This window comes from Dermacentor silvarum, chromosome 5 (genome assembly GCF_013339745.2).
Source record: "Dermacentor silvarum isolate Dsil-2018 chromosome 5, BIME_Dsil_1.4, whole genome shotgun sequence".
In the NCBI taxonomy this organism is placed as follows: Eukaryota; Metazoa; Arthropoda; class Arachnida; order Ixodida; family Ixodidae; genus Dermacentor; species Dermacentor silvarum.
Window position 1 is genome coordinate 166826887 of NC_051158.1, and position 144179 is coordinate 166971065.

A 144179-nucleotide genomic window follows, 5' to 3' on the forward strand; every position below is an offset into this window, starting at 1 on the left:
TGTGCATCTGGGCTTAAATACGAGGCATTATTGGGGCAACTTTCCAAATGGTTCTTCAGATATGTATCTCCACAATCAGCTCGCATGCGAAGAAGCGCTCTGAAAATACCTGTATTTTCAGGGGGGCTATGCTTAAATCCATAGGGCCACTGTCCCTGTGGCCACGGAGTGCCAGACCTTGTAGCCTGCAAAAAGAATTTCCTCAGTAATAGGCCATTTCCTTTCTCCTATTTTCTCATATTTTACTTTGCCTGTTCTAGTCCAGCTGATCGATCACATTGGGCACGCTTCCTGAAAATATCTGGAGAAAGTTATCAGATGCTAGCTCACAGTCACGGTGATATTTAGTATTTTCGTGTGTGTGGAAGATTGCGAGCGCGTGCTTTCATTTCTGGAACTGCTTGGACACGAAGGCTCCAGTGCACGCATGTTGGTCGTAGTTTATAACAGCATTAACCCCATAAAGTTCCAGAATTGAAAATCTTTTAAAGCACGCCTTTGGAAATGTCAATGCACCTTTCGCGTCAAAATTTTACGAGAACTTTATACCTATACAGTTTCGGAATTGAAATCCATGCGCTCCGTAGATTCCGCGGCCGCTGCGAGATGCCGCAACGCGGCCGCTCGCTATCCAAAAGCCCTTGAAAGTTTGTGCTCGGATGGGGCTCCTTGCGTTACGTGACCCCAGGTGCCACGAAATCCACCCCAGGTGCCAAAAAATCCAGCCCGAGTTCGCAATGTTCGTGCCGAGATGTCATTCGAGCGTGAAACAGACATTTTAGACAGAATGCAGAATGATTCCCGGCGTCGGTGGTAGTTTTGGTCGGCGGTGCATGCCCGCACTAAAGAATTTCGGGGGGGGGGGGGGGGGGGGCGGCTGAAGCCCCATCAGCCCCCCCCCCCCCCCCCCCCTGGCTACGCGCCTGGCGCGCTCTTTGTACGCGCAAGCTCTCACCTGCGTTCTATCTGCACCTCGGTAAGGCCAAATCAAAACGCCCCAATCGTCTCAACGCACTCGCTTTGCCGCGAGGAGTTTATAAATTAAAAGACTGAATTAATATGGTTCATTTTATACACTCATTTTAAACAGCCGTGACGTGGAGTCACCTCTTCCCAAATGGCTGTGCGGTCACGTGTGCAACGACGCAATTCTAGAGGCACTAGGCACACGTTTAGTCAACGAGAACCATGGAGCCGCCATGGCGTTAGGGAAGCGTGCTTGTTTCGTTCCCCGGAGGCCCGCTGTCGATTCCCACCCAGATCCAAGTGTACCAAATTGTCTTTTCAAAGCCATTAATTACTTTGTTTACAGGAACGTCCCTCAGAAATTCGACGTCAATCCGATAATCTTTTACGTGTTCTTACGTACCTTTTGCGCCATCGGTCATTTGTTGTACAATTGTGTGATCACGCCGGATTTTCTGCCTCATGGAACAAATATTGCTTTCGCATTAGAAGTACGCAAAGTTTCAGCTTCAAAAAGCGTTTAGTATTGGAAGTCTTTGCAGCGCGTACTTAAAGGGCCCCTAAACCACCTCAGATATTATTTTAACATTTTAAGTAAACACGCGCATCGAGTTCAGAATGCCGTCACGATCAACGATGCCAAACGCTGCAGCGGTACGCGGCCGTGGGCGCGCCACAAAATGAAAAAAAAAAAAAAAAAAAACGATGCTGTCCTCCTCTCCTGGCCTTTCCGGTATCCCCAGCGGTCGTCACGATGTCACCAGGCTGCATCTGGTGATGTCAACCGGGTCGACGATGCCGATTGGTGGAACAAGAACCTACGACTTCCGGTTAGTCTGCTAGCAGATACGCGTGCTCCCTGGTCTTCCTCGCCGTAGTGCTTGCTTGTGCGCGCTTGCGAATTGGTAATTACAGCCCGCAACAAAAGTGCCAAATCGCTCGCGTTGCAACACAGTCGTGTTTAGCGGTCTGATTGGCTGCGCAAGCAGAGTGCGACGGTGTTGGCCTTTCTAGACCTGCGCGCAACACAAGGTCCATAGCGGCACGCTTCGCATGAGCACGGGCCGGCACGGAAGCAGCAGCGGGTAGCCGAGAATCGCTGAGTCGCGGCTGAGGCCCGTCCACGTTGTAGGCCCGGTAATTCGCCGCACGCCGTTTGGCATTCGCGGACGGCCGTTCGACAGCGGTTTTGCTCCCGAACGGCGAGATTTCTTTGCCGTTCGTAGAGAGGATGACACCGGGACTCATTTGGTTCCCTTCAAAGCTAAAGCAGACGGCGCTTCGAAATGAATTACCGATGCTCTCGAGCAGCAATATTTTCTTATCGTTGTTGTCGCTCGTCGCAATAATTTTACACAAAGAAGAAAAATACGCTGATATTAGGAGCGCCGTCCACTGCGATTCGAGCACAGCCTATAACCGGTCGTCTCCCATCGGTAGCCGTGCACTGTAGCTGAGCTCGACTAGTGTCGGAGCTCTCGTTCATGTTAAACGTTTGACAGCGGATATTGTTTTCCATAAAATGTACAATTTATGCATCGCTTTATCTAACCGAAAAAATTTTGCTTGGAACAGAAGCTGCAGCCGATGTTTTCGTCGCCGGCGGCGGAGGCGCGCAGCTTCGCGCGTCGTCGATTGACCCGTCGATCGTGGAGTAGGCGGTGAGCCGGCCGAACTGCCGCACACTTTGGACATCTCTCGCGCGGCAGACGTTCTACGGCACTGGAGGTCGGGTCGCCGTCGGTATATTTGCCCCTAGCGCGGACATGCCTTAACCGGAAGTGGACAGTGTTTTAAGAAGCGCGTTGGCGATGAGGAATGTCACGTGACATTTGAAGGAGCGAGGAGGAGAGACCAGCCGACGAGGAGAGTAGCGAAGGAAAGAGCGAAACGAGCAAGGGCCGTGTTTTGATCATCATGCAAACGCGTGTAACTCCGCTATTTCTTCAACCGTGTGTAATCATCAACCGCGTGTAACTCAGAAAAATTCTTACGGCTACCTGTTCGTTGTAGATTCGGGCACAACTGCAACACCACAACTAAATTTCGACCTCTGGTGGTTTAGGGCCCTTTAACATATTTTTGGCCGCCTTGTAAAACAGGTTGGGGGTAAACGATGGTGCGATCTTTTTTTCTTTCTTTTTTTTTTCTTTAGGTTTGAGAGCTGCACTTCGCACCCAAAAAGGAATACATAATTCAAGAGGCTTCGTACGTTGGAAAAAAAACAGGACGCACGGTGACCTCACCACTGCCCAGTCCGCGCATTCGTCCCGGTGTTGTTACGTCGAAATTTCTGGACTTGTCAGCTTGTTATTCAAAAGAGCGCACGGCGATAGAAAGCCCCGTGTCCAAAAGAAAACAGCTGCAGGCGGCACCGATCCTGGCAGCTCTTGCAGAATCTGCTGAGCCATCTCGCCGTGAACAAGATGCAGACACATTATATACATTGGAGGCTTAGCTTTCCACTTACGACATAGAAAGTCAAGTTTTTGGCAGTGTATTGAGGGAGATGAGCGTCTTCCCTTTTTCTACCATGTAGAAGACAAAGCGCGTTCAATAAAATTCTCACTTGTAAAAGCTGACTTGAAGACAACGTTCCATTTCATGAAGACGCCGGCAACTAAGTAGGTGCGTGATTCGTGCGTGCCACTTGCTGCAAACAACAAGAGAGCTGTAATGGAATTCCTTGATAGTGCCGAAAAAAAAATTAAATTATAGGGTTTTACGTGCCAAAACCACGATCTGTTATGAGGCACGCCGTAGTGGAGGACTCCGGAAATTTGGACCACCTGGGGTTCTTTAACGTGCACCTAAATCTAAGTACACGGGTGCCGAGGCGTAGGAAACCAACGCGTATTTGCCGTCGAACGGATACACCGGGGATATTGTAGAAGCCATTTTCTTTTTGCTCAGTAAGCTGTCAACAACACCGACGGAAGATGACAATTAACGGCCATGTAACACAATTCCCGCTGAAAAGTTGGAGCTGCTTTCTAAGAATAAGACGCGGAGGCGCGTGTGTTGTAATGCGGTTTATTGATAAATCAGAAACGCGACCGTCTCAGTCGAGCGTCGGACACCGAGAGTGCGAGCGCCTCTTCGTCGGTGGGCCGATGATGGTAGCGCGTCCATAGGGTGCGCCAGTCTTCTTCGCCACAACTGCCCCCTGGAGAAGGAGGATCCATCCTGGCGACTCAAGGAGAGGAGAGGGCAAGGGGGTTGTAATAGGGTTTAAGCCTCTGGGCGTGCTCTGTCTCGCATCCGCGACGCCTCAAGTCAGTAGATGGCGTAAGCGGCTCAACGACAACTAGAATATCGGTTATCCCCGTGTGCTCCCTGATCCACACCGCTCTCTCGCTGTCTCTTAACGTTTGGCCTAACATTTTTCGTTCCATCGCTCTTTGTGCGGTCCTTAACTTCTTCTCGAGCTTATTTGTTAACCTCCAAATTTCTGCCCCATATGGTAGCACCGGTAGAATGCAATGATTGCACAGTTTTCTTTTCAACGACATTAGTAAGCTCCTAGTCAGGATTTGGCAATGCCTGCCGCATGCACTTCAACCCAATTTTATTCTTCTGTAAATTTCTTTCTCATGATCAGGGTCGCCTGTGAGTAATTGACCTAGATAAACTTACTCCTTTACAGACTATAGAGGCTGACTAGCAATCCTGAATGCTTGTTACTTTGCCAGGATATTGAACATTATGTTTGTCTTCTGCATATTAATCTTGAACCCCACTCTTACACTTTCTCGGTTAAGGTCCACAATCATTTGCTGTAATTCGTCCCCGTTAATGCTGAATAGGACAATGTAATCTGCAAGCCGAAGGTTGCTGAGGTATTCACTACTGATCCTTACTCCTAAGCCTTCCCAGTCTCGTAAGAGCTTGAATACTTCTACTAAGCATGCAGTGGATAGCATTGGAGAGATTGTGTCTCCTTGCCTGACCCCTTTCTTGATAGGTAACTTTCTAGTTTTCTTGTGGAGAACCAACTCCACTAGCCTTATAATAGTGTACAATTTATCTGAACCCAAGATGGAGGCTTCCGTCTTCCTGGTCGGGAGAGTTGTCGTGAGGTACCCGGGAAATGATTGCGCGGACAGCCGCATTGGCGGCCTCATTCTCCCTTAAGCCCTGATGACCTGGAGTCCAGATTATGTGTTTGGGGGAGGGATCAGTCTCCCTCATACAATCCCGTCGTATTCTTTTGGCGAGTGGAGTGATTCGCCCTGCTTCACAGTTGCGGCACGCGTTGCGTGAGTCCGCCATAGTCTGTTTTGAGCGAGTATTCGAGGCAGCGAGCGCAATAGCTACCTCTTCCGCCTGTGTTCGTCCTGGTGCTCTAAAAGAGAGTCCGTCCACCTGTCTTCGGTTATGGATAAGCGCTGCCGTGTACCACCCCCGCGGGCTTGGGTCAGCGATGCCCACATACTACACTCCGTCTTTCTGCCCATAGTGTCTTTACAGCGCCAGTGCACGTGCTTCGCGGCGGCCGCTATGATCATCGCGATACATCTTTGTGGGAAATGGGTGAACTATTGTGGCGCGGCGCCATACTTCTGTTACCCATACCCTCTCTTGTAAGTTAATATCATGTTGGATGTGTAACTAGGCCAGTAGATGACGACCATATGATGGTTGTGCCAGTCGAGTGCACTGGTTGGTGAGGGGAGCATGTTTGAGTTCCCGGAAAGTGTTCACCCCTCCAATGGCGAGGAGTCATCCGTTGGAAGCGAAGATGGGAAGGTCAAGGGCTCTTTTTATCGTTTTGCGTAGGATGACTTCGACTTTGTCTTCATGTTTTCTGAGGTGGAGGTAGGGCACCGAGTAAAATATTCGGCTGGTGACAACACCATGTGGTAGCCGTAAAGCGTTCCTGCTTCTGAGACCCCTCGGTGGTTGGAGACCCGGTGGATCATACGACCCATCTGTTGCCCAATCTTCCGTAGTTCGGCTATAGTGTTGTGTCCACGCGTATATAGTAGATCCAGTATTCCAATTTTCCCGGCCTCGTGTATGGCACTGCTTGTTAGAGAAATTTCGATACTTGTATTGTCTCTAGGAGAAGCCCGGATGTGGAGGAATTCCGAGTTGTTTGGGATTGCGTAGCTGACTACCACGCAAGTCGCTGCATGCAGGCTTTGCTCCATGCGGCCTCAATTGCGTTGTGTCAGCCAGAGAGTGATATCGTCTGCGTGCAGTGCGCACCGTACTCCGTCGATACCCTGCAGTTGGGCCGGGAGGTGCATCATTGGAGTGTTAAAGAGTAGGGGTGACAGCACTGTACCCTGTGGTGTCCCCCTAGTTCCGAATTGATGGGGCCCATATTCGTCGTTCTCAAGTCTTATCAGTGCGGCTCTGTCCGACAGGAAATCTCCGTTGGTGTTATCCAACGTTGGACTTTATACGGAACATCACGGCGACGGCGATTGTAATAATGCGTCTGGAGTGTCCAATGGAATGCTATCGCAATAAAAAAGTGATATTTATTTATTTATTTATTTATTTATTTATTTATTTATTTTTACCCTCAGGGCCGAAGCATTACAGAGGGGAGTGGTGAAAAAAAATTTTCTGTGAGAAGATACACGTATACATTGAGTACCAATACAATACTCTAACAAATCAAATCAGTACAAATGAACACGAATCATCGAACTATAAAACAATGTAAACTACCAAGATGATACAGCCCCACACAAGCAAACAAGGAGAAACAACAAAAAATAAAATGAGGTAAAGAATTACTTAGTTACTGTTAGTTAAAACATTCTTAAAACGTTGATGGTCTGTAATTTCTGCAGTAGTGGTAGGAAGATGGTTCCACTCCTCACAAGTCCTGGGAAAAAATGAATACTGAAAAGTAGAAGTCTTACAGAAAGGAACGGCTACTTTATGTCGGTGGTCAATGCGGGATGATACATACTGGGGAGGAAAGATGAAATCATCGTGTAGTGAACGATGGTGAAATATGCGGTGAAAAAGACACAAGCGATGAATCTTACGGCAAGATGCTAGTGGTGGTAGTTCAAGGCTCGATTTCATATTAGTCACACTTGCAGTTCGAGCATAATTAGACATAATAAAGCGTGCAGAGTTATTTTGAACCATTTCAAGTGAGTAGATTAGATTGTCATGGAAAGGGTTCCAAACAGAGGCGGCGTATTCCACCTTCGAACGAATTAGTGTTTTATAAAGTAAAAGTTTAAGGGCCTGAGGAGCGCGTGAGAAATTCCGGCGAAGATATGCAAGTGTTTTGTTGGCGCTGGCGATTATGGATTCAATGTGATCATTCCAGGTTAGTTTTGAGGATATAATGACGCCAAGATATCTATATGTCGATACTACTTCCAAAGGAAAGTTATCAAGATGATATGAAACATTTACATTAGTTGATCTAGTCACATGCATAACTTTGCATTTTTTAGTGTTTAATTCCATGCACCAAGTCTTACACCAAGCGGACACAGCATCAAGATCAGACTGTAGAATAGTAGTATCATTTGGGCTAGTTATTTCTCGAAATATTACACAGTCATCTGCAAACAAATTGATATGAGAAGAGACGCAGGAAGGTAAGTCGTTAATGTAGATTAGAAAGAGGAGAGGGCCGAGCACCGATCCTTGTGGTACCCCTGAGGAAACAGGACTCGGAGGAGAGTCAGTGTTATTAATAGAGACAAACTGGGAACGATTTAGTAAAAAACATTCAAGCCATGCAAGCAGTTTGGAATCCAAATTTAGTAACTGCAACTTATATAAAAGAAGATTATGGCATACTTTATCAAAGGCTTTTGAAAAATCCAAAAATATACAGTCAGCTAAAGAAGAACGATCGAGGATAGCATGAAGACGGTGAGTGAAACATACGAGTTGAGTATCGCACGAGAATGTCTTGCGGAAACCATGCTGTGAAGGCGAAAAAAATGAATTCGATTCAAGAAAAGAAACAAGATTTGAAAATAGAATGTGCTCGAAAATTTTACATGGAATGCTAGTTAGAGAAATGGGGCGGTAATTTAGAGGCGAGTGTTTATTACCAGACTTGTGAAGCGGAACCACCCTCCCGATCTTCCAGTCAGTGGGGAGGGAACTGTTCTCGAGGGACTGTTGAAAAATTTTTGTTAATGTAATTGATGAGTAACAGACTGTATTTATAAGAAACATAGGATTAATGGCATCGTACCCAGGTGAGGAGGATGCTCTTAAATTTTTTATAGCTTTGACCACGCCATTGTAGTCAATTATAATGGGAGACATTACTATAAATCCTAAAGGTTTAACATGAGGAAGCATTATTTGAGTTGTTGTAGAAAAGTGACGGACAAAGACATCATTTAACACACGGGCACACTGCGCATCAAGTATAGTATTCCCTGCAGAATCAACAAGGCTGATTGCGCTATCACTTTTAGGATGAAACACGCGCCAGAACTTTTTGGGATCGGATGTGAGCATCGAAGGTAACGTGTTGTTTAGAAAATTATCTTTAGCATTCTTTATGGCCGCTATGTACACCGCGGAAGTTTGTTCGTAGGCTGCCCAGCGGCCGTCATCAGTGGACTGTATTGCCGAGCGGTATGTGCGTTTTTTCTTATTCGACAAGCGTTTTATGTAGCGGTTGTACCATGGTGCATCAGCATTTGCAATTATCGTACGAGTAGGTATGTATTTATTTGTTAATTCTTTGACCTTAAATAAAAATAAATCCCAATTTGATTGTACCGTTCGCTCTTCAAAACCAACGAGAAAAACGTCAAGAAAAGTGGAAAGTTCCTGGTTGATTAGTTCGAAATTCGTATTTTTATAACCTTTGATAACTTTCTTTCTGTTTTTGCATTTTGGACGTGAAATGTTAATGCGAAATGATAGAATGGAGTGGTCACTTATACCGGGCAGGTGAGAGACGTTAGAAACGTATTCAGGGTGTGTTGCTAATACGAGATCAAGAATGTTAGCTGTTGATTCTGCAATTCTAGTTGGTTTCGTTATCAATTGTGTTAAAGAAAATACAGTGCACATATCCAAAAAATCTCTTGCGAGTGAAGAAGGAGGATTCAACACAGGTGGCTCACAATCCCACAAAACATTAGGGATGTTAAAATCACCCATTAAGAAAAGCGGTAACCTCGGGAATTGACACACCACAGAATTGATAACGTCATGTTATGAATTTATTGTGACCTTCCTGGTGATCTGCGGGTAGTTTCAAGAGTATCGGCCAATTACGGATTTCTCAATAAGTTACTTATACGAGCTTTACAAAACGTTATATAGCCCTATACTCAATTTTCCCAAGTAATCTGGGAGAAGCGAGTGCGTGAATAATTTCACATTTGCTACAAGTGAAAGGGTGGGGAGGTGTCACTTTCTGCGTATTTTCATGGATGATAGGAAGCGATGGATAGATAACCGCGTAGGATGGATACCCGTGGACCATTAGAATTACAGAATGGATACCAAGAGAAGGGAAGCGCAGTTGATGACGGCAGAAATCCAGGTGAGGTTATGAAGTTAGGAAATTTGCAGGAGCAAGTTGGAACCAGCTAGCGCAAAACAGGGGTAATTGGAGATCGCAGAGAGAGGCCTTCGTTCTGCAGTGTACATAAATATACGCTGATGATGATGATGATGATGATGATGATGATGATGATGATGATGATGATGATGATGATGATGATGATGAAGCTAGAAGATGGTTCTCGTGTGTTTCCAGAGAAAAAAATGAGGTAACTAGCTTAAATTAAGATAAAATAGCGGCCATATTTGGGTGATGCGCAAGCAAAATATTAAATGTGTATGTTAATTAGGGATGTTGCAGTATAATAGGTATGCAAGTCTTGTACAACATTAAACATTTATTGATGAGTGTTGCCTACAGGCAACATACCAGAATTTGTTTTAATGCGTAGGCATTCTTCGGCGAGTACCCAGCAAAACTTGTCCATAACGCGAAAAGTCTCACATCATTTTTCTGCAATATAAGTGCATACAGGCGAAGTTAAGCCAATTACTCTTTATAATATAGTGTAAGTGTAGATGATCGGTAGCTTTAAAATCGATAAGGAAGGAAAAGAAAACAAATAAAAACAGAAGTAAGACAGCTGCTGTGGTCATGCCCCTTTGAAAGCAAACGTTCCCGCATTACTGGTGTGCATAAACAAAGTCTTATTTGGAATGGCGGAGTATAAAAAAATGATCGAATAGCTCAATGGTGGATGTGATAATAGCGTAATAGTGGATGATTTGTAGCGTGAAAAATTAGTAATGGCACCGCACTTATGTTGTAACATAAGAGGGAAATAAAATAGAAAAAATAAAAAAGTTGCAGTTTTGCCCGAAAGGCGAAGCATAGATTGCTTAGTGGACAGCTATACGAAGTAAGGATACTAGTTTGATCAGCCGCAAAAACTTGTAAACACAGGCATATTAACTAAATTAGCAAGCATGGTACGCATTACGCGCGCACAAGGAACATGAAAGCATCTCAGTCGATGACCGCGGAAACTCGCTGTCAAAACGCTGGGGTGAGTAAGCACGGCAGTAGGAGCGAACGAATTGACCTTCGTCCCTCCGCTCGCACCGACGCGAATGTGGAGCAGCAGTCTGCCATCGCCGCAGAAGGCTTTAAAGATACAGCCGCGCAGGAAGGAGCGCGCGGCGTAGTACGTGGCCTCCCCCCTCCCTACCCTCCTCCCGGAATCTTGCGTAGCCTTGCGGCCTAGCGGGAGAGCGCGGGCGCTCGCGCAGCGCGCAGTAAACGCGCCGCCCCTCCGTAACCTGCCTTCAGACCGTTGCGCGCGATTGGAAAACGGCGCGCTCCCTACCCGCTTCCGGCCCCTGCGTGCGCGAGATTGAGCCGCGATCGCCGGCTCACCCTCGCACGCTTTCACTCACACACAACGCATACAGCGCAAGGCGAGGACTTTATACGCTACCTCGCGGCGACGACGACAGCGGCGGCAGGTATGTTCCTGGAGTTTCCATATAATTGCTACGGCAATAAAAGGTAATACTCGAACGGGCACAGTGCAGAAAGAAAGATGACAGAGATATAGAACACAACAAGCAGTGAGCATCTAAGGTCACGGATCCCAACGACGTGGAACGAGCGCAGGCGCCGACGCGTTTCTTCTAGAAACTTGCAGCCGGAGCAACCCTATCCTCATCGGAACCGCACCCAGGGAAGCAACGCGCGGAGCCGGCTATCTTACGAGCAAGTAAGCCGCGATACTAACGAAACATGGACCGCCTGAAAGTGAACCGCTCTGCTAGAGGAGCCCAATCAACGAAAATCACGAATGAGGCGCCGACGCTGTTGGAGAGCAGCTGCAACGACCGCACGGCATTCAGCAAGGTTCTAGACAAGCTCGTAGCCAGCCGTGACGAGCTGCGGAAGATCAATGCCGAGCTTAAGGACGTGATTCCCGTCGAGGATCTTGAAAGGGAGTACGCGTCTGCAGCGCATTATGACGACCAGAAGCTTGAGACCAAGACACGCCACCCGGGCCGGCTTGAAGATCTCAGCGTCGGCAGAACGGTGCAGACTCCTCCCTCGACGACGCTCAATACGCCACCTGCCCCAACAACAGTTGCGTCACAGAGCTTCGGACCTCGTCTCCCAATGCTGACCACCAAGCCTTTCCATGGGGACGTGTGTAAATGGACGTCATTTTGGGAGCAATTCAACACCGCTGTGCACGCGAATACAACTCTGAGCACGACTGATATATTTCATTACCTCCGCAACTACCTCGTAGGGGAAGCACCAGCTGCCATTGCCGGACTACCAACGACTGAAGCCTGTTATGAGAGTGCCATCCATCTGCTAAAGCAGAGGTTCGGGGACAGGAGCCGGATTGTACAGCATCACTTCATAGCGCTCCGCGAACTGCAGCCCGTGACGTCTTCATCGGATACGAGGAAGTTGCGTAGGCTGTAGGCGGAGTCCAGCTGAATGTCCGCTGCCTCAGCATCCTAGAATTTCCAACTAGCAGTTTTGCGGCGATGCTCTACGACGTTCGGCTTCAATCTCTGCCACAAGAAATCGTCGTGGCGTTCTATCGCCATATCCGTCTCCAGGATGACGCACAAGGCACGGCACCCTCTGCTTCAGGGGAGGCAATCACAACATCTTGCATAAAAACTCGAGCAGCTCTTGCGATATACACAAATAGAGCTCGAAACAAGAGAGCAGTGTGCTCCATCCGTATCCTCCTTCAAAGGCGGCGGGTCCCACAGAAAGCAAGTGCCATCGTCATCAGTCCTGTGTGCATCCGAAACATTGAAACAAATGCGCAACGAACGATTCTTTTGCAAATCTACAAGACATGCAACCGAGGCTTCCACCGCTACCTTGACCATATCAAAGAAAAAGAACCGGCTGGCTCAAGCTATGTGGTGCTACCGATGTACTATAAAGGGCCAACGCGCAAACGAGTGCCGACGGAAGTTGGTGCATGCGGCATGCAAAGGCAGGCATGCTTCAACGATGTGCGACCCAGTTTTTCGAGCGACAAGGGGCGAGAAGTCAATAACCTCGTATCTGATGCTACCAAGCCAATGAAGGCACAGAGTCCGCGGTCGACTGCCGTTACAAGCTGTCAACTTGACGAGGCCATTAATTTACAGACTTTTCGTTCTTGGATCGTCGGTTCCAACGAGACGTTTTATATCAGAGGCATCTTCGACGGAGGCAGTAAACGCACATTCATAAAGGAAGACCTGGTGGCGTGGTTGGGAGAAAAATCATTAGAGAGACATGCCTAGCGGTGAACTGGTTTGCGTCAGACGCCCCTTCTCGTGTGAGAAAATGCAATGTCGTCAAAGTTCGTCTACGTAGTCAATTTGATGACAGCGAGCACATAATTGAAGCGATAGCCATGCCAGTAATTTGCCACGACATCCCTGCCACGGCTATGGAATGTTCCTTCGCAGCCAAATTACGCGAGCAATGTTACCGCCTGGCGGACGATCAAACTGTGCCTCGAGGATGTGGCGAGAAAGGCATTAGCCTGCTAATCGGATCTGATCAACTGTGGAACATCTTGAGGGGCGACATCATACGCAGCACGAAAGAGCAAGGATTGGTCGCGGTCAAGGCCACTCTCGGCTGGACGCTACAAGGTCCTGTCATGAAAACGAGCTTCATAAACGGAACATCCGAAGTGATGATCTGCGTCCTCCGAGTGCAAGCTGGAGAAGCTAAAGGATCAGGCCAAAGCACACTGGAGTCCTTTTGGACGTTGGATGCTATGGGAATTGCACCAAAGGGAGGAACTCATGGGCACGCAGACATGTTGTCTATTTTCCAACGTAAACTTGTAAAGATTGGAAAGCGGTACCAAGTAGCCGTGCCGTGTAAAGAACCAGATATTGAGCTGCTACAAGACAATAACAGCGTCGCACTCAGTCGTTTACGAAATCTGGTTAAGCGCATCTCGAAGCCCGAAGGATTGCTTGAGAGATACGATACGGCGATTCGTCAGTACATTCTTTCCGGCCATGCTGAAGTTGTACTCGACAAGGAATCGATAGATGGTCCTGAGAGAGAGAGAGAGAGAGAGAGAGAGAAAACATTTATTTAGACCATTCAGATCGTTGATCTTGAGGACGAGTGGGTGGTGTCCTCATTCCAGGACTCCACTGGCCATGGCTGCTCGACGTACTTGCTGGACGAGAGCTTGTTGTCCAGCCAGGGTATCGCCGGTCAGCTGTACCTCCCACCGCTCAAATGACGTGTTAGGCGTCTTTAAATGTTGAGGTTTGCCCCCGCACCCCCACGAGATGTGAAAGAGTGTAGGGTGTGTGTCGCCGCACCAGGGGCAGATGCCGCGATATGTTTGTGGGTATATTTTGCTGTATCTGTGTAGGTTTGGGAATGTGTTTGTTTGGATAAGTCTGAGGGCTATTGCCTCTTCAGTGCTGAGATTTTTGTGAGCGGGAGGATAAATCCTGCGGTTGAGTCGCTGGATTTCGAGTCGGTCGCAGTAATTTGATGGCAGGGGCACAAAGGTAAAGGGAGGGGATTGATATGACGATTGGTTTTGCCCCGCTCGGTTAATTAGCGCTCGAGCTAAGGCGTTCGCCCTTTCGTTCCCCTCCAGTCCCGCGTGACCCGGCGTCCAAGTGATTTGATGGGTTTCTTGTAGCCTCGGGCCTAGAATTTGAGCCGCCAGCACCGGTGTTCGTCCGTTGGTAAAGTTTCGGCAGGCCTGTTGCGAGTCGGTAACGACATGAACTTCCCTGCCCACCCTGTCATGTTGTTTTATTACTAGCGCTGCGGCTATGGTCTCAGCCGCAGCTGGGGTCTCTGCCCTGACGGAGGCCGCGAGGGTTAAGGAGTTGTCTCTCCCGTTCACGGCGGCTACCGCGAAGAGGCCCCCTGCGGGGTACGCCGCCACGTCCACGTACTGTACGTACGGGTCACTCTTGAATTGTCGGGGCTGTCTGTTGACCCGCGCTTTGCGTCGTCCTTCGTGGAGTTCATGACTCATGTGCTTTGGTATGGGGTTCGCCGTGATCTTGCTTCTGACCTCGGGCGGGAGTGATCGTTGCCCATCGAGGGCACGAAGCTCCGTGGCCGTGCCGGTCCGGTGGAGGATGGCTCTGCCCGCCGCCGTGTTCTGTAGTCTGGCTTTTTGCGAAGCCATAACCGCGTCCGACAGCTCAGCGAAGGTGTTGTGGATGCCGAGAGCCACTAACCTCTCGTTTGAGGTGGTAACAGGGAGACCCAGGGCCGTTTTGTACGCGCCTCTCATGATGGCATCGACTTGTTCTTGGTCGCGTTTGTTTAGCGAGTCGTAGTGATACGGCATGCTAAACGTTACTCTGCTGATCACCAGAGCCTGGACGAGGCGGAGCGTGTCCTCTTCTCCCATGCCCTTGCGGCTTCTTGTTATTCGTTTGATAATCCGCGAGATCTGGTTGGTGGTGGACCTTAGGGTTTGGATGGTGTGGGATGCTTTCAAGTTGCTCTGGATCCAAAAACCCAGAATCCTAGTCTTTTTGCTTTCCGTGATCTTGTGGTCCTCTAGATAGAGTTCGATAGGGCCGGGTGACTTATAGATTCCTCCTCCGTGCACCCGTATCACCTCGGACTTCTCGGGCGCGCAACGCATCCCGCTCGCTGCCGCAAATCTCTCCACGGCCGTCGCGGCCTCCTGAAGGGTCGCCTCCTTTTGCGCGAGGGAGCCCTTGGTGGCCCAGAGCGTGATGTCGTCCGCGTATAGGGCGTAACCGAGGTCCGGGCTCTTCCGCAGCTCTTTGGTCAGCGCTAGCATCGCGATGTTGAAGAGAATCGGGGAGACTATCGCCCCTTGCGGCGTTCCTTTGTTCGGCACGTCGATCGTATCCGATCGAGTCTGGCCTATTCCGATGGTTGCCGTCCGGCCCGTCAGGAACGATTTGACGTAATTAAAGATGCGCTCTCCGCAGCTGATGTCGTTCAGTCCCTTGAGAATGGCCTCGTGAGAGATGTTATCGAAGGCCCCTTTCAGGTCGAGTGCGAGCAGGAGGTGTTCTCCTCCCTTCGGGATGCCCTTGAGAACTTCTTCCTTCAGGATTAGGAAAGCATCTTGCGCAGAAAGTCCCGGCCTGAAGCCAAGCATGGTGTGCGGGAAGAGGTCACCGTCCTCTATGTAGTGTTGGAGGCGGGCTCCGATGACCCTCTCGTACAGCTTGCCGAGGCACGAAGTCAGCGAGATGGGACGTAGGGCGTCGATCGCGGGCTTCTTGCCTGGCTTGGGAATGGTCACGACTTCCGCGTGTTTCCACTCGTTCGGTACGTGGCCCTTGCTCCAGAGTTCCTCGTTTAGGTATTCGGTCAAGTCCAGGATGTGCTTCGGGCTCAGGTTTCTAATCATGGCATTGGTGATTTTGTCAGCCCCGGGAACAGTGTTGCGCTGTGAGGCTCGTGCCGCGGCATACACCTCTTCCTCCGTGATCGGAGCGTCCAGTTCTGGTCTTGGTTCCCCTTCGTATTTTAGGAGGCAGGGTCGTATGGGGTCGCTACCCAGGTATCTGGTTTTTAGGGTGTCAATCAGATCCTGGTCATTCCCGGGGAATTTGTGGGCGATTTCTTGAAGTGTCCGACTGGTTGTCGATTTGGCCTTGTCGGGCTCGATCAGGCAACGCGGGATGGCCCACGTCTTCGCCGTACTCAGGGTACCTTTGAGCGAGGTGCAAAACTGGACCCAATTTTGCTGCGTCAGCTCGGTCGCGTAATCTCTGGCTTCTTCTGTTATTTGCGCGATTCGTAGACGGAGTTTCCGGTTTAACCGCTGTCGCTTCCACCGTTTGAGGAGGCCCTCACGGGCTTCCCACAGGTGTAAAAGCCGGCGGTCGACTTCGGGTGTCTCGACCGTGCGCTGGATGGTTTTGGTGGTTTGGATGTGGGCGTCTCGGAGGTGCTTCATCCATTCCGCTATGTCCGTTATACCGCTTTCGGGTGGGGGGTACTGCCTGTACGCCTCCCAGTCCGTGAGCCTAATTTCTCCAATTGTTCTCTTGAGTTTCGGGGTGGACACCGAGATGCTGAGGATGTAGTGATCGCTGCCCAGTGTTTCGCCCAGGTGCGTCCATGAGTATTCTCTTACGTTTTTGATAAATGACAGGTCCGGAAACGTGTCCCGACTAACACTGTTGCCTACACGGGTTGGTTGGAGGAGGTTGGTTATCAATTCGAGGCCCGTCTGGTCAACCGCATCGATGAGCGACCTCCCCTTCTGCGTGTCTTGTTGGTAGCCCCAAGCCGTGTGTCTAGCGTTCATATCGCCCACCACTACCAGCTGGTTGCAGCCAGCGGCTCTCGTGCTGTCGTAAATGATGTTGCGGAAGTCGTCCTTTTGAGCCCTCGGCGGACTGTACAAATTCAAGATGAAAGTGCTACGTCTACCCCTCTTTTGCGGGAGGACTTCCACTAGCACGTGGTTAATGTCATGATGTTGATAATGTTGTCCCACGGCCGTCACCGTTTTGTGAACTAAAACCGCAACCTTTGGTGATCCCACGTGTCTAATTACGTAGTAACCCCGTAGCTTGATGGGCTGGTACGCAGATGGTCCTGCGTACTACATGCCACACAGGGAGGTTATTCGTGAGGACTCATTCACAACCAAGCTTCGCTTGGTTTTTGATGCGTCCTCTCACGCCAAAGGAGAGAGATCTCTGAACAGTTGCCTCGAAACTGACCCGAACCTAAACCCGGACTTACTGAAGGTTTTCCTTCGCTTCAGATGGTACCTAGTACCCATGACAGCAGACATAGAGAAGGCGTTCCTGCAAGTGGAGATATGAAAATAGGACCATGACCTGTTCAGATTTCTGTGGTTTGACAAAAGTCCTGCTGTTCCTTTCAAGGAAGAAGCGGTAGAGGTTTGGCTTATGACCAGAGTACCCTTTGGATCTACAGCAAGTTCATTCATGCTTACGGCTACGAATCAGCATCACTTGAACACACAAGTTCATCCCAAGAAAAGGGCCGTAGCACAGCCAGGCGCGGATCCAGGGGGGATGTCCGGATGTCCTGACCCCCCCTCAGATTTCTGCATTGCCCCCTCGCTGACAGGGGGACGGCCCTGTCGCAAAAAACAAAAAATATGGCCACCAGCATTCTTCAAAAGTATTTTTGGCGGGTACCAGTGGTATCAGCCATGTAGAAGTAAAGCTAGCTCGCTCACAAGCTTAGTTGTATTCGGTAGGAGTGTGCATGGTGTCGCGAAGTTGCCGTAGTTATTTTTTCTCATGAACACCTTGGACTTCCTGGCGCCTGCCGTGCCTTACTCGTCCCGTCGGTGGCGTCGAATGAACGAGGGGACGTCCCTTTTGCCAAGCACGCCGATGTCCGCTCGAGCGCCTTCGCGCCTGATTAACTTAGTTTCCCCCTGGGGTGTCAACGGTTGCCTCATTGACTGTCATCGGTTCCGCGACCAACCTGCTTAATGAAAGAGATCTCTCGCTGAAGTGTTCATATATAAATAATAACAACTAACAGCTAAACTATAAGAGCTATGCATAGGCAACGTTGTTTAACTGTAGCACTCATTGTGATCACAGTTACACGTTGACAATATCCAGTACGAGCACAGTACCGTTCGTACGCTACAAGTTTTTCATTGTAACTTCGTAGTTTTATTGTCGTACATTAAGCATAGGAGGCTCAAAACCACCGGATCCATTTATCTGAGTGGGCGTTCTCGCGGAGCGGGGCGAAGCCTCGAGCAGCAGCTGCGAAGTGGGGGAGCGTGACGTCAGCGGCCAATGCCAGCGCGCGGGCCTAGGATGGCGTCGCGCGGATAAAGAAACGGGATCCGATGCGCGCCTTGTGTAAAAGGATGACGTCGTGTGATAAACAAAACATGAAGACGCTGGTACAATGAAAACAAATCGGACGGTTGTCATCCGTGCGCCAATGGTCTTGAGGTCGTGTACGCCGTACCACTGGTCGAGCGGGAGGGGATACAGGCGGGCGCAAAGGGGGCGAAGTAGACGGTAGGTCTGCAGTGCAGGTCTTGCAGTGACTTCGGCGTACGTCAGGGGAGCGGCAGTCGGAGCCTGATGGAACGAAGGCGGGGCGTGGTCGGCTACCTGCTCCTTGATGACATAATGCAGAGCGGGCGCCAATGGAGAACTCGATGGGCCGTGTGTAAGCGGCATCAGCGAAAGCTGACGGGCAACTTCTTCACGGACGAAGTCCTTGAACTGTGCAAACAGCGAAGTGTTATCCGGGGCAACAGCCAAGCTCGACATTGAAGTGGCCTGTGGAAGAGTTTGGCGGGTGGCTACGCGTTTTTTGCGTAGTTCATCGAAGCTTTGGCAGAGACTGACGAGTTCTGACACTGTTTCCGGGTTTTTCTCCAGCAGCATCTAGAAGACGTCGTCTTCAATGCCCTTTAAGATGTGCCTGATCTTCTCGGCATCAGCCATTGCGGCGTCAACGCGGTTACAGAGGTCGACAACACCTTCTATGTAACTGGTAAATGTCTCCCCGCTCTGTTGTGCACGACCACGCAAACGTTGCTCGGCGCGAAGCTTGTGAACGGCGGGGCGCCCGAATCCCTCCGTTACGCTAGCTTTGAAGGCCGCCCACGTCGTGAGATAACGTTCGTGGTTTCGGTGCCACACGCTGGCGACACCGCTCAAGTAAAACGATACGTAATACCGCTTTTGTGTGTCGTTCCAATGGTTGTGGGTGCTCACCCGGTCGTATTCAGCGAGCCAGTCTTCTAGGTTATGATCTTCTGTACCACTGAAGATGGGTGGGTCGCGTTGACGTAACGGGCCAGGGCAGACCAAGGTAGGCACCAAAGCAGCGGGTTGTGTTTGTGGTGGTCCTTCTTCCGGCATAATGAAGACAGGCTGTAGTGTCCGGTTGCGAAGTTCCAGATTTCCGGTCGTACCCAGCACGTCCACCAATTGTAAAGGGGGTTTATTTGGATCGTAGAGCGGCAGCGAGAAACGCAGCACAAGCAGGTAGGGCGTAGCCAGAGAGCGAACTGGGCACGAGCCACACGATGGCAACGGGGCTGTTGAGCGTGCCGATCTTCTTCCTCACATATGCACTTCTATATACTTGAGTATCAGCAGCCCTTTCTGCATGGTAGCCACAAACAGCAAAATAGTTTTTGATTGTGAGGGTGTAAGCATGCACAATCAAAGAGTGTGTGCTGACTATGTAGTGATATGAGTTAACGAATATTGCAAATGCCTCTCAAATTTTGAAAGCAAATGATGTTGAGATCACCCTCATGAGATCTTGTCCATATAAGGGCAACGTCTGTGTTACAGCTCAGTGTAACCATTATCTGGTTGACAATCTTTTGTACTGTGACACCTGTTTACCTATTACTGCACTATATTCGACAAAATTTCGCCCGACTCCAATGTACTACATTTATACTATTCTGCAGATATCCCCAAGACTGGCTGTGTTATAAATGTGAGTCATCTCAAGACATGCTAACATTTGGATTAACAAAAACATGGTTGCACTGCTGCACTGGGAACTTCTGGTGCACAAACTTAGGCATGCCGTGTTCGGATTCTATCAGCGGGAAATATTAAGCACTCAACATTTTTGTCATTCAATGCAACAACATTCGATTTAACCAAACACGAGTACTAGTTTATTTCGGTTTGCTACAGAATCTGCAACACCGCAGCGGTAATTCACTAAAGAGAAGCTGCAAACGTTTAACAGCGCCCACCACACATTTATTCACTTTACAGACGATTTTAAACACCTCGTATACAGTCATCGGCCGAAACCCTCGGCTCACGGTTTTGTGCATTCTCGTAAGATATCTGAAAAAACAAGAAAGACAACTAACGAACCCCATTATACAACGTACTTTTTACCTTTCGCGTTTTCTAACGACAAATCCACGTACTCGGGAACTTGTACGTCGTCACGCTGCGATTCTTTTGGTCTCAAAACACTTTCCAACGAAGGGATGTCACCGCATGCCGCATTTGTCACCCCTCCACATGTTTCTTTCAGTGATCTCAGATGTTCTTGCGTTGAGTGAAGTTTTTACTCTAAAACACGCGGCGATGGCTGACGCACTTAGCCGTTGACCCAGTTAACAGGTGATCTCAACTACAGTATACCTCAACTCTCGTGTGATCTTTCCGATCTCCCTCCAAGCACGCCGGCCATGTTCTCGTGTGCACGTGACGCGCCAGGTACTTCACAGCGTCATAAGGAACGCACAGAGGGGAAAAAAAATTCTGGGGACAACCTAGGGAGGAAATATCTGGTGTGACGTCAGAGCATCTATTGTTCACCGGGTCCAGCCGAGCTGCGGCGAAACGCATGTGTCTATACTCTCAACCTCCCCGTAACAATATTCGGGGATGTCTTCCAGCATCGTCGCGTGTTTGGTCCCCTCTGGCAGAAAAGCCTGACTTGTAGCCGCTTCGTTGCCGGCCAGGGACTTGTGTCTCGGGGTCCATACTACGTAGGTCTCTGGAAAATATCCTCTTTGGTTAGAGGTTTCAGTACGAACACGCAGCTGAGTTTCATTCTCTTTTTCTTTAATTATTTTTACTGCGCTATCTCTAGCGCACTCTTTGCCATCTCCTCTGTTTGAGACTGATTTATGTACTGTGCGCAAAAATTCGAATGGGAACAAATCGAATATTACTTGAATATGTTGTTTCGTTTTCACGTTTGCTTGCATTTGAAATATTGGCTAAATTTAGTCCACAAGACGTGTATGCTTGAAACTACTCTACGCGTCGAAATCAGCTGTAGAGCAAATAAAAGTCGCACTTATTCCAGGTAATTACAGGTAACATGCGGTATTAAAGGTTATTTCGGGTCAACGTTTCAATTGAGGCTGATGTTACGCGGTGAATAAAAGGTAGCTCATGTTTAGAGACTGGGAAAGGTTAATAACCTGACATTATTGATGCTACTTTAGTTTAACTTCAGCTGCAAATTAATGATGAAAACTGAACTGAATGATGGAAACTGAATTATGGAAACAAAAAGCTAGATTAGCTTTTTACCTTAACTAGAAAAGATAGATGTAGCTACATGCTAGATGCAGGTATATTTGAATTTTATTTTAAATATTTCATTTTTCTAATTGCGATTTTAAAGCAATTAATGCATTAAACTTCTACCGCGGCCTCCCCAAGGAAGAACATTATAACCTCTGGCTTCCTGTCCATTCGATCCCGCATAGCAGGGATGAAAAGATAACATGGTGGCAACAAGAACTATTAAATTAAATTATGGGGTTTTACGTGCCAAAACCAGTTCTGATTATGAGGCACGCCGTAGTGGGGGACTCCGGAAATTTGGACCACCTGGGGTTCTTTAACAAGAACTATGACAGCAACAACAAAAATGGTGGTGTTCTGTGCGGAAGAAGCTGCTGTCGCAGTAAATCGATTCAGAGCCGAAGTAATCGCTGGATTCTGCAATCGTTTTTACAGCGAAGGTGTTAGCCTCTAGTTAGTCGGGATTTTTCTTGATCTGCTCATCAAAAAAAAAAAAAAAAAACAATGGCAGCTGGAAGAGAGGCTTGCATTTCAGTTTCGGCGTAACAGAATTATATTTTCGTGTATATTTGAAGTACTATCCGATGGTCTTATGTCGCTAGGTTGGCTTAAGCCGTAATTTACGAATTTTCTGACACATCTTAATTTGAAAAATTCAATTCGTTCAATAATGCACTTGCGCTAGGCTGAGAGTGTCCAAGAATGAGCATGTTCATGATGATGATGATGATTTATTGGCATCCCCTTTGAAACGGGGCGGCGACAAATAGTCACCCAGCCTGCTTGATTTAATGAGGTATACTATACATGTTCTTTATCTAGCATTTTGTATACCTCTCATTATTATATTTCTTTTTCAAAAATTTACCTTGTACCGCTGCCTATGATTTTAAGAGATCAGGTCGTATCCATCTTTTCCCTGCTTTTTTTCCACCAGTACTCTAATCGTCTCTTGCTTATCTCTACTGCTGATCTGTTGATCTTTCCCTCCACTTTAAACCCAAGCGCTTCAGGGAGTTGCACGTTACCTACGGTTCTCGCTGGGTGGATCCCGTCGCATTCCATCAGGATGTGCTGAGTGGTCTCTGGATCTTTACTGCAGCATACACATGTCTCATCTAGTTCCGAATATTTGTTCCGATATGTTTTCGTCCTTACGCAACCGGCTCGATCCTCAAATAGCAAGGCACTGCCCTTTGTGTTATCGTACAGATTTTCCCTTCTAATTTCTTTCTTCTCATTCTTGTAAATCTCCATTGTCATTTTTGTTTCCATTCTTTGCATGCAATTCACGGTGTCTATTTCTCTCACTTTCTTTCTGATGACCCCTGATTGTCGATTTACAGTTTCGATTATCCTGTACTTGGTTTCCAACTTCCTTGGCCTCTTCCTCCATTCTGTGTCCACGCTTTTCATGTAGAGATACTTGTGCACTTTAGCCGCCCATTTATTTTCATCCATGTTTCTGAGCCTTTCTTCAAAACTAATTTTTCTCTATGCTTCTCTGACTTCAAAAGAGGCCCAACCCATGTCACACTGCACTGTCTCATTTGTGGTATTACCGTGCGCTCCCAATGCCAACCGGCCTACTGATCTTTGGTTAACTTCCAAACCCGCCAATATATCCGATTTTAAGCATATACTGGCATTTGCGAATGTTAGCGCTGGCACCATTACTCCTTTCCAGATACCACGCACCACCTCATTGTGGCCCCACAGTGCTCTGCGTATGTGGTAATGGTACTGCCACCTAGCGGCCGTGGCCACTCGGAGAGGCCTCAAACGGCAGCTTGAAAAGGGCTTTTTCGTTGAGTTTCCGCGTAACAGATGTTTTCTCGAATATTCGAATAACAACCCGAAGCTATCGTGTCTTCAGCTTGTTTGTAAGTCGTACTTTACGTACTTACTTTTAAAGATGATTTATTTCAAAAAGGCACTCACTGTTGGCGGACGGCCTAGAAGAATGAGAATGTACGCTGTACTTACGCACACGTACGTTACGTGCGTCCCTTGTGCTGCTTGTTTAACGTCGTCTAACGTTAGTTGGGCGGTGGCACTTGGCTAACGTCCGCACCAGCTTTGCTGCACATCCCCTCTCACAGGCTGGAATAGACGCGGATTTTTTCTGTCTCCTTGCTCAGTTGCTGAGTCACGACATGAGGGGCAAGTTTCTTCCGCAGAATTTTATGTCTCCATGACACTCATGTCTTACGTCATTTATTACCCGACAGAGAAGGCCGAGGAAACGTTGCGCTGTCATAGTAGGAAAGAAAGCTCGCTCTGAAAAATAAAAGTAATTTTCCGGACAGTTGTGGGATCAGGAAGGGCGTCAGATATCGCACCTTCCCGCTCTTTGCAGTCGGACTTTTAGGGGTGAAGCACCTTAGGGCCGAGCCTTGTCCCTCCCTCGTCATCCGTTGTCCGTAGCTCTCGTTTGCTTGGAGACCGCTAGGGGCGCTGCGGTGCACAAAGGCATATGGACCATGATAAGCGCTATATATACTGTACACATGTACAATATATATGAATATATATATATATATATATATATATATATATATATATATATATATATATATATATATATATATATATATATATACGCGAAGCTCTGGCTTCCGGATGCCTGCTTCCGGAGAACGCTTCCGGCGTCGCCGTGCTGCTGCACCGACCACAAGGCAGTCTTAATGAAGGGAAAACGAAGTCCGCACCTCAATACCATATACGACCAATAAAACATTCTATATATACTGTACACATGTGTTGTCACTCTTTTGCATGTTAGAGTAGGCAATGTACGGGGGGTTAACGGTTACCCGAATGATCTCCCGGTGCTTCGCCCACTCATCATCATTCACTTCGTGGATATGCGGTGATTTTTTTTATAACGCGGGCTTTTGTAAACTGTTGCGAACAGGAGCGCAAAGGCAGGTACTCTTTCGCACGGCCTTAAGCAGGTGCTCGCGCTCGCTCGCAACAGCCTAGGTGCAATACGGCAGCGAGCAAGCAGCCAGTGCCCAACTTTTGACATTTAATCGATCGTTTTACGCAGTACCCCGTCTTGTATTGCTGTAATTACATATACCCGCACCAAGCTGCCGTAATCAACCAGTGAGCTGCAGGCGGACGCGTGCCGCTCACTTTTATCCCAACTTTTGAGCTTGACCACGTTTTCTATTTGCGTCCATCAATTTTTTTTTGCGCCAACCAGTTTGCGCACCGCCGCGTTCAGCGGTTTTCCATGCCGGGTGACTTTCATTTATTTGTGAGTTGCTCATGTTTATTATTGTCATCGCAATTCCTCTTGTTCAAAACCATGATAGAGGCATTTGTTCAGTAAGCAGCGCAGTAATTTGTGGGTATGTTCTGCAACGTAAGCTATACAATGAGCTGTTTATGGCGTGTCCCACGGACATAAGCTTCGGAGCGTTTCATTATACTCTATATGCCCCTATACACCAGCTGTCTTACATTTGTGGGTGTCTCTTGTCTCTTTTCACAAGTAATGTTCAGGCAACCTGGTTTCTTTTGACATTTCTTTTCGATTCCTTTCTCGCGAGGCCCGCACATTCTCGGACATATGTGCCCGTCAAAGCTGTTGCACGTAAGATATTACGTAACTTCGGAAGCCATAACGGCAGCACACGTGTTAGCCCAAGTACGCAGACATGCCGGCTCTACGTCAGCATTTTGGTGCAGACAGACATAGAAAAGACGAGAGTTCACCCTGCTTGCTCTCTTTTTCTTAGATTTTATTTCAAAGAGGCGATGCCTGTAAATATAACCTAGGAGTTTTTTTTAACGTGATTCGGTTAGGAAATGCGCGATAGATAATATCACTTGCAAGAGCGCTGCAGTTGCGTCAGTCGACGTTAAGAAATGAACTGCCCTCGCTTGTGATTTCCAAACCAGCAAGTAAATCACTGGAATGGAAAAATACTTGTAATGGTGGCTATAATAATTGCATGGCAAGCTGCTTTCATGTCCCCACGAAATGCCCCCCGCAGAAAATTTCAGAGGAATGCGAACGATGAAACTGTGCTATATTGAAATTTTATGTGGGGACATATTTGTTTTGCGCTCTGCTCGGCTTCTTTCTTGATGCACGCAAACATTGCTGATGCTCAAAAAAGAAATGCTTGTGATCACCTTGTGCGGAAATGTCAACCATGTTCGAGGGTCGACCTGATTGCGCTTACGTATCATCATCTTTATCATCAGCCTATATTTATGTCCACTGCAGGACGAAGGCCTCTCTCTGCGATCTCCCGTTACCCCTGTCTTGCGCTAGCTGATTCCAACTTGCACCTGCGAATTTCCTAACTTCATCGCTCCACCTAGTTTTCTGCCGTCCTCGACTGCGCTTCCCTTCTCTTGGTATTTCCATTCTGTAACCCTAATGGTACACCGGTTATCCATCCTACGCATTACATGGCCTGCCCAGCTCCATTTCTTCCGCTTAATGTCAACTAGAATATCGGCTATTCCCGTTTGTTCTCTGATCCACACCGCTCTCTTCCTGTCTCTTAATGTTACGCCTAACATTTCTCGTTCCATCGCTCTTCGTGCGGTCCTTAACTTGTTCTCGAGCTTCTTTGTTCACCTCCAACTTTCTGCCCCATATGTTAGCACCGTTAGAATTTCAATGATTGTACATTTTTCTTTTCAAAGACAGTGGTAATCTCCCGGTCAGCATTTGGTAAAGCCAGCCGTATGCACTCCAGCCCAATTTTATTATTCTATAAATTTCTTTCTCGTGATCAGGGTTCCCTGTAAGTAATTGACCTAGATAAATGTACTCCTTTACAGACTCCGGAGGCTGACTAGCGATCCTGAATTCTTGTTCCCTTGTCAGGCTATTGAACATTATATTTGTCTTCCACATATTAATCTTCAACCCCACTCTTACACTTTCTCCGTTAAGGTCCTCATTCATTTGTTGTAATTCCACCCCATTATTGCTGAATAGGACAATGTGAGCTGCAAACCGAAGGTTGCCGAGATATTCGCCGTTGATTCTCACTCCTAAGCCTTCCCGGTCTAAGAGCTTGAATGCTTCTTTTAAGCATGCAGTGAATAACATCGGAGAGATTGTGTCCCCTTGCCTGACCCCTTTCTTGGTAGGTGACTTCCTACTTTACTTGTGGAGAACCAAGGTTGCTGTGGAATCCTTGTAGATATTTGCCAATATATTCACGTATGCATCCTGTACTGCTTGGTTACGTAATGCCTCTATGACTGCTGGTATCTCTACAGAATCAAATGCTTTTTCATAATGTATGAAAGCCATATAAAGAGGTTGATTGTACTCCGCAGCCTGTTCTCTTGGTTGGCTGAAGTCAAGTGTTGCCCTGATTCTATTTGAAACTACCTTGGTGAATATTTTATACAATGCAATATTTTATACAATACTGCATTTTATACAATACTTCAATTCTTTAACGTCTCCCTTCTAATGGATGAGTATAATGTTGGCGTTCTTCTGGTACACTTGAAGTCTTTCTGGTACACTTGAAGTCGTGAGACTTGAAGTCGTGAGGCAAAGGGCCGCAAGCTGTTCAAATATATCTCCTCCATCCTTGAGTAAATGGACTGTTATTCCATCTTCTAGCTCCAGCAGCTTTTCCCCTAGTCATGTCTTCCAAGGTCCTTCTAACTTCTATAGAAGGGGCCTCTGTATCCTGTTCATTAGTACTTCGAATGAAAGTAGCTTGGCTGCTCTGGGAACTGTACAGGTCAATATAGAATTCTTCCGCTGCTTTTACTATGTCATCGAAATTGCTGATGATGTTACCCTGCTTGTCTTTCAGTGCATACATTTTGCCTTGTCCTATGCCTAGTTTTCTTCTCACTGACTTCATGCTGTGTCCATGTTTTACTCATTCCTCAATCTTTCCCACGTTATAATTTCGGATATACCTTACTTTCTTCTTGTTGATCAGTTTCGACAGTTCAGCGAATTCTAACTGACCTCTCGAGTTTGGCACTTTCATGTTATGCCGTTTCTTTATTAGGTCCTTTGTTACTTGGGAGAGCTTACCTACCCGTTGCCTTGGTGCCTTACCTCCCACTTTTATTGCTGCTTCTGAGATCAAGCTAGTCACGGTTTCATTCATTACCTCTATGTTGTCTTGATCTTCCTGTTCTGAAGCTACATATGTGTTTGCGAGCACCAGCCTAACTTGGTCTGCTTTTACCCTTACTGCGTCTAGGTTGGCTTGTTTCTTCATGACTAACTTTATTCTTTCTCTCTTCAAATTAAGCGAAATCCTAAAACTGACTAGCCTATGGTCCCTGCACTTTACCCTACCTAACACTTCTTCATCTTGCACTATGCCGGTATCAGCAGAGAGTATGAAATCTATTTCGTTCCTTGTTTCTCCATTAGGGCTTTTCCGGGTCCACTTCCTGTTGCTGCGCTTCCTGAAGAAGGTATTCATTATTTGGAGCCTATTCTTTTCTGCGAATTCTACCAACATCTCTCTTCTAGTGTTGCTAGAATCGATGCCGTAGTTGCCAATTGCTTGCTCGCCAGCTTGCTTTTTCCCCACTTTTGCATTGAAGTCGCCCATGACTACAGTATACTGAGTTTGCACTTTTCTCATTGTTAATTCAACAACTTCATAAAACTCTTTTATTTCTTCATCATTGTGACTGGAGGTTGGGACGTAGGCTTGTAAAACCCTCATTCTATACCTCATATTCAGCGTTATTACGACTGCTATCTCTCAATAATACTGTAGAATTCATCAATGTTGCCCACTATGTCCTTATGTACTAGAAATCCTACTCCGAATTCTCTCCTATCTGGAAGACCCCTGTAGCAGAGGACGTGGCCGTTAGTCAGGACTGTATAAGCTTCACCAGTTCTTCTCACCTCACTAAGGCCAATATTATCCCAGGCAATACCTGATAATTCTTCAAATAGTCCTGCTAAGCTAGCCTCACTCGATAGGGTGCGCGTGTTGAGCGTTGCCAGGTACAGTTTCCACTGGAGGTCTGTCCGAACCCAGAGATTCTTAGCGCCCTCTGCCGCGTGGCAGGTCTGACCGCTGCCTTGGTCAGGAGCTCCACTGCCGCTGGGCAATGAGGGCCATGTGTAAATTGTAGGAGTCGTCAGGGACGTAGCGTCCGAATACAGCACAAGGGAGGCCAATTCCTGTCCTGGTGAGGGAGTGATTTTGTTGAAGCTTAGTGGGCCTTCATAATTTGGTTGCACCTTAACTACTATAGCCCCACTAGGTCTCGGTGATATTTTTTTGCCGGTGTCAGGCGCCACTCCATGACTGAAACTTCGCCTTATTTAACACCAAAGGTCGTGAGTTCGACTCCGACCACTGGTCGTAGTTCGAGTGCCGTAATGAACTCTATCCTAAGTAAACCTGCCTTAGTTAACTTCGCCCTAATTAACTCTACCTTAATCTACTCTGGCTTAATGAACTTTGCCTTAACTGACATCCCGAACTGCCTTGATTACCTCACTTTAGGAACATCGAGGTCACGCCAACGCCGACTACGCCGGCCTTTACACCTTATGAGCCTTATAATCATTACCATCATCACCATCATTAGCCTATTTTTATGTCCAGTGCAGGACGAAGGCCTCTACCTGTGATCTCCAATTACCCCATGATCTCCATAGTCATGTTCATGACTATGACTCCTACCAACATCCTTTAGTGTTTCCTTCACTTACTAAACACGTCAGAACTCATTTCAGTGGTTTTTGAGTGTTAATCTTTTCTCGCTGAGTCATTGTCATTTTTGCTGAGTCATGCTCATGACTATGACTTCTACCATCATCATTTAGTGTTTCTTCCCTTCGTACACACGTCCGAACCCGTTTCGGTGGTTTTTGAGTGTTAATCTTTTTTTCGCTGAGTCATTGTCATTAGAGGCGGCTGTTTCATGACCTACATAACACGCATGTCATTAAATTCATGTCATGACCTTTCATTTATGTTCATCATACACTGTTCTCATACTACGCCAATTTTCGTACCTATCAAGTTAACAACACGACCATGAGAGCACCAAGACGTAGGCAGCTATTTCATGACCTACATGACACACGTCATGATATTGATATCATAACCTCTTATTTGTGTTCGCCATACACTCTTGTCATACTACGCCAATTTTGGTAAATACCAAGTCAACGATATGACCATGAGAGCAACAAGACGTAGGCGCCTAGATAGATAGATAGATAGATAGATAGATAGATAGATAGATAGATAGATAGATAGATAGATAGATAGATAGATAGATAGATAGATAGATAGATAGATAGATAGATAGATAGATACTCTCAAAGTGGCAAACGTTCGCGAAGAAATGCTTCGCATTTGAAAGAAATCTTGGCGATGATTAAGCTAGCGGAAGTGAATGCGGGTTTCCGAGAAGCAACTATCACATCAAGGTCGGCGTCATCCGACTCACCTTCTCCCAGGCCGAGACAAATTTGCCCCAGGAAACTAATGGCTCATTTCGATGAGCGAAGGGATGACCTAGATGCGTATTTGTATCGGTTTGAGAGGATGGCAGTCCGGCAAGGCTGGGAGAAGAGCAAGTGGGCCAGCGCCCTGAGCCTGTGTTTAGTAGGAGAAGCTCTGAATGTGTTTCGCCGGATGCCAGCAGAAGAATCGTTAGACTATGAGAAAGTAAAAAATAAAAATTTTTATTGCAAAGGTTCAGGTTGACCGCTGAAGGTTTTCGGAAAAGTTCACACTGTGCAAGCCAGAAGATTCAGAAATGGGAACGCAGTTCGCATGCCGTCTGACAAACTATTTTGAGAGGTGGATAGTGCTGTCCGAAACAAAAAAAAAATATATGAAGGAGTTCACGACCAAGTTGTGGGTGAGCAATTCCTGGCCAGATGTAGCAATGGTTTGACCATATTTCTGAAAGAGAGAACTACAGACTGCGGAGGAGACGGCAGAACAAACAGACCTGTTTGTAGAGGCGCAGGTATTGAGAAATTTAGGAAAGGGTGTTAGAGGTGCGCCCACTTCAGAGGAAGTTAAGCTGACAGAGAAACTCCAAATGGATGGCCGCAGGGGACAGCAGAGATGTTTGCTCTGTGACCGTCGCGGTCATAAATCAATTCAATGTCGTGCGGGACGTGATGACCAATGTGAACGGATATATGTGAATGGTGTAACAAGAGCGGACACAAAACTGAGGAATGCAAACGCAGACCACGAGAAGTGTCAATGATTATAGCCCCTAGTGAAAATCGCGAAGCTCGCAGGTCTGAAGAAACGGAAAGATTAGAGGTCGTAAGTGCAGCCATTGTCGAGAGTAAAGAGCGAGATATGCCAGTGGTGGAAGGTAAAGAAGGAGGAAAGAAGGCTACTGTATTAAGAGACACGGGTGCGGACACTCTACTAGTAAGAATAAGTTTGGTATCTCCAAAAAGCATGGCGGGGCAGGTAAAACCAGTTATGTTCATGGACAGCTCGGTGAGATACCTCCCGGAGGCTAAGATCTATATATTCACACCGAAGTATACAGGAATGGTGACAGCCAGGTGCGTAGAAGACCCGCTGTGTTACCTGATCTTCGGAAATATACCAAGACCGAGTGGACTCGAGGACTCATAGTCGCTCAGTAAACCTATCTGGTCAAACAGATCTAGGAACTGTGACAACAGTAAGAGGGATACAGAACAAGAGGGTGAACGCGCATATGGTAGTAAGGCAACTTGATGTATCCGTGGAAGAGCCGGGAAGGCAGCAGAGAGAGAATAGAACACTCAGGTACGTGATGCAGAGGATGTGTGGTCGACCTACGCGAGAAGGGGTCAGAGAAGGTGCTACATATGAGCTGAGAAAGGACCTGGTATATAGAAAATTTTGGAGTGAGAGTAAACACATGAAGCAATTGATGCTGCTGATACAACATAGAAGAGTCATAATGGAAAGGGCCATGTTACCGGGCACAGAAATAGAAGGCAGATCATAGCGGCACTAACCAAAACAATGTTTTGTCCGGGAGTACACAGGGAGGTACATACCGTATTTATTCGATTGCAATGCGACCGCGATTGTAACGCGAGGGATGACTTTTCATTGCGTTCATCACGAAAAGAATAAAACAGCGAAAGTTACGCGAAGGGTGACTTTTTATTGCGTCCTGCAAAAAAAAAAAAGAAAACCGCTAAAGTAACGCAAGACTACCGGATACATGAAAAAGCTGCAGTTTCGACAGAAAGACGAAGCAGCAATTGCGGTAGCAAATTAGTAGAGAGCTACACGGAGTAAGGATAGTAGTTTTATCGGCTGCATAAACTTGGACATATTCGCTTACTAACTGAATGAACAAGCATGGTGTCAGCGCGCACAAGTGAACATGAATAGATTACACTCGATAACCGCAGACCAGTCAGAATGCTGGCGTGAGCAAGCGTTAATGCCGTCTATCGCTTGAACGGAAACTTAGTGACGAAAGCACAGAGCATACATAGTTAAGAGCCGTGTGGAGATCCCTTTCAAAATACTGTGCGCGCGACTGCACGCAGCCGAGCAAAGTACAAGTAGGCTGTTGCGGCAGCGTAGAATCCGCACCCCTCCCTCCAGAACTGCCTTCTTGCTTTCCTCCTTTCGCGTAGGAGATTCAGTCGCCAGTTCCCCTTGCACCCGGTCGCAAGGTACGCATTTAGTGTCACAGCTAAACAGTTTTCTCCGCTCCCGGGGCCTCCTGGGCCGCCTGGGTGCCCTGGGCATCCGGGGGGAGGGGGGGGGGGGGGGCGTCCGGGGCCTCCTGGGTCTCAAGCGCCTCCGTCGCCTCCGTCGCCTCCTGAACCACCGGCGCCTCCTGGGCCTCCGGACCTTCCTGGGCTTCCGGCGCCTCCTGGGCCTCCTGGGCCCCCGGTGCCTCCACCGCCTCCTGAGCCCCCGGCGCCTCCTGAGCCCCCGGCGACTCCTGGGCCCCCGGGGCCTCCTGGGCCCCCGGCAGCTTCGCCGCCTCCATGGCCTCCATGGCCTCCTGGACCTCCTGGGTTTCCTGGGCTTCCTGGGCTTCCTGGGCCTCCTGCGCCTCCGGGGCTTCCTGGGCGTCCTCGGCCTCCTGCGCCTTTCGCACGACGGAGTTATCGCATTTGCTCTCTGCCGTGCGGTCGCTCCCCGTGAAAGCGCGCGTCCCTCGCGCGCTTTCACTCGCACATTTCACTCGATTAAAATTGGGTGCATCATTTCACTTTTTAGACAACTTCAATTTCGGTATTCGATTGTGACGCGAGGATTGACTTCAGGTAGCAAAAATGTGGAAAAAACCTCTTGTTACAATCGAGTAAAAATCGTAGTTTTGTGAGCAGAAGTTGTAAGCCCCATGAAAGAGCCGGTATTGATTTAGTTCTTCGAACAGTGCGTAGTCCTTTTGTGAGCACTCATATAGTGCTCTCGAGGATGAACTCCACTCATTGCGAACAGTTGAGTGCAGTGTTTTAGCGCCCATGAGCAATAACAAAAGAAATTATTATGGCAGACACTACGAATGGTAATGATGAACTGTGCGTGTGTGTGCCTGTTTGTGTGATTTCCTCTAATCATTTGATGTAGTTCTTTCATCCATGCGTGTACAAAGAGACATACAGGCAGAAACATGTATACACTTACAAACAAGCCCACACGTGCATAGAAAAGCAGACGCATACACACACCCACACGTACCATGCGCATTCACACACCGAAATACTCAGAGACACGCAAGCACGCCTAAGCGGAAGTGCCCCAAAGCCCAGGCGGAGAATACTCTGGCACTATATTACGAGAAAATAATTAGCCCCACTCTCACCGTTGGTCGTGAATACTCACATGTGCTTATTCATTGATACTTGTCTGTTTCGGTGGCTTTTTTTTAGAATTCGCTTTCAGCGCCTGGAACTCGTTGCATGTAGCCAGAGCCGGCAGTAGCAGCAGAGTGTTCCGGAAGTAGGCGGCTTCACTCTCGCGTATGATGTATTCTACTCGCCTTTGTTTCCCACCGCGGATCAATCTTCCATTAGCGTCAGCGTAGAAAGTGTGGACACTCGGACGCAAAAGTTGGAGTTAAAGTCCGCGGTGAAGCACCAGCGTAGGTGCATTGCCTAATTGAGAACCATAAGAGAATGAAATGAAAGTTCGTTTCGTTGTACAAAAAGAAAAAGCCCTTTAGCAAGGGATGTTTCCAACATAGTATGTAATTCTTGCAAGATATATTACACACGCCTTCTTAATCAGGAAAGCTGCGAGGGCGGTGTTCCGAAATTGTATTCTGGAACTTGAAAGACATAGAATCGTAATATCCATCGATCACGTGCGTGATACGTTCACTTTTGTTAAATATGGCAGTGGTCATATTCAACATTTTTGCGCGGAATCAAAAAAGATGTAATTTAAATTGTGAATAATTTAAAGAAGCTCTTTATTAAAAACCGGAGAAGTTCGCCTAGAATGCTATACTCTGGGTGAAAACGATCACAAATGAAACTATAAGTGCCGATCACACCTATAGGGTTGCAAACCGGCCCGAATTTATTGGGCAAGTCCCGACTTTTTAGTAGATGTCCCGAGTTCCGACTTTACACATTCGGGACGGCCAAATGTCCCGACCTTTTCTTTTGCTGCTGAAAACAATCTAAAAAGCAAGTTCACTTTCAGATGCGAGAGCATCTTATGCTTGGGGCAGTGTCTGTTCTGCGGCGTCCACTCCCATACTGCGCATGAGCAACTCTCCCTCATTCTCCTTTCCTACGCAGGTTTGCGCTCTCCCCCTCCCCTCTCCCCCTCTCCGCCACAGGTGCGACGCAGCAAATCATTGCATATAACTCTCTCTCTCACTCTCTTCCTCTCTCTCTAAGGGTACGCCTGTAGGCGGCGCAAGTGTCGCGGCGCAGTATAAAGCGCGCGTTCGCTGTGCTTCCGTCATTCTCTATCTGTGCAACGATGTGCGAAACGCCATGAACAACGTCAACGTCGGCGCTAGTTGCAGCGGCAGCGCCACCGCCGCAGAGCAGAGGAAGGCTCGGGAAGCCGAACGTAAACTTCAGAGTCGGCAAGCGGGCCCCGAACTTCGGGCCAGGGAAGCCGAACGTAAACACAACCATCACCATCAGGGGAACGTGCGTCTTCGAAAATTTCAAACTCGACCCTCTGCAGCAAGACCCATTGACGCTACACTTCACCGACCACAAAGCCATCGTCTTCAAAATACCGCGCGCACCGACGCTAGGAATCACGTACGATCTCTAAATGAAGACGCAACAACCCCGTACAAACGTCTCCTCTCTTCTCAATACATTCTCTCACCCTAAGTTTCATTGGGTTGTGTTTCCAAGTGAAACGAAACGAAAATCGATGCTCACCCCCCGCGATGCTTTCGCATCCCACTATGGTTGCCCGTAGGGTGAGATGATGTGATTTTTTTTTTTTTGTACATCCTGACAGGTTAGCTGCGCCTTCTCTTTTGTCTTTTGTATTATCCCAGCATGCAGGTGGTTTCTTTTTTAATGGGATCAGCATTCTTTACCCACTTCGTGGTATGTCTGTTTGTATCTACGCTTTTACACCCAGTGACCAAGTTGTCAGCTGGCTTGTGTCACTAAGTATGTGCTGGCGGCTGTCTTGCGAAGCGGACAAAATGGGCCTAATAGCTTGCGGCTGGCTACTGCCTGGCCTAGTAAACAACTTTTCTCACTGGGTATCCGGAACTGGTTCCCCAAGAGATAACTACGGGACTACGTATGTGATATTTGTGCGTGCACATTCGTGGTCAAACCCGTAGAATAAATGGGCGAAGGTGACACAAGGGGTACGTAGCTTTAAATACAGTCGGACCCGGATATATTGAATCTGAAGGGGATCACAAAAAAAGTTCGATATATAGTAATTCGATATATAGAATAAAAATTTCATACAGAGCATTTCAATGGGATTTTAGAGCTGTTCAATATACTCGTTCGACTGTATAATCTCGTTCGACTGCATTTCAATGGGATTTTAGAGCTGTTCAATATACTCGTTCGACAATAATCTCGTTCGACTGTATAAAAAAGCGATAACGCCTCATCCACAAATGACACTTCCGCGTCGAGGGCGGCCGCTTGATGCAGAACCATTGAAACGAAGTTGCAGTCAGGACACTAGAGATACTACAGAGTTTCAGCTGGGGTGCAGATATTACAACTAGATATCCTGTGTTGTTGTTTCATTTTGCATTATGTTTGGCAGCCAAATTGCTACTTGCGTGTCTGCAGTGGCAACACGTCTGTTGCTACATTGCTTTAATGCTAATCGCATTAACACCGACATTCATTATCGTGAGATTGGTTCTGCCGGAATTTTTTCGTCGTGGTGCTTTCTTCTTCTTTTGGGAGTTTTACGTGCTTTACTTCTGTTGTATGCTCTAATCCCTGAGAGTACCTCAACCTGTACTACAGTAGCGGTGGTAGACAGGCACTACGGCACCTTTAGTCTTAGCAATTGCAACTATCCAGGACTAAAGAATTTGAGCAGCTTTATTGCACCTACAGACTGGTGGCTCCAGGCACTAACAGGGTCGATCATCGCCATCTATGCTTTGTAACGACTGATTTCACTTTCATTCTTCTACTCATGTCATCCGGCATCGAGTGGCCACTGGTCGTGATAACGGCGTCCCGGCGACGTCCGAGTCAATGACGCAGGGCGAAAAAAAAAGAAAGAAAATCGGACTGATGTCGCAGAATATGTCCGGGACTTCGGCATACTACACCGAAAAACACTTTGGCGAGACGAGGCACTGCACTGACGCAGGGTGAAACGCTTTGAGTGTCGAGTACCTTGTTTTGCAGCTACTCGATGCTCATTTTTGCCTGCTATATGCAATTTCAGCGTCGAGAAGCTTCAACAAAACCCCATGCGCCTCTTGTTATGGGTATTTGTGAGCATTGCACTCGTTCTTCTTCTTTTGCAGGTTTTCAGTGGGGATTCTTCACCCTCTTATACAGTAGAACGACGGAGTCAACATAATGAGGTCGGAGCTGTTAACAATGTGTGCTGGCACTGTTGTTTACTTTTATGCGAGGCAATGTGCAATGCTCACTACCTGAAAGCGACGTTCAAAAGCATATCGCCTTTATTATGTCGCGATGCCTGCCTGCGAGATCTTAAAATTACTCGAACACTAGGCCAGAATCACCTCCGGGTGATCGTCGACGCATGATTTCGGTTAAGTGATTTACAATTACAAGTGATTACTCCACTTCCACGCGAAGTTACTTAGCGACGTGCAAAGGCCAGCGTAGTGCACGCGATGTGTGCTATAGAAGCACCATTTCTACGTATATGCATATCCATAATGTATCGCATAATCATATCGGTCGCAATAGATCACATAGATATTAAGCGATCTCTTTTGGGCTTCATCGTGCCAATGGCTAGGGCGTGGTGGTATTTTCTCATTCCGGCTGGCTGTTCATAACTATAAGCGGTTTGTCATGTACAATTCAAGTTCTGACGCCCGTACGGAGCATGACGTTCACCTACTGTATTGAAATGACACAACGACTGGCCTAAGTATTGCCCAACGTACAGTGATGTGGAAATTCAGCATGCTAGTTGCAAGGTAATTTCTTCCTTCCCCCCTTTTTTCTGGTCTATTTAAGCTATATTTGGTACGACGTTGCCATAAGAGATACGGTTAAAGCATGAGGAAATGCCTGACCTGGCCGTCCTACAGTTGCAGCAAAGCAACTGAACGATGCAGTATACAGACAATCTGTTTGGGCCGCAGAACCAACGAATCCTGTATTAGCAAGGCTTGCTTCAGTTGCCATGAGCTTTACTTCAGTGCACTGTTCATTCGCCGCCAATTCTGTAACGTTAAGAGCGGCCACTGTAACCATGGTGAAAGGGGTGTTTTTCAGGCAGCGCATTTATGGCTGCAGAATCTACTGCTGGTCATCCTTATCAGTAATGTGCAGTGGCATGTCCTATAGACATTAGAAGTTTCTAGAATTAAATGGTGCAAAACAAGCAATACAAATGCTATCAGTTTCAAAATTTTTGCACAATCAAAGAACAGGTGCGACACACTGGACCAGCATACCTCTGGTTAGGGCCATTTTCTTTGGGACGACATTCACAAGCCCTTCGTTAGCAAACCGCCTTAGAAGGAGACCTTCGTTGAAAGAAACGTTTCATGATGTATCCTGCTCTTTGCTGTTTACCAAATGTGCCAGAGAACGTCGCAAAGGTTATCACCCTAATAAAAACAGAATGGCTGGCTATTGAAAAAATGTGAACGAGAATGTACGAGAAATAGTTGTAGCGATTATTGCTCCGTATACTGTGTGAGAATTCGTTCAGTCTACGAGAACTCGTGCAGTCTCCGCAGCAGTAATCGCGTACATTTCTCGTACACATGTGTACGAGATCGCGTTCTTGTCATTCAACGAGATTCTCGTACATTATGAACAAGTTTGTTTCTGCGAGCTGAGTGCGTACAAGATGACGAGCTTGTACTACCTGCGAGAGTATGCACTAGAGCACTGCACGGGCTCGGGCTTACCCGAAAGCCCGGGCCCGGGTCGGGTCGGGTAGAGCAGTTTTTTCACGGGCTTGGGCCGGGCTCGGGCAAGGCGTGGGCCCAGGCCCACGCCGTGCCCGAGCCCGGCCCAAGCCCGTGTTTCTGCGAGCTGAGTGCGTACAAGATGACGAGCTTGTACTACCTGCGAGAGTATGCACTAGAGCACTGCACGGGCTCGGGCTTACCCGAGCCCGTGCAACTGCTCTACCCGGCTTTGCGGGCCCAGGCCGGGCTCGGGCTTTCTGCGAGTTATTCTTGGGCTTCTCAACTCTGAAAAACATGTATTTTTCGGTCTCGGGCCGGGTTCGGGCCGGTTTCGAGCCGGGCTCGGGCCGGGCTCGGGCTTAAGGTAAAGGGGTGGCGGGCCGGGCCGGGCGGGTAACGTAGATTATTTCCGGGCCCGGGCCGGGCCCGCCTCTCGCCATAAAAGTTTTGATCGGGCTCGGGCGGGCCGCCCAATGTAAAAACGGGCCCGGGCCGGGCCCGGGCCGCAAAAATAGGCCCGTGCAGTGCTCTAGTATGCACCCTGAAAAAGATAGGCCCCTCATATTCATATCTAATATAATAATGCAAATACAATTCTTGTAAATGTACTACATGCACGAACCTTTGTGCTGACTTTACTGCAGTGTTGTGTTGTTGTAATGGTTTGTTCAGAAATCTACAGTATAGAGTTACGTTGAGGTGAAAAAAAATGTCACGTGAGGTAATGGTTTGTACTTGTTAATAAACAAGTACACTTTAAACAGGTTCTTCAGCACACCTATTCAAGCTTACATTAATAATGAGGTCATCCGATTTTAAGCAAGAGCACGTCATACATCTCACAAACGTTGTTTATTGGACCTTGTAATGGTACTTCGATACACCTGTCTGTTGACAGAAGACCACTGAAATGTGTTGCTTGACTGACAGCTTGCAGCGCACCTGAAAAAGTAAAGAAAAGCCAACAATGTTTTTCCACAGATACAATAATGTAACACATAGGCAAAAGCAGTTTGGCTAACAATCACACAGGTGAGAAGGCTTCAGCATTCAGAACATGAGATACTCAACAACATTTATTAAAAATAAGTAGTTTCCTGCAATGCTTATGACTCCTAATGAAACATGCATTATTGTGGTAGAATAACCTGTCACATTAGCAGATCACTGAAACAAGTGTTATCAAAGTAAAAAAAGACATTATTCGAGTAACAATAATTACTAGTATTGAATCAACATAAGTAACATGCATAAAATCTACTTTTAGACAGCAGCATCAACAGGTCGAGCTAACTAAATTACTTGGAAACTTCCATTCTGCCAGCAAAGTAAAAATCGCGGTGGCGCGCAGTGGCTTTGGCATTGCACTGCTAAGCCGAATTGCGCAGGATAAAATCCCAGGCACAACGGCCACATTTCAATGGCAGCAAAGTGCAAAAACATCCCCGTAAGGTGCATTGGGCACATGTTCAAGAACCCCGTGTGTTCAAAGTTAATCCAGAGTTCTCCACCTGCCGTGGTTGCTCAGTGGCTATAGTGTTGGGCTGCTGAGCACGAGGTCGCGGGATCAAATCCCAGCCGCGGCAGCCGCCTTTCGATGGGGACGAAATGCGAAAACACCCGTGTACATAGATTTAGGTGCACGTTAAAAACCCCAGGTGGTCCAAATTTCCGGAGGCACTACAGCGTGCCTCATAGTCAGAACATGGTTTTGGCACGTAAAGCCCTATAGTTAAATTTTTTAATTCCAGAGTTCCCCACTACAGTGTCCCTCATAATCATATTGCGCAGAAGGACTTTGTTGCGCAGAAGGATCATTGCGAAGAAGGATCATTGATGCAGAGGCCAGTTTCTTCTGCATAAGACTTTCCACAAGTCAGTGGGATTTCATAAACCACTCTGGTGGCACATCGCCAGTAAGGTGTGACGTGTTGTACTTGGCAGCCTACCTTAGATCTGCCCCTTATGCGAGGACACAGTTGGGCCAACCTATTGGGAACCTATTATTTCGTTCTCAGTTCGGCAGCAGTGCACTACGGAGCCACATCTAAATATTGCCTCTGCTTTTGCAGGTGAGCGGAATATCCTTATTTAGCCAATAAGTCATACACTCTGTGCACTGCAGCCGAACCTATCAGCTGTCTTACTTGTTTGATTCTTGTTGCTGGTGTTTGTTAGTGCATTGACGTACACTTTTGTTGTGAAATGTCGAAAGAGGCTAAGGCCATTGAAGATTTGATGCGGGAGCTCTGAGCAGACTTGAGGAGCATAAAAGATAAGTTTCAAAAGGTCACTGAGCTGAAAGCAGAAATACAGAAGGTTCTAAAACAAAACCAGGATCTTCGCGCTGAGAATGCCAAGCTATCATGCAGAATTGAAGAACTGGAACAATATCAACCTTCAAATGACATTGAGATAAAGGGCCTTCCACTTGAAGGCGAACCACTAGTCGTTGTGAGGCAAATTGGCGAGCTGATCAAAGAAGAGGTCTCAAATGCTGAAATCGACATCTTCCACCGAGTGCCTACTGCTCGACATGATGAAGCAAATATCATTCTTCGGTTTGTTCGCAGAACCAAGAGGAACGTCCTCATAGAATCGTCCTCAAAGGTTTTCGTAAAGTAACACCTCACACCGTATGGCAAACGACTTGTTGGTGCCGCAGTAGAAAGGTAGAATGAATTGAGATCGCGGTTCGTATGGACAGCTGTCGGCAAGGTGCTCGTACGCAAGGACGAAAACTCGTCAGCTGTTCGATTTGCCAGTATGCAAGTCGTTGATAAGATGACAACGTGAGCGCCATGGCTTACTTTTCTTACGGTTAGTTTCACCGTATGAACTGCACATATTATGATATCCAGTCGTTCAATAAATTAGTGCCTCATACCGGTAAATTGCTAAAAATGTTTCACCTAAACGTACGGAGCATATAAAACAAAGAGGATAAACTGAATTGCTTATTCGGGTCAATCGCTCACAAGTTTGATGTCCTACTGTATTGTGAAACATGGCTAACTGTGAATGATAACCCCCCGTACTGTGAAAATTACACATACCATGGGTTAGTAAGAACAAAGTGCAGAGGAGGTGGCGTGGCTGTCTAAGTTAAACAGTGCCTTGTACATGAGATAATTCCATAATTTTCACTTGTAATGAATAATGTAGAAAGTGTAATGGTACGCTTAGAATATGTCGCAGTTGTGGTTATGTATCGCCCACCGTTGGGAAACAAACTGACGTTCTTTGATTTCCTAGAACAGGTACTACATTTCCTGAGCCATTCGTCCTCCTCCTTTATCATAATGGGTGACGTAAATATAAATATGTTGTCGGACGACATATCATTCAGACAGTTTGCTGGTCTAATGAATTCGTTCATGTGCACAAACGTAATCTCGGAACCCACGAGGCTAACGGCGCAAACGGATACCTTGCTCAAGCATATGCATAACCAATGTACACCCAACTGACTGCCTTGCGAGACTGTTATCCGCTGAGATAAGTGATCATCTGCCTGTATTTTGTTTCATTCCTTACGCGAACAAACGAGGGGAAGGAGGAAAAAAAAAGCTCACATACGTAGTTTCCACGCAAGCGCATTAGAAAATTTCCGTGCTCTGATCATATCAACAGACTGGTCATGCGTATTTGAAAAACAAGATCCAAATGCCGCATACGAGTTGTTCTTTCACAAAATGATTACGTGCTACAACCAAGTGTTTCCGTTGAAATTGTGCAATCAGAGGAGCAAGAAAATACGAAAACCCTGGATAAATGCTGCTTTGTTAAAAATGATAACAAGAAAAAACAAAATTTATCACTTGTTTGTAAAATGCAGAAGTGCGCAATTGTTCACCGATTTTTAAAAATAGACAAATAAGGTCAGCGGTGAGTTAATGCAAGCAAAAATTAAGTACTATGAATGGTTATTTGCTAGGAAAGTCTGGAATGAAGTTAGGGACTTAACATCTACGAAAAGACAGAACACGGAGATAAACATAAAGACGGCCACTGGCGTGTTGACAGGCAGAGAAGCAGCAGCTGCTCTGAATGAATATTTCGTCTCCAGTACCCAGCTTCCCGACAGGGGGGAACCCATGGCCACATCTATAGTGCACAAATTCACTCTTACTAACTTAGTGATACTCACACCTGCTGAAGTTGTGCAACTACTGCTTAAAGTAAAAAAAACAACGTCTCTGCTGGGTATGATAATGTTAAACCAGTACCAATGAAACATATTGCGGACATAATTGCACCTGTCATTGTTCACATAATAAACAGAATATTTGAAAGCGGCATATTTCTTGATTGTCTAAAAATAGCACGTGTATGTCCTATTTACAAAGGAGGTGATAAACATTTATAGACAAATTTCCGACCGGTATCTGTCTTACCTGTTCTATCAAAGGTGTTGGAGAGTGCCCTGAATGTTAGACTACAAACATTTTTCAGTAAATATAATGTAATCAGTGACATGCAGTATGGATTCCAAAAAAATAAATCTTGCGAAGCAGCTCTTCTTAATATCAAACATAAAAAAATAACAAATATTGAAAATAGAATGTATACCTCAGGTTTATTTGTAGACCTTAGGAAAGCCTTTGATTCAGTATGCCACAGTTTATTAATTAGCAAATTGGAACAGTACGGTGTACGAGGTATCGTATTGGAACTTTTACGACATTACTTAACCAATCGCTATCAATATGTCAGTATAAATAATGATGGTTCATCTTACGCTGAAATCATAAAGGGTGCTCCACAAGGATCAATATTTGGACCTCTTTTGTTTATAATATATTTTAATGATCTGTGTGACATCCCCGCGTCTCCTGAATTAGTTATGTATGGAGATGATACTAACGTATTCTTTAAAGCTGTTACTATAACAGAGCTCGAATTGAAAGTTAACAATTATCTGAAGCAACTTTCTTACTGGTTACAACATAATAAGCTGCAAATGAATTCTTCGAAAACAAAATATATGATATTTGCTCCTACTAATAAACCACGTAACCGCAATGCGGCTATTCTTTTTGAAGATAGGCTGATAGAGCAGGTAAAATGTCAAAAATTTCTCGGAGTGTGGTTCCAAGAGGATTTGGCCTGGAACACGCACATCGACAAACTTGCTATGAAACTAAGCAGGACTGTTGGTTGCTTATACAGACTTAGTACTCTGGTTCCTCCATGGTTGAAAATTTCATTGTACTAAGCATTCTTTTATTCTAGATTAACCTACTGCATATAAATTTGGGGCAATACTTCACAAAAAATTATAATAAATTGATAGTACTGCAAAAAAGAGTCTTACGTGCATTCGAGGGATACTATGGCCTTGTACAAAACTTTAGAACCACACCATTTCTTATAAATTATTCTATGTTAAAGGCAAACCTGGGGTATTATTACAAGTTGCTGCAATACATTAAACAAAACAAATCACAGTACATCCAGAATGTACCCACCAATCCGCACTACAGCCTTCGACAACATAACATGAGAACACCAAAAATAAGAACTAATTGCGGAAAACAACTAGTCAGTTACCAGCCAGCTTCACTACTAAATCGCCTACGTGATTTCCAAGATAAAATTATGGAATGTTCGAATAAATCATACAAAACTTTTCTCATTCTGAACAATATTGAGTTTGTCTGATTACAACCGCAGTATAAATTGTCAGTGTTTTGTTTCTTTTGTTTTCAGGTTGTAGTTCGTCTGAAACAAAATGTATCGTACTTTGAGTATTTTATCAGTTTTTCATATTTCTTGTAGACATGTTGCTTCACGAAAATAATATTGTCTCGCGATACTCCAGTTGATTTCGGTATGTTTGTATGATACATGTTGCTGCGTGTGGCCTGCGTGCCGAATTGTTGTGGGAGCAGCAGCCTTTGTCAGGCCACATGGCCTTTAGCTTCTGCTTCCTTTCTGTTGTAAACAGGAGAAATAAGCTCATTCATTCATTTTACATAAAAGAGTAGTGCTTGTGTAAGTGAGACCTCTGTTCTTTTGTATGACGTGAAACTTGCTTTCTTTATATCTTCAAAATGATTGTGTTAGCCCTAATAATCGCCTTCTGTAGCCTGCCCGAAATGGCTGGTGCGCCTGCGCGTTGGGAAGAGTGTATATATATATATATATATATATATATATATATATATATATATATATTATCTCACTGTGTTTCGAATAAAGTTGTTAGCAGCCACTGTGACGTGTTTCTGTGTATTTGTGCCTTTGCGTTACAATGTGTCATTCAGCAATCATCTATCTATCTATCTTCTATCTTCTCTTTGGACGCCATCCCTTACTACCCTTTGACACCTGGCTCCCTTCTGATCCAGCCTCCACTTCCACGACTTCCTATGCGCAAGCTGCCATCACGCGGGCGCTCATCGCGCGCAATGTAGCCCGCGCTCGGCTCTCGTCATCGCAGACCGCACAAAAGGCCATCTACGATCGTCGACACAGGGATACTGATTTTCCACCGGGCTCTCTCGTCCTTCTCTGGCTCCCATCTCGTCGTGTCGGCCTCTGTGAAAAGTTAATGTCGCGGTACGTCGGACCCTACCGCGTGCTGCGCCAGATTACTAATGTCACCTATGAGACATCTCCCATGGCATCCACCTCGTCGACTGCCGCACCACGAAGTGACATCGTACATGTATCCCGCCTCAAACTTTACAACTGTGATAATCCATTTTGACCACAATAAACACCGGGAAGGTGCTTCATCGGCCAGGGATAACGTCACGAGCAATGGGAAAGACAAAGACGTTGTAGTGGGGCTGGGTCAGAGGCTCTCTTGTCGGACTGAAACCTGCTAGAACCTGTGCGCTCTGTGCAGTCTTGACTAGACGAGGGCTAGCCGTTTACTGTTAGTCAAATACTCCCCGTAACAATATTGTGGTTTTGACAGATAAAACCCCAGAATTTTATTTAAAACAAATAGTGTTCCATAAGGCTAAATGCTTATATACAATCACCTGACAGCAGCTACATTTAACAAAACCTCATACTTTCTAAAACAAGAAACTTTCAGACGGTTTGAGAAAATCTGCTTGTGCCAAAATTATTGCAATTAATTTTATAAGACCCATTCTGCCTTACTTTCTCATTAACCGAAATTATATATGCAGTGCAGGCGCTCATTACAAGACCTATAAAAAATTGGCGCCACTCCTTAAAGTGCATGGTATTGTTTCGAATGACAGCACAAGTTTGCTTTGCGATTGTGGGCCAAATAAATGATTGTCAAACTTCTTGAAATCACGGACTCCTCAGCAGGATAACTAGTCACATTGGGCGCACTTTCATCAGTTTTTGTCCACAAAATTAAGCAGATAAAGACATGAACCTGAGTCTGCAACTGTTAATGCATTCTGTTTGATAATGATAATTTTATGGTCATTGACCCAAGCCAAGAAAGTTCCTGTTCTGGAGCCAAGACAGGTTCCTGGATTACTCCATGCAAGGTAAGCTCCGTGGGCCTTTTTCCGACTTCAGAAAGAGCTTACTGCTGGCACGTTCCACGGTGTAAGTTACTGTCGTAGGTCACCGCCATGTATGGCAGTGACCATTTTGTACACACCTTGTAAAAGCAAGCAGATTGGAATCCTTGTCGGGCGGCTCAGGGTGCATTTTGCCACAGGCTCCCATGTGGTGTAGAGATGCCTCCGTCTCACGAAATCATGACATCACTAAACAATAATAAATGTTCCGTTTATTGTAATCACTGCTGAAACTGTGAACTTGTAATTTAACAACACCGCGTTAAATTGTGAAAAAGCTTCATGCAGCCAGCTACACGGTTGTGTAAATATCTCATTCTGACATCACGGGCAGTTATTTAAGCTGTCAAATGCACAAAAACATACAGAACACTCAACACAATAAACACAGGCTGTCTTGATGATCTGTAAGCAAAAAATTCTGCATACAAGCTAAAATGTGTTCATGAGTCCGACGGCAATCCGGCGCCGTCTCGCGCACACGTTAGCTGTGAAGACAGCACATTCTATTCCTTGCTGAGAAATTATGTACTGAAGCAGTGACATTCGCAGCTTATCTTTTGTGTCCGTACCGACTATACGATACTGGGCGCTAGTATACTTCATAACAGAAAGCAAAGAAACAATAGATGAAGCTCTTAGCAACACCAATACGCTTCAGGGTAATTTTCGCTAAATGTGTACTACAGCATGAACAACGAACATTAGGAAAGCACTTTCATAAATTTTGTCGCTGTACTAATCATCTTGTGCTACGCATAACAAGGCACACTACACGAACCATAAAAATGCGCCAAGCATCGTACTTACCTTTGAGGCATACTCAGCAAACGCTCCTTCGTGTCAGGTCCGGCGGCATCGACTGCACGAACGGTCGTTCCGGCATAAACACTGTTAAATTGCGGAGGAACTACACAACGTGATAGCACAACTTCCAACACATTCTTCCGTGCACTGTGACCCGCTGCAAGGTCGGCGAGAGTACCAGAGGCTGCTGATGAGTCGGGAACGAAGAAAGCGCGAATGGACAGAACAACGATGACCAACAACGCCGCACTGCACGAAAGATGTAGCTAGCTAACAGCATTGCACACGCCCAGAGGCTTAGCGATCGCTGATGCACGCAAGAAAAGAGCACATTTTCTCTCGGCAAAGCGTAAATATAATTAAACTACCACATCGGCCGTCCGCAATACAGCGTAAGAGCGCTCACATACTGACAGCCCAACATTTCTAGACTGGTAACATTTTGACTGCCGAACAAGAGAGAATGACGTCATTTTGTCATAATAGAAGCACCGGAAGCGGCTGCAGCTTGCAATAGCCGGATAAACTTCATGGCGGCCATGTTCTTAACTCGCACCCGCTTGTCCTCGCGCCTGCGAGAGAGAGAGAGAGGGTCGCTTCTAAATAAGCTTCTTTGTCATCGCGTCACTGCCGGTGTCAGGCCGCGTCGCCAGGTAGGCGGCCGCTGATGAAGGAAGTGGCATCGGGGGAAGCACCCAAAGGAAAGCGCACTGCCGAGTTGGGGCGCTTGTTTGCCCGGCTCGTTCGGTGTCGGGCACTGTCGCCGTCTGGGCGGCGTTTATGAAAGCGGCTGCTTCGATGGAAACAACGAAAGAAGGTGCCCTGCCGATTTGGGACGCAACAGACTCCTCCGCCGCCGGAAGATCCGCCCTGAGGGTGACCAGATGTCAAGTTGCCCGAAGCGTCGACGTTCAGATGCGATCTCAGGGAACATCCAGATGTAAATGTTGACGCCACACTGCAGCTTGGAATCCCAGCATTCGCTTCATTGTGGCATTCTTCCTGCGAACACCCAAGCACACGCAAAACCACAGGGCACAGGAAAGCGCCATGCTCGCACTGAGAGCCATCGGGTCTAGCGAATCAATTTACGCGCCTGCCCTATACAATCAATTAAAGCACCAAAGTAGCCATCCGAACACTTTTCCAAACATTTTCAGAAGCCCCAAAAATATTAGATAATAATAAAGCCTTTCATCCTTCACGGCTTCTAGATACCATCACTGCGATGGTACCATCACTGCGATGGCCTGCTCAAGCCATCCGCGTCGCTGTTATGTTTGCCCTATTGATATACTACATCAAATGTGTATTGATGAAGCGCGAGACTCCACCTGAGTAATCGGCCGTTTTTGGGCGACATGTTGTGCAGCCATTTGAGTGGACAGGGGTCCGTCTGAAAGGTGAACTTGGAGCCAGCGAGGTAGCATGCCAGTTTTTGTGCTGCCCAAACTAGGCACGCACACTCCTTCTCGGAGGCACTATACGCCTCTTCTCGAACACTTAGTTTGCGGGTAATGTACACGATGGGGTGTTCCGGCCCGGCCTCGTCATGTTGACAGAGTACTGCTCCCCTGCCGCGATCGCTTGCATCGCATTGCACAATGAATGGCCTATTATAATCGGGAGCCTGTAAAATGGGACGGCTGACGAGCGGCGACTTCAATTTTTGGAACGATTCCTGCTTCTTCTCGTCCCACACCAGCGTGGTGGGCTCGTTTTTTCGGAGTGCATCGGTGAGCGGGCTAGCTAACTCGGAATAGTGTTTATGTAGCGATGGTTGTGGCCCGTGAGCCCCAAGAATGCCCGTACGTCGGTTTTCGTCTTTGGTCGCGGGTATGATGCAACGGCCTCTACCTTGACTTCGGACGGCATGCGGCGTCCTTGCCCTACCACGTGTCTCAAGTAGCTCACTTGAGCTCCTCCCAGTTCACACTTCTCGGCTTTCACCGTCAACACCGCGCTCCTTAGACACTCAAACACTTTCCTTAGATGCTCCAGATGCGTTTCCCAGGAGTCTGAAAAAGCAGCAACGTCGTCGAGGTACGGCAGCGCGAAGTCGTTTAGGCCATGCAGCACCCTGTCTGTAAGCTTAGAAAAACAAAACGGGGCATTTTTCAGTCCGAAGCTGAGCATTAGCGGACGGAACGAACCAAAACGACTTACGAAGGCGGCATAGCGGCTTGCGCACGTCGTCAACGGTACTTGCCAGTACCCGCGAATGAGATCAAGAGTAGAAATGTATCGCGCTCTGCTGACGGTTTCTATCCTTTCTTCAATGTTGTGGATTGGGTGGAGCTGATCTCTCGTCACTGAGTTCAGCCGCCGATAGTCTATGCACGGTCGCGGCTCCTTTCCGGGAACTTGCACCATTATCAAGGGAGACGCGTAATCACTGTCGCCTGCCTCAATTACTCCGAGGTCCAACGTCTTTTGAAGCTCCTTTCGCATCAATTCTTTATGTTTTGGAGATACTCGATACGGTTTCGCTTTAACTGGCTCTTCGGAGGTCAGCGCAACATCATGGACTATCTCATCTGTTCGTTCAGGTTTATCGTAAAACAGATCTCTGAACACTTGGATCAGGTTCCTCGTCTCGAACTTGGTCACCAGTCAGGTTCACGTCCTTTATCATTTTTCGCATCTCTGCACTGGTGGCTTCTGATCTATCATGTTCTCTAAAAACGGGGAACTCAATCGGCATTTCCTCGTAACTGTTAAGTGAGATGCATACAACTGCTTGACTCTCCAGGTAAGGCTTCATCAAGTTTACGTGATATACTTTCACTTCCTCTCTGCGCCCTACTATCTTGACTGCATAGTTAGTGTCCGAGAGCTTTCGGACAACCTCGGCCGGGCCCTCCCACTGCACATCAAGCTTGTTCACTTTTGAAGGCCGCAGCAGCATCACACGATCGTTCACTTAAAAAAACGCCTTTTGGCTGTTCGATCATAGTATGCTTTTGCTTTCAGCTGTGCGGCGCTCATGCAGGCATCCGCCATTTCGCGTGCTACGCTCATTCTTTTGAGCAGTCGGAGAACGTATTCAACGACGGTCGTCTCCTCCTCGCCCCCTGTCCACGTCTCCTTGGGCATCCGGAGGGGGGATCGCAGTTCGCGGTCATAAACCAGTTCAGCCGCGCTAAATCCGGTCTACTCGTGCGACACCGTGCGTAAAGCAAACATTGCAGCGGGGAGAGAGCGTTCCAAGTCGCGAGAGTATTCCTGACACAGAGTTCTTAGCGCTCGTTTTAGCGCTGAGTGCCAATGTTCTACACTGTTGGTCTGGGGATGGTGGATGGAACCATGAATTATCTTTTTTCCACATCGCTCCAGAATAGTTGAAGTCAAAGCGCTTGTAAAGACACTACGCTGGACGCTTTGGAGTTCCGCCGGAAAAACCACGAGAGAAAAAACGCTCAGAAGTCCATCAACTATTTCCGATGATCTGAGTTCTCTCAGAGGAATGGCCTCGGGGAATTTATTGACGGGACAAATCATTGTGAGCACGTACCTGTGCCCCGAGGAAGTTGTAGGCAGCGGTCCCACTGTATCAATGACAACACGCCGAAATGGCTCGGATGTTCTAGGAAGCAGCTTCAGCGGTGCCTTCCACTTGTCATTTGGTTTCCCCAGGCGCTGGCATATGTCGCATGACTTAGCAAAGTTTTCTGCGTCGCGGAAACATCCTGGCCAGTAAAATTCCTGACCATCTGGACCATCTGGACCATCTAAATGACCATCTGGACGCGCCCATACATTCAGCAGAAGTACGTGCAGCCATCCTCGCACTCCGCCCTAACTCGGCCCCGGGACCTGATGGCATTACTAATAAAATGCTTCGCAACCTAGATGAGGATTCTCTAACAGCCCTCACGGCTTATTTTAACGAGTACTGGCAAACTGGACAACTCCCTCCACAATGGAAAGAAGCCAAAATCATTATGATTCCCAAACCCGGGAAGCGCCTCCTACTCGAAAACCTCCGCCCCATCTCACTTACTTCATGCGTCGGAAAGGTCCTGGAACACGTCATTCTCACACGCTTACACAAACATATGGACGACAACGATCTCTTCCCCAATACTATGGTTGGCTTCCGCGCTAAACTTTCTACTCAGGACATCATGATTCAGCTCAAACACCAAATTATCGATGGCGATAAAAGCTCGAGGCTGGACACCAGAGCCATCTTGGGGCTAGACCTAACTAAGGCTTTCGATAACGTCACGCATGAGGCCATACTGACCCAACTGGCACAACTCCAGGTTGGACACCGAACATATAATTACGTCAAGGATTTCCTGACAGGTCGCACTGCCACCATCACCATCGGAGGGCTGCAGTCGCCAATTATTCACCTTGGCAGCAAAGGTACGCCGCAAGGATCGGTTCTGTCCCCGTTTCTGTTTAACGTGGCCTTGCTCGGATTACCGCCTGCATTAGCTAGCATCCCCAACCTCAAGCATAGCCTCTATCACCCTGTGGGTCACCGGGGGCAGCGACGGGGACATCCAAGACACGCTGCAGCAAGCCATCAACGAGGTTGTTGCATACGTAGAACCACGCGGCCTTGGTTGCTCCCCACAGAAATCGGAGCTCCTTCTATACAGGCCTACGTGGGGAGGTCGACGCCCAGACCCTCATCCCCCCGAGATACAACTCCACGTGCATCAGCAACTCATACCTACAGTGCCTAGCATCCGTATCCTTGGCTTACGCATCCAACAAAACGGCAGAAACACGGAGATGCTCAAGCAATTAGATAGTCATGTACACCAAACAACTCGCCTCATAGCACGCATCGCAAATCGACATCACGGCATGAAAGAAAACAACCTCATTCGTCTGGTAACCACCTACGCCCTTAGCAGGATCACCTACGTCGCCCCGTACCTTCACCTCAATGCGACTGACAAGCTCAAACTCAACACCATGATTAAGAGGGCCTATAAGCAAGCCCTACAGCTTCCAATTTCCACATCTAACGAGAAACTGGATGCCCTCGGTCTTCACAATACCATAGACGAGCTTATTGAAGCTCAGCGTATAAGCCAATATGAACGACTCGCCAACTCCACCACGGGCAGACACATTCTGCGCACCCTAGGCATAACCTACACCACCCAATTCGGACCAAAAGTACCCGTCCCTCCAAACATTCGCGCTCAGTTAGTTATATCGCCCATACCTCGTAATATGCACCCAGAACACAATCAGGAGCGACGTGCAGACAGAGCTAAACATCTACAAAAGCGCTACGACCACGCCGCAGATGTAGCCTACGTGGACACCGCGGAATACCCCCACCAGAACGCCATGGCGGTCGCCGTAGTCGCGGGCTCGCAGTACCGCCTCGCCGCGGCCGTATCAATACTCGCCACTCAACCCGAAGAAGGAGAGGAAACGGCCATCGCCTTGGCTTATGCCTCTACCAATGCACACTACATCATCAGCGATTCAAAAACGGCCATTCGCAACTACACAAGAGGACTCATAGCACCCCAAGCACAGAAAATACTCTCCGACACTCCCGCCTCAAGGCAACGCCGCGTACAGATCATCTGGGCCCCTGGTCATTCGGGTCTGGCTGGAAACGAAGCCGCCCACGATGCCGCCCGAGCTCTCGCACACCAGGCGCATCATCCGTCTCCTGCATCTTCCAGTCCTGATGAGCCCTTAGTTCTGCACCGCGGACACGCGCGCGACCGCATGGTAACATTCAGAGAAATCCTCCTCCACTACTGCAGAGAGCGATTACGCTACCCACCAGCACACAAAACACTGAATAAATCACAATCCACCACTTGGCGACTACTTCAGACGCGAACTTTCCCACACCCCGTGCTATACCACCGAATTTACCCCGATGCATACTCCCCACTCTGCAAAGCCTGCGAGGCCCGCGCTGACCTCGATCACATCATCTGGGCATGCCCGAAAGCTATATACCCACCAACACTCACCGCACTAACACTACACACATCATAACTACGGCCGAGCAGTGGGAGACTTTGCTGCTCAGCATGGACCCAGAAGAGCAGCTCTGGGCCGTCCGGATGGCCGAAGACGCCGCCAGAAAACAAGGGCTGGCCGCCGTCTGAGGAAGGGGAGGCCTGGGGGTTAGTCTCCCAACCCCCGCCGCCCCCAGACCCCATCATGGACAAAATAAAGTTTTATCTCTCTCTCTCCTGCAGCAGCCTGGCTTTACTTTTCTTTATGCCCAAGTGCCCCGACAAATGAATTATCATGGGCCATATGGAGGATGTCTGCCCTGTATTTAGTTGGCACCACTAGCTGTTCGAAATATCCCTGGCGCTTGTCCTGATAGGTGCAAAACAAAATTCCCTGCTTTTTAAAAAAATTTCGTTCTTTCGCGCCACACTCTCCTGCTGACACGCGTCCAACCGCCTGATACTTTGTTCTGCCATGTGTTCTTCGAGCATGGTGTTAGCGCAGACGCTTCGTAGTTTCTGAAACGTCAGCGAGCTTGGTGGCAATACTCCCTCATCTATCGTTTCTTTGATCGCGCTAAGACTAGGTGCTTCTCCGTCTTTATCGTCTGAACCGCCTTCTCCTGAACAACCGTCTTCACCATCAGCTAATACATTTGTTTCCTTATCTTCCCTGTGCACCAACTTAGCTGCCATTTCGTGCGCCTGTGATCGCGTGAGAGCCAAGACTATCCCTTCGCAAAAGCTCAAGCCCCTGTCTTTTAGGAGTTGGTCTGATTTGTTCGAAAAAAAAAAATACGGGTAATGAACGGGAAGGTTCTTTGACACCGCTGCTTCGGTCTCTATCCTACTCAAGGGACCTTCGATGATTACCTTGACCACTGGCAAGCAGACACTCTGAGACTCAACCACCTGCCTAATCCACGCGCACTCTCCAGTGTAATCATATGCGCTTACCAGGGACGGATGAATTACGTCAAGGGTTGCTGCGAAATCTCGCAGTACTTTGCACTGCTTACCATTTATTGCCAAGTCGTGCATGTACGGTGCCAGAACTTCATCGTTTTCCTCAGTGTCGCTCAGGTACGAGAATACATTCCTGCGAAGTTCACAAAAAGCTGCTATGTGTCCCGGCCGCTGGCAGTAGTCGCATATCACAGGTCGCCTCACCTCGAAGTCCCTTTTCTCCTCACTGTTGTGCGCGCCTGCCTTTGACTCATCATCCTGTTCTAGTCCACTGACGGGGGTCCCCTACTCCTCGGTTCTCGCGCATCCTCTCCGGCGGTGCCAGTTTTGTTTGCACCCCACGAGCCTTTCGCAAGAGAAGGGGCTGCGGCTGGCCCTTTCACCTTTGCCCGTTCGCGCTCGTTAAGCCTGCGCGAGGCATATTCCTCTGCCAACTTGGCAGCTGCTTGAATGGTCGCTGGTGTTCTATCCTTGATCCAAAATTTCATGGGATCAGACAAACCTTTATAGAACTGTTCTAGCCCTATTAACCCTTTATTAACCAGTGTTGCCTACAGGCAACATACCAGAAAAAAAAACTCACTCAGTTTCAGCATTAAGTATGAAGTTCCTGGCTAAATATCTTCGGCCAACACCGAATGACAGACAGCAAGCATCATATATTGGCTTAGAGCAGGAACACTGGATGAGGAAGAAGTTTGGCACGTGACTCACTGCCTTTTGAAAACGAGGTCAGAGGAGCAAAGCCAATGCAAGGTACCTAGCTGCAGTGGTGTCACACATGTGATGTAAAGCAAATGAAATGTACACCCATGGTTCACATATGATCAGAGCTGTCTGTACAAATTGAAAACGAAGCCTTAGGGGCCTTGGGGTGAAGCCCACTTCCAATTTCCTGCCTGGGGTTTTCCCCCTATTGCTGAAAAAAAATTGTACAAAATATTTTTTTCTTTTTGTTAATTATGCCTATTCTTGACGTGTTTTGCACATTTAGATAGAAAATAATTATTTTTTCTGGCTATTTATATGTCTCGTCCTTAATGGGTTAACTCCACAACAGCATGGTGGTTACCGAACGCTTCGGCACTCTTCAGCCATTCAACTAAATTAGCTTTTAGCTTATAGGCATACTCCATGTAGGACAAACCTGCCCCTACCGATGCACCCCGAAATAGCTGCTGAAAGGCTTCATTGGACAAGCGGAATCTCTCTAACAGCGCCTTCTTGACTTTTTTGTAGTCATTACCATCCTCTGCATTCAATTGTGCAACAATGTCGGCCGCGTCGCATGGCAGCAGAGTCAACAAAAGCTGAGGCCGGGAAGCACCAGAATAGCCCATTTTCCCGTACGTCCTCTCAAAGTTGACAAGAAAAAATCCAATGTCTTCGCCAACCTTGTAGCATTGCATTAAATCCTTTATCTTAAAAGAGAAGGAATTGACCGCGCTGTGTGGCATTTGCTGGCTTTCAGAGTTACTGCCGACCAATTTGCGGATCTCAAGATCAACAATGCGCTTCATTTCCGGCTGTCGTTCTTCCTCTGCTTTTCTTTGCGCTTTCTCTTCATTTTCTTCACGCTTCCTACTCTCAATGAGTTCCCAACACCCTTGTAGCTCATCCTCATTTGCGCCGATGGCCTGAATGTCCTAAATAATGTGAGGTTTCCTGCTTACTTGGCTAATGGCCAACCCCAATTCTTTGCACATGCGTACGAGGTCTGGCTTATTTAGCTTGTTCAGATCCATGCTGACGGCACCTTTATGCTTAGACACGCAACGCGACCACCACAATTTATCTGGGCAGGTGTAAGCGCTCTATCGGAATTTAGCAATTTCTGCGCTAAAAGGCCCGATGTATCTCAAGCACAAAGCCAGACACTTACCCCATACCATGTGGTCATGATGCGCTGTGTTTATCCCACCACTCGACATCCAGTTGTTGCTCCTCGGGGTTGAGTTAAAGTCAGGAATCCGCCAGGCATGGGGCGGAGTACGTCCGAGAGTAGGAGCGAAAGACAAACGTTTATTCACATATTGAAACAAGTAGTCAGATTCTAGTCAGAGCTCTCTCATTCACACTGGAGAGGCCTCTTTTAAGCAGTTCATCTTCCCAGTTCCCTACCACCAGGGAATTCCCTATACCAGGTGCGGCCAAACAGAGGAGTCGTATTGTTTACCGAACTCCGCCTTTATGTCAACCTTCGAAGCAAGGACGAGGCAATCCGGAAACAGGGGGTTCACACTTCTTCCACGAAAGTCGGTGACTTTCTTGCCCTCCGACGGTCATCTTGCCAGAGTCAGGAGAGTGGCCTTCGCGCTAATCCCCGCTTCTAACGAAGGGTGGCGGTTGTGGTCGGTCGCTTCTAAGTGAACTTTGTCATCGCGTCACTGCCGGTGTCGGGCCGAGTCGCCAGGTAGGCGGCCGCTGATGGAGTTGCATCGCGGGAAGCACCCAAAAGAATGCGCACGGCCGAGTTGTGGCACTTGTTTGTCCGTCTCGTTCGGTGTCGGGCACTGTCGCCGTCTGGGCGGCTCTGATGAAAGCGGCTGCCTCGATGGAAACAACGAAAGAAGGCACTCTGCCGATTTGGGACGCAACAGTGTGTGCGTGTGTGCATGCGTGCGTGTGTGTGTGTGTGTGTGTGTGTGTGTGTGTGTGTGTGTGTGTGTGTGTGTGTGTGTGCGTGCGTGCGTGCGTGCGTGCGTGCGTGCGTGCGTGCGTGCGTGCGTGCGTGCGTGCGTGCGTGCGTGCGTGCGTGCGTGCGTGCGTGAGCGATAACAAGGACGCTAGGACGAATTTTGTGACAACGTACTTTAACATCATGGAGGAAAGAAAAAAAGCTAAGAGGGAGCGTCACGTGACAATCTTGAAGCCTAATCATAAAACATTTAGAGGACTGGGATGATGAAAAATAGGCCTCACGTGATAGGAAAGCGGTAGATTTTACTCGACTCGCTTCGTTGGCTTCGGTTTCGTCTGCTGCGGGGGTTTCGAAATATGCGCACATACTCGGCGTGGCAAACGCGCGCCAAGGTTAGTGAAGGAATTCGAGTGCGTGAAGCAGTTGAGTCTCGCCGCTTAATTAGCAGACAGGCGCCAAGGCTGTTCCGAAGGAAGGCGTCGGTTAAGCCCAACAACACGGGAGAACCACCTCAAGGACGACTGGTTGCGTTTCGGTGTGGTTTCAGAGAAACGAGGGAACCTTTCGCCCTCCAAACCTGTGAAGGCAACCAAGCCGCCCTTCCGAAGACGATTCGTTGCGTTTGACAACGTCTTCTGGGAAACAATGATGCCTTTCGCCCCCGCAAAATGTGCACGCGATTAAGCGAGCGTACAGGGTACGAAGCGACTGTCCCTACGGGAAAAGAAGTCCATCCTTGTGCCCAAGGATGGACTGGCGAGCCGGAGACTTCGAACATGTTTAGGGCCGTATCGGCCCGTAGTTAAGGTAGCGCAGTCGACAGTGTTGCTCTGCTCAAAGTCTTCGACCTCTTAGCAGACCGGCGAGAACTCCCGTCAGCAGTAGGCGCACCTGCGTGATGAAGTTTTGTGTGCCAGGATGCCCTAATCTTACAGAAAATTGGCGCGATGGTCTGTCCTTCCATAGGTAAGCACAATGAACGTTTCCTTTATTTATGAAAATGGAACTGCAATATTCGCTAGTGACTACGTGCTCGTGTGAATTTTATCTGACGAAATAGTGGTGCAATACTATCCAAGCCATTTTTTCCAACTTTGTCATCATTCCCGCAAAGTTTTTAACATTTATTTCTTTTTAAAGTACTTTTATCAGCTAGCGTACACTCCTAAAAAGTCCACGATGTGAAACCATGTATTGTCGAACAATTACATTTCCTGCTATAACAATTATTGACTGAATTTTGTATGTATTTCTTCTGGCTGAAAACAATAAAAATTGCAATAAAACTAATTAATTGAAGATGCCATGAAAGATTAGTTATAACGTAACATATTAAGTCTTGCAATAGTCGCCAAGAAAAATAATTTTGTAGAGAATATTCTGTTCGTAGTAACTCGGCTTGTGAGTGCAAAGTTCAATCATCACGTTTCAAAGTTCGATCACTCCCCATGTTGAGGCTAAATATCATTTTCTTTTTTTCGGAAGATATGATGTTGTTGACATATTTTAAACAACAGATAAAAGACAGTTGAGATGCAATAACGCAGTTGCACTTTAAATTACAGGGGTGAAGATCATTTTCATTCATTTATTAGTAGTAATCTGAAGGCCTGGAAACATTACTGAGTGGGCATTGCAACCTTAAAGTGAAGCAGCTACATCCACGGGAACATACCAGCATCCAGATGAGCCAGTAAGTTGATGCACAGCTGTATGCAGCCATAATGCATGTTTCCAGTTCGATCATATCTTTTTCATGACTGTGGTAGATGATACCTGAAGTGAAGTATGCTTTTCTTATATTTAGGCAGGTCTCTCTCAAGCCACAATGGATATGGACATCCACGAGGGCTTGTCTGATGTGCTAGCAGAGCGTACTGCTACATCTGCTAGTGCGTCCTTGACTGATCCGGGCATCGCTTATGACCCTTCCGAAATCCAACATGTCCTGGCATGTTTGATTGTCGTAATGATCACAGAGCTTGCTTAAGACATTGTCTCATATGTGTGCCTTGGTTGATTCATGTTCAGATCTGCTTTGCAAAAATCTGGTGTTTCCCTGTAATATATATTTTGGATTTCACCTTTAATTATTCCAGTTTCAAAAATGCATATGAGACTGTCATACAGCTTTTTGTAAGATGTTTTCGACAGATTTAAAAGATCTATTAGTAATGCTCAGAATGAAGAGAAAGATAGACCTGTTCAACCTATCATCGGCTACATTACAGTCCTTTTTTGACACAGGTGACAAGCATACTGCATTCAAATTTCATTGTTAACACTGGCAAAAGCAAGTGCTAATGAATGAAAGCCATATATGCTACATCATCACCTCATTTTAGTCAATCTAGGATAAGTACAAGATAAGGAAAATAAAGCAAAGTGCAGCAAAACAGTGTTATGTAAGATGAAAAACTACTTTTTTTCAGTAAAGTTGGAATAAGGAAAACACGCTCCTTCTCTGAATATACTTCAGCCATGTCCTCTCATTACACGCATAATTAACAACCTTGCTAGGCTCCAACATTTACTACAGTAATAAAATTTATAACATGCCAACTGTGCTGGTAACCTTTATCAACATCATTTTTGGGACAGTAGATAAAAAATACATTATATAGCCACAGCCACTGATCTCCCTAACAATGTCCTGCTTGCTCGTCATTATTGTGCTTAAACTTTAACTGAAGCCAATGATGTCGCTATTAGTCCTGGGTTTTAGCTTCAACTGTGCATCTGGTATTTCGTTCGCACGGTCAGCAATTTCAAGTTATGTTGCAGTAAGCAGTCCCTCCTCATTGCACTTGGTGTATTTTGTCCAGTATCCCAGTCCAAGGCCCTCCTTGACGCTCAAGGGTGAAGCTTCTGCAGCACAGCCTACACACAACCCAGCGACGCCTCGAACAGCAAGGCATACTATGGTGAGGATAATACTCGACCAGTTCAATTTTTACATACATGTTTCCTTAGGTAACTGCAGGTGAAGTAGCATATATTTTCATGGCAACTGTTTAATAGCTGAAGCATAATACATGTCACTCAGTGAACTGCACGTGGCCACTAACATTTATGATCATGGCAACCACCTAATTAAAAGCTGAAAAATTCATGTTCTTTCGCAGCGGTATGAGTTTCCTCGGGGTTTGCATTAAACACCAATTAGCGGCCAATAATCCTTTTTCAATTTCTCTTTTCCATTAAAATGACACAATAACTAGAAGACCAACAGGTTTTTCACAATTTTCTATGCTCGTTATTTGTTCGATGGGGCACAATGAGCCGTGATATATGAGCTCAGTATATTTTGCTCACTCAAACTAAAACGCTTCTGTGAAACATCTCTCATTGAACTATGCTACATTGGCCTCTTCTCTGTTAGTTGTTTTGTACTTTTACCTTTCCTGCCTGGGACCAGATGGGCCTGCAGTATTTAGCAAATAAGTAAACAAACAAAATTAAGTGGCACTAGCAAGCTCGTGTGGATGGCTGTTTTATGCCCTCACTGTTTTTAAGTTCACAAAAGTGTAAATGGAAACCCTCGTGAGCAAGGTAATGACCTAAAATTAAGCATAATAGTCTTCATAGCTTGCACAAGAGTGTATGCCACAACAATTAGGTACTTTGTTCCGCGTAAGTGATTTGTGTCATGTTGGTTGCTCATGCTCCTGTTACAGCGTGCGATTTTTGCAGCCACAGCCAGCGGAAGACACGCCTGAAAAAGCCTTTCTAAAGCATGAAGTATGGCGTTACACAATTACAAACTGCAACCAAGAAGAAGGTGAAGTCTCTACGGCAATCCCATCACCGGCTTTTTCAAATAGTTGCTCATCTCGAAAATGTCATAGAAGATTTATCTGAGAATCGCATTCTAGGAAATGAGGATATCGCCATATTGCAGAGTCTTGGTGGGGCAAAAAAAGACTTGCTCATGCGTCAACTGCCACATAAGTCTGGTGCAGCAATGTCACCCGCTTACTCGCCAGAGCTCGGGCCATTTGCACTGACTTTGCATGTTTATTCCCCTAGAGCCTACAGATATGTACGAGCTGTTTTCAACACATGCCTCCCGCATTCAAATACACGGTGTAAATGATATCTATCCGTTGACAGGGCTGCTGGCTTTTCAAAAGAGGCAATGACTGCATTGGCTATGAAGATAAAGCATGGCTGTCCAAATGAAATCTGGTTGTGGATGAGATGACCATTCAGTGAAGTGGTGTGGAGTGGAAAAAGGTTCCATGGATATGTTGACATTGGCATTGATGTCAATGATGACAGCTTTCTAGTTGCCAAAGATGCATTTGTTTTAATGCTTGTTGCAATCAATGGCAGATTGAAGCTGCCGATTGGCTACTTTCTAGTGCATGGCCTTGGTGGTGAGCAGAGGCGCAATTTGATGCTGTATGCAATGTGTGCACCATTTTCGTGAGCTACGAAAATGGTCAAACTCGCAATGTGTGCACCTTTCTCGTGAGCTTCGCTCACGAAAACGGTGCACACATTGCCAGTTTGACCTGCGATGGCGCTGCAGCGAATTTGGCATTTCTGCGCAGCCTTGGCTACAAGAGGGACCTGACTGAGCTGGATGCCTCTTTTCCGCATCCAGTGACAAAAAAGGCTTCTCTTTGCCATGTTAGATCCCTGTCACATGTTGAAGCTACTGAGGCACACCCTCTTTGATAAAAAGGCTATTGTGATACGAACAAACAGTTCATATTGTTGAAACACATTGATGAGCTGCAAGAAATCCATTACACAGAGGGCCTACATTTGGCAAACAAACTTAGACAGGCACATATTAACTGGAAAAACCAGCTCATGAAAGTCTCATTGTTGGCTCAAACGTTTAGTCAATCGGTACGAGAAACTCTTAGTGACTGCAGAGCTCGAAAAATTCCAAAATTTTGAACTTCCTTGCCAACAGAAGAGCTTATCAGACATGTCAACAATGCATTTGACATTTTAAATTCAAGACATCCAAGGCAAAAAGAATAGAAAAGGCCTTTGTGTCCTGAAAATGTGCCTCCGGTCACTGCGTATGTCAAAGAACTGAAGGCCTACCTTTGCTTACTTAGGCAGTCTGCAGCTGGTAAACTAATGACAAGGACCAACGAAAATACAGGCTTCATTCGCTTTGTTGTATGCCTAGACAACCGTCTGTACAACCACTTGGTCACAGAAAATGGCCCATTGGAATATCTTCTGACTTCCAAGCTCAGTCAGGACCACCTTAAGTTACTTTTTGCTGCAATAAAATCATTTGGGGGCTGCAATGACAACGCAATAGCAAAGCAGTTTGCAGCAGCATTGAAGCGTCTGATAGTTCGCAATGAGGTCAAGGACATTGATGGTGGAAATTGCTTTCTATTGGAATACATCGTAATTCTCTTGGTACGCTCCTCTGAAAAACCATCCTCCATCGATGTAATTACCTTCACTGCCCCTCAGAGAAGCCCGGCAGCCAGTGAACCACTCACGGACGCAATTTTACAGGATCAAGGTTACTCTGCTGACCCAGGCATGGTGTCTGAGCTTGGGTGCCTGCGGCTCGCAGTACAGGAAGAATTGCTACACAAGTTTCCTCGCGGGGGAATTATGTTCATGATGGCCCACACAATTAATTCCTTTATCCATCAACTTCGGCTGTCCCACCAGGTTTTATGTTAAGGCATTTGTTTTTTGAGTGACATTGTAAAGGGCATATATTGTTCAAGAACATTGTTTGCAGATGTCAAACTTTTATAGAGGGAAAATGTGATACCTTATTGTAAATTGTGCAAGTACATGTTTGTTGTCTTGCTGAATGCTGTAGCTTGAATCACCTGCATGCAAATTATGCTTGAACAATTGTTCTGTTCAGCACCAAGCTAAACAATTTGGACAATGACGGTAGTTTAGCTGACCTACCTTTCACTAGAACAAACTGTGTGACGACATGGACATGCTGTGAATGCTCTCAATGCATTATGTGTGAGCGAAGTATACTCTTGAGGATGACAATGTTTTTTTAAGTTTGATCCTGTATGTCTTCCCTGACCTTTGTGGAAATTTGCCACTGTCACCTGGAATACCGTTGGTTTTAGTATTTCCAAAATAATTTAATGTGCTCACTCTGTTCACTTACTTTGCAATAGCCTTTTATGATGCCATATTCACTGTAACCACAATCATTTGGTGTATACCACTCGAAGAATGTTTTAAATACCATGAAATATGCATTTATTTCAGGTTCACAGTGTAGTAGAGCCGGCCCCTCTTAATTTTGCTGTGTGTTGGCTCAGCTGGGACAGTGCTAATATTTTTCTAGGTATGTGATACAAGATAAGTTTTTTGTACATTTTGCTTGCAGCACAATGCATTGTATTTTAAAGTTGAAATAATTAGTTTGTGGGTCTGGCCTCACATCAATTCTTTCAATTTTGACTTTGTGAACTACCACTTTTTTCGATTTTCTGCATATGTATTGCTTATTTTTCTGACAAGTACAATCCCCAAAGCCTCTGGCTATTGGTGAGGACAGCGCAGATATAAATATTATACAATTATAGCCCTGTATTGAAGGCGTTGCATACAAGGCATTGTAAGCAAAATTGTAGCTACATTCAAGGACAGCTGATCCCATTGACCAGTTTTCTTAAAAGTATCAATACTACGTATGATATAGTTTACTTTATTATAAAAATTATTACATTATTATAAAAATGTCCTGTGGCATACAATTAAGTATGCTAATACTGATACCGAAGAGCAGTGGCACAGTAAGTTTTCCTACTTGCTGTTTATAATTTTCTTTTGTGTGTTATCTTTGCAATGTTCTTCATTTATTTTATAAATGTGGCTTTCTTCTGTACTTGTGTGAAATCTTCTGGCTTCTATAGGTGCACTAAACACTGAATAAAGAATGAAACAATTACTGTTGTCATAAAAATGTGCTTTCCATAGTACAAGTACACCAGCAACACAATGAATCCACAAGTGCAAATCAATGCTGACATTTTTCCCTTGCCGCTATGTATTCAGTTTTCACCCGTTTCACACTAGCAGAGGAAGAAGGGTCCCCTGGCAGTTTTTGACTCTAGGACATAATTCTGCTGTGGAGCTATACTTGCATTCGAAAACAGCTGAATAAACTCTAGATAATGCACAAATCCTGTCCATTTGCTTTATTATATAACGAAAATGTATCCCCGAGGCGCGTCTCAACAGCGTCGTCGCACCACACAATCTTGCAAAATAGGGCACGTAAATCTGAATAAACGGCGACGACTTCGGCGTTTAGAATGCAGGCTAATGCTATTTATTTCTCTCAAAATAAAACACGCACACCAGAGCCTTTTATTAAGCGAAAATACGACAAAAAAAAGTGTCCCTCAAAACATCTAGTTTCTTGCTAGGTGCAAGACAGCGGGACAAAAATTAGCAAGATAATACGCACCACAGCTTAAGGTGCACAACGGTGGAAAAATACACCACACTCGGGCGTCTGGACGGGTTTCCAGCCGCGAACGCTGGCAACTCCACTAACCGCGGTGGTAAGCGCAAGTGACACCTTGAAACTTTTTTGTCTTCATGAGTCAGGCGCCCCAGTCATGCTCCACGTTTCAAGGCATCGCATTTGAAGCAACGAACGACGCACGCAGTAGCAGAAAACCACCACCCGCATACGGGCCTCCAAGCCTGTGACGGCAGGCGCCACTAAATGTTACCACGTACCAAACAATCACGAATGCTCCGGCAACCTTGTAGGCCTATTCCTACCTAAAAGGCACCGCGCACTGAGCCCCTGAAAGAGGGAGGGGCGGCTTCAGAGGAGGTTGACTTGCCGAGGCTAGCGGAATCACGTGACGCTCCCTCCTAGTATTTTTCTCCCTCCATGTTAAACATGAAGGAATAACATTGAACCAGTAATAAAATTCTTCGAAACCTAACAAGGTAGAACGTTTTCTGTCCCTAATCCTAATAAGCGTGTAGTATGTACACTGTAGATGGGTGCCTGTGGCTGAATCCCCCGCAAGGGAGACAATGGCTGTCGGAATTTAGAGAGAGCCGAAAGCTGGCGGCACAGAATTATTTTCTTTCCCTTGACAATAGAAGAGAAAAACAATGCTCAGTGGATTTAGGTACCTGGCAATTAAGTTGCAGAGGGAACGTTGCCAGGACAAACCTGTATAGATGCCGAATTCTGTTTCTGGTATTGTGGCCTCAAGTAGATGTAGATGTAAAGTCTCGACGTTAGTGGGATAATGGCCAAGAACCGGATAGTTCAACTAAAATAAGAAACTACTCTGTACGTGCCATCCTTCTCTTCTTCTCAATTCGCCCTCCCCTCTCTCTTCATGCGAATTCGTTGCTTTCACTTCTTCTTCGGCTGCCTGAGCATGCTTCAAGTATTGTCTGTTGTGGCCTCCGAAATACATGCACACACCCGGAGTCTGTGGGTGGCGAAAACTTAGGCTGTATAAAGTAAAAATATCCCATCGTGATTTTATTTCAAACTCCTGGTGTCAAACTTACATAACCACTGACGAAAGCACCGGGTGGTGGCCTGCAGTATTGTTTAAACAAAAATGACAATAACTCAGCAAATGACCTTACAAAAGCAAAAAAATGACAATGACTCAGCAAAAAAGCATTACCAAACAAAAACGACTGAAATAGGTTCGGACGTGGGCACTAAGTTAAAAAAAACACTAAAGAATGGTGGTAGAAGTCATAGTCATGACCATGACACAGCGAAAAAAGATTAACACTCAAAAACCAATGGAATCGGTTCAGATGTGTGTACTAAGTCAGCGCATCCTCTATCTTTCTGTGCAGTATTGTTTAAACAAAAATGACAATGACTCAGCAAAAAAGCATTACCGAACAAAAACGACTGAAATGGGTTCGGACGTGGGGATTAAGTTAAATAACACTCAAGGATGGTGGTAGAAGTCATAGTCATGACTAGAGGCCGGATATTTAGGCATTAAAAAAGCGCGTTTTAGACGCCAAAAATATGCAGCAAAACAACGTTTCAGGCCTCCAACGTCGTAAATATAGGCACAATAAATCTGTACATAAATGCAAATTATTTCAAACGCAGACGTGCGCGAGCTGTATCTAAGGCAAAAAAAAAAACAAGAAATGATATTGTGTATGATGGCACAAAGGCGCCAACAGTTGAACATAGCCGTGCAATTGCCCCATAAAACTGGTGGACTAATGATGATACATTGGCTTAATGTATCGAATATGAACATGAATATGAGCACTGTACAAGCACAGTGCTCATATTCATGTTCAACGGCAGTGGCGTAGCCAAGGGGTTGGGGGGGTTCAAACCCCCCCCCCCCGAAATTTTTTGCACCCCCCCCCCCACTAACCCACCCTTTTCTCTCGTCGCTTCGCGCTGACATATTTCAAGAAACCGGTGCTACTTTCACACTTTCATTCCTGGGCGCTTCCGTTTGGATTGGTAATTTACAGCGAATCATGTCTGCATATGGACAAAAGCTGTCACGGTGTTTGTCAAGGCCTTGACACTCTGTGAGGTTTTAGGCGCGAATGTGGCGGCCGCATTCTGAAACAACAAATGCGCAACAAATGCGCAACAAATGAAGCAACAAATGCGGTAGCCGCATTTTAGATGAAGGCGAAAATGCTCGAGGCCCGTTTACTTAGATTTAGGTGCACGTTAAAGTCCCCAGGTGGTCGAAATCTCCGGTATACATTTTCGCCGCTTCCCTTCAGGTACCGGTTAGGCCGCGCTCGTGCAGGATCTTAGGCTACGTTCACACTTGGTCTCGAAGCTGTAGGAAGCGGCAAAATCTTGCAAAAATCCGCCCGCCTAGGCGGCAAAACAGGCAGAAAAACAGGCTGCGAGCCAAACCAATCTCGGGCCGATTTTTTCGCCATGGCGAAGCGGAAACGCGGCGGAAAGTCGTTCTGCTTCACTGGAAACTACACTAGCATGTAAACAACCGGTCGTAAAATTGAACATGGCACCAGAAGTGTAGGCTGTAATGCTGATCGACGCGATCAAGAACCAGCCCTTGCTCTACGACAAGAGTGGCACTAAAACGTACTGTCAGCAATACTCGCGATAGTGTATTCAACGTCACGCGACCGGAGGTGCCGCAACGAAGCCTTGGCATGACCCAACTTCTCGCGCTTTTGCAAAGCCAGGCGAACCCACCACCGCCGTTTCCGAGGTGTCCGCGTCTTCCGTTTATTCATTGTCCATTTCTAGAAAACAAGTAGGTAGAAGTATAAAAGCCATTTCTTCTTCCACTTCCACGGCAGACAATAGTTAGGCAGATTCCTCGTTGGCGCTCCATAATTCTCCTCGCACGTGTACGATATGTTGCAGAAGTCGCGGGGTGCTTTTCTAGTCGCGACGATAGACTGGGAGCGTAGGTCTCACGTAGGACGCGCAGGCTCTGGCGAGCCCCATACAAGGGTCAGCCCGGGTTTTAGCTGTGGTGTTCCCGTTGGCCCTTTGGTGTCCTGGAGGCGCCGACAATACGAAATGATGAAATGTTATTACAACTTGTTAATAAAAGCTATTAAAGAAATATTCTCACGCCTAGGCACCAACCTGTGACTCAGCGCTACCGCGCCCGTGTGCGGAGAATTACGGAACGCCAACGAGGAATTTACCGAAGGTCGCAGATGAAACGCGAAGTTGCGTAAAATGATCACTTTTGATGACGGTACGTGGTTCAAAGAATGAACATACCGCTCGAAATAATGCGATAATGAGCGCCACCACGCCGACAAACGTACGCAGACGAGATGGATCTGGACGAAAACGGCAGCGGCGGCCGCGGCGGTAGCAAAACAAATGTGAACTTGGACAGGCACGGAAAAAATTTTGAGGCCGCTTTGTCCTTTCCGCCCGCTTGCCGCTTCCCAAGTGTGAACGTAGGCTTAAGGCCCATTCACACTTGCGACTAGGGAGGTCGCGCGACCAATTGCGACTGGCGAACAGAAAACTACTCAAGACGAACGATGTTCACACTTACAAATGCGACCGACGAGTCGCTAAACCGAAATGTATCACGATATGCCGTTCACGTCTGCTTGAAATGTCATCGCCGCGTAAAATAAGCGTCAGCGTATACGAACGTCCTGTTCCTTCGCATCTGATTGGTTCAGCTGTTCTTCGACTGCGGTCGCGCGACTGAAAAATCGAGCAGTGAGCGACTGGCCCGAAACGGTCGCATTTCGAGAAAAGCGACCATCTGTGACTATACTTGCGACTGGTTGCTTTGCGACCAACTTGGTCACGCGACCTCGCCTAGTCGCAAGTGAGAATGGGCCCTTAGTCTGCGCGAGAAACGTCTCTTGTTTGCGATTGCGCCCCTACGGAAGGATGGTAATTACTGTTGTGTTGTTGAATCCCAAACCAGCAATTACGGAAGGCTTGTAGTTGCTGTTTTGTTGTGGAATCCCAAACCAGCAATGTACACACGTAGGGGTTGATGACAGTAGTGAAATTCCACCGACTCGCAATAGAATGCACGAAACAGACAGCCGACAAGCATGAATTACTGCTGTGCGCAGTATAGCGTAAGTAAACTCTTGTTGCAGGCGCTGACAGTTCTCGTCGGAGTTCACGCGTCCTGAGAAATTGATTATGTGCACTATGTACTGAACAATACCGGAGTTCATTCCTGCATCACTAGTACACCAATCAGTCGAGATTCGATCTGTGAGGTACAAAGCCGCTTCCTGTTTGCACCGGCGTAAGTGAAGCAGAAGAGAGTTGCACGCACTACTTAAAATGCGTACACATGCCATATCTATGCTGTGCGGTGAAATATTCTGTACAATTTTGAATCTGTTGACGTAAAGGCAAATGACGGCTGCACGCTCGCACACAGCGGAAGACACAGCGGCCCATGCACTTGCCGCAGGAAATGCAACCCTCTCGTATGAGGGAGCAGGGCGACGCAAGCTTCGGAAAAAAAAAAGCCTTACGCGTTTTTGCACGTATTTAAGTTTTCTAGCGCAAAGACGCAGCGAACAAGCTATTGCTATGGGAGTAGGTATAGCCTGGTCACATGTGCATTTTCACGCGTATAGCCGTCCTTGACTTGTGAAACGCACTTCGCCCCGACGAGGACGACGCCATCTACGCTTAACGGAAATGAACAATTAATGATGTCTTCTCCGATCGCACGGGTAGTCTCAATGATGCGTTTTCGAAGACTGGTCCATTCAGTGGCGCGATGAGAGGCCGTTGCTCCAAACGCCCACTGTACCTGTCGTACTTACTGTATTTACTGAGCTTACTTTACTTTTTACTTAATTTCTTCACAAGCACACGCACACGCGAGGGGGGAGGGGAGGGGGGGGGGGAGGTCCCATGTCTTTGATATACATGTATAGAGTCTGCTTAAACTACCGACATTTATTATCGATCACGTGACCTAGAGGAAAGCAGAAGCTTGCCCCCCCCCCCCCCCCCCCCGGTCGGGCCGGTGAACCCCCCCCCCCCCCCCGAAAAAAATCTCTGGCTACGCCCCTGTTCAACGGCCACTTTACTCAAGCGTAGCATATAAGGAAACAGGCATGAAAAAGAATACTTGAAAGTTGGGAATACTGGTTAAAAAACGATACTTTATGTCTGCCTGACGCAATTTAATTAAGACATAACAAAAAAAGATAAATAATAAGTGCAAGAGAGACTGCGATTTATTAAGAAATTAACATGTTCTTACTTGAAGACTCTTAGGTACAACTCTGGCAATTTCCTCATATACAATGACATTATCCGAATTGTACAGGCAAAACGTCCCAACACTGCCAAATCCACTTCTGCCCATTTGAAGTGCATATGTTTGAAGAAATCTGTTTAGAGGGCACGCGGAACGTAGTCTAAGAATCATTGTGAAGATTGCGGAAACAATATTTTCAAACTACCACCATCTCCAGATTTTTGGATTCAAGATTGTTCCTCTTGTCACTGAGAATGATCTTGTACGCTGAGAAGGAATGCTTGACGGCGCTGAACACCTTAAAAAGTAAATTACAAACAAAACAAAAGCCGCATGCGCATCCCGGTTTTCTTCCTTCTTTTGCTCTTCACTCTCCTTTCCCCTGACGGCTCTGCGCGGTTTCGCATTCGCCAACCGTTCGCGCCATGTCAGCGCGGTGGCGTATGCTGGCCGGCGCCTCCCATTTCACAGCTGCTAGCGGTCGTTTTCCAGAAGTTGGTTCAACCAGAGGACTAGGTTAAACCCCATAGAGTTCCGAACAGTCAATGTTGCCCGGTAACATGAATAACGATCTCTAACTGCACTCGAAAGCGAAACTTGAGGGTAAATAGTGTTCATATAGGCGCCGATATTGAAAATAGGCATTTATAGGCATTTATAGGCATTTATAAGCACTATAAAAACACTATAAAAGCCCTTCTTAACTTCTAATTCATGCTCATATATCAGAGTGGGGGCGATAGGAGCACAAGGAACAAAAAAGGCATTTGCATAAAATCCGGTCTCTAGTCATTACCATGACACAGCGAAAAAAATTAACACTCAAAAACCAATGCAATCGGTTCGGATGCGTGTACTAAGTCAGCGCCTCCTCTATCTTTCTGTGCCTGGGGAAAGGAGCGGAGAACAAAGGGAACAGGCCGTCGGCCCTAGATCGGCTTTTCGCCGCCACGCGCCGCTGCCGGAGGAGGATCACTAAAACCCCTCAATAAAAAAAAAAGTAGCGATGATAAGTGGTTCTTGAAGGAAAGGGAAAGGTTGGCGCTATCTTCTGCAGCCCTTGAGGGAGCACGGCTCAGCGCTAAAAGTAGCGACATGTTTTGAAGATTGCCGCTTTCCTCCTCTCCCGCCCGTTCTCTCGGCGCTCGGCCCTCCGATTGGCCGAATTCTGTCACGTGCTCTCGCGCGCTTTTTTTTCTTGCTTGTTTTTTGCTCCCGCCGCCATCGCGGTGCCAGACCATTGCGAGCCGTGTATGGAGGCACCACGCATCGCGTCTCCTTTGCGCTTTTAAGGCGTAGTGTTCGCGATGCCGTCTTGCTCGGCATTCGGGTGCAGAACACGCGAAACAGACGGCAAGCGACTCTTCCGGATTCCATCAGCGAAGCGAGACGCGGCGCAGAGGAAGGTCTGGCTTCAAAGAATCAGCCGCGCTGATTTCAACCCAACACAATGGTCCCGGCTGTGTGAGGTAAGCGAGCTATTCTTCAATGATCCCTAATATCACATGCTGCCACTTGCTGTGTGAGGCTTCGTTAGTTTTTCTCCCTCCTAAGTGCCGCACTGTTCGCGCTGCATGTTCGCGCTGCATTTGCAACTTTCGTGGCCGGATTCCATCTTGTCCTCAAACGCACGTGGTTTTTGTTGACTCGGTTATACAATCCATGGCGTTGTGTTTGTGTGGCCTGAATGTATGCGAACGGCACGTTTTGAGTGTATCGCAGTATGTTACGAAGCGGTGACGGTACGTAGGGAAAAAATGTCACAGTTTCGCCCTAAGGGCGAAGCAATGAATGCGATAGCAACACAGCAATGTCATACGAAGTAAGGTGAGCGGCCTTGGTAGCAATATGAATTGTAGTAAACATGAGCTGATTAAGTAAGCTGGTGTGCTGCGGCGTAAGTAGACCGACATGAAGAGAGACTCGATGACCACGAGAAGGCGCGTGTGAAACGGTGGTGTTGATGAGAAGCGCTTACCGTGGGCAGCGCGTGCGAAGGGACACACCTGTAGTGCTGCACTGCCGATCTGGGCAGCATTGCATGTGTAGCGTGCGTTGGAAAATGTGGCCCCACTATTACTAACTGAATGAACAAGCGTGGTGTGAGCGCGCACAAACAAACATGAATAGATCACACTGAATGACTGCAGCCAACGACTGTCAAAACGCTGGCAGCGCAACGTACCTTCGCTGCGCGGGCGAAGGTACGTGCGGTCTATCAACGGAAACTGAGCGGCATAAAGGTCAGAGCCGTGTGGAGATAAGAGACGGTGCGGTCGAACGAACGACGAGCGCGGTTGTTGAAAGCGTAGAAGTGCGCCCCCCCCCCCCTTCCCATGCTCCCTCCGGCGCTGGCTTCCCGCTGCCTGGCTTGCGCGTGGGAGAGATAAGAGACTGTGCGGACGAGCGACGAGCGCGGTTGTTGGCAGAGAAGTGCCCCCCCCCCCCCCCCCCCGCTCCCTCCGGCGCTGGCTTTCCGCTTCCTTGCTTGCGCGTGGGAGATTGAGTGCGTTCGCTCTCCGTGACAGCGCGCGTCCCCCCACGCTTCCGCTGGGGCATACGGCGCGCGGCGAAGATTTTATCTATACGGAACCCCACGGCGACGGCGACGGCGACGGCGACGCCGACGGCAGAAATCCGGTTGAAGTGTCCATATAATTGCTATCGCAATAAAATTGGCGCTTACCTGCGGAGAGACGATTAGGGCTATTTAGTTAGGGCGACTTTGCGCCTTCAGCAAAAACTCAACTCGGTGGTCGGCGAAGATCAATGTTCTTGTCGCTAAAACTTGTCGCTATCGTCCTAGATCCTCGAGGACCGATAACTATCTCGAAAATGGTAGAAAGTGCTGCGCGTGAAAACTGTGCTCAGTATTCTAGTCATATATCGCGTAGCAGAACAAGAGATAAGGACCTGTGCTGGCGGCGAGCTGAAAAAGGAAAACGGTATGCAAGACTTCCCGGCGATATGTAGCAGAACAAGAGATAAGTACCTGTGCTGGCGGCGAGCTAAAAAAGGAACACCGTATACAAGACTTCCCGGCGATAATAACTTGTGCCGGGAATGTTGTGTTACGCCTTATACTTGAAGGAGCGAGGTTTTACGGTGACCTTGTTTTCTGATTTCACGTCTGCGCAGGCTCACTTCACGGATGATCAATTTGAGCCGGTGATTCTGCAGAGCTGTGGCACAAAAAAATTGAAGCGTCAAGCCATTCCATCGCTCTTCGTTCATCGGAAGCAGCTGAAGCCGAGGAAGCCGCCTGCCAAACGGAAGAATACACCGTGCACTTCAAAGACACTACCGTCTGCTCGCATCAATGCTATCCACATTGCAACGCCCTTGATTATAGAGTTAACTCATTCCTGCGTGGCTTTGTCAGTGGCCAGGACAAACCTGGATGTTAACTCATCGTTTCTGCTCTGCATTTGATAAGATAGTAGATACAATACGCAGAGTAGAATTTCTCGGACCCGCGCGCAGCACATGCAAGCGGCAATATGATCCGCAAAAGCAGCCTCGCATACACCTGTAAGATGACCGCTGCCGCGCTACTCAAGTCCGCAAAAAAAAAAAAAGAAGAAAAAATGTGTGGAGTAGTGTAAGGCTTCCTGCATGCGAGCGAAGCCACTAGCCTCATTATCGACGGACCGCTTCCGCCGAATGATCGGTAGCTCACTAGTCAGTGAAACCTGTAAGACAACTGCGTATATGCAGCTGGTGGATCATTCACTCCCGAAGCGTAGTCATTGTTAGAGGCCGGCTGTGCACGTTAGCCGCTGGCCAACGAGAGACTGGAGCTACTGAAACGCGGAGATGAACCAACGCCGAGGTCGCGCGAGGCATGGCTCAGTTAAAGCCCGACTTAGAGGCTTTAAGCTCACTGTATCGCGGCTAATAGTACAGCCATATAAGCGCAACGGCATTTACGCGTCCTCTCGTTGTTTCGGCAGCCATTCATAACATAACGCGAAAAATTCCGATCAAAATACGAGTTCAAGAGCGCTAGCGACACGTAGCCACAACGTTTCATTCGGAGAGCGTCTGCTAGTTCGGCACCGGGTAGGGGAAGCCACGGTCGACAGAAGAGAGAGTGAACGCCGGCGCAGGAGGAGGAGAGAGGAGATGGCGCTACTTTTCTTCATTGAGGGTTTTTAAGGATCACTAGGGTTCCTCGATGCCCAGCGCCGCCGTTCAAGGTGGAGACAACCCCGCTGGCGCCGCCATATTGAATCACACGAGCTCAGACTCAGCTACGCTTGCGTTCATAAATAGTGTTACTCGCGGCGCACTTCCAAGTGCTTTGCCTTGATGAGGATTTTTTTTATCGGTATCGCATCTGCACATCTTTATAACCAATAGCCGTTAACTCGTCGAAGGTCCAAGACGTAAATGTACGACGCCGGGAACATGCCCCAAGTTGCCTAATTCAATCACATTTAATATGCCGTGTGTATGTTTGAAATACGCACTATTTTTTTGCGCTTCGATGATTGGTATATAAGGTTTGCGACCCCCTGTGTGTGGAAGTTTTTTCTTTTTCGCTGTTGTATTTTGGTTTACACGTCACGCCTCCTTTATCGTAGCCAGCCACTCGCGCACGGCGGTTAGTTTCCCTTGCGTTGGGCGTGCTCTTCGCGTTCGTTGCAATTATTTGACGATATCTACGCGCAATTTAGTTTTTTTTTTGCCCGCAAAACTATGTGCTGACAGGATTAAGCTGGTGTAAAAATAACTACGATGTGAAAATAAGGTTTAGTTAGTGCTGTAGAGAAAACTCTAACGTAACTTGTCTGTGTCAATATTGCGTAGTACACACAAGAAACCAAACGATGCACAAAATACAATTACTTTTAATGTCTAGTACAGTCAAGCATGAAAGAGATATGTACATGAAAAATTATATGTACTGTGTGGCGCCTGAAGGTTATGTTGAAAGACGAGATAAAAAAAGAAAACACCGCATATCCACGGGGTCAATGATGATGACTGGGCGAAGCTCCGGAGGGAATCATCGGTAAACCGTGAATCTTCCGTGTAATTCGCCCAGTCTCGCCGCACTAAATCGAACGATTGACTTCCACCAATGACACGCGCCATATGTGACGTCATTCCTATTTTATAACAGCGCCCTTCATTATAATTGCACTATCTCCCGCTTAAGGGGACCCTAGCACAAACGCGTTAGAAACGTGCAGTACTCTCTAGTAAGAGGGAGAGGCCACATCGTCTTACGCAGCCGTTTACACATGCCGGAACGTGCAACGCGTTTGCCGACGCCATCACATGACTGCTGAGAGAGTATAACCCCCGTATTCATAAACGCTCCTCGACTTGAACTTGACTTGCCACCGCCTTGGGCAGCGCGTTCGATTCATAAACGCTCCTCGACTTGAACTTGACTTGCCACCGCCTTCAACGCGTTTCGAACGCGCTGCCCAAGGCGGTGGCAAGTCAAGTTCAGGTCGAGGAGCGTTTATGAATACGGGGGTAAGGCGGAGAGGCCACAGCGTCTTACACCTGCTTCCTACACGGGCCGTAACGCGCTAGCACAAACGCGTTAGAAACGCGCTAGAAGCGCGGCCTTTCGTTAATGTTGGGTATTTATTGCCATCGTGGTACGTGTGTCTATGTGCGCTTCGTGGCGTAGTGGTTAGCGCCGCGCGTTCGGAAGCGAGGGGTCCCTGGTTCGATTCCGCGCTACGGACACAGCTTTCGGAATTTTTTTTTTTTTCATAAAACGCCGGAAGCGTTCTCCGGAAGCCGGAGGCTGGCTTCCGGAAGCGGAACCGGAAGCGGAAGTCGGCTTCCGGTTATACTATACCTATACATATATATGTATATATGGGTATACATACATATACGGACACACCACGCCATCTATTGAGCAATTCATAAAACTAGACGTGGCTACCTACTACGACGGGGACGAACGGGTGCCGCTATAAGGAGCTTCGACCCTAAAAGTAGACGTGGCTACCTACTACTACGACGACTACTACTACTACTACTACATACTACAGAGGAGGGACAGACCCACACCCTAAGGAGCTTCGCCCCTAAAATTCGCAAAGTAGGCTTGACACACACAATTCGGGATAGGGAGTTTTTTTTTAATTTATTCATTATATGGGGGGCTTCAAGTGAGTACATCAACCTTATTACACACAATATAAATCGAACACAAGAATACAAACAAGAAAACGCAACCGCGGGTAATATTAATCTAGATATCCAGCCAGAATACATAAGCTACCATCGAATACGTCGCATCAGCCAAACACATCGATTGCGAGTATACAACATTTTATAAATAACCATTAGAACACTGATAACTACATTAAAAAATAAACAACACTGCATACATATCGCGTACAAAAACCGTAAATGAAACTAAGACAGTCAAATACAGATTACAAATGTTTTTCACTTCGAAAATATAGTCCATGATGATGTAGGGCTGCTGACTTTAACAGACGGCGCCCTTCCTGTCGATTTCCCTCGTACTAGTCCTCTTCAAAGTGTTTCTAAGTACAAGTAGAACAACAAAAGTGATTATTGATATGAAAAGTTGCCTTGTAAATACAGAGAACCCATTACAGTGCTCAAAAATAAATTTTCGCAGAAGTAATGCTGTATTACCTCGCTTCACAGGTTTCGAAGAAATTCACAGGCTACATACAACAGACACCATGCCAGAAAGCGCCGAAACATTTTGGTCCCATGATGCCCCTTAACTCTACTGCACCTGGGCATACCGTGCACAGGCATTTAAAGACCGTCACAGTACCCACTACGATCGGGAATGAGCACGAATGACCATCGGCTTACGAGCACCACGCTACAAATATATTCGTCTAAAAGATCAGCTATATGACGTAACAAGCTGAGATCCGCAAGATATCTGCTGAGAAGTCAGAGAAAATCACAATGCTTCGCTTGCCACGTACACAACAGCCGCTCTCCCCAGAAGAAGCACTGCGTTCTTTAGTCCCAAATAACCAGTACCGAAAAAAGAAACAAAAAAAAGAAACAAGAGACACACACGATGTGTGCTTCCCGTGAAAAAGGAAAATAGGTGGCTTACGTGACGATTCGTAGCTAATGTAAGACTATTTCGCGGCTAAGTATCTTCGTCAGTCCTTAAAATAAGGGTACAGACTGCGTCCATCAAAACAAAAAAAGCCTATGCGACGCGCGCTCTCAAACCATACGCTACTCAGACAGCATCGGTGCAGTGCTTACTTAGTTCGTGAGCGAACGTAGGTACGTGAGCGAGGATCAGAGAATACTGTCTTATTTAAATGAAAAACACGGTGCGGTAGTCTAAACATTCTTGACACTTACCTCGCAAATGCAGGAGTTATCCGTTGCCTTCCAGTGATCGCGCTTTACTTGGGCTTCCCATCTCTTCCGTCGCTCTGGGTCCCGGGGGAAGCGAAAACAACGCAGTCCTTTACGCGTCGATCCGGCGCACTTGGGAACACAACAGCCCGTCATGTCGACACGATGCACTTGATAGCTTGTCAGTCATGCGGCTGAACACTGTCTAGCAAGTAGAAGCGCCCGCGAAGCATCCGCGCACACTGTGCCTCGAACTCAGCACCGGCACCAAGCAATCACAACGGCTCGCTGTGACACAATATGGCGTCGCAGCGAGAAAGCGGCGGCGCGGGGGCGGTCAAAGGTTGGCACCACCCTGAACGGCGGCGCTGGCATCGAGGCACCCTAGGCACCCTAAGGATCACCGTCGCGCCGTGGCTGATGGAAACGCTGGCCGTGACTGTACTCGCAGCTCTTAAATGGCCGAGTTTTCGACTGTATGCACGTTGTTTGAAGTACAATCAAAACTTTTGTAAACGGAAACCCTGAAACACTTGTCGCTCATGGGCAACCAGCCCATTTCAGAGACATGTGTCGTTCGCTGCTATTGGTGTTCGATGCGCTCGCGCGTCGTCTACTGCGAGTTGAAATTCAATGCGTGAAAATTGTTCTGTCACCGTTATGTTCTCTTGTCTCAGAATCGATGTTTGAAAGAAGTGTTTGCCAGCTGATAATGCTGAATGCTTGGGCGCTGAAAGAATGCCGACGCGTGCTGCCGTCTACTCGTGTAGCAGATTACACGCAAGCCGGGAGTACGTGTGCTAAACAGCATGTAATGTCGTTACACTCCTTCCAAAGTGGTGCGTTATCCTGCGTTCCCTTCGCAAAGTTTTTGAGAATTACATTTGTTGCCACCGAAAGGAAGCCATAGCTGGCGCCCGAAAATGGGGAGCTGTGCCGTGTGATGCCATCATTCGAGAGCTTAAATCAATTAAATCGTGATAGTACAAAAATATGCCTATGTGAGCGAACAGATACTCTTATTCAAATATGAAGTCGTAGTGTTGACTCATAACTTGAGCTAATGCGATACACGCGAAAAATGCGCCCTGCTGTCACTGCTGTCAGTTATGTAACCAGAGGATGTGCACAACCTCCATGCAGATCATATTTATGTCCACTGCAGGAGGAAGGCCTCTCCCTGCGTTCTCCAATTACCCCTGTCTTGCGATAGCTGAGATATCCCTGCGTCTATAGAGAGGTTCGTGTTTTCGAGATCATTGCGTTGCGAGTCATGGCTTACATTGATTGGACCATTTCAACGGTGGAAATGAAAGCATTTATTGCGGAGGAAAACTCCCACATGTCATAGAAGCCTATGCAACTTTCACGGTTTCGCGTACTTTCGAGAAAGGGTCTTTTTTCCGCAATGTTTAACTGCGTCGTGCCTATCAGTAACATTGAATGCATAGTTGCAGAGGTTCGATTTGCACAATGGTACACGTACGACTTTAAGACGTACTGAGGCATGCGGAACACGTGACTGCAAAAGCCGGAGAAAACAAACACACGCAGAAGCTCCTCCGGGAGTTGTCCAAGTATGCATAAGGTATTATGCTACTTGCTCATCTCCACGCAGCCCGGTGTCATTATCAGTGTTATGACACTTGATCCGGCCAGTACAAACGACAGCGCTGCGGTGACACCAACGGGTACGTAGGGCGGTGTAAGGTACGTGCATTGTTAACGCAAGCAAAGTACTGCAGACGGCGGCGCCATGTGCGCTGATGACGTATGGATAATCAGAAGCCGTTATCGCTGTTTAGCTCCTTCTCTATCCGTGTCGAACCTTTATGAACCGTGATCAAAAGACTCCGGCGGCCGCACGGGAGTGCCGACTGCTGATAACTCCGCGCGCTGTCTTTTCGCTGCTTCGAAGTTTACGTTGAAACGCCAGGCAACAAGAAGATAAAGTCGCTTGCTGCTGCCGGCTCTATCTTGAAAGCGATCGTCTTAGGCGAGGGGCGGACGGCTGCACGGCCAGTTTTCTCCTTGGATAAGCTTAGGCATTATTATAAATGCTTAGGCATTAAAAAAGAAAGAAAAAGCGAGAAAAACACGAATGCAAGTCTGGCACTCTCAGCGCGGCCAGACAGACCAACGTTACTAGACTAGCTTCAGCTTTAAACCTGCCCGCCCGTGCGCTTACCGTCGCTGTCGCCACTCCTTGGGCAGCTGCCAGATGGCGGCGCCGTTCCATCGCGCTCCACTGCAGACGCCTCGCCGCAGCCTTGAGCTCGTGCGGACGGGCAGCTTGCGCGTGTTTCGCGATCGCTGGCGAGTCCGAATTAGTGATACCATGCGAAAGCGGTATCCACCTACAGCAATAAGATGTATCGGGCTAGTTGGTTCATACTGAAAGAAGGGTAAACTGCACGATAGGAAGAAACGCATACGACGAAGCGCAGAAGTTGCGTTTTTAAGTGTCGTGTGTTTCTTCCTGCCGCCCTAAAACTTTCACGCAGTTTACCTTTCCCATACAGCAGGTTGGCACGTTTTCTCGCTGCTTTACTTGCTTAACAATTTGGTCTGCGGCAGTTATACGCCAGCTAGCGAGACCAAATTTGTTATCCACAAAAATAACAGCACAACTTTTTTGTAAACCAATGAATGCTTCATTAAAGAACACGAAGTAAAAAGACAACTGTATGCCCCTATATATAGCTAAGACTTAAACTGTCAGAGGGGACATAATTTAGGCAAATGATTTGGGCCTACATGGAAACCAACTACACCTACAGCAACTTGGCACGTTTCCTCGCTGCCTTTACGCCAAGACTGGATCCCCGCCGCTGCTCCAGGAACCTTGCCTAAAAATGTATTTTTATGCAAGGTTCCTGCAAGGTATGCGTGTATGCATGCGCGTGACTAAATAAAATTTTGCGTAGCTTGCACAAGTGGCGCAACGCTAAATAAACAGCGGAGCTGATCGGCACCTAGCTGGTCCTGGCCTTACGGGTTATGCTTTTCCGGAATTTGTTGATTATTGATCGATTATTGATTACCTATTGATTGGTTATCGGAATGTATTGGCCACGTATTTGTGCTAGGCTAATCACTACCAAGACATTCCAGCATTTCCGAAATTTTCTGTTCATTGATCGATTATCGATTAGCTATTGATAGGCTATCGCAAGGTATTGGCCACGATTTTGTGCTAGGCTAAGCACCACAAAGTCATCCCCAGCATTCTCCGGAATTTATTGTTTATTGACCGATTATCGATTAGCTATTGGTTGGCTATCGCTAGGTGATGCGAGGCGCAGCTGTGCGCAGTAACGTCATCTCTAGGCGAGTTTTTGCGAACACTACGCGGAAAGCAAGGAGTTTAAACAGCTCCGCTGTTAAAAATTTAATGATGCGAGCACTCAGTTCCTGAAAGCGCGAGGGGCACCCAACACGACTCTGCGTATTCTCTTACAGCTCTTCTAAGATGACCCAGAACAGGTCACTAAACACCTCTCTTCGTTTGCGTTTTTTTTTTTTTCCCCAGTTGGTTCGACAGATACGAGGGATGGTTTGGGAACACTTTTGGCACCGCACCCTCGGCAAGTGTCCACTTGTCTCGTGGCACCTCTACCGTCTGTCCATTGATAATATGCACACACACTTTAAGATGTCCTGCTCACGAAAGTGTGAATCACACACCATGGATTTCGCAGTGATTTCCCGGTCGGCACGAGGAATCGCTCTTTTACACGCCGAGCGAAGTGTCGCATTGCTGGAGCACACAAGAAGTGGCGCGCCGAGCTGTCGACATCGTTCGATAGCCGCTTGTTGCATTCAGGAACGCAGCGCGTCGGCACCGTCTGCTAATATCCTTGACAAACTCGACGAAGGCTACATTTTCGTGGACGACATGCTTCCTGAAATCTGCCGTCAACAACCAACCACAGAATACACCAACGCTGCACCGCGTGTTTCGTCCGGCCAGTTCGCGTAGCCGGCTAGTGGGGAAGTGAAGCTGGGTGCAACGGCAGCGCCATCAAGGCGCGGGCGGGTGGCGGTTCCGCGCAACGCCGCCGAGTTTTACAACTGTAGCTGGTCTAGTAAGGTTGGGACAGACTGCATGCTGAACACGTGTATTCAAAAGCCTGAGAAAAAAAAAACGTCACAGTTTCGCCCTAAGGGCGAAGCAATGAATGCGATAGCAACAAAGCAATGTCATACGAAGTAAGGTGAGCGGCTTTGGTAGCAATATGAATTGTAGTAAACATGACCTGATTAAGTAAGCAGGTGTGCTGCGGCGTAAGTAGACCGACATAAAGAGAGACTCGATGACCACGAGAAGGCGCGTGTGAAACGGTGGTGTTGATGATAAGCGCTGCCCGTGGGCAGCGCGTGCGAAGGGACACACCTGTAGCGCTGCACTGCCGATCCGGGCAGCATTGCATGTGTAGCGTGCGTTGGAAAATGTGGCCCGACTATTACTAACTGAATGAACAAGCGTGGTGTGAGCGCGCACAAACAAACATGAATAGATCACACTGAATGACTGCAGACAACGACCGTCAAAACTCTGGCAGCAAGCGGATACGCCGCAGCGGCGAAGGTACGTGCGGTCTATCGCTTCAACGGAAACTGAGCATCGAATACACGGCGCATAAAGGTCAGAGCCGTGTGGAGATAAGAGACGGTGCGAGCGAGCGACGAGCGCGGTTGTTGGCAGAGTAGAAATGCCCCCCCCCCCCCCCCCCCGCTCCCTCCGGCGCTCGCTTCCCGCTTCCTTGCTTGCGCGTTGAAGATTGAGTGCGTTCGCTCTCCGTGACACCGTGCGTCCCCGCACGCTTCCGCTCGGGCATACGGCGCGCGGCAAAGATTTTATCTATACGGAACCTCACGGCGGCGGCGACGGCAGAAATACGGTGAAAGTGTCCATATAATTGCTATCGCAATAAAACACGAATGTAATCAAACACGGATGCAAACACGTATTCCTGGGCTTCGTAGTGGGCGCGGCCGCTCAGCGCCAGCTTCCTGTGGTGATGATGATGATGATGATGATGATGATGATGATGATGATGATGATTTATTAGCATCCCCTTTGAAACGGGGCGGCGACAAATAGTCACCCAGCCTGCTTGATTTAATCAGGTATACTATACATGTTCATTATCTGCCATTTTTCTACACCTCTCCATTATTCTTTTTCTTTTTCAAAAATTTACCTTATACCGCTACCTATGATTTTAAGAGATCAGGTCGTATCCATCCTTTCCCTGCTTTTTTTTTCCACCAGTACTCTAATCGTCTCTTGCGTATCTCTACGGCTGATCTGTTGACGTTTCCTTCCACTTTAAACCAAAGCGCTTCTGGGAATTGCATGTTACCTACTGTTCTCGCTGGGTGGATCCCGTGGCATTCCATTAGGATGTGCTGAGTCGTCTCTGGATCTTTACTGCAGCATACACATGCCTCATCTAGTTCCGAATATTTGCTCCGGTATTTTTTGGAGGCAACCGGCTCGAGCCTCAAATAGCAAGGCACTGCCCTTTGTGTTATCGCACAGATTTTCCTTTCTAATTTCTTTCTTCTCATTCTTGTAAATCTCCATTGGCCTTTTTGTTTCCATTCTTTGCATCCAAATTACGGTCTTTATTTCTCTCACTTTCTTTCTGATGACGCCTGGTTGTCTATTTATAGTTTCGATTATCCTGTACTGAGTTGCCAACTTCCTTGACCTCTTCCTCGATTCTGTGTCCACAATTTTCATGTACAGATACTTGTGCACTTTAGCCGCCCATTTATTTTCATCCATGTTCCTGAGCCTTTCTTCAAAACTAAGAAGAAGTAGTTTATTGATTTGAAAATGTAGAGTGGTCGGCCGGAATATGGAGCATCTGGCCTGGTACTCTACGTAAAGGAAGAGGGGAAGAAAGAGGTTCACAATGGGGGATGATAATGGGAGGAATGAGGTGAAAGGACAATTTTGCTCTGGGCTTCTCTGACTTCAAAAGAGGCCCAACCCATGTCACCCTGCACAGCCTCATTTGTGGTATTACCGTGGGCTCCCAAAGCCAACCGGCCTACTGATCTTTGGTTAACTTCCGAACCCGACAAGATATCCGATTTTAAGCAGAGAATAGCATCTGCGAATGTTAGCGCTGGCACCATCACTCCTTTCCAGATTCCACGCACTACCTCATTCTTATCGTGGCCCCACCGTGCTGTGTTTCATTATTGCTGCATTCCGCTTCCCCTTTATTTTATGATGATCTTGGTGGTTGCTTGAGTAATTCTTTCCTTCGTTTATGTGTACGCCGAAGTACTTATCTTGCTTCACTATGGGTATTACTTGCTGTTGAATTGACACCACGAAGTTACTCGTCTCTTCATTAAAGGGGTTGGACACAAAAGTTTGCGGGTGGCTTTTTGCGTCGGAACAAAAGTTGAACTGTTGAAAATGAAGAATACAAGCTGCTTTGATAAAAAGAACGAGAAACATCTTTTTGTGCTATTTTTTTGTGCACCTTGCCTCCAAGCGGCCGCCGGGAAAAGCTGAAGTTTCCGGGGGTGTCGGTCCCTTGCAGCGCTTCTGTAAACTCTTTCGGCGATCTTCGCACGTGGTCCGTCTGAAACATCACCGTCGGCGCTCCACGCAGGTGGTGCGTCTTACATGCGCCTCCCCGCGGTCGTCGCTCGGTGTTGACGCGTTCGTCGCGGCGGAAGGATATGCCCAGACATTGCTGTTACAACGGCATCGTCGGTCGTGACACGCCGTCGCACACGTTTCCCAGAGACGAGAAGGTGCGTAAACTTTGGATACCTGCCAGCCCAGCCTGGAGACCTCTAAAAAATTGTTTCATTTGCACGGACCACTTTGTCGACGATGATTATGTGACCAGCCCGGCTGTGCTGAAAAGCCTCGGCATGCCGCTCAAAAGGCAACGCCTATAGCCTGACGCTGTGCCATCGGTCTTCTCACGAAAACGCAAGGCAGAAATGATCAGCGGCGTGTTTAAAAAGATGTCCGTACTGTTTTCGTTCACTTGCACAGCCTCGCCTTCACACTGCTAAAGAAGGCTGCAAGTAGTAGCAGTGATTTTATTGAAGAAGAAACCGAACACTGCAAGTGTTGTAGTTGTTTTATTGAAGAAGAAAATGAAATCATTTTATTCTTCAAGAAAATCACTACTACTACTTGTAGCCTTCTTAAGCAGTGTGAGGGCGAGGCTGGGGCGATATGGCCGAGGCTGGGCACGGAGTCAGTAATGTCTTTAAAAATGTTGCCAAAGCATAATGAAGCCACGGCCGCTGGATCCGCTGGATCCAGCGGCTGTGGTGAAGCAATACAAGGCTAGCGAGCGCGAGCGCGACTCACGAGATCAGTCCTACATAGACGCGGGGCAGACACACACACACAGCTCTGCTTCTCTACAGGCTAAAAGCAGAAAAAACTGGGGAGAACTCCAGACACATGCTGCCATCTGTCGGGCGGCTGGCGAAGTGGACGTGAGAGTCTCGGAGGTACTGGTACCTCACAGCAGTTGCTCACGCCGACGGCATAAACTACTATTCAGTCATCCAAGCAGTGCTTAAGTACCCCGCAGCTGCCTCGCCTGCGTGCGCTCTTGAAAAAGCATGTTTACAGAGGAAATGACGAATAGTTCTTGCACAAGTGTCTGGTGCAGAGCGAAAGCTTCGCGCTACGGTTCGCGAAAACCTGACCGGCACTTTCACGGCCGCCTGCCGCCTTCCTCTCTTGACGCGGAAGGCTCGTAAGCGTAAGCGGTAATATTTCTTGCCAAGTTGGAATGGTCCTCGTCTTAGACGTGTACTCATCGCTGGTAGAGGCCCCAGAACTCGAATCCATGCTCGCGATGGCGGCGGCGGCGAGCTTCGAATGACCGCGGCCGGCCGGCTGGCTATCTGACGAGGGTGTCGTGACGTCACGCCTTCCAACTACCGCGGGTCGGGCGGCGAGGCGTGCGCTGACAAAAATGCCAAAAATAACACCATCGGCTCAAAAATGAGCTGACTGACTGCTTCTTTTCGGTGTAATCACACACTGAGGATTCATTTGCAGCTTTTTCGTGAAATTTTCAGATTTTGTGTCCGTATCCCTTTAAAGATCATAATTCCTGATTTCTCTGTGCTAAACATAAGGCCTAGATTGGTCGCTGCATTCCCACAGATATTCGCAAGTATCTGTAAATCGTTTTTATTGTCCGCTAGTAGCACACTGTGTGTATTCTACTCACACAACGCCGCCACGCGGCAGCTGCGAGCAGAGGCGAAGTGGGCGCCCGACAGCCTGAGGAGCGCGTTCGCCCAGGCACTGAAAAAATAGAGGAGGCGCTCACTAAGTGAAGGAAAAGTCTAAAGGTTGATGGTCGAAGTCATAGTCATGAGAATGACTAGGACTTTCGTCTTCAGGTCTCTTAGGCGTAGCTAAAGGGACTCCTGAGAACTCGGGACATGAATGTCATTACATGCGTGTCATGTAGGTCACGAAAGAGCCGCCTGCGTCTTGGTGCTCTCATGATCGTTTTTTTAATTTGGTAGGCTCCCTGCACACTGCTCCGCATAGCATCGATTCCCACAGGGCATAGAATCTGCCGGCTTTTTTCAATACGGAATCTACGCCGCCGCGGTCTGTCTTATATCGGGTTCGTTAACTCAGCAACAGCAGCAGCAGCAGCAGGCACCGAAAGGGTCCTTACAGCATGAACCATCAGCATGAACCATCTGACATAGTGAGGCTTCTCCTTAACATTGTGAGGCTTCTCCAAGGGTTTATTCTTAGCGGGCTTGCCTGAGTAGGACGTATTACTTCCTTTTCATATTGTCGCGTATACCCTGCTGTAGTATACACGCTAAATGAGGATCCAGGCGTTTTTCCCGGCGATCGGGGCTGGAGTAAGTCTCCATTAGCTTGCGCTGGAACTCAGTTCAGGATGACAGGGCACTTTCGCGGTTCATAAACCACGTGCGAGCACCATCCTGGAGGCTGAAGTAGACATTCATGAGTTTGGCGTTGTTGTCCCACTTGTTAAACGCAGCCACGCACTCGAACTCCGCCAGCCAGTCTTCCACGTCTTCAAATGTGTCGCCATGAAAAGCCGTCGGCACTTGGGGGTTCAGCAGCGTTAGGTAAGTCGGTCAGTGAAATAACTTTATTGATGTCCCACACACTTTCCGTAGTGTTCGCAGTGGTCGTCATGAATTCCGTAGTGTTCACAGTGACGTCATAAGTTCGCTCGTCCACGGCGCAGTTCTCGTCTCCGCGACCAGAGAGTTAATATAACTGACTCTAAGGCAAAGCTGGGCCGAAAAAGGAGGGACCGCTAGGTGCCGCCATCTTGTCGGCGCCATCTTGTAACTCGTCAATGTGGCCAGCGCAATTATTTTTGAGCGATGAAAACAAGGATAGGTCGCCTTATGCTGTGTCATAAAAAACGAATACCTGATGGATTTATGAAGGTGATGTGTGAATATTAAGCTTACAGGAAGCTCTTGCTAACGTAATTTATGCAATTCACGACGTACTCATTCATTCAATTACGCGAGTTTAGGTTTCGGATAGTTTTTATTTGCGTTTTCGGATGCGTGGTAGTGTTATGGGTTTCCTGTGGTTTCGTTTGGTATAGTGTAGTTCTGACATGTGATCGCGCGACGACATCGGTTGACGCGATGGCACCTTCGTGCCTTTTGTGCAAGACTAAAGCTCCAAAGGGCTCTGGCATTTCCCTTCACACGTAAGTAAACGCGTCTGACTTGTTCAGAACATCACGCGAGTAGACAGCTTCCGCGATTCATCGCAATCGTTCGAGATGCATCACAGTACGGCATTTTCTTTACCTATTGCTCGTCAAGTGACACTTGCGACAGCAAACAGGGAAGCCTGAACAGCTATATGGTATTTTAGCTAGTGCGCGACCATTGAAAACCACATACCGCCGGAAATTTTAACAGGATCATGCTTGGGTTGCGTAAATGCCAGCTGCACGGCCAACACCTCCCACACCCACGCGGCTGCGGGAACACACATTACAAGCTATAGGTTGCCAAATTAAAAGTAATTACTATCGCCAAGTCTAGCAAGCGTTTCAGGAGCTGGCAACATCAGCGTATCATAATGGCGGCGCTCTTGCGGTGACCGATTTCAGTGCATGGGCCCTATGGGGAGCTTGTCCTCTAGAGTCAGTATATTAACTCTATGTCCGCGACATCCCGGGCGCTTCGAACTCTCATCAGGCTCGACGAAAGCACCCGCTGCTGCTGCCGAGTTCAAAAGCCGCGCTATCACGCGAGATCACAGAGCCAATGGTCGCATCGGCACTGAGACAAAGCTTCCTGAGCGCAAGCAGCTGCGTCGCCGATGACAGTCCTGCGTTAGAGAGTTCCGAGCCCGCCTCCCATTCCACGGCAGCGTAGTTACAAACGGTCGTTCCAGTCGTAGTACGTACTGCGCCCGCGCTTCGAGCCAAGCCACGGCGACCGGCAAACAGGTTTGCTGCAGCAGCGTCTGAAGGCTCCGCGGAGGTAAAACGAAAAAGAAAGGCCCTTCCCCGCCCCACGACAAGTGCGTAGTCAGCAGCGCGCGCTGGCCAACTTTGGTATTCGACTGCAAACGGCGGTGTCGGCTTTCTTAACGAACAACGACGACAAGACGATCGACATCGCGTGCTTCTCGACGATCGACCCCGCAAGAAAACTACCTAGCAGGCCCCGATGTGTTTTGTCGAGGTCGGGAAATCGGGGCGTCAAACGATGGCTACCCGCCCGACGCCTACATTTCCGCCGAAACGTAAACAATATTCTGTAGTGAGGTTGCGCCAGCTCGAGAGGAGCGCCTTTTCCGCGTTCGCAAACGCCGCGCCGAAGCATACGTACGTAGCTGTCAGCGAAAAGACGCGTCGTTTGCTTCGCGCTGTGAGACGGGTCCCGGAGGCTCGCTAGAACAACGCAGCCGAAACAGGACGGTCCAACAAATAATCACTCACCGACAAGACAGCCGAAGACGATCACCATCGCCGCCAAAGCCGGAAGCCCGCAGAAGCTGCCGTTGCGTGCCATGTCAGGAATCCTCTCGGTCGAGCTACCAAACACTCAACACAGGGAGAAAATAAAATAACACCTCCGGTGGAGCGTTGCAGGTAGGAACGGCGATGTTGCACAGCGAATCCAAACTCCCACGCCAAGCGAAGCAAGAATCCTCACGTTCCTTTGATGCGGTAGTAATACCTCACGCCGTAGTCACGGTGAGCTTGTCACACACTCGACACAAAGGCGCACGGCACACCTTCGGAACGACGATCGACGGAGAATTCGCCGAGCACGGGGTATTACGCCGCAATCGTGGGGGTTGTAGCGTCAACCACCACGTCACCTCCCGCCGCCAGGGCACGCGCGAAAACACAACACGAACGTGCGCACGTTTGAACGACGTCACGCTTCTTGCTTGTCACCGATGGAAAACGACGACGGCGCACCGCCTCACGGCCAACGGGCAAAACGCACCACGCTCTGTTGGCACGACAGCAAGCAGTGCGGGAGGCAATCCTCGGCAGACAAACCACCACCACGGCGCGACGCGTTGTCCATGTATACCATGCAGGGGCGGCGCCAGAGGGAGGCACGGGAGGGGGGGGGGGGTGCGCAGAATTCTCGCCCCCCCCCCCCCCCCCCGACAGCGCCGAAAAGCTGACCCAAGGTAGGCGGTATGGGACAAAATGTCGCTTCTGATGTCTTACAACTTGGAGGAAGATGCATGAGAGCAACGCTGCTTACAAAGGACGGCCTTGTTTTAGCATAACAATTTATTTTACAAAATTTCTGGTCACAAGTAATTACCCTCTCGCTTATAATAGAATAGGCCTTGAAATACAGCGCGAACTGCCGCAAGAAGATAAAAATGGGTCCAACGGTTCTAAATAGGTTTAAAAATAGGCTACCGTTCTTCGTTGTTCGGTCTGCTTGCGTGAACCGGCAAATTCGTGCCTCGGATGCATGCAATACGCTCTTTTTCAGGCGCCTTCCACTCGCAGGCCTCTCCGGCGGAGAATAAGCTTCGCCCTGCTGAGGTCGCATAACCGCGAGTGCTGTGTAACCGAAGGCAGCGCACGTATACCACGCGGGATACACGTGTCGTCTTTATGCGGCGCATAAGCGGCAGAACGCGAGCGCAGCAAGCAAAGTCGGCTCGAAGCCATAGATGTTCACATATGGAGACGGTTTCAATGCCTTTTTATTCCAACTCCGCTCGGCTACTGGGCAGAGTTGAACCTTGACCATGAGGAGATCTCAGTCACATCGCTCAAGTGCATAAACTAGCGTTCTACGAACTGCACAAACTAGGTGTTTTCGCCGTGACGATACCGGAATCGTCATCATCTTGCGAGCGCGCGTTTTGGTGCCTTCGACGATAGAAGACTTATCTTCACATCAAGATGACGAATAACCGTCTGAGCGACCTGGCTGGGTTTTCGGTCGCACTATCTCTTGCCAATAAGATATATATTCAGCGTGTTCTCGACATGTTGATGCTGCGCACAGTAATCGACGTATACGTCTGCACTAGTGTACCGGTATCATGATACCCCATCGTCTCTCTGCGGTGCTTTCGCGGGATAATTGCGCGTTCACGGGCGTAGGACCCGAACCGAACGTATACCGGTATCGGAACACCCGCTTCACCATCGAATAAATCCCAGCTATGTTCTGTCCTTTACAAATTACTGTCACAGCGCAGGCACTAACATCTGTGGTTGTGCCGAAACCGTTGAGCACTTCATCTGTCCCCATCATCGCTTTGAAAGACACTCCATAGGTTGCTGTCCGAGGCGACGTCTGTGTCCTAGCTAGTGTAGTGAACCGTGCTAATATTTGTTATTTTGTTGCTGCTGGGTACCTGGTTTTTCTCATTACTCAATACTGTTTTTATGTGTGTGCTGTACGATGTACTATAGAAATATTCACTTTCTTAACAAGAGCACTGCTGTGTAAATGTGCTAATTTTTAATTTATATCTTACTACGTTGCTGGAATAGCTTATTCACACTGATGTATTCAGAACGCCTTCAGCCCATTCAAGCTGTTGTTAAATGATTTTAGACATCGAGCAATTTGTATCCGCATCGGAACCCTGTTGTGTTCTTGGACGAGTGTGTTGAACATACCTAAATAAATGGTCGCTTTTTTTTCACCTGCTTTCATTCTTAAATAGCGCAAAGAAAGCACGCCGAATAACTACAAAGTTCCGATAGTTCAATTTAAAAAAATAAGAAAATAAGAAACACGTTCAGAAATAGTGGGAGAGAGAGAGGTTTATTTGAAGAAAGGCAGAGAGGTCGGCTTGAGCGTTAGTTTGCTCTGGCCTGCTACTCTACACTGGGGAAGGGGGGAGGGGATAAAAAGAGCGATGAATGATGATGATAAGATTAGGAGGTGCGTATGTACATGTCCATCCCGTTGAGGTCATACTATAGCCGTGCATGGAGTCCAGTGGCTTGAAGGAAGGCTATAGTCGCTTCGATGACCACAGCTGCGCTGCTGGCGTCAGGCCAAGGACCTAAGACAATCTCGTCAGACATTGGTCTTTTAGTCACTCGCTGAATAGTTGAAATGAGGCTCTGCCGTTCTCGCGCGTACGCTGGGCATGAGCAAAATATGTGCTCAAGTGTTTCTGGCACTGGGCAGTGATCGCAGTTGGGACCAGTGTCACTGCAGCCGATGATATGCGTATAACGCCTCGTGAGTGCAACACCAAGACGAATCCGGTGTAGCAGACTTGTTATGCTCCTCTTCAGTTTATGAGGCATGCGGAACTTCATTTCTGGGTCCCATTTGTGCAGTCTCTTGTGTCGTCGATCAGGATTGGTCCAGTACTCAAGTGTAGAGTTCCGCATGACGCACCGAAGCAGGGCATTCGTGTCTGTTCGTGAGAACGCGATGCTTACTTCTGGCGCATTATTTACAGCTATTTTAGCTTCAGCGTCTGCTTGTTCATTTCCTATCACGCCACAGTGTGCAGGTATCCACTGAAAGGTGACGTGGTGACCGCATTTGGTCGCAATGTCGAGAAGCTCTGCGATTTCTAGAGCTAAAATATAATAAGGGTCTTGTCTCATAACGCACTCAATGGCTTGAAGAGCGGGTTTGGTGTCGCAAAATAAAGTCCATATGCGAGGAGGCTCTCTTGCAAGGAATCGTATTGCCTCGCGGATAGTGGGAGAAATTGTAATGAGCAGAAGCGTTGGGCTGAGCACTGATTGACATAATGTTACGCGTGAGGAAAACGAAGACCGGTGAACGTACTTGCGGTCCCAGGTTAGCAAAGAGGAAGAGGACGACGCTGAGTGCATCAACCAGCGAGCCGCTCTTGCGCTCACCTCTGCGACCTAAAATAAACGGCCCCCTTCATCTGTAAGGTTTACAAACGGTCTCCTTTGCGAGTTTTCACGGCCCTCCTTCGGAAGGCCGTGAAACCGCAAGAGTACACACCACAAGAGTGTGTACTCTTGCGGTGTGTACCGCAAGAGTAACACACCGGGAGAGGTCGAAACCTTGGTTGTTCGTCGATAAACCGGATATCATCATTTTCCCTTGTGTAGTGGACTGGTTCATGGCGTGTGTCAGGATGATATATCGGGCGTCGAGAAGGCGTGCGCTGAGCGCGTTGGTCATAGCGCGGAGTCGGAGGGCGAGTTCTCATCATCGACTGTGGGGCTGCGCTGTATTCTACAGCCGCTGCGCTAACCATCGGTTGCCAAGGGGCCGAATGTGGCGCAGTCATAGCCTCGCATGACGTGTACACGCCATGGTGGTCAGTAGTTGAACGTGACATCTCTTAGCGGCGGGAAAGTTCCTCGCGGACTATCTGCCGGATGGCGAGGCAAAGGCTCGTGTCCACACTGGCAACCGTCGTAACGTTTGCCAACCAACCAAACTTTGGCGTAATCCACCGCATCTTGAGCGTTTAAAATGTTCTGCAATGCCGAATGACGTCGGACACGGAACTGAGGCTTTCCTTTCCAATTATAAAATTGTACACGTCCTCAGCCACTCCTTTCAGCAAATGTCCGACTTTATCTTCTTCTGACATGCGAGCACTGACCACCTTGCACAGCTTTAAAACTTCTTCAATAGACGTGGTGCATGTCTCACCCGGTAGCTGCGCCCGTTGCGACAATGTCTGCTCAGCACGCTTCTTTTTGGCGACTGAGTCCCCAAAACACTCCTTGAGCTCTTCAACACAAATTCTCCGCGTCGTAAGCGCGTCCTCGTGGTTCTCGTACCACACGAGTGCGGTGTCGGTGAGGGAGAACACCAGATTGGTGAGCTGAGTGGTTGAATCCCACCCGTTGGACCTGCTCACTCGTTTGTAGTGGACGAGCCACTCGTCGGCATCTTTCCCGCTTTTCCTCCGAAAGTGGGTGGAACTCGGTAGTACTGCAGCGGACTGCTCGGCGCTGCCCTCGGAGCGGCTCCTTCTTCAGGCATGTCGAAGACGGTGACGGCAGATGGCGCGAGGCCGGCAAGTTGAAGGCTTCGACTAAGCTGCAGCAGTGATGGTGCCGTTGTTGCGAGCGCTTACCCAGCACCTCCACCACTTTGTTACGCGCAAAGGAGACCGTTTGTAAACCTTACAGATGAAGGGGATCGTTTATATTAGGTCGCGGAGGTGAGCGCCAGAGCGGCTGGCTGGTTGATGTAGTCAGCGTCGTCCTCTTCCTCTTTGCTAACCCGGGACCGCAAGCACGTTCACCCGGTCTTCGTTTTCCTCACACGTAACAATATTTTGAACATGCCCAGCCTGGATATCTACTACGTGGAACTTATCTAAGCAGAACACCGTGTACGTTTATTGGAGTCTTGAACGACTGAACGAAGCGTAGGTGCCATGTAACAAGATTTATCTCGGACTTCCGATTGATTGATTTGAACATCTATAAAAAAATGTCACAGTTTCGCCCTAAGGGCGAAGCAATGAATGCGATAACAACACAGCAATGTCATACGAAGTAAGGTGAGCGGCTTTGGTAGCAATATGAATTGTAGTAAACATGAGCTGATTAAGTAAGCAGGTGTGCTGCGGCGTAAGTAGACCGACATGAAGAGAGACTGGATGACCACGAGAAGGTGCGTGTGAAACGGTGGTGTTGATGAGAAGCGCTTCCCGTGGGGAGCGCGTGCGAAGGGACACACCTGTAGCGCTGCACTGCCGATCCGGGCAGCATTGCATGTGTAGCGTGCGTTGGAAAATGGACCCGACTATTACTAACTGAATGAACAAGCGTGGTGTGAGCGCGCACAAACAAACACGAATAGATCACACTGAATGACTGCAGACAACGACTGTCAAAATGCTGGCAGCAAGCATACGCCGCAGCGGGCGAAGGTACGTGCGGTCTATCGCTTCAACGGAAACTGAGCTGTGAATGCACGGCGCAGAAAGGTCAGAGCCGTGTGGAGATAAGAGACGGTGCGGACGAGCGACGAGCGCGGTTGTTGGCAGAGTAGAAGTGCCCCCCCCCCCCCCCGCTCCCTCCGGCGCTGGCTTCCTGCTTCCTTGCTTGCGCGTGGGAGATTGAGTACGTTCGCTCTCTGTGGTAGCGCGCGTCCCCGCACGCTTCCGCTCGGGCATACGGCGCGCGGCGAAGATTTTATCTATAGGGAACCTCACGGAGACGGCGACGGCGACGCCGACGGCAGAAATCTGGTGGAAGTGTCCATATTATTGCTATCGCAATAATAAGAGGGAAGTGGAAGGGAGTTAAACAATAGTCAAAACACAACGCATAAGTACCCCGCCTGCCTGCCCCCCCCCCTCCCCCCAATAAAAAAACCCTGGCGCCGCCCTTGATACCACGGTAGGAGGAAGAATAAACATTTATTGCGGAACCAGCACTTTAATATGGCCGGGCCTAAGCCTCCCATGAGGGGACGTCGAGGGCTTGCCTCGCCGCCGCCTCACGGGCGTGCTGGGTCGCCCAGGTTTGGTCGTCGAGGGCGGAGCTCCGCAGAGCCTCACGCAACCTCGACGAGAGGGTCGTGGTGTTAATGTTTGTGCACTGTGGTGGGCACTCCCACAGCATATGCGGAAGCGTAGCCGGGTGAGTGCCACAGCACCGGCAGTTGGGGGTATTGTAAACTTCAGGGAAAAAATGTCACAGTTTCGCCCTAAGTGCGAAGCAATGAATGCGATAGCAACACAGCAATGTCATACGAAGTAAGGTGAGTGGCTTTGGTAGCAATATGAATTGTAGTAAACATGAGCTGATTAAGTAAGCAGGTGTGCTGCGGCGTAAGTAGACCGACATGAAGAGAGACTCGATGACCACGAGAAGGCGCGTGTGAAACGGTGGTGTTGATGAGAAGCGCTTCCCGTGGGCAGCGCGTGCGAAGGGACACACCTGTAACGCTGCAGTGCCGATCCGGGCAGCATTGCATGTGTAGTGTGCGTTGGAAAATGTGGCCCGACTATTACTAACTGAATGAACAAGCGTGGTGTGAGCGCGCACAAGCAAACATAAATAGATCACACTGAATGACCGCATACAACGACTGTCAAAACGCTGGCAGCAAGCGCATATACGTCGCAGCGGGCGAAGGTACGTGCAGTCTATCGCTTCAACGGAAACTGAGCGGCGAATGCACAGCGCATAGAAAAGGTCAGAGCCGTGTGGAGATAAGAGACGGTGCGGACGAGCGACGAGCGCGGTTGTTGGCAGAGTAGAAGTGCCCCCCCCCCCCCCCCCCACCGCTCCCTCCGGCGCTGGCTTCCTGCTTCCCTGCTTGCGCGTGGGAGATTGAGTACGTTCGCTCTCTGTGGTAGCGCGCGTCCCCGCACGCTTCCGCTCGGGCATACGGCGCGCGGCGAAGATTTTATCTATAGGGAACCTCACGGAGACGGCGACGGCGACGCCGACGGCAGAAATCTGGTGGAAGTGTCCATATAATTGCTATCGGAATAATAAGAGGGAAGTGGAAGGGAGTTAAACAATAGTCAAAACACAACGCATAAGTACCCCATCTGCCTGCCCCCCCCCCCCTCCACCCAATAAAAAAAACCCTGGCGCCGCCCTTGATACCACGGTAGGAGGAAGAATAAACATTTATTGCGGAACCAGCACTTTAATATGGCCGGGCCTAAGCCTCCCATGAGGGGACGTCGAGGGCTTGCCTCGCCGCCGCCTCACGGGCGTGCTGGGTCGCCCAGGTTTGGTCGTCGAGGGCGGAGCTCCGCAGAGCCTCACGCAACCTCGACGAGAGGGTCGTGGTGTTAATGTGTGTGCACTGTGGTGGGCACTCCCACAGCATATGCGGAAGCGTAGCCGGGTGAGTGCCACAGCACCGGCAGTTGGGGGTATTGTAAACTTCAGGGAAAAAATGTCACAGTTTCGCCCTAAGTGCGAAGCAATGAATGCGACAGCAACACAGCAATGTCATACGAAGTAAGGTGAGCGGCTTTGGTAGCAATATGAATTGTAGTAAACATGAGCTGATTAAGTAAGCAGGTGTGCTGCGGCGTAAGTAGACCGACATGAAGAGACGCTCGATGACCACGAGAAGGCGCGTGTGAAACGGTGGTGTTGATGAGAAGTGCTTCCCGTGGGCAGCGCGTGCGAAGGGACACACCTGTAGCGCTGCACTGCCGATCCGGGCAGCATTGCATGTGTAGAGTACGTTGGAAAATGTGGCCCGACTATTACTAACTGAATGAACAAGCGTGGTGTGAGCGTGCACAAACAAGCACGAATAGATCACACTGAATGACTGCAGACAATGACTGTCAAAACGGTGGCAGCAAGCGCATACGCCGCAGCGGCGAAGGTACGTGCGATCTATCGCTTCAACGGAAACTGAGCGGCGAATGCACGGCGCATAAAGGTCAGAGCCGTGTGGAGATAAGAGACGGTGCGAGCGAGCGACGAGCGCGGTTGTTAGCAGAGTATAAGAGCCCCCCCCCCCCCTCCCCCGCTCCCTCCGGCGCTGGCTTCCCGCTTCCTTGCTTGCGCGTGGGAGATTGAGGGCGTTCGCTCTCCGTGATAGCGCGCGTCCCCGCACGCTTCCGCCCGCACGCTTCCGCTCGGGCATCCGGCGCGCGGCGAAGATTTTATCTATAGGGAACCTCACGGGGACGGCGACGGCGACGCCGACGGCAGAAATACGGTTGAAATGTCCATATAATTGCTATCGCAATAATATAAGGTGGAGGCGGGCGGGTGAAGGGTACGTATTTGTTTGTAGCAGACACAGGGTGGTAGCCTGCGCCCGGCTGAACTTGGGGTGAGGTGGGGGGAAGGTTCGGCGACTAAGGTAAAATGCCTTAACGAGATCGTTATAAGTAGTCAGACTGTCCCTGGTGTCCAACTCGTCTCCAGTGTCTCCGGCGCGGTTGACTAGTCCTCGCGCAATGGAGTGGGTGACCTCGTTGAGGTTGGGGAGGTGTGGATGTACATTGCCCGCGTGGGCCGGGATCCATGTCAGGGAGATCATGCTTTCTTTAGAGTGTGGTGCCTGGCGGAGGATACGAAGAGCTTGAGGAGAAATACGGCCTTTGCTGAAGTTAGTGACGGCTGAGCGAGAGTCACGCACGATGGTGTGACAGGTGGGATCTAGAGTGGCCAGGGCGATGGCCACTTCTTCAGCCGTTTCGGCAGTGGGGGTAATGACGCTGGAGGCCTGGTGTAGGACTCCATCGCGTGTGGTGACGCCCACAAATCGTGTGCCATGGGAATATTGGGCTGCAACAACAAATGTAACGCCAGGTACACGAGCAAAGGCTTTTATGATTGCTCCGGCCCGAGCTTGGCGCCGGGCCCTGTTATATTCAGGGTGCATATTTCTAGGAATAGGGTCTGTGTGGATCTAGCTACGGATGTCAGTCGGGATCGATTGTTTGAGGCCCTGCTGATGATGGTATGTAAAGCCAAGCGTAGATAGAATAAAGCGTCCCGTTTCAGTAAGGGTGAGCCGTTCAAGCTGAGAGCGTTGTTGTGCTTCAATGAGTTCGGCAAGGGTGTTGTGAACTCCTAGTTGGTTGAAGAGTTCAGTACTGGTGTAATGCGGGAGGCCAAGTGCTTGCTTGTAGACCCCTCGTATGAGGGTGTCGAGCTTGTTTTGTTCAGCCCGGTACCAATTGAGGTACGCAGCAACGTAGGTGATGTGGCATATTACAAAGGACTGCACGAGGCGGAGAAGGCTTTCTTCTTTGAGTCCCCCTCGTCGGTTGGAGATGCGTTTAAGAAGCCGTAGGGTGTTTTGAGATTGGGCGCAGATCTTGTTGAGAGCCAAGGCATTGGAGCCGTTGGTAGAGATGGTGAGACCGAGGACCCGGATACTAGGGACGTGTGGTATAGGACTGCCATCTTGAAGGCGTAAGGTGATAGAGTCACAGGGTCGGTGCTCAGATTGGTGTTTTGGAGGGCGTCCCCGCTGAATGGGCTTGTAGAGAAGAAGCTCCGATTTAGCCGGCGAACAGCGCAGTCCGGTCCCTTGGAGATAGGCTTCAACCGTGTCAATCGCCGTCTGACTCCACTTGACCATCGCTGCCTCGGTACGCCCAGATGGTGATGTCATCGGCGTAGATGGTATGGTTGATGTTGTCGACTCGTTGTAGTTGCTGGGCAAGGCCAATCATGACTAAGTTAAAAAGCATCGGAGAGATAACTGGACATTGCGGGGTGCCTTTGCTGCCAAAGGGAAGCTGGTCTGATCGTAAATCCCCGGCCGAGAGGGTGGCTGTGCGATTGCAGAGGAAGTCACGGATGTAATTGTAGGATCGCTCTCCCAGGTGGAGGTGGGAGACCTGGTCAAGGATAGCTTCATGGGAAATGCTATCAAAGGCTTGAGTGAGGTCGAGTCCGAGGATAGCTTTCGTGTTACGGGAACGGTCGTTTAGTACTTGATGTTTGAGCTGCAACATAGCGTGTTGAGTAGAAAGGTGAGGGCGAAATCCAATGATAGTGTGGGGATAGATTGAGTTGTCTTCGAGGTGTGTGTTGATGCCTGCTAAGAAGGCGTGTTCCATCACTTTGCCTACGCATGAAGGGAGATAGGCCTTAGGTTGTTGAGGCTAGATTGTGCCAGGCTTTGGGATTAGGATAACGTTGGCAGTCTTCCAGGCAGCTGGGATGGCGCCATTGCGCCAGCAATCGTTGATGTAGTCACTTAGATGGGACACGGACTCGTCATCGAGATTGCGAAGGGTTTTGTTAGTGACCCCGTCTGGGCCTGGATCAGAACGACCGTTAAGCTTGCGAAGTGCAGCATGTATTTCAGATGCGCTAAAATCGGCGTCTAGTGTAGGGTTGGGATTACCGATGTAATTTCTGTGTGGACTGACTTGTCCCCCGGAGATATATCTGGAGCAGAGGTAGTCAAGCACTCGTTGTGGACCTTGCTTAAGGGTCTCCGTATAAAGGAGTTTCTGCAGCCGATCCTGTTGGGCAGTGCGGGTGGTATTGTCAAGCAAGTGTCTGAGGAGTTTCCACGTAGATGGGCGATGAAGTTGTCCATCCATCGTGTTACACAGCTCAGTCCACTGTTGCCGGCTGAGGGTTTGACAATGCTCCTCGATGGCTGTATTGACTTTAGAGATCTTACTTCTGAGGCGGCGGTTTAGGCGCTGCCCCTTCCATCGAGCTAGGATGGCGGCCTTAGCCTCCAGAAGATGGGCGAGGCGGCTATCTATGCGTTCAACTGGGGCATCTGTAGTTACCACCCGAGTAGCCGTTTGAACGTAAGTGCGTAGCGCTTGCATCCAGGTGTTGATGTCGGCAATGCCTTCAGCTGAGGCAGCACCAATGCGTATCTTACGAAAAGCCTCCCAGTCTGTAATGGCGAATTCTTTAGTGGGGGCAGGGATTACAGCGAGTTGGGGTAAAGATATAGCAAGGATATAATGGTCGCTGCCCAGGTCTTGCTGTATGTTGGTCCATTGTGCATTGTTGATATGTTTGATGAAGGTGAGGTCGGGGGTAGAGTCCCGGGTAGTGGAGGTACCGAGGCGTGTGGGAAAGGAGGGATCCGTGATAAGGGTGAGGCCTAAGTCGTGGTAATCTTGCCAGAGATTGCGAGCTGCAGCTTCCGTGCGAACGTAACCCCAGCCTGCATGGGCGAGGTTGAAATCGCCGCCGATGAGGAGGGGGTGCGTTCCAGTTACGTGAAGAGCCTTCTTAAATAGGTTGAAGAAGCGACACTTTGCTTTGTGCTTGGGGCTATTGTAAATGTTCAGAAGGAAGATGCATTCTTTCCGTTTACGATTGGGAATTAATTCGAGGAATAGGTGTTCGATGTGAGGACTATGCAGAGCATGTTGAATAACAGAGATACGACGCCGTACTAAGGTGAAGACCCGGTGAAGATGGTGGGTGGTATGAAAGGTTTGATAACCAGGTAGCATGGTGGGGGCGTTATTGGTTTCTTGAAGTAGGATAGCATCCGGGCGGCAGGTATGTTGGCGTAGGTATTGATTAAGTACCGGTTGTTTCTGGTGAAAGCCTCGGCAGTTCCACTGCCAAATGAGGGTGTCTTGATTAGTGTGAGCCATGATGAGAGATGGTGGATGTCGCCATCGGCGTCCCGGAAGGGTCGCAGACGGGGGCGGATTGGCTAGGAGGGGCGAGAATATGATTTTCCAGGTTTGTAACTCGTTGGACAATACCAATGAGTGCGTGCTGGATGGAGTCCAGTGCATGTTGGAAAGTGCTCACAGTTGTTTGAAGTGAGGTGAGCATGTCTTTAACTTGAGAGCGGACCTGGCCCGTGGCTCCATCTTGCAGGGCTCTCTTCTTGGGGGCGGGAGTTGTAGGGGCCTCTTGACTAGGGGCAGGGGCGTTCTGAGCGATAGGTGTAGGGGCTGGTGTTTGGGATTGTTTGAGGTCTCTAACCTCCTGCGTGAGTTTAGTTAGGAGATCACGTAGGATGGTGTTCTCGCGCTTAAGGTGAGCTATTTCTGGGTTATCTGGTGAGGGAGGAGGGGATGGGGCATGTGTGTTGGTGATTTTACGACCCTCTCGTGAGGTGCCCTTGAGGGCCTCTGCGAAGCTCACCTTGTTCTTGTTGGTAGAACAAGGTGAGATGCCGATGCGTGATGCCGATGCAGACCGGGATCTTGAGCGTTGTTGCCTGGATCGAGATGGAGTTCTCGAGCGGGAACGGCTCCCCCTTGACGGTATTCGGGAGCGTGACCTGGTTCTGGTGTTGAGAGTGGAGGGGCCGGCTTGTGATAGGTGGCTTGGCTGGTTGCTCGTCGTTCCCTGATACGCTTGCGAATGACATACGGGGTATTATAACCCCGATGTCATTATAACCCCGATGTCATGGTTTTCATTAACACAGACAAAAATGGTATAACACAGACAAAAATTAGAATTTTTATTTGTGCAGAAATTTTAATATGTCAGTGTCCACAAAATTTGAGAAATCGACAGGCTTAAGAAAAACGATGTATGCGGCCAGGTTTTTACGTATCAAAGCACAATTAATAAATACTTATTCCACGTGCTTCTTCACGGTGTAGGTTTTCATGTAAACGTCTGGTTTCGAAGCCGATGTTACCCAAATAAATAGTGCACAATTTTTCACGCCTAATAAGGCAGATTTTTTTCTAAATACATTGGCGAACGTGCGATTTTCGCTCTTCATTCCTGGGAAACATTAAGGATAGAAGTCGTGACAACTCCGAGACTGTGCGAAATTCGGCATATACGCGAAATTCATCCCAATATAACCAAAAACGACGGTTAAGGAATTGAGAAAAATGTAAGAGCCGTAGCTATGCGGGGCCGGCGTGCGTCCAGTCCAACTCAGTCGTGTTTAGAAGTGAACAAACTTACATCATCATAAAATTAGAGAGGAGCCCGTGGAAGCTTGAGGCGCCAAGCTAACAGGTGTTCAAGCAGCTTGACCGTGACTCGAAGATGCAGCAGTATTTCACGGCACGAATCACGTATACCTGACAAGGGTGTGAGATTGTTCGCGCTCGTTCGCGTAACATGGCGACGCTCAACAGCGTAAGATACTGCCACCACGTTACTCCGCCAGTTTCTCAAAGGGCTGAAAGGCAATCTAGATGCAGCAGAGAGTCCGCGAAGAGCAGTAATGGCCCCTCATTAGGCCTATCCGAATTGTCGTGACATTCTTCTCACGAGCCTCCTAAATGCTACGTCTCGCGACCGAACTTCTTTCGTCTCGTCTCGCAGCTAGCGAGAGTGTGAACCCGCCATGCCCGCTCACTGCTGGGGGTGACCTGTAAGGAGGCGAGGCCAAATTTTGTATGTGGAATCGGTCCAACAATTGTCTTTTCTGCTACGAGTGAGAATGCCACGTGATCGCACCCATACGCGCCAAGTCACGAGGAAAGGTGGCCTGTTGCGTTTTGTCAGTGGTTGATGCATATGATGGCATGATCGATGACCAAAAACAACTTAATTTATTAACGATGAATACAGATTACATGATCAGCATCTCGGCGCGAGCGTCTTCACACCTCGAACGCTCATCGTCACGACGTCACGTGATCTCCTTCGTCCCGCCTCGCGCGCCAGTCGCTCGAAGTATTTCTCTCGCTTGCCGACAGGTGCCGCTAATCCCTCAGCTAACATAGGGCGCCTCGATGCCAGCGCCGAACTGGGCATCTAGGTACCTTAAGCTAACACGGCCGGGTCTTCAATCTATTGCGTCTTGCGTCCTCGCAATACTCTGTGACGTAGTCTTCCAGCCATCGCGGCAGTTTTTTTAGACGTGGTTGACCGTCAGCTGTTCGGAACGGCATCTGTTCAGCTTCGTTTAGCGGTGGTTTGCCGTACGTATCACTTCGCGCTTGTACTTGACCAGGCTCGTCGGAGTCCGTGGTACTTTCTTCGCATGTGACTTGCGAATGTGTCCCGTTGAAATCGGGTTGCGTGTGGAGATGCTTTAGCTGCCTGGCTGTAGCGAGCCTCGTTTGTTCTGGTCCCTTCTTGGAGATGGTGTACGTTTCTTTCTCCACCGATGTGTTAGTGTAGGGTCCGGCGTACATTGGCCCTAGATGCGAGGTACCCGAAAAACTTATTCGTGCCTGACTCTGTCAAAGGCGTGCTTTTGGTCTAGTGACACGCACAAACCTGGCACCTCTGCATGTTCAGTAAACGATAAAATACCGCGGGTTAGCGACAACGCACTGAAAACGTTCCTTCCGACAACGGAACCGGTTAGCTCACAGCAAGTTATATCGGGCCAGTATTGAGTCAGCATCTTCACTATTACTGTGGCCACTATCTTGTAATCCGACTTCAACACCGTTATCGGACGTCAAGAAGCAGGGTGGCGGCGATCTTTGCCGTCTTTGAGAAGTATAATGAGCCTGCCCTGTGCAAAGGGCTTTGGGAGCACTTGACTATTCAAAACTTTGTTGAGCGTTGATACCAAACCTGGGCCTAACTCGCGCCACATTTCTTTTTAGAATTAGGTTGGTAGACCGTCTGGACCGGGAGCGGACCCCACATCCATCGCTCCTAACACAGAATGCACTTCTACAAGTGTAGTGGGCATTAGGAGATCTTCGCTAACAGAAATTGTTAACTTCGGAACCTTCGAACAGAGAGTCTCTACGTTCTTCCTAGAAAGCCTGGGTCAGGTATGTGTCCTTCTGGGAATAAGTTTTTTCAGAGACGGAACCATCCGGTAGGAACACGAATGTCGCGAATCCACCCGTTTGGTCCTGTACGGAGTTAGTAGTGGGCATGGTGCTATGATTATCGCGACTATTAGGAGATCAAATTTGCCAGAATTTCTTGGGGTTGTACTTGAGTAATGAGGAAAGGTCTTGAGAAAAAAATTATATTTTGCAGCAGGAAGAGCTTGGCAGTAGTTTTTTGCGCGGTTGCTATATTTTTTCCAAGGTTACAGGTTGCGCAAACGTTTTACGGCTTTATATAAACACTTCTTCTTATTTCGGGGCTTACGAAGATTTTTGGTAAGTCATGGATTGCGTTGGACTGCTGTTATTTTGATTAGAGGCACGTGTTGGTCCACTAACGCGCATAGCTTGTCCTTGAACATCAACCAATTATCTTCAGTAGGCATCAACACAGGGGCAGGCGCTCTTGCTCGCGAGACTTCAATCCGAGCAAGGAATGACACCCCAATCGGAAACAACAATCATATACTAGCATGCGATGTCTTAGAACACCAACGTCGTTCTCGCCAAGAACTCGCCGCGCCAATCCCGCAATTAACAGTGGAGGAGGTTCGGCTATACAGAAAAATCCAGACAAACACCTACCCACATCTGGGGCGATGGCATGCCATCTGGCCAACCAGATATGCCAGTCAATGCCCCTGGTGTGGGGGGAGGCCATCCTTTCCCCATGTGACATGGGAGTTCCAATCACGACCCCAAAATTTAAATTCACCCCGTTTAGTACAAAATTTCTTTAGGGAGCCTTGGGCAGCCATCCTCGCCCGGACTGACCTGGAGACTCAATTGAGCCTCCTCGACCAGGCACGGCGCTTGGCGGTGGCCACTGGAGTCCTGGACTAAGGACCCACCCTCCGGCCCCCTTAACCCTATTTTTCCTAAATAAGGTATTTCTCTCTCTCTCTCAGTAGGCCTCATGTAGAACGAGGGGATAACTGTAGTTTTAAAGAAGGAATCACGTTCTCGGTTCATTTAGGCAAAATCGGCCTTGTTATAATCCCGTATTTTATTTGTTGTCACTCCCGCAAATTGTAAAGGAACGTTAATGGTTATTTGGAGTAAACTGTGATCACTAAATCCGTCTAGATGGCTAACCTCCCCTTAGTTTCTGGAGCATTCGTAAGAATTAGGTTTAACAGGTTAGCGCCTCGTGTCGGTTGATGAACAATCTTGGATAAATTATAGTCTATGGTTAGGTTGATGAAATCTGTTGAGAAACGACATGATGAAGTCAAATGCGGCCAATCATTTAGAGGAAGGTTAAAGTCGCCAAGAAGATAAGTGAATTTAGTCGAACAAAGCTAGGTTGCTGTTTCGATGCTGGACCGGAGATCATTGGTGAAACAATGACTGGAGTCAGGTGGGCGTTAACAAATACCAATCAAGGCCTTCGCAAAGTAGCCGAGACATACGGCCCACACAACCACTAGATCAGGATTTGTGTGAACCATGTGTGAAGTGATTGTTTTTTTTTTATTGCTAAAAGGACACCGCCACCCCTGTTATCAGTGCCGTCACTACGATATACACCATAGCTGTCCGCTAAGGAAGCGATTTCATTGTCGGCAATGTCAGGGTGCAGCCAGGTTTCGGTAAGGGCAAGTATATCACAATCCCAGTCGTCAAGATAGGCGGCAAGGTGATCAGGCTTCGACATTACACTTCCAATATTTGTGAACTCAAGAAGACCAAATTTGGATTGTCCTAATTCCTTACTCAGGAAGTACATTCTACGAGCTGACTGGTGTTCAGAGCTTCCTGCAAAACTATAATGTGTTGTATTGTTGCTTGCTTAGGTGTTTATCATGAAATAATGCACCCTTTCTTTGCTACCTCTGTTCTAAAAGCTTACGCATTGCCAAAGGCTAAGTACAGCTACCCACAAGCACTTACGAGAATTCTTGTGATGAATGCATAATGCATCATAATTGGCTAGTTAGAACAAAAATCGCATATTTTGATGCAGCGGTATTTCCTACCTAATTTTTCCGTATTTCGGCTTTTTTTCAGCTTCAACAGCTTGTTTGAATGGAGGAATCATGTCTGTGGGAGGTTGCCTTCAATATAATAAACGCCATCATGGGCCATGCAGTTCAACTGCCGTACAGCCTGCATAGGAAGAAAAGCAAGAGACTGTTTAACATGCGGCTATACGGAGTGAGAACAAGTGATACGCGTTTAATTTCTCAGTTTTGTGCCTCTTGCTTATATTAAACACTGCTGCAGTGTTGGGATAATATAGGTATATGTATTGTATACAGATGGTGCCTGGTGGACGCAAAGATTGACATCAATCAAGCGCAAGACTTCATAAGAATGTGGCGGCCAGGCGCCGTCGACTGTGCTGAATAGCAGAAGGCGGCGTTATTCCGAAGCGGTTCAGCATCTTCCAAGTGCCCCTTTGGCGAGCCCAACCTCAACCCCCGGTAGCGTCAGAGGCAAAGCTTTCGTAGGTGGCCCACAGGATCGGGGATAGGAGCAACAATCTGTATCAACCTATTTTAAGACCAATAAAGAAATTATGTATCATTATTTGGTGATTTTATAGTAGATCATGGCATGTTGCATCGAGCTACCGTGCAATATTTGCGCACTTTAATATCGTAGGAAAAAGTTGTCGCAGTTTCACCTGAAAGGTGAAGCATCAATTGCGATAGCAAATTTGAAGAGAGCTATACGGAGTAATGATAGCAGCTTTATCAGCTGTATAAACTTGGACATGCAGCAGCACCGGCAACACGCAGAACTGTTGTCGACGCCGTCGGCGTTTTGCCCGCGTTCGCTCAAAATGTGTGCGGCGTTGGTGACTGTTGCCGGAGCCTCTGATATAAATAGGCACTTGGTGCCGCAGCTAAACGTCGCCTCCCTTCCCTCCCCCTGCCCCCCCCACGGCCTTTCGTGCGTCGAAAGAAGGCACGTTTGCTCTACATATATGGTGATTGTAGAGGAGGAAAGAGACGCCTACTTCGGCAGCCCTTAAGGGAGCACAGAGCAGAATGCGCGTTTGTTCTCCGCCGTGCGTTCACTCCCCGTGAAAGCGCGCGTCCCTCGCGCCCTTTCACTCGCACATACAGCGTTCGGCGCGAGGCGACGATTTCATCTCCATTGACGTCATACGGAACCTCACGGCGACGGCGACGGCAACGGCGACGGCGACGCCGACGGCAGAAATCTGCTTTTGAGTGTCCATATAATTGCTATCGCAATAATAACAGCATCGCCCACAAACATCACAATCTGCCAATATGGCCATGCCAGTAGGTAATGTGGGACAATAAATTGACTAAAAGCGGCAGAGCCGGCTATTGACCAATACCGGCGTTGCCAGTAGGCAAGGTGGGACACTAGAATGGCAATGAACGGCAGAGCCGGCTATCTACATGTACTGGCGCTGCCACATAATGGCCGAAATAGGTCCTTTAAAGGCATTTTTTTATTTATTTTATTCAAAATACCCCTAAAGGCCCTCAAAGAGGGTATTACATAGGGGGACATAATGCAGTGACATGTGAATAATAACATAGTGAGTGAAAAAAAAAGAAAAAGAAACGCGATCATGAACATTGTCTGATATACAGCGGGTAAGTGAATAGCAAAAAGAAATAAATACAGTGGGTACCTGGAATAGGAAAACAATAACAAAGACAAAAGAGAATATATATGCAAAGCCACAATATATTATAATTGGAAATTCACAGCAATTAGAAAAAAAACATAGCATATTAGTCAGCTACAAGGTGACAACAAGAATACACAAACTTACAATACAGAAAATACAGAGCGCTTGCTAAAATACACAAAAACTCATAAAAAGAATACAGATGCGATATTCCAAGTGAAAAATGGCTACTAACTGGTACAGGAAAAAAAATCGATTAGGTCGGGCAGTCCGTTTAGGCAATGCGCTCAGTGCGTAGCAACTCCTGAAATTTTGCTATGTTAGTCTCAGTAGCTACATGCGATGGTAGGTGGTTCCACTCAATGATAGTGCGTGGTATGAACGAATTAGCAAAGCGATGAGTGTGACATGTGGGTCGTTTTGCTTTATACTGATGATCGCGGCGAGGGAAAGTGACTGCAGGCGCTTGAAATAAATCGCCAGAAAGGATTGGATGATGATAAAGTTTATGAAAAAGCGAAAGGCGGGCTGCTTGGCGACGATGCGATAAGCTTTCCAATTCGGCGCGATCTCTCAGTGCAGTGATGCTCGAATGACGTGAATAATCTGAGAAAATGAAGCGCACAGCACGGTTTTGCAGGGATTCGATATTCTGAATAAGATAGGCCTGAAGTGGTTCCCAAATAGCTGAAGCGTATTCAATTTTCGGACGAACCAGTATTACATAAGCGAGCTTTCTTATATGTGGAGGGGCATTTTTTAGAGAATGCTTGATAAAACCGAGTGAACGATTAGCTGCAGCAAGAATGACGTCAGTATGATAATGCCACGCAAGATCTGATTGAAAGTGGATACCCAGGTATTTATAAGTAGTAGCAAGTTCTATTTCGACATTATTTAAAGCGTACGATGTTGGTATACGGGCACTACGTTGAGTAAATGACATTAATTTAGTTTTGGATTCATTCAGTGACATTAACCATGTAGAACACCAAGTATTAATACTGTCAAGGTCGGATTGAAGGAGTTCACGATCGGTATTACTGGATATATTACGGTATAGCACGCAATCATCGGCGAATAGTCTAATACGGGAGGACACATTATTAGGCAAGTCATTAATATAAATTAGAAAAAGTAATGGGCCTAAAACGCTACCCTGAGGGACACCTGAGGTTACGTTCACATAAGTAGAATGAGAGTTATTAACGACTGTGTACTGTGTTCTGTGTGACAGGAATTCTTCAATCCACGAGATAATATCAGGGTGTATGTTAAGCTGGGTTAATTTTAGTATGAGCCTGTGATGGGGAACGCGATCGAAAGCTTTTGAATAATCCAGAAAGATGGCATCAACTTGGAAACCAAGTTGATGCCAGTGTCCACACTGGGACATTCCTGACGCGGGTAGCGCTGCCAGTGTCGGGCCTATATCTATGCCGGTGTTTGCCGTGATATTGCCGTGCTAGGGCCAGCCTGGTTGTGCTGCCTGGGGCTGATTTTGTCAGAGGTGACTTGCGCCTCTGGCAGTCAAGACAAGTGCGAACGGGATGTTTCACGGCCGTGGTAAGCCTCGGCCAGTAGTAGCTTTGCCGCACTCTGCCCAATGTGTGCGTGTAGCCTAAGTGACCAGAAGTCACCTCGTTGTGACAGGCTTGAAGTACTTCCGTACGAAGAGGTGCAGGAGCACGTAGGGGGACCCGGTCGAAGAAAAGTTTATTTTTTAAAGGACTTTGGCCCATAAACAAAACGATGACAATCCTCTTGCGAAAACTCTAGGTGCTTTCGCAGATCTTCCTTCTAAGTAATTGATGTGTGCAAGCAAATCAGGGTCGTCCAGTTGATGTTGAGCGATGGCGGATGTGTCCAGAACACAAAGAAATGCTGTATCTTCTTGTTCGAGTGAAGAAGCCGACTCTATCGCCGACCGAGACAGGCAGTCAGCATCCGTATGTCGCTTCCCCGACTTGTACATGACTGTCATGTCAAACTCCTGCAGCCTTAGGCTCCAACGCGCCAATCGTCCAGAAGTATCTTTAAGGTTACTCAACCAACACAGTGAATGGTGGTCGCTGAGAACTTTGAAAGGGCGGCCATACAAATATGCGCGAAATTTCATAGCCGCCGATACTACGGCGAAGCACTCTTTCTCAGTTGTGGAATAATTTGCCTCGATGCGTAAGAGCGTTCTGCTCGCATAGGCAGTCCCTCTTTCTGTGTTCTCCTGCCATTGCATAAGAACAGCTCCCAATCCAACATTGCTGGCATCCGTCTGGAGCAATGTAGGAGCGGTCTCATCAAAGTGGGGAAGCACTGGAGGCGTCTGGAGACGTTGCCGCAAGACGTTAAATGCACCTTGCTCTTCGTCGCCCCATACAAAAGTAGCGTCGTCTCTCGTGAGGCGAGTTAACGGCGATGCAATGTGAGCAAAGTCTGCAATAAACCGCCGGTAATAGGCGCAGAGGCCGAGGAACCACCGGACAGCCTTTTTATCGGATGGTACGAGAAACTGTGCGACGGCGGTAATTTTTTCAGGATCCGGGCGGACACTGGCGTGGCTGACGACGTGACCAAGAAACTGTAGTTCCACAAAGCCAAAGTGGCACTTCTCCGGCTTCAGGGTGAGGCCTGCGGATCGTATAGACTGCAGAACCGCTTCAAGCCATTCGACGTGTTCTTCAAACGTTTCGGAGAACACGATGACGTCGTCGAGGTACACTAAGCAGGTTTTCCACTTCAGACCCGGAAGCACAGTATCCATGAGACGTTGGAACGTAGCAGGGGTAGAGCACAAGCCGAAAGGCAATACCTTAAATTCGTATAGGCCGTCCGGCGTCACAAAAACAGTTTTTTTTTCACGGTCTCTCGAGTCTACCTCGATTTGCCAATATCCGCTTAAGTTCATTGAAGAGAAGTAACGTGCGTGTCGAAGCCTGTCGAGGGAATCGTCGATACGGGGAAGCGGGTACACGTCTTTCTTCGTCACCTGATTTAGTTTTCGGTAGTCCACACAGAAACGGAAGCTGCCGTCTTTTTTCTTGACTAGAACTACAGGGGATGCCCAGGCACTCGTTGATGGTTGGATCACGTCGTCTTCAAGCATTTTTGTCACCTGTTGTTGTATGGCTTCACGTTCTCTGGGAGCCACACGATAAGGATCTTGGTGAATTGGTCTCGCCGTATCCTCTGTAATTATTCGGTGCCTTGTTAGAGGCGTCCGACCGACTCTTGACATCGACGAAAAGCAGTCATTGAACTTGGCCAATAGCTTAAGAACCCGTTCTCGGTCGTGCTGCGGCAAAACAGTGCTGACGTCAAGTACAGGAGCTGGGTCTTGAGTAGGCGCTTCTTCAAGCAGTGAACAGCAGCCGCGAACATCCGCAACACCGTCAAAATAAGCCACAGCCGAGCCTTTTGGAAGGTGCCGTGTCTCTGTGCTAAAATTTGTTAGCAATAGGTTCGTGCGCTCGTCGGTGACATTTACAATTTCTCTTGCGACCGAGATACCGTGAGTAAGCAACAAAATGGTTACTTGGTCAACAACTCCTTCGCAATAAAACGGAACGTCCCAGGCCACTGAAACAAGGATACATGGCCGAGGTGGGATTACGACGTCGTCTTCTGTTAGACGAAAGGAGTTGTGTTGCGGCGGTAATCATCATCATCACCTTCTTCAGCCTATATCTTATGTCCACTGCAGGACGAAAGCCTCGCCCTGCGATCTCCAATTGCCCCTGTCTTGCGCTAGCGTATTCCAACTTGCTCCTGCAAATTTCCTAAGTTCACCACCCCATCTGGTTTTCTGCCGACCTCGACTGCGCTTCCCTTCTCTTGGTATTCATTCTGTAACCCTAATGGTCCACCGGTTATCCATCCTACGCATTACGTGGCCTGCCCAGCTCCATTTCTTCCGCTTAATGTCAGCTAGAATATCGGCTATCCCCGTTTGTTCTGTGATCCACACCGCTGTCTTCCTGTCTCTTAACGTTAGTCCTAAAATTTTTCGTTCCATCGCTCTTTGCGCGGTCCTTAACTTGAACTCGAGCTTCTTTGTTAACCTCCAAGTTTCTGCCCATTCCGATAAGCAATGGACTAAACCAGGGCTCTTATAAAACGTCACCATGCGGTCTGGGATGTTAATTACGGCGCCATATTCCCTTAGGAAATCCATTCCAATAATGAAATCGTTACAGCACGCAGGAAGAACGAAGAAAGCGTCCACGAAAGAAGAATCTCTGATGTTAATTTTTGCAGTACATCTTCCAGTAGGCATCAGTAATTGGCCGCCTGCCGTCCTTATGTGAGGTCCCGTCCATGGCGTCTTTATTTTCTTCAGGCGGAGGGCGAGTTGCTGACTTACTATAGAGGAGTCAGCACCAGTGTCGACTAACGCTGTCACTGGCTGCTCATCCACGAAAACATCAAGGTCGGCGCTCACAATTTCTTCGGGGTAGGTGGTTATCGGCTTCTCGGCGTTCTACAGCGGACGAGCTGGGGGCTTTTTACTGTCTTGCCGCGGGCCTGCAACCTTACCCCTACAGGTCGCTGCTTTCAGTTTCCTCGGCGGGGGCTGGGCGACCTTCGTCCTTGAAGGTCAGCAAAAGTACGTCCAGCAGGCATCTGGCGTGTAGGGGCTGGAGAGCGCGACCGTCGGCCGGAATCGGTCCAATCATTGGACACGGGTTTGTCATGCGGGTCCGCTATGGGAGGTCCCTGAAAGGCAGCGTCGTCACGGCGTAGCATGGAGTCGCCATTTGCACGTCGACCATCAGACCACGGACGAAGAGGTTGAAGTGATGTGTCACGATGTGTCAATGGTGCGAAATATGGCCGGCACCCCCGCACTTAAAACAGAGAAGGCGGTTATCGGTGTAGCGCTACGCGTCGGATCTCCGAAATTGTGGCGGTCTCATAGGGTCGTTTTGCGGCGTGGAATAAGCCGCGGCGAATGATGGCTGGCGGAATGAGTGCATCGGCATCACGGGTGCGCGCCTCAAAGCCTCATCTTGCGGCGGCGACCAAGGAGCGGCTGTCGGAGGCTGGTGGTACGGGGGTGTGGTTGCAACGGGTGGGGGACATCGGACAACGGCGGCGTAACTCATGGGACGCTAGTGGTCTGGACGATCGGCTGTCGGTAACGCCTGCCTGATTTCGTCACGTACCACTTCGGCGATTGGAGCGACAGGGCTATCCAGTGTCGGTGTCAGGATCCTGTGAATTTCTTCTCTGACGAGCTTTCTGATCAATTCACGCTCTGGTACTCTGGAGTAAATGCGGCAGCATTGATTGCCGTGCTGGTGGACAGTCGATTGCACTGCTCGCATCATTGATGAAGGGCCCACTCAATATCCGTAGCCTCTTTGATAAAATCAGCGACGGTGACTGTGGATTCCGCACAAGCCCCGCGAACAACTGCTCTTTTACACATCGCATGAGGTAACGCAACTTCATATCCTCGGTCATGTTCGGGTCGGCTCTACGAAAGAGACGGGCCATGTCTTCGGCAAACATTGTGACCGACTCATTGTGTTGTTGCACCCGTAGCTCCATGAACTGCTGGGCGCGTTCGCGTCGGTCGGCACTTGCAAAAGTATCTGTGATTTTCTGCCGAAAGTCATTCCATGTCGTTAGGCTAGCTTTGCGGTTCTCGTACTAAGTACGGCCACTGTCGTCAAGCGCGAAATAGACGTGGGAGAGCTTTTGCTGCTCAGTCCACTGGTTAATCTGTGCGACGCGCTCGTACTTGTCAAGCCAGTCTTCAATGACTTCAAAGGCTGCGCCGCGCTAACGATCGGGAACCAGCGGATGAAGAACGGTTACCTGTTGTTGACTTGGAGACCGGGTGCATTGGGGGGCTTGTGGTGGGCAGGTTTCGGCCATTGCCAGATGTGTGGAGCTCCTAGAAAGAGGTGGTTGAAGAGGGGAGAACTCCGGGGCAAGGCCTAGCAGTCGATGACTGAAGCGATGCATGGGTGTCGTAACTGGTGCCAATGCGTCCGGGCTAGATGAACGACTCCCAGAAGGAGTCCGAAGCATCAGGCGTGGTCAATACCCAGTACCTCCACCAGTGTCGCGGTACAACGCCAAGAGAAGACTCGGAAACGTTTTTCAGGAACAACAGGCCAACCTGATGATGACGATGATGATGTCCTCAGCACATGGCTCGTACCCACTTCGGGGGATTGGCCAAGAATTGAGCACCTGAACTTTTAGATATGCATTCTGAAACTACAGTTAATGTGCAATTTAGTAATCAGACCAATAGACAGATTAATTTTCCTGAACTGAACAATTTATAATAATAATGTTATGAATTAAAACTGAGATATCTCTCAGAGAATTGTAAAAGTGGGGATTTAAAATTTTATTCGTTTAGTTGATTGAATGAAACCACAAACGGCATCAAATACGTCCCCGTGGCTAAAGCCCAATACCGAGGCATCGAAAGTGATTACTGTTAATGATGTTAAATTTACCCCTAATTTAGCAAGCGGTATTTCAAGAAGTCTTTTTCTTTGTAATTTATACCGACGACATATAAAAAATAGTGTTCTACGGTTTCTATTTCTAGGCATAATTGACACAGCGGCGATATCGCCAGACCAGCCCTGTGTAAATATAGATTTAATGGTGGGATACGGCAACGTAATTTTGTAAGGATGACTTCCGATAGTCTTGATGGACACCAATGAATTTTCCACGGAAATTTTATGTGCTGAAATTCAGTCCATGATGTTATTGTTTCCATGATATCTCTACGAATTGTATATTTCTGATATCTGATCGCTGTTATTTGTGCCACCACTGGAAGGACCGATAGTATCGGTCCATTCAGGGATGCTCGCGCTAATGAATCGGCCATTTCATTTAAATGTAATCCGCAGTGTCCTGGTACCCATAATAATTTTATATGATTCAGCTGCGGGGGAACTAATGTTAGAAAAGACTTTAGAGCCGGTGAATTTGTTGAAGCTGTAAGCGCAGTGCAGACAGAAAGGGAATCTGTTATAATAACCACGCTGGATTCATTTAAAGGGAGTTTCCGCAAAGCTAGAATCGTTGCTAAGAGCTCAGCTTCAAATACGGGAGTAAAATGTGGTAGTCTGAACGAAAATGACCAGCCAAGCGAAAGCGAGAAAATGCCTACGCCCGCCTTTTCGTCGTTCACGGAAGCGTCAGTGGCTATTATGTTAATTGTGTGTACGTGTGCAAGGTAATCTTGCAACATATTATTTAATAACCGGACTGAATGAAACTTAGGGTTTTGTGGGAAAATTTCATCTAATTCAATCTTTAAATTCTGATTTGAATCATATGATGGAATAACGTCTCGAATTTTTACATTCAAACTGTCTAATTGCATTCGTACAAAAATAATCTGTGGGGTGTGAAAACGTGGCCAATGAGCAAGAAAGAAGAAGTTTGGATCGTTTATAAATACATATTCAGATCGTCTAACTGGAGAACTGTAAAATTTGAGAAATGTTTGTATCGTTAAGATGCGGAATCTGCAGGGCAATGTTGGTAGGCGCGCTTCCTAATAAAGAACATTGTTTGCTATAAACCTAGGGAGTCCCAGGCACAGGCGCAGGCCTTCACGCTCCAATAGAACCAGAGACTTAGTTTTATAAGCAGGGCTTCCCGAGAACAATACACAGCCGAATTCCAATATTGGACGCATGTACATTTTGTATATCATTATGAGGGCTTGCCTAAGTAGCCCATATTTTCGGTTGCTCAGTCTGCGTAGTAAACCTAAAGCACGCTGAGCCTTAGATGCCACGTTTTCTTTATGTGGACTCCAGTTGAGTTTTCCGTCATAAATGATACCTAAATATTTAAGAGACTCAACCTGCGGAATGTTTTCTTGATTGTAAAATATAGAGATTGAAACCGGATGCATAAGTGCGAAAACCAATATTGCGCTTTTACTTACGTTAAATGACATGCAAATTGATTGAAGCCATACCTCAAACATACTCAAGCATCTCTGCAATTTTTGGTATAAAGAATATATGTCGTTGTCGGCCGCGAAGAATGCAATATCGTCTGCATAAACGTAAACTTACACGTCCTGACTGGCTGGAATAGAGCTCATTAATATGTTAAATAATATTGGAGATAGGACTGCTCCTTGGGGGACACCAGGAGTCTGTTTGAATTTAGACGAAGAGCAGCCATCCTTAAAGCAATCAAATTCTCTTGATCTCAAAAATTCTGCCAACCACGCAATAATATATTTTGGGACATTATGATTCCGTAGTACATTCAGTAAAACTGTATGTTCCACGGAGTCATGTGCTTTAGCTATGTCTAATGTCACTAAAGCGGCATATTGTCTTCTTTTTCTAGCGAGTTGTATGCGGCTCTATAAATCAGCATGGGCACACCATATAGAGCAGTCAGCTCTGAAGCCTATTCGATTTGGATTTAATATTAAATTATCCCATACCAACCATATTAGAAGCAAGAGAGATAGGTCTGATATTTTCTATGGTGTAACCTAATCCTTGTTTTTTAGGTATCGGGATTACTTTAGCTAGTTTCCAATCGTATGGTATCCAGGCGTTGTTTAGAGACTAGTTTATAATGCTTAGGAGATCAGAAGGAGATAGTTCGAATAAAAAGTTGTCGCAGTTTCACCTGAAAGGCGAAGCATCAATTGCGATAGCAAAATTGTAGAGAGCTATACCGAGTAATGATATTAGCTTTATCAGCTGTATAAACTTGGACATGCAGCAGCACCGGCAACACGCAGAACTGTTGTCGACGCCGTCGGCGTTTTGCCCGCGTTCGCTCAAAATGCGTGCGGCGTTGGTGACTGTTGCCGGAGCCTCTGATATAAATAGGCACTTGGTGCCGCAGCTAAACGTCGCCTCCTTTCCCTCCCCCTCCCCCCTCCCCCACGGCCTCTCGCGCGTCGGAAGAAGGCGCGTTTGCTCTACATATATGGTGATTGTAAAGGAGGAAAGAGACGCCTACTTCTGCAGCCCTTAAGCGAGCACGGCGCAGAACGCGCGTTTGTTCTTCGCCGTGCGTTCACTCCCCGTGAAAGCGCGCGCCCCTCGCGCCCTTTCACTCGCACATACAGCGTTCGGCGCGCGGCGACGATTTCATCTCCATTGACGTCATAGGGAACCTCACGGCGACGGCGACGCCGACGGCAGAAATCCGCTTTTGAGTGTCCATATAATTGCTATCGCAATAAAATTTTTATCATCTTTTATCGTCACTACTATGTCACGTAGTAGTGACGCTGAAGAAAACAGTCGTAAAATTTTTATCATCTTCTATCGTCACTACTATGTCACGTAGTAGTGACGCTGAAGAAAACAGTCGTAAAACTGTGTACAACGAAACTGGTTGTTTATTGGGCGAACCTGTGCCCACAAAAGCAAGGTACACTCAAAGCACAACGATAGCGGCGAACACAGTCGGCGATCGTCGAAAATCTGATCAGCGGCGAAACGCGTCGGCTTTTATACCTGAGTCATCGAAGGTTCTAGATTAATCCCTGATGCCCGCGTGTCTTCCAGAAAGTTCTAGACAATTCGCGTCGGTCACACAATCAGATAACATAAGCGTCTGTGAAAACAGGCAACGGAAAGAAGCATCGATTAGGTTCTAGAAACCTCCGACACAGGCGCGTCCTGCGCCGAGCGATAGCGTTTAACATTTGTTAGCCGGTGGAAAGCGGCCACCGGTGAAAGCTAAACATGTATACGTGTCAATACCCTCCCCTTAAAAATCATCGTCCCGATTGCTAGAAGCACGAAAGCGAAAACAAAACAATGCGTTATAAACAAAAAAAAGAAAACAATAACAAAGTAACAAAGTACCTAACGTCGTCAGCGGGCGTAGAAAGGTTTAAGACGCACCACATGGATGACTTCAGGTCGTGCCCGGCGCCGCTGTGATTGCGAAATGCCGTCTGGCACTACCTCATAGTCCAGTGCGCCAATACGTCAGATTATCTTATATGGTCCGAAATAGCGACGCAACAGTTTCTCGCTAAGTCCTCGTCGGCGTATAGGAGTCCAGACCCAAACACGGTCGCCGGGCTGGTACTCGACGTTGCGTCGTCGAAGATTGTAGTGTCGGCTGTCGGTCCTCTGCTGGTTCTTGATGCGCAAGCGGGCGAGCTGTCGACCTTCTTCGGCACGCTGCAAATAGGTGGCAACGTCGAGATTTTCTTCGTCGGTGACGTCCGGTAGCATGGCGTCAAGCGTCGTTGCCGGGTTCCTTCCGTAGACCAGGTTGAACGGCGCCATGTGCGTCGTTTCTTGCATGGCGGTGTTGTATGCGAAGGTCACGTACGGAAGGATGGCATCCCACGTCTTGTGTTCGACGTCGACGTACATTGCCAGCATGTCGGCGATGGTCTTATTTAGGCGCTCGGTGAGGCCATTCGTCTGCGGGTGGTAGGCGGTGGTCCGGCGATGGCTTGTCTGGCTGTAGCGCAGGATGGCTTGAGTTAGTTCAGCCGTGAAGGCCGTACCTCTGTCGGTGATGAGGACTTCTGGGGCACCGTGACGCAGGAGGATGTTCTCAACGAAGAATCGGGCTACCTCGGCGGCACTGCCTCTGGGCAAGGCTTTTGTTTCGGCGTAGCGGGTGAGGTAGTCCGTAGCTACGACGATCCATTTATTCCCGGACGTCGACGTCGGAAAAGGCCCCAGTAGGTCCATCCCGATCTGCTGGAACGGTTCGCGAGGTGGCTCGATCGGCTGTAGAAGTCCGGCTGGCCTTGTCGGCGGTGTTTTGCGTCGCTGACAGTCTCGGCATGTCCTTACGTAATGGGCGACGTCGGCAGAGAGGCGAGGCCAGTAGTATTTTTCTTGTATCCTCGCGAGCGTGCGGGAAAAACCGAGGTGTCCAGCCGTTGGGTCGTCATGGAGAGCTTGCAGAACCTCTGGACGCACTGCTGAGGGTACCACGAGGAGGTAGTTGGCTCGGAGAGGCGAGAAGTTCTTCTTTAGAAGAATGTCGTTTTGCAAGAAAAACGACGCCAATCCTCGCCTGAACACCTTCGGCACAATGACGGTCTTGCCTTCCAGGTAGTCTACAAGGCTCCTTAGTTCCGGGTCGGCTCGCTGTTGTTCGGCGAATTCGTCGGCACTGATGGGTCCCAAGAAAGTGTCGTCATCCGGGTCGTCCTGTGGCGGCGGTTCGACGGGGGCGCGAGACAAGCAGTCGGCGTCAGAGTGCTTTCGCCCGGACTTGTAAACGACGGTGATGTCGAATGCTTGAAGTCTCAGACTCCATCGTGCGAGGCGACCTGAAGGATCCTTCAAGTTAGCTAGCCAACACAAGGCGTGGTGGTCGCTCACAACTTTAAAGGGCCTGCCATAGAGGTAGGGGCGAAACTTTGATGTAGCCCAGATGATGGCGAGGCACTCCTTTTCTGTTGTGGAATAATTTGATTCCGCCTTCGATAGCGACCGGCTAGCGTAACTTACAACCCTTTCTAGTCCGTCAGTCATCTGCACAAGAACGGCGCCGAGTCCTACGCTGCTTGCGTCGGTGTGGACTTCGGTATCGGCGTTTTCGTCGAAATGCGCAAGTATTGGCGGCGATTGCAGGCGTCGCTTCAGTTCTTCAAATGCTTCGACTTGCGGCGTCTCCCACTTGAACTCGACGTCGGCCTTCGTGAGATACGTCAGTGGCTCAGCGATCCGTGAAAAATTCTTTACGAAGCGCCTGTAATAGGCGCACAGTCCAAGAAATCTACGCACTGCCTTCTTGTCAGCGGGCGGAGGAAAGTTGGAGATGGCTGCAGTTTTCTGAGGGTCGGGGCGCACTCCAGACTTGTTGATTACGTGGCCCAAAAACAATAGCTCCTCATATGCGAAGCGGCACTTTTCTGGCTTTAACGTGAGTCCGGAGGTTTTGATTGCTTGAAGAACTGTTTCAAGGCGCCGCAGGTGTTCTTCGAAGCTTGAGGCAAACACAACGACGTCGTCCAAATAGACAAGGCAAGTCTGCCATTTCAAGCCTGCCAGTACTGTATCCATGACGCGTTGGAAAGTCGCAGGTGCCGAGCAAAGACCAAACGGCATAACCTTGAACTGGAACAGTCCGTCTGGTGTTATAAAGGCAGTCTTCTCCCGGTCCCTCTCGTCGACTTCGATTTGCCAGTAGCCGGTTTTGAGGTCCATCGACGAAAAATACTTTGCGTTGTAGAGTCGATCCAAGGCGTCGTCAATCCGTGGGAGGGGGTATACGTCCTTTTTCGTGATCTTGTTGAGGCGACGATAATCGACGCAGAAACGTAGGGTTCCATCCTTCTTCTTCACTAACACCACGGGGGACGCCCACGGACTCTTGGACGGCTGGATGATGTCGTCGCGTAGCATTTCGTCGACTTGGTGCCTTATGGCTTCACGTTCGCGCGCCGAAACTCGGTACGGGCTCTGACGGAGTGGGCGGACATTTTCGTCGGTGATGATGCGGTGCTTGGCGACAGGGGTTTGTCAAACTTTTGACGACGACGAGAAGCAGTCCTTGTATTGCAGGAGCAGAGCTTTTAGTTGTTCTTTCTTATGCCTGGGAAGGTTCTGATTGACGTCGAAAGTTGGCTCAGGTATTATAGTCGTCGTTGCAGGTGCACTGGAATCCGTGAAGGCGAAAGCACTGCTGGCTTGTACTATTTCGTCGATGTAGGCGACCGTGGTGCCTTTGTTAATGTGCTTGTATTCAGGGCTGAAGTTCGTGAGCATCACCCTTGCTTTCCCTGCACGTAGCTCAGCTATGCCACTAGCGACGCAAATTTCACGGTCGAGCAGTAGGTGATGATCGCCCTCGATGATGCCCTCCATGTCTGCAGGCACTTCGGTACCGACGGAAATCATTACGCTGGAGCGAGGCGGAATGGTGACTTGTTCTTCAAGCACATTCAAGGCATGGTAACTTATGCTTGTATCCGGTGGTAGCGCGTTGTGCGTTGAAAGCGTTATCGACTTGGATCTTAAGTCGATGACTGCACCGTATTAGTTTAGAAAGTCCATGCCTAGGATGACATCCCTGGAGCAGTGCTGCAGGATTACGAAGCTCGCCGGGTAAGTGCGGTTGTTTACCGTGACTCGGGCTGTGCAGATTCCAGCCGGCGTTATTAGGTGGCCTCCAGCTGTCCGGATATCAGGTCCTTGCCAGGCCGTGTTCACCTTCTTTAACTTGGCGGCGAACGCGCCACTGAAGACGGAATAGTCGGCGCCAGTGTCGACGAGAGCGGTGACGTTATGACCATCGATGAGCACGTCTAAGTCGGTAGACCGTCGTCTAGCATTACGGTTAAGTCGTGGCGTCGGATCACGGCTGCGTCGGCTTGCTTCGCTGCTGCTACGTCGCGTCGGCCGGTCTTCTTGCGGCGGCGAAGTGCTGTCAAGGCTGTTGCTAGGCGGCGTACAGCAACCGCACCTCCATCGGTTGCTGCCTTTAGTTTCCCCGGTAAGGGCTGGGAGATCGGCCCCGGGAGGGACCGGTGTACTGACGACGATGCGGCGAGATGTAGCGGCCTGCTGACGGCGAGCGTGAGGGTCGTCGGGGTTGCCACTGGGCTCCGGCGAGGTAGTCGGCAATGTCGCGCGGTCGTTCACCCCGCACTGGACGCGGTGCGTTGACGGCGAACCCTCGTAGGCCCATCTCGCGGTATGGGCATCGGCGGTAGACATGGCCGGCTTCCCCGCAGTGATAGCAGAGCGGGCGGTGGTCGGGGGCGCGCCAAATGTCCGTCTTCCTCTGGTAGCTGCGCTGGGCGACGGGCGGGCGTGCTGGCGGCGGCGGTGGTGGACGTCGGAACTGCGGCGTTACGGGGCCCTGGCGCGAGCGCGGAGGGGGGCCTTGACGACGGGCGACGGCGGCGTAGGTCAGCGCTTCCGGCTCGGGTTGCGGCGATTCGGGAAGTCCTAGCGATTGCTGGATTTCCTCCCGCACGATATCGGCGATGGAAGCAACTTGAGGCTGCGACGACGGTAGCAACTTCTGCAGCTCTTCGCGTACTATCGCCCTGATGGTGTCTCGTAGGTCGTGGGAGAGTCCTTGGACTTCGGCGTAATGTGGCGTCGAACGGCGATTGTATTGCCGGCTGCGCATGTCCAGTGCCATCTCGATTGTCGTAGCCTCCGAGAGAAAGTCTTGGACTGTTGTTGGTGGATTCCGCACCAGTACGGCGAATAGCTCCTGCTTAACTCCCCGCATGAGCAAGCGAACTTTCTTGTCTTCTGGCATAGCGGGGTCGGCGTGCCGGAATAATCGAGTCATTTCTTCAGTGTACATACCGATGCTCTCATTCGGGAGCTGTACACGGTTTTCCAACAAGGCTGCAGCTCTTTCTTTACGGACGACGCTCGTGAAGGTGTCCAGGTATGCGGCTCGGAACAGGTCCCAGGTTGTTAGTGCACGCTCCCTATTCTCGAACCGGGTTCTGGCGCCGTCTTCAAGCGAGAAGTAAACATGGCGCAGCTTGTCGTCGCAGTCCCACTTGTTGAACGTAGCGACCCGGTCGTATGCCTCCAGCCAGCTTTCGGGGTCTTCACATGGCGATCCGCGGAAAGTCGGCGGCTCCCTGGGTTGTTGCATCACGATTGCAGATGTTGGCGCAGGGGCTGTCATGGTAGCTGCTGCTGAGGTGGTGACTTTTGTCCTCTTGGTCGCTGTGGTCTTCTCGGGAAGAAGTCCGTACTCCGGCAGAAGTCCTTGCTGCCTACGGCTAGCTCGCTGGTCCTTGGTGACGTTGGCGTTGTCCTCCGGTTTCGGGCTTGGATCGCGGCTTTGCGGGGGCGTTCGCTGCATGAACGCACTAGCACCTCCACCAGATGTCACGTAGTAGTGACGCTGAAGAAAACAGTCGTAAAACTGTGTACAACGAAACTGGTTGTTTATTGGGCGAACCTGTGCCCACAAAAGCAAGGTACACTCAAAGCACAAGGATAGCGGCGAACACAGTCGGCGATCGTCGAAAATCTGATCAGCGGCGAAACGCGTCGGCTTTTATACCTGAGTCATCGAAGGTTCTAGATTAATCCCTGATGCCCGCGTGTCTTCCAGAAAGTTCTAGCCAATTCGCGTCGGTCACACAATCAGATAACATAAGCGTCTGTGAAAACAGGCAACGGAAAGAAGCATCGATAAGGTTCTAGAAACCTCCGGCACAGGCGCGTCCTGCGCCGAGCGATAGCGTTTAACATTTGTTAGCCGGTGGAAAGCGGCCACCGGTGAAAGCTAAACATGTATACGTGTCAATATGCACTGTAATTCCATCAGGACCTGGAGCTGACACGGGTAAGTTTCGAATTACTTGAGTTAATTCAGGCAAAGTAACTTCATTAAAGTCAGACGTTAGGGCTGGTTTTTGCAAGTTATTTGGCATAGATGACATAAATCTACGCTCAAGACCTTTCGCAATCTGTTCTAGGGATTTTGTCATTTCATCAGATGATAGAGTTACATAATCAATATCAATTGGTGGTGGCAGAATTTTGCGATTTCGCATATATCTAAACAGCGCTTTTTTCTTTTGGGGATTTGAAAGGAAATCAAAGTGTTTCCTATCATAATCTTCTTTTGATTTAGCGACTGTGCGTTTAAATATAGCGGCGTAAAATTTGTAATCAGCCCAATGTTTGGGTGAATGGTTATAAAGTAGTTGCTTCCAAGCTGCTTTTCTTCGTCTGTAGTCTCGTGTACAGTCTGGATTCCACCAAGGACTATGAGAGCCTCCCTTGGCAGACTCAATAATAAATTCAGCTTCTTTGTATGTCGTTTGATTACACCACAAATTTTCATAGGTTTGGTTTCTTCGCGCTCTTCAGAATGATGGGCCAAATGTGCTTTTAAATCATTTTTAAATTTATTGTAGTTTACAAATACTCGGATCTGAGAGCACGATGGTATTAACGGGCAAGCAATTTCAAATTTTATTGGACAGTGATCACTGTTGGTGGCACAGTGCAAGGCTGCCCAAGATGAACTAGTGAGAGATGAGCTTATGAAACTTAAATCTAAGGCTGAGCGCGACCGATTACAAACAAATGTAGGAGTTCTAGTGTTGAGACAAGTTATATTATTATCTGTTGACCAATTCCACAAGCGTTTGTCACATTGATCTGTTCGAAAACCCAACACGTGTGATGGGAGTTGAAATCTGCCACAAGGATTTTACCCTTGCACCATGACGTCAACGCGGAATCCAAGGATCGAGTGTCCTGCACACCCGCAGGAAAGTATACATTTACTAAGGAGAATGGTAGGCAGCCCGTTCGGACAAAAACAGATCAGAGACACGTCTTCTTCATCCTCGGCAAAATCCCACCGACCGACTAGGCGGAATCCGTTAATGCGCCCCGTCGTCGTTGTCGTCTGCCTAGAGCACACGCGTCAATATTTCACATATAAGAACAAACCTTATTTCAAGGGGGTCCTGAACCAACTTTCAGGCTATGGTGAGTAAACATAGTTCGCGGATAGTATACGCTGCTGCGAACATCTCTGCCAAATTTTGCAGTCGTCCCTGGCGTGTGGAGTTCGCAAGCGGAGCGCCAAGTCACCTTTCTCTCAAACGCTCTCTTTTCAACAGCAGCCTCCTCCTCACTCTTTTTTGGAAGCTTTGTTTCGTAATAATGCGGATTACCATACGCGGCTCCTATTGGTCAACAACTGATGTCAATCAAGGAGGGCGCTTGGATCAGTGCGCTTCTTCCTACTGTTAGTGTGTGCCTTTATTAACGCAATTTAAGAAACAGGCTGAAGTAAGCGAAAATGTGCTTTCGAGTTTCCATAATAATTACGTACTTCCGGAGGAAGCCAACTATCGTCTGCTGACGCTCGGCCGTGGCCGCCCGCGTAGGAATTACACTTTGGTCACCCTGCTTATCAGTGTCGTATATCCGTCGGGTTTCGCTAATTTCGCCTAGTTTTGAACGCTCATTTAGCCTAGAATCACGCGATTCAGACCACACGCACATTTGTCAGCACGCACTCACTACGGGCCGCTCCCAGTTAGAAGCCTTGGCAGACTTGCTGATAGCGCTTCACAAATGCGCAAGTTGGGTGTGGTTACTGGATGTAGGCCAAGCAAGGGATTGTATGATTGAAAAAACCTCCGTTTCTACTGAACGCATTGAAGTCCTTCTTTGCGGTACAGTACTCCTGGAATGACCTATTTTAGCTGCACATGACTTTCTCCACTTCGATAAAAAGTGGTTGAGGAATTTCAATAACATATTACGCTAAAGCTACGGAAAGGACGGAAGATGAGGAGAACGAAGTGCACTTGTCTTGGTAGCGGCTCGGTGTCGGCGCGGCCCCTTTTCATCAATTCATCTGTTAAATAAGCACACTCCATCGTAACAGTTTTGGTGGAGGTGCGGGGTAAAACAACGGCGTGCCCGAGCAACGACGACGAACCGCCCGCAGGAGCGCAATCCGCGGAGCTTCGCCGAAGTCGCCGAATTGCCGGTCTGCCACCAGAGATGGCTTCCGACGGCGACAACCCGCCGCCTTCTTCCAGCTCCCAATGGCAGCCCTACATCGAACCACGAACCTTCGCCGTAAAGCCGGGTAAGACGTGGATGGATGGCTCATCTTTTACCAACGCGCAAGTAGGTTCAATGGCTGGAATGTCACCGCCCAGCTTAACAACGTTGCCTTCTTCCTCGAGGGAACCGCGTCAGTGTGGTTTGAAAACCACGAAGAAAGCATGACGACTTGGGAAAAGTTCGTAGATGAAATCAAGAAGTGCTTCGTATATCCGGCAGCTAAAAAGAAGCGTGCAGAACAAACCGTGATGCAGCGAGCCCAAGTTCCCGGCGAAACTTGCACGACGTACGTTGAGGAAGTGCTGAAATTGTGCAAGGCCCTGGACCCTTAGATGACAGAAGAGGACAAAGTTGGTCATCTTGTAAAAGGAATCGCCGAGGACGTGTACCAGTTCCTCATCGGAAAAGACAGTATCGACTCCGTCAGTGACGTCATTCGGCACTGCCCCACGTTTGAAGCCTTGAGAGCTCGGCGTATCACACCGAAGTTCGGCCGCCTGGCGAACGTAACTATCGTCGCCAGTGTTGACGTGGTCCCAGCTTCATCCGACCTTGCGTCAGTTATTCGGCAAGTGGTGCGCGAGGAGCTTGACCGACGTGAGGCGGCTTCCCTCTCGACTCCGCGGGTGCGAGAGCCCTTTGCTCCCTGCGACTTCGGTGAGACGTCCATCACCGCCGTCTTCACAGATGCCTACAACTTCGCTCCTCGTTCAAGAGCGTCAAATCCTACTATGAACGCGCATCCCAGTTATCAGTTCTACGACGGTTACTCACCCAGAGCACCTGCGGTTTCTCAAGAGTGGGATGGCCGTGCCAGTTATCCAGCGAATCACCATTTCAGCGCGTCCCGTGAGCGTCCCATCTGCTTCCAATGAGGTATTCGCGGACATGTCGCCAGATTTTGTCCACATCGCCGTCGCACGTCACCATCGTCGTATGAGCGACCGCGCACTTTTTATCGGCGCAGCAATCGCCACGGTGACGGGACACGCTGGCCTTCTGACTCCAATGGCAGGACAAACCACCAGGCGAATTACCGTAGCGACTCACCAGCTTCTGTGCGGAACTTGATGCCACCGCCTTCACGCCAGCGCAGGTCTCCATCTCCGCACATCTCCGCAACGACGTCTGACGTCACCGCCGCCGGGAAACTAGGCGGCGCGACCAATGGAGGTGAGGTTGCCAGTCATCATCAGCTACACGCCCCTATGCCTCCGCCCGTCACCATGTGTCATAACAAGATTCGTGTTTTAGTGGACAATGTTGCGACGTTGGCCTTAGTGGACACAGGGGCAAGTGTCTCCGTTATCAGCCTGGATTTCAAAACCCAACTAGGCCGTAAAGTGATGTTTCTCTGGGACAACGCTAATGCATTTCGTGCTGTGAGTGGAGAGTTGCTCCGACCTATTGGAGTGTGCACCGCGAACGTTTATTTCTGATAACGTGTATCAAGCCAAATTTGCAGTGCTTGCTCAATCCACTCACAGCGTAATTCTTGGCCTCGATTTCCTACAACAGTGCGGTGCCACTGTTGACTGCGGTACTGACGAGCTTTTCCTCTCTCCTCTTGCCGACCAACCCGCTCTCTGTTCATGCACTCTCGCCGTCATTGAAGAGATGCTGTCTTACCTTATCCAGAGTTCGAGTTGCTGCTTGCGGTGTCGACGCCGATACATTTGATGCCATTGTTGAGCCTGTGCCTTCGATGGTTGTGAAGAAAAGTGTGCTCGTACCTCGATGCGTCCTCTCTGTGTCCTGCGGAACAACTGCATTGTGGGTGTCAAATTTACCCTCTCAGTCAGTTGTGCTACCCAAGGGTATGCGACTTGCCTCTTTTGAAGTGGATACCAGCCTCCACATAGGCGCTTTAACTGATGACACGTCACACGAATCCGAGAGCACGGGGCTGGCCCCGTTGTCCCTGAAGACTCGTTGCCTTTTCTAAAAATGATAAACAAGTCACTGTCTTCAGAGAAGCGTCAAGCCCTGGTCAGCGTCCTTAGCAAATATGCGTCATTATTTGATTTCGAGCAGAACGCTAGCAAAGTACGCGTTCCAGCTACGCGGGCTCGCCACAGGATCGACACGGGTTCCGCGCATCCCATAAGGCAGAAGCCTTACCGCGTGTCCGAGTCAGAGCGCAAGATCATCGCTCAACAGGTCGACGACATGCTAGCCAAGGGCATCATCCAAGAATCCTCTAGCCCATGGGCTGCGCCGGTCATACTCGTGAAAAAGAAAGATGGGTCCTGGAGGTTTTGTGTCGACTACCGGCGTCTCAATTCTCTGACGAAAAAGGATGTGTATCCGCTTCCCCGCATCGATGACGTTGTCGCTTGCCTTCATTCCGCGTCCAACTTTTCGTCTGTGGACCTCCGATCAGGCTACTGGCAGATGATACCCATGCATTCAGCTGACAAAGAGAAAACCGCTTTTGTGACCCCAGACGGCATGTTTGAATTCAACGTTATGCCGTTTGGTTTGTGCAACGCACCTGCAACATTTGAAAGATTTATGGACACGGTACTGCGCGGCCTGAAATGGGAGATTTGTTTGTGTTATCTTGATGACGTCGTCATTTTCGGCCGCACTATTGCAGAGCACAACGATCGACTGGACATTCTTTTGACGTGCCTGGAACAAGCTGCCCTTACACTCAATACAAAGAAATGTCACTTTGGCCAACGAGAGGCGCTAGTACTTGGACATCTAGTGGACAAGCACGGGGTGCTGCGACCAGACCCACAGAAGGTCGCTGCCGTTAGCGGCTTTAAACAACCGCAGTCACAGCGCGAGCTGAGGAGCTTCTTGGGTCTTTGCTCGTACTTTCACCGTTTTGTGCCTAACTTTGCCGATACTGCCTACACCCTGACTTCATTGCTGCGCAAGGATAATCCTTTCATCTGGACAGCAGATTGCGATTCCTCGTTTCGTCAACTGAAGTTCCTGCTCACTTCCGGACCCATACTTCGTCATTTTGACCCCTCTGCCTCAACAGAATTAAACAACGACGCGAGTGGAATCGGCCTCGGCGCCGTCCTCGTGCAGCGCTTTGGTGACGCCGAGCATGCCATTGCATACGCCAGCCGTTCGTTGAGCAAGGCCGAGCAAAATTACACCGTCACTGAGCAAGAGTGTCTCGCCGTCGTCTCTGCAGTCCAGAAATTCCGGCCATATCTCTACGGGCGCCGCTTCACGATCGTTACTGACCACCAATCACTATTTTGGTTAGTTGGTCTCCGCGACCTGTCTGGCCGCCTTGCTCGATGGGCGCTACATTTACAGGAATTTGACTTTGCAGTCCGTTATAAGAGTGGCCGTCATCATGCGGACGCCGATTGTCTTTCGAGGCTCCCTCTACCAACAAGTGAATGTGACGCCGACAATTTCGATGAGTTTCTGGCCGCCATCAACGACATTCTTTTCCCCGACCTGGCAACCTTCCGGCAAGAGCAGCGTGACGACCGCAGCCTGGATGCCCTCTTCGCCTCAGCTGCTCAGCCAACAGGTCACAATGGCTTTGTCATCCAAGATGGCCTGCTCTACAAGAAGAATTATGCAGCTGTAGTGGACAGTGCGCTTGGCGTCCGCAGAACGAGAAGAAGAAGAAGAAGCTCGACATCATGGCCGCAACATCAGCGTAGTTGCCCCCGACGAATAAATGGTTACTTGTTCCGAGTCTTCTGTTCCCACAAGTTGTCGGGTGGGGGAGGGAGCAAAACGTCGCGGATCAAAGTTGTGGTGGTCTGGCTGAGCGCACTCACAGCATAGTCGTACTTGGCCGTCTGCGATGCGATGCGGTGACGGCGGAACTGCGCTTCGATGTGGACAAACCAGAGCTCACTATCTGCGGGCCAGAACTCGGGAAGCTTGATTGTAGCGATGGAAGGTGTGACATTGTCTTGGGAGTTCGATTCCATGGCGTCGAAGAGAAGCGGCGGACGAATAGTTGCGATGCGGGATCACGTCCGAGGTCACCAACTTGTGGGAACAGAAGACTCGGAACAAGTAACCATTTATTCGTCGGGGGCAACTACGCTGATGTTGTTGTTGTTGTTGCCTCAAAACATGGCTCGTACAAACGAGGGGAATTGGCCACACTGGATAAAATAAAACATACACCTAACAACGAACAAAATGGTAAAGGTGAATAATCAAAATTGAGATTTTGGCAACTCCTTAACACAGATTTTAAGATGTCCTATACATAAAGTAACTAAATAAAAATTAAGAGAAAACTAACTACAAAAATAAACAAAAAATAACATGTCCCACGGTCGGTGCCCTAGCAGCGTAACCTTCCGGATGCTTCAATAAATTTGTGAACAGCAGTGATCATAGAACCCTGACTTGTGCCTAATTGACAGGCCCCAAAAGACAAAATGTTTGGCGTTCTAAGTGCCAAACCCAGATTACTGCTTGGAAATAACAGAAACATTCTACGGAGGGAGGAGAAGCGGTGGCAAGAAAGAAAGAAATGGTCAATAGTCTCCGGTTGATTACAAAACGAGCAGAGGTCAGTGATTGATAAACCGGATCTATGAAGATAAAAATTTAGGCGGGGAACTCTGCAGCGGAAAGTTGACAGCGTCACCTCACATTGGCGTGAAAGGCACTTGCTCGTGTTCCACCGAAATTTTAAATGTTCAAAATCGGCTGAAGAAAGTATGGACGAGTCATGGCAACTCAGCAATAAAAGGCGTTTAAATCTAGCTCCTGTTATAAAAGAGAAATCAGGAAGAATATTTATGACCGGACCATTTAGTGATGTCGAAGCGAGCGAGTCAGCTGATTCATTTAAAAAGATTCCACTATGTCCGGGGACCCAGACAAAGCGGACTTCGGATAAATTTTCTGGGGCAAGAGTCGAAAATATACTCAGTAGGTGTGACTGATTATTAGAAGTTAAATGTGTACAGACCGAAAGCGCATCTGTAACAACTATTACCTTAGAATTCTGTGGACCCAATTTTCGGATGGCAAGAATAACTGCCAGAAATTCTGCAAGAAATATTGGAGTGTAATCAGCGAGACGGAGAGCAAAAGACCAGTTGAGTTGAGTCGAAAAGATGCCAACACCAGCCTTCTCTAAATTTTGTGATGCGTCCGTAGAAATAACCAAATGAGATGGAAATTGACTAATATGGTCTTGAAGGAGACCTTCAAGTATGCGCGCAGGAAGAAGTTTTGCGTGTTTTGGAAAAATATCATCAAAAGTGAGTTTTATTTTGTATGAATTAGATTTTGGAGAAATCAGGCGCGGTAGGCTAACTTGAAGTTTTGATAACAGCAATTGAACAAAAATAACTTGTGGCTGTCGGTAACGTCGCCATCCTGTTCTGAAAAATGATTCTGGTGAATTGATGAAAACGGGTTGCAAATTGGAAAGGGGTGTATCATAAAGCTTCAGGAAAGTCAGGACAGTAAGTTGCTTAAATCTGGAATCTAGCGGAATAATTCCAGACTCCAGATAAAGAACATTATTAGCCACAAAACTTGGCAGCCCGAGGCAGAGACGCAGCGCTTGCCTTTCCAGTAGAATTAAAGGTCTTTGCTTGTATGCTGCACATCCTGAAAAAAGAACACAACCAAATTCTAGAATGGGGCGGACGTAAAGCTTATAAATCATCAGCAACGTAGATCTACGCATCCCTGTGTTTTTATTGCTGAACCGGCGCAACAATGCCATTGCACGTTCTCCTTTAATAGCATTTGCTTCTATTTGCTGCTGCCAGTTTAGCTTACCCTCATAAGTTATCCCTAAGTACTTCAAAGTTGGAACTTGCGGAATCGGCTGATTACGATAATGAAGAGAAATAGAGACAGGATTTGACAATGGAAACACCAGTAGAGCGCATTTCTTTACGTTAAGCGAAAAAGACAGGCCGTCCAGCCAGGACTCGAGTTCAGACAAATAAGATTGCAGAATTTGGTATAACGTATTAAGATTCCTTGCTGATGAGAAAAATGCAATGTCATCAACATAGAGATAGAGTTGTACATCCTGATGGATTGGCACAGAAGATAACAAAATATTGAACAAAAGTGGCGAAAGAACTGATCCCTGTGGTACGCCTCTCGTCTGTTTATACGTACCCGATGTCACCCCATCCTTGAAACAAAACAATTCTCTATCGAAAAGGAACTCTTGTATCCAGGCTACTAAATAGTCTGGAACAGAACAGCTAACTAATCGAGAAATTAAAATTTCATGTTCGACACTGTCATATGCTTTTGCAATATCTAAAGTTACCAATGCCGATATATCTCCTGATTGTCCTGCGAGTCGAATGCGGCTTTCTAAATCAACGTGAGCTGACCAAATGGAACAATGAGGCCTAAATCCTATTTGTCTCGAGCACAGAATACCACGAGAAGAAGTAAATTCAAGGAGCCGGACATGAATTACTTTTTCTACAATTTTGACTAGATTCGATGTAAGTGCAATTGGCCGAATGTTGTCCAAGATATATCCGAGGTTTTGTTTTTTGAGCAAAAGCACGATTTTTGCAATTTTCCAAGAGGTCGGAATCCATGTATATTGTAGTGAACAGTTAACTATATTCAAGAGCTCATCTGGGAAAGAGTTAAACAATAATTTAATCATAGTAATGGTGATACGGTCCGGTCCAGGAGCCGATTGATGTGCAGATAAGATGACATCGGATAATTCTGTCATGGTAACTTCTACAAATTCAGATGTCGAAATTTTGAACATCCTCGGTCTGGGACACAGTGAAGAAAAGCGTGCTTCAAGCCCTTTCGCGATATTATTTAGTGAATCCGCCGCATCTTTGGGGGATAGAACAGCAGAAAATGACCATACGGACTGTTGAACATCTTTTTTGTTGCGTAAGAACCGAAAAAGTGCCGATCTTCTTTCTGGTTTTGACAAAGACGTATGTAGTGCATTTTTTTGTTCATCTTTAGCTATCGCCACAGTTCGTTTAAATAGAGCTGCATAGAATTTATAGTCCATCCAATTTTTCGGTGAATGATTATGTTGGAGACTTTTCCACGCTGCTTTCCTTCGCCTATAATCCCGTGTGCAAGCATCGTTCCACCATGATGACTTCGACGGCGAGCTGCAAGACCTAACCGTAAACTCAGCAGGCTGAATAGAAGAGTTTAAAAGCGATACGACAGAGTCAGCCCTCCGTTGTTCATCATAAGTACTCAACGCTGATAAGCCTGCATTTATAGTTGATTTATAAGTTGTATAATTAATGAGTCGTCTTTGTCGTATAATAGGAGCCTGACGTGAAAGCATAATTTCAAAAGTGATGGGTAAGTGATCGCTACTTGTTCCATTGTCAAAGGTGTCCCAAGATGAAATATACATGTTAGCAGAAGAGAAAGTCAGATCTAATGCAGAAGAGAATCGCCCACGTAGGAAGGTAATTTGTCCTGAATTGTGACATTTAAAATTGTTGTCATGCACCCAATTCCACAACCTCTTTCCACAACCATCCGTTTTAATTCCCCAAGAAGTATGATGCGAATTAAAATCTCCTGCCAGGAGCGTTGCATTTGAACAGTTTCGGAACAGTGAGTCCAGGTGATCAGTGTTGTTGACACCGTTCAGGAAGTACGTCACTGTAAACACAGAGCAACCTGGCAGCAAAAAATCTAATCCTAAAATTTCGCAGTCTGAACACACATGTTCAAAAGTTACAGTTACCTTATGATACATTTTTGATGAAACTAGTATTAGCAGCCCACCGCCCCTACCTGGACGATCTAAACGAAATGTTCGAAAATTATTAATACTAAATCTTTGATGAGACGAAAGCCATGATTCTTGAAGTAAAATAACATCTGGTATTATTTTGTGTACTAAATAAAGAAGGTCAACGTAACCTGAGGATATAGAGCGGCAATTCCATTGGAGAACCTTTACTGATGCTATGACGATCCTAGAATGGATGACTCCACGGCAGAACGCAACGCATCCTGCTCGTGGTGATCACTGTTCTTTCCTTTTTTAGGCTTAGATTTAGGAGTATCCGTGGGAGAAAGTGGGGAACCCTTGCGTCTATTGCTGATGGTCCCAAGCCTCATGTGTCCAAATGAGTGGCTAGGTCCCGCAGTTGCTGAGACCGGAGAACAAACTGAGGTATCGGACTCAACCTCTGCCTGATTATCAAATTTCGATTCATTTGAATGGCGCGCGGGAGTATTACATGGGGTGGGTCAGCAGCAGCAGAGTGCGATTGGAGGAGGCTATTAAATTTGGCAGTAAGCATCTCAGTTATACCTTCGGCGAAAGTATTAAACAGTCGCTCCATAATTATTGGCATTGCCTTGTCAATGGCTGCGGCTACAGCGGCCGAAACTGTGGCTTCTAGAGATGTTGACTGACGGGAAGCAGCTGCTGCGTAACCAACATCGCGCTCCTTTATTGCTGATATTGCTTCCGCACGGGAACAATGACGTTTCTCCGCGATCTCAAGCACCTGAATCTCATGGCCTCGCGCAGGGCAGTTACTATCTGTAGCACTATGAGATCCATCGCACAAGCAACACCTAGGTGCATCTTCGTCGCAGGCTGATGTAGAGTGAGAGCCGCCGCAATTACAGCATCTCACTGAAGATCTACATGCATTAGCACTGTGGCCAAATCTCCAGCAGTTTCGGCACTGCAATGGCCTAGGTGACAATGTCTCCACGCGGAACAAATACGGCCAAGCCTTCACTTCAGACGGGCGCGTTAAACCGGCGAACGAGACGATGACGCTCTCAGTTGGGACTCGGTTATCACCCACCGACCTATTGCATCTATAAACAGAAACAACACCAGCCGGAGAGAGCATCTTCAAAAGGGCCTCAGGAGTAATATCGGTAGGAACCCCGCGAACAATGCCTTTCACGCATGCGAGATGAGGAGGGACGAACGCACGAACCGCGATGCTAGTGAATCTCGTGCAGTTAAGCAAATCATTAAGGCACTGAACATTAGAAGACTTACATAAAATGCCTGTCTTGCCAAAACGCCTCACCTCCGAGATGTCAACGAAGTGTTCGGTAATACCGCGCAGCTCCTCCTGGAACCTTTCTGATTCGGTTAGCCGAATGGACCCACCATCCGTGGGAACGAGCGCCACGGGCAAAGTACTGACTCCGTTCCGAAGAAAACACTCCAGGGGCACCGACTCAGTGGGACGGCTAGCCGACCAAGGCGAGCCCTGGCCGGGACCGGAGACCGGCATGCACGGTCCCTGGAAAAGAAAACAAAAAAAAAAACCTATAGAAGAAACAAAGCCCTACGAGCAGTTAAAATGTGGCCAATCCCCTTTCGGATACGAGACAAAAGGTAGAATGGTGGCCGGAACCACAGAATCGCGAGAGCACGCCTCTGAGAAGGCCCTGAGAAGATGGCAGTCGGCAACACACAACGTAACACAACGTAACAACGTAACACACAACGTAACGCTGATGATGATGATGATGATGATGATGCCTCAACACTTGGCACAACCCACTGAGGGGGATAGGCCACGAACCGGGTGGTATTATGATAAAAATTTGAAATAAATTAATTTATAAATGCATAAGTATAAGAATAAAAATAAATGACTAATTGAAAATGAGAAATAAAGCAATAATAAAAGAATTAAGTAGTGTTTACTAAGTTAGTCAGCCTTGCCTGAATAGGAATAGTAATATGAATTTAATAATAAATTGAATACAGCAAAGGAAATACGTAGATTTTGAATAATAATAATAATAATAATAATAATAATAATAATAATATAATTGTGGTTTTATGACTTTACTTTTTGAATTTGCTAAAGCTATAATTTATTGAAGGATAAATAAAGCAATCACGTAACAATGGGAAAATATTAATAAGGCAATCTTCTTGTGTCACATAAAAAGTTATAAATGGCTCGGCAAACATTCCCGTGGCCATATCCTAACACCGTGGCTCCAAGTGAGAGTAAAACTGAACTGCTTAACGGCAGTCCTAGATTACGAAGTGGGATTTCTAAACATCGTTGTCGATGATTACAAAACCGCCGACAGGATAGTAAAAAGTGATCAATAGATTCTGGTTCATTGCAGAAGTAGCATAATGGTGATGCCGCCAGACCACATCTGTGCGAGTAAAAATTTAGTTGTGGAATACGGCAACGCAGTCTTGTAAATGTTACTTCGAATTGCCGGTTGGGACACCACTGTCGATTCCAAGAATAATTTAGATGTATAAAGTCTGTTGATTTTGCTAGTGCGAGGCTTTTCTTGTCTTCAGTCAAAGAAAACTGCCTATATCTGGCTGCAGTGATATACGCAGTTGCCGGCAGCACAGATATCGCCGGACCCTTTAAAGAAGCTCGTGCTAAAGAATCAGCTATTTCATTAAGTTGGATGTCTCGGTGGCCTGGTACCCATACTAAATGGACTAACTTTAAGTGGGGAGGAGCCAATGTATAAAACGTGTTTAAAGCTGTCAAATTTGTAGATGCGTTAAGCGCGCTGCATGCAGAAAGTGAATCTGTGACAATAATAACTTTTGTAACATATAGCGGTAACTTTCTCAATGCAAGAATTATTGCCAGAAGTTCGGCCTCAAAAACTGGTGTGTAATCTGGCAGGCGAAGTGAAAAAGACCAATCGAGGGATGGTGAGTATATTCCCACGCCTGCCTTCTCTTCACACGAGGAAGCATCAGTCGCTATTACATTTATTGGGAAATTGGCCAAATAATCTTGCAAAAGGGCATTCAAATATGTTGGTGGCAGTAGTTTTGCGTTATTGGGGAAAATATCCGCAAATTCTATTTTAAAGGACAATGTGGAGCTATCTAACGGAATGATTTCCCTAATGTGAACATTTAAAGGTGCTAATTGTGCCTGCACAAATACAACCTGTGGGGTATGTAACCGAGGCCACGTGATCTCAAAAAATGAATTTGGTTCACTAATAAATATATATTCTGTACGTCTAAGAGGCGATTCATAAGCCCTTAAGTAGGTTTGAACCGTAAGCATACAGAATCTCGTGTGAAGAGAAGGTAAGCGCGCTTCCTGGTATAACACGTTATTAGCAACGAATTTAGGCAGGCCTAAACATATTCGAAGAGCTTCTCTCTCTAAAAGAACAAGTGGTCTTATTTTATATTTTGCACCTCCGGAAAACAAAACACATCCAAATTCTATAATCGGTCGTACATACATACGGTAGATCATAATTAATGTGTCACTTCGCATACCAGATCGCCGGTTACTGATTCTACGTAATAAACCTACAGCTCGTGTCCCTTTCGTTGCAATATTTTCTATGTGAGAACGCCAGCTAAGTTTTTCATCATATGTGATACCCAGGTACTTAAGCGACTCTACTTGTGGAATTGTTCTCTGATCATATACTAAAGATAAATGTATCGGCCCGGAAAGCGGAAAGACAAGGACTGCACTTTTGTTTACGTTTAGAGACAGGTGAAGAGTGTGAAGCCACGTCTCTAGCATACTGAGGTATGTTTGCAAGGACAGGTAAAGGGAATTGATGTCTCTTGCTGTCGCGAAAAATGCGATGTCGTCTGCATAGACATAGAGATGAACTTCCCGGCTCAGTGGAATTGAACTCATCAAAAGGTTAAATAGGACAGGAGACAGAACAGCCCCCTGGGGCACCCCTCTTGTCTGATCGAATTTTGGTGAAGAAACGCCGTTTTGAAAACAATAAAATTTTCTATTTCTTAAAAATGCAAAAATCCATGTCGTTATGGAACGTAACGCTGATGTTGCGGCCATGATGTCGAGCTTCTTCTTCTTCTTCTCGTTCTGCGGACGCCAAGCGCACTGTCCACTACACAGCTGATGGTGCGCGCCTCCTCTTAGTGGTCCCTAAAAAATTGAGAACCCACGTGCTCCGTGCTATGCACGACGACTCGACCGCAGGGCACCTGGGTTTCACCAGAACATGCCACCGCATTCAGGGCCGATTCTACTGGACCAGTATGCGACGGGATATAGAAAAGTATGTGGCCAGCTGTAACAAGTGCCAGCCATTCAAGCGCCCTAATACTGCTCCGGTCGGACTCCACCCTGTAGCGCCACCATCATCTCCTTTCGAAATGGTTGGAGTGGATCTTCTCGGCCCATTCCTGCGCTCACCCAACGACAACCGTTGGATTATAGTCTGCGTCGACCATCTGACGCGTTATGCTGAAACCGCAGCGATGCCAACGGCCACGGCTCTTGATGTTTCGAGCTTCCTCCTGTCCTCTGGTATACTCCGTCATGGACCCCCTCGTGTTATTGTGAGCGATCGCGGTCGTCAGTTCGTGGCCGACGTAGTCGAAGAGCTGTTGCGTCTCTGAGCTTGCCAGTTTCGCCACGCGACCCCGTATCACCCACAGACAAATGGTCTCGTCGAGCGCACTAACAGAACTTTGACCAACATGCTTTCGATGTACGTGGATTCCAGGCACAAAAGTTGGGATGACATCTTGCCTTTTATCACATACGCCTACAACACCACAAAGCATGAAACTACAGGCTACAGCTCTTTCTATCTTCTTTATGTTAGACCACCCCGCAACTTCCTTGACACCACCAAAGAGTCCGCATGAGAAATAAAAATTCCTCATGCGGACTCTTCTATTGCCCAGACTCTCTGCCGCGATGAGGAAGCACGCCCCATAGCTCAGCTTCGTACGTTGGCATCCCAGGACCACTCCAAGATCCGCTATGATGCACGACATAAGAATGTGTCATACCACAAAGGGGACATTGTATGGCTTTGGACACCACTTCGCAAGCGCGGCCTGTGCCAGAAGTTTCTGGCCCGTTACACCGGGCCTTTCGTCACCACCGACCGCCTAAGTGATGTAACCTACTGGATTGCTCGTCTCGTGTCCAATGGCTATACCAGTCTAAGAAGACGCAGCTTGTTCACGTTGCTTGCCTGAAACGCAGTCATCCACGTGACTCCGAGTGGACGTAACAGTTACTCGCCCAGCGGGCTTCGTCTGAGAAGCGAGGAGTGTTACGCTAAAGCTCAGGAAAGGATGGAAGAAGAGGAGAACGAAGTGCACTTGTCTTGGTAGCGGCTCGGTGTCGGCGCGGCCCCTTTTCATCAATTCATCTGTTAAATAAACGCACCCCATCGTAACAATATTATCACAGTCAGGTTTACCTTGTGTAACCGTTTCATGCATTTTCATTCTTAACCTCAGTGCTTTAAGTGTTGACATGCTTCGGAAAAGGTTCTCGCACTTTTGCCATTCTAAATCCCAATACCCTTATTGTTACCAGGGCGTCGCTAGCGACATCGCTAACCGCAGTTAGCTCGGTTACACAGCAGGCGAAACGACGGTTAGCATGCTAACAGCGGTTGACGGAGCTGGGGTAAGCTTGGCTGAGCGCATCTCTCAGCTCGCTAACCGAGATGGCGGAATGCAGCACGGACTCCTCGCAGTCGTTCTCCCAAATGCACGTCAGCTGTCATGACGCGACAACCGAGGCGCTGATGCGAATATGGGAGGACAGTGCGCCCGTTTTACGCTAGAACATTCGGAATACCCGTCTTTACGCCTTACTAATAGACAGTAGTGGCTATTTTTCCTGGTATACAACGAGAATTACTCGAACTAAGCACACCTAACACCTTAAAGAAGACGTATTTTATTGCGACAACTTCAGGTATTCAGCTCTTCCGAGTGGAGTAATGGAATAGGTGCTCCCCAATGACCTCATGGACAGCCCGTCCGCCGAACAGTTTGTCTATGAGCGATCTGATTATAATCACTACTCCTGAAATACATGATTGTAAAGCAACGTTAACGGTTACTCCCTCTTCTATGTTTCCGGGAACCATATTTTTGTAGCAGGAGCTATTCACATTTTTGTAATGAATCAGCGTTTGTTGTCTTTTCTTGTTCCTACTGTGTTCCTGTGGTAGGTAGCCATGCTCGATGTTTCTGTACAATCTAATAATGACAGCATTATCCAATTCAATCTCCCGAAGTCGTCCGAAATTTCGCCAAGACGTGACGGGCGGGGGTTTCACAACTCTGACCCCACCGCATTGACATTACTATGCTTATTGAGCTACAGAGCAGTCCGCAAAAAGGGTCGGAATGGTAAGACACCAAACCAACAAAGGAGAAAGTGAGTGTAGTGACAAGCACATCGCTGGTGCTTATTGAATGAATCCATCAATTTGTGTTCTTGAATTGTACTTGTGTAATAACGCAGTTATTCCACCATTTTCAAAAGCAATTATCTCAAAATATGAAAATTTTCAACATTTGCCTCTGATTCCGCAACCCTAAAAGCTATAGGAATAAATGTTTTTCTCAGCATTCAGTGCGCAAAAACGGGAAATCTACTGTAGTGGAATAGTCGTCGCGGATAGAAGAGTTGTCATCCCACATGATATTTACTGCCTAATAATGTCTAAAACTTACGTAGATTCAGTAAATGATTGTCAAAATAAGGGCGTGATGATGGTAACATTTTACTACAGTCTGGTCGGGAAACACGTATTGATTGTACTTAAGGAATGTGGTGCAGAACACTAAAAGCTTTAGATGCATTGCAGGAACGACATATAACAGAATACTTGTGCAGCAGCAGAAAGACGTGAACGTTTCCTTTCACGTATGGGTCTTTTTGCTTAGAATATGACTGAAACGTTTCAAAAACGCTTTGCTTTACATCAACTTTTAGCTCGGAGCTAGTCCCAATTCAACCTAATAAAATACATGTAAAGCGCAGAAATGCCTTTGAGAAACTGCTGGACCGATTTGAATGGAATTCAAGGCATTCTAGAGAGAAGTGGCATTCTAGCTGCACTGGGAAGCAGAATTTCGATGTAGGCCATGAAATTGTTTAATAATATTGCCGGAACTTCTTAACTTAAGCAAAAAAGAAATTCTGGGGGTGAAATTCTCTCGCCCACCTCTGTCCCCTCTCTTATGTGGAAAGTGTTGGCGTTGCGGACTCACTCCCAGGTGCCGAGTTTGTGGTGAGGATCACAACTCCAGAGAGTGGTGCTTCTGCAATGAAGCGCACTCTGGTAAATAATAATGGAATTGCTCTGCAAAGGTACAGGAATTCGTCCACTAACTTGGGCATTTATGTTTACTAGATCTAACCGTGGGAGTACTAGGCAGCGCCACTCAGAACCTTGGGAGGGGCGGGGGGGGGGGGGGGGGCGGATGTAGAACATTCTTTTTAGCTCGATGGCGTCACGTAACACGTGATCGTGGCTAATAAACCCTCGCATGCTACTTAATGACACCAACGCTGCCAGATTCGAGACCTTCGCAATGAATAAACGAGAGAAGAAGAAGGGTAAACCAAGGGGCTCGATTTTGTTAATCATGACCACATAAAGCCAACAGACAATGAAGCCAAGGAACGCACAGGGGAAATTAAGTGTGGTTGAAATTGGAATGTAGGAAATAATAAGGAAAATTGAAATGAAAGTAGACAAGAAGATAACTTGTCGCTGGCGGCAGCCTAACCCGCCACCTCCGCATTACGCGTGCGCCTTGCGCGTGCAAGCTCCGGGTGGTGGTAGGCTTAGAGAAGCGGCTGAGGCAAGTTTAGGGCAGAAGCAGAGAGCGATTACGCCAAGTCCGGGTCAGCAATTTGTGGGCGAGGAAAAAGCAGACAGAAGTTTGTGCCTGGTGTCTGCAAATTTAACCGGGCCCGCTGGCCTTCGGTCTTGTCACTGCCGATTCCCTGCGCACGCGCACCGTGAGCGTGCTTGCGTGTCGTCTTTTGTGGTCGGATCACTGCGGCACGTAGTAGCGGGCTGCAAGACAGAGAAAGAAAGGGAAAGAAAGACAAGGAGATTAGCCAGTGTAAATACCAGCTGGTTACCCTGTGCTGGGGAAAGGGCTAAAGGGCTACAAGCTCATAGAAGAAATATTCGTCGGACGGGCTGCCCAAAAGACCATTCGAGAGCATCTTCCATTCACTTACTGCAGCCGGAAAAAAGGAATGCCTGAAATTATCGCAATAATTTCGTATTCTTTAAGGTGTTAGGTATGTTTAGCTCAATTGCGTCTTGTGGTAGACGAGGATAAAGAGCCACTACTGTCAATATGTAAGACGTAAAGGCGGGAATTCCGCATTTTCTAGCGTCGTGCGGGCACATTGTCCTCCAATATTCGCACCAGCGCTGCTATTGTCGCGTCGGGGCAGCTGACGTGCTTTTGGTAGGCAGACTGCGAGGGACCCGTGCTTCACTCCGCCGGAGATAGTTCCGCCATCTTCTCGTTTAGCGAGCTGGCGGCTACGCTCAACTGAGGCTTCCAAGCTAGGTTTTCTCTCAAGCACGGTTAGCATGCTAACCGCCGGGTTTGCCTGCTGTGTAACTGCGCAAACCAAAGTTGACAGCAACTGCGGTAACAAGTAACGCTGTTAGTCACCGTTTCACCTGATGTGTAACCGAACTTACCGCGGTTAGCGATGTTGTTAGGAACGTCCTGTAGCGAGCGTATTACGATTTGGAATGGCAAAAGTGCGAGTAGCTGTTCCAAAGCATGTCAACGCTGAATTGAGGTTAAGAACACAAACGCGCGGAACCGCTAAAAATAGAGCTGTGATATTTGTGCGTAAACCTCACTGTGATAAAATGTTATCCAAGCTTTAAAATAAGGATCGTTGCTACATGTGAAATGTAAGCACTGGGCTTCTAAAAACATATATCGGCAGTTTTCGTTACTGTACCTTAAAAATCATAAGGAAACATTGTGGCCTTGCTGTTGCTGAAACGAGAGTCCTACAACGGCATAGCTAACAGTCTGGCTCCGTCAGAAGCAGCACTGAACACACTTCGCGTCTTAGGATTGCGCTGCTCGAGACAGAGGGAAAAGATAGAACCACCCTGGACATTCGAGGACATCACATGCGACTTACGTATACCACGATTGCAGTCAAAGAGCTGCATTCCATCTGCAGAAACCAAGTCATTAGTCCTACAACGTTTGCACACGACTTACCCGAACCACCTACAAGTATACACAGATGGCTCTGTCAAAGTAGACGAAGACCGCTGTGCAGCTGCATTCTGTATTCCCTCTCTGAAATATACATGGTCTGGCCCTCTGGACTGTATGGCCTCGTCGACAGTTGTGGAAAGCGTAGCAATAGCTTCTGCTCTGCGCAAACTAAAGACTCTGCCTTCGCAGAAGGTGGTTGTCCTTACGGACTCAAAGGCCGCGTTACAACTCTACCGCGGTCTGCCATCCACCAAGTTCCCACGCAAATCACTAGCCCTTGTGAAAGAACTCAAGAACAAAGGCTTCACGGTAAAGTTTCAGTGGATTCCCTCCCACATTGGTATTACTGGCAACGAAAAAGCTGATGCGCTTGCATACGCAGCGCTCTATCATCCTCCCAAAATCAAGGCTCCAAAGAGTAATCAAGTGAAAAAATCGGACATTCGAAATCACTTTGGGTCGCTTTTGGTTCCACCACATATGCACTGCTAGAGCACTGCACGGGCCGATTTTTGCGGCCCGGGCCCGGCCCGGGCCCATTTTTACATTGGGGGGCCCGCCCGAGCCCGATCAAAACTTTTATGGCGAGACCCGGGCCCGGCCCGGGCCCGGAAATAATCTACGTTACCCGCCCGGCCCGGCCCGCCACCCCTTTACCTTAAGCCCGAGCCCGGCCCGAGCCCGGCTCGAAACCGGCCCGAACTCCTCCCGAGACCGAAAAATGCATGTTTTTCAGAGTTGAGAAGCCCGAGAACAACTCGCAGAAAGCTCGAGCCCGGCCCGGGCCCGGGTCAAAAAGTATACGCCGTGCCCGAGCCCGGCCCGAGCCCGTGAAAAAACTGCTCAACCCGGCCCGGCCCGGCCCGGCTTACCAGAAAGCCCGGCTTACCCGAAAGCCCGGGCCCGTGCAGTGCTCTGTGCCCTGCGTAACCAAGATATTTCATCGAGAGGAAGCATCACTTTTATATCGAATCAGGACAGGATCTGCTAATACACCGGCCTGGTTATTTAAGACGGGACGAATCAATTCTCCGAACTGTACGGCATGTGACGAGACAGGAGATATTGAACACTTTCTGTGGTCATGCCAGCAATTCCAAGTTGAAAGGGACGCTCTCCTGGAGAATCTACAAAAAAGGACCTTCCGCATGCGTGCCTGCAACACCTTGTATTTCCCGAGGGATCAGTTATAGCCCGCACAGAAACTTCACGTCTCCTTATGGAATTCTTAAGAGAGACTGGTTTGATGGACATATTGTGAAACCATTCAGCGATATTGTAAGAGACGCTCAGGCGGAGCAATTGCCGGCCATGATCGCCAGGCTAAACCCGCCTGTTGCTACAATTCACTACCACCACCACCACATCCGTCAGAAGTTCAAGGCAGCGTTGGTTCCGGTTATCATAATCAAATGAACTTGACCCTATTTCTTTTTTTTCCCAGATTACGGCTGTAAATCCGAAGTCAGCATATCGATTCCCAGCGGTGGACCACTCTTGGAACACCACTGCCTTATCTGCCGGTAGCTCAGGGGCATGACGTTGCTGTCAGTTGTTGAAGATGGCAGTTGTGCTTCACACTTCCATGGGCAAAGAATAGTGATTCGTTTTGTATGGTGCAAGGGCCGAACGGCTATCGAAATCCACATGGAAATACAGATGTCTCGCATTGAGAACGGTGAAGTGGTTCTGTTGTGAGTTCGCAAAAGGCCGGCAGCGTTCGGGGATGCCGCGCGCGGATTTGTTCTACCACAGGGCCATCTCAAATTTAGTGCTGCGATGGGACAAATGCCTGAACCTGTGTGGTTACTACGTGGAAAAATAGTGTACGGTTGGTAGAATAGTACGCATATTTAATGCGAAGCATTTCTTGGCGAACATTTGGCACTTTGAGAGTATCTATCTGTCTATCTATCTATCTATCTATCTATCTGTCTATCTCGCTCTCTCTCTCTATCTATCTATCTATCTATCTATCTATCTACCTATCTATCTAGCCACCTACGTTTTGGTGCTCTCATGTTCGTTTCTTTAACTTGGTAGGTACCAAAATTGGCATAGTATGACAAGAGTGTATGACGAACATAAATGATAGGTCCTGACATGAACGTCATGGCATGTGTGTCATGTGGGTCATGAAACAGCCGCCTACGTCTTGGTGCTCTCATGGTCATTTCGTTAACTTGTTCATTAACTTGGGCGTAGTTGAGAAGAGTGTATGACAAACATGAACCATAGGTCGTGACATGCGTGTCACATAGGTCATGAAACAGCCGCCTAAAATGACAGTGACCCAGCGAAAAAGGATTAACACTAAGACCACTAAAATGGGTTCGGACGTGGGTTATCAGTGAAGGAAACACTAAAGGATGGAGGTAGAAGTCATAGCCATGAGCATGGCTCAGCAAAAATCACAATGACGCAGCAAAAAAAAATAAAAAGAAACGTGGGCAGCTTGCATTAGTGGTGCAAGGCTGGAGTAAACAGCGGAGCTGGTGATCGACCTAGCTTCTTCCAGGTTTTACTAGGTTTGGCTAAGTTTTGCTAGGAAATGATAAGTGCTGCTAAGCACGGTATTCCGAATCAGCTCGCCGCTGACGCGCAGATTCTCGCTCGGCCACGCGACGCGCTTCAAGATAAGCAGCTGCTTCTTCGGGTGTCCAGATCTTCTTTGGCCGTCCCATGTCAAGGCTACATGTACTCGCCACAGAGTCAACGAGAGTTCTGCCGTTGTCGCGACGGCTCTGAGCATTGAGCTAGAACGGTGAAGTGGTTCCCCCTAGTGACGTCACGACCAAGCTGCGCTTCCACACTTGCCGGGGCGTGGCTGGTCGAAACCTGCTGAGCCGCCGCCAGAGGCGCCAGCTGAAGTCACGGACACCGCGCGCCTTCAGCGCGAACGCGGGGAAACGCCGGCGGCGTCGGCAGCAGCTCTGCGCGTTACCTCGTTAGTGCTGCTACAATTTCTTTCTCTCTCAGTTCTGTTTTGTGTGCGTGTGTGATTTTCTTGTTTCCTTCCTTTTTGTTTATTCTTTATTTTCACTTATTTTTCTCTCTCTCTCCTTTCGCATCCCTTTACCCCTCCCCGGTACAGGGTAGCCAACCGGAGATAACCTCTGGTTAACCTCCCTGTCTTTCCTTTACCTTTTTCTCTCTCTCTCTTTCTCTCTCTCTGTCTCGCTCTCATTTTCTCCTCCCCTCTCCCACGCATGCTCTTTCCCCTTTTCTTAACGTCCTAAGGCAACATGTGCACGCCACGGAGTACGGATGGTCGATTAATTATTTTATTCGATTAAAGATTAATCGTTCATCGTTTTAGCCTTTAATCGATTAATCGCTTTCAATGCAGGGTTTTTCATCGATTGATCGATTAATCGACAATTTTGCCGCGCACTTTCAAAAAGGCTGAAGCGCAGTTATCTACTATTGTAGGGCCACGGCCGCTGGATCCAGGGGCTGTGTTCTGAAACGTTCCACTTCGGCGATATTTATTTTTCGTTTTCAGGCGAGCGATGATTGGCTGTTTTAGCAAAATTGGATGAGCTCATTGGCTGGTTGAGCCCAACTTCATTCAATTTTGCTCAACCATACGATCAGCGTGCGCCTGAAAGCGAAAAAGAAATATCGCCGAAGTGGAACGTTTCAGAATACGGCCCCAGCAGCCGTGGTAGGGCCTTGTTTTAATAATTGAGAGGTGGAACCCAGCTTGAAACACAAGTGTACAAACGTTTTATAAATGTAATCTTTACCTTGTTAAAGACTAACTATAGTTGGCACTAGTGGCTTTTGACAACATCAAGAATATAAGTTATAAAATGGCACTTAGTCCAAAATGAAAAACATTCGTTGGCCCTACCACTCCGTGAAGGTGGTTAACCAGCGAACCTGGAACGTGCGGCCCCGGTATTTATCACTGGGTTAATCCCCAGGGTTCATTAAAGTATTTTTCAAATATGAGGTTACACACACGTTCGACTGCGACGGAGAGAACGTGTGCCTGACCGTATGCCCGCAGTTCGCCGTTGTCTCTTGCGCTCGATGTCTCGAGTTTGCTCGGCGGCGTGGTTAGCAGCATTCGCCCGCCACTGCCGCTTGCGATTCTTCGAAATTAAATTGCTTCAAAAATTAAATCTGTCCGTCACGTAAGACAATGAATGTCTCATACCCCCTTAAGCAATGGCTCAGCGCCATAAACGCGGCCTCCCCATTACGATGACAGAAGAGAAATGAAATTCTACGCTGGAATGATTAGCGGCTACGCAGCCAGCTATGGAAGCAGACGACGACGACGAACGCGGGAGCAGGGGCACGAGCGCATGCCGAGCACGAACACGAGCGCAACCCAAGGGCGCCAACGAGCCAGCTGCGGAAGAAGACGACGACGACGCTCGAGCCAATGCTGATGATGATAGTTTTGTGTGCACAGGCGATTTCGCCTAGCCTTATAC

At 48.1% G+C, this 144179-nt stretch overlaps 2 protein-coding genes across 2 annotated transcripts; one reads left to right on the plus strand and one right to left on the minus strand.

Annotated features, from left to right (window-relative positions):
* The first annotated feature begins 11212 nt into the window (after positions 1–11212).
* LOC119454537 (uncharacterized) lies at positions 11213–11911 on the plus strand. Its single transcript, XM_037716440.1, has one exon. The coding sequence runs from the start codon at positions 11213–11215 to the stop codon at positions 11909–11911; it is 699 nt and encodes a 232-aa protein (XP_037572368.1).
* Positions 11912–30141: 18230 nt separating this feature from the next.
* LOC119453868 (fibrous sheath CABYR-binding protein-like) lies at positions 30142–99217 on the minus strand. Its single transcript, XM_049668107.1, has 4 exons — positions 98989–99217; positions 98601–98900; positions 48252–48421; positions 30142–32547 (listed from the first exon to the last, which is right to left on the minus strand). Exons 1-4 carry the CDS (start codon positions 99215–99217, stop codon positions 32149–32151), a joined length of 1098 nt encoding a protein of 365 aa, XP_049524064.1. The 3' UTR covers positions 30142–32148.
* Between the last annotated feature and the right edge of the window lie 44962 nt (positions 99218–144179).

Excerpts from the sequence above, each read along its gene's own strand:
- LOC119454537 (XM_037716440.1), top strand. The coding sequence starts at position 11,213 with ATGGACCGCCTGAAAGTGAACCGCTCTGCTAGAGGAGCCCAATCAACG.
- LOC119453868 (XM_049668107.1), bottom strand. The coding sequence starts at position 99,217 with ATGTCATTCGCAAGCGTATCAGGGAACGACGAGCAACCAGCCAAGCCA. Across the intron at positions 98,901-98,988 it reads GTTCTACCAACAAGAACAAG|ATAACCCAGAAATAGCTCAC; the intron begins GTGAGCTTCGCA and ends CTCCCTCACCAG. Across the intron at positions 48,422-98,600 it reads CATCCAGCACGCACTCATTG|ACAGGGTGCTGCATGGCCTA; the intron begins GTATTGTCCAAC and ends CTAAGCTTACAG.